This window comes from Neodiprion virginianus, chromosome 4 (genome assembly GCF_021901495.1).
Source record: "Neodiprion virginianus isolate iyNeoVirg1 chromosome 4, iyNeoVirg1.1, whole genome shotgun sequence".
Taxonomy (NCBI): domain Eukaryota; kingdom Metazoa; phylum Arthropoda; class Insecta; order Hymenoptera; family Diprionidae; genus Neodiprion; species Neodiprion virginianus.
In genome coordinates, this window is record NC_060880.1 from 24,064,219 (window position 1) to 24,208,397 (window position 144,179).

General features: G+C 40.0%; 3 protein-coding genes across 5 annotated transcripts in view; 2 read left to right on the plus strand and 1 right to left on the minus strand.

The window, feature by feature from the left end:
- Positions 1-16,872: 16,872 nt before the first annotated feature.
- On the plus strand, positions 16,873-86,238 carry LOC124302550 (tyrosine-protein kinase Drl-like). Of its 3 annotated transcripts, none has more exons than XM_046758825.1 (9): positions 16,873-17,436; positions 30,478-30,605; positions 60,248-60,518; positions 70,553-70,727; positions 72,755-72,959; positions 81,122-81,278; positions 82,402-82,669; positions 83,774-83,960; positions 84,722-86,238. In XM_046758825.1, the coding sequence occupies exons 1-9, from the start codon at positions 17,316-17,318 to the stop codon at positions 84,968-84,970; spliced, it is 1,761 nt and encodes a 586-aa protein (XP_046614781.1). In that variant the 5' UTR covers positions 16,873-17,315; the 3' UTR covers positions 84,971-86,238. The 3 variants fall into 3 exon arrangements, with proteins under 3 accessions (XP_046614781.1, XP_046614783.1, XP_046614782.1); XM_046758826.1 differs by having other exon boundaries at positions 17,396-17,449; XM_046758827.1 differs by lacking the exon at positions 30,478-30,605 and having other exon boundaries at positions 17,319-17,436.
- On the minus strand, positions 63,551-67,377 carry LOC124302551 (4-coumarate--CoA ligase 1-like). The gene is made up of 8 exons (XM_046758828.1): positions 67,228-67,377; positions 66,956-67,093; positions 66,741-66,869; positions 65,737-65,944; positions 64,936-65,417; positions 64,295-64,694; positions 63,966-64,207; positions 63,551-63,873 (listed from the first exon to the last, which is right to left on the minus strand). Exons 2-8 carry the CDS (start codon positions 66,962-66,964, stop codon positions 63,712-63,714), a joined length of 1,632 nt encoding a protein of 543 aa, XP_046614784.1. The 5' UTR covers positions 66,965-67,093; positions 67,228-67,377; the 3' UTR covers positions 63,551-63,711.
- Positions 86,239-136,765: 50,527 nt separating the features above from the next.
- LOC124303678 (transcription factor Ken) overlaps positions 136,766-144,179 on the plus strand; it is a 28,173-nt gene continuing 20,759 nt past the window's right edge. Inside the window, exon 1 of the mRNA XM_046761184.1 lies at positions 136,766-140,015. The gene's annotated coding sequence lies outside the window, so the exon portion shown is untranslated. The remainder of the gene's footprint in view (positions 140,016-144,179) is intronic.

Sequence of the window (144,179 nt, forward strand, 5' to 3'; positions counted from 1 at the left end):
GCGCTACGTGAGACGATTTGGGATCGCTGATAAATTTACCTGTCGTCGACGTCGCTAATTGATAAGATTTCCAGGAACTATTCATTATGTTCTGAATGCACGAAGCTTATGCCGTTGGCTCAAATTACAGAATGTTAAGAAAGTCAATTCTTTAGCTTGGCTGCGGGTTGAATGAGTTTAAATCGGAATTAAAGAGCTGTGGAAAAAAAAAATTTTCCTATTGTCTGGCTTGCTTTTTTCTGGCATAAAGGGAAATCACGAGGTAATTATTCTGAAAACTCGGACAATCTGATTTTGGTACTGAGTAAACGGAACGATACGATGATCTTTTTATAATTAATAATAAATGAGCCTTCTTCAATCGAATTTTTAGTTTTCAACTTTATTTTTGATATGAGAAGAGATTCTTTTGAAAAAATTCGACTGAATTACCTCCAATGGAAGTTTCTAAAACCCAATTATATCACGTTTTTTTTCATACGACGAATTTTCTCAGTTTCTTGTATTGTTTAAATGTTTTTAAAGTCGCAAAAATTGCACTAAACTACAGTAAATTGATACCAGAAAAAAATTCAACGAAAACAAAAATCGTTAAAGTTTGTTAGTAATGGTCATTAGAAATATAAATCTTTCACTTTGGAATAAAAATCTTACGTTGAAACATTGTACAAAATCATTCACGTTAGCCAATCAACGATTATTAACGAATAGCGAGTGAATAACGCTGTCTAAAGCAATGTTACAATGCCATAATTTATTCATGGCATAAAATGATAATTGAACGACTCCCAGCCCTCGGTGAATCGCTATTGATTTCGAAGTAACTTTTGTTGCTAACCGGCATGCAATGGCAATGAAGGCACGGTTCTCTGAACTGCTTAATTTTGTATACGTAATTAAACTCGGGGATCCCCTGTCATCGGCACGATGCTCTTCTAATCACGGCGCGAGCAACGGCTGAAACCCCGCGGGGGACTTTGCATAAAAATTTCCCCGCTACGAAATGAAATTGATTAACAAACAGCTGCAGCATGGAGTGCGATCGGTAAAACGTATAAAAGCCGGAGCGAATCGGGTCCGTGTCGACGTTATCGAAAGTTTTTTTTTCGAGGCTTATACGCTTTTCACGTGAACGTTCATCGCTGTTACAATATAGGCAATTTCAGCTGACAATATCCCAAGCTTTGCAACTCATTTTAATTCGCCTGTGTGCGCATTTATTTTTTTTCTGAAAAAATTGCGTACAGCGAAGGGAAAAATTGATAACGTTTATTTGACAGAAAAAAAAAAAAAAAAATTACCAGTTGGCGTCAGTTGAAAAAAAATAGATGGACAACGCGTACAGGAACAATATTTTTTAAATATACCTACTTTATACATCGAATCAGCACACGAGCAACCGAAGATATATTTTAGGTAGGCACGCAATACCGTTTTGGAAATGATGGATTTGTTCTTCTGTTTTTCTGTGTTTTTACAAAAAATTCAGTGGAAAGCTTATTTTCAACAACTACACCTAGAATTATATATGTATATCAATTTTTTTTTTTTTTTTTGCGATACTCTACTCTTATACGATATACCAGCAAGGTCATGGATTGAACGTTTCGCATCAGGACAGAATTTCGTTTATTCGCCGAAACGAGGTCTAAAAATTGAAATTTCAAATTTTTAGTTCGAGAAAACCTACAGTAGCGCTCAAAAGTATGTTTACAATATGAAATTCGTTATTGTTTTGATCCATAATTCTTCTTGTTTCTCTTTATTTTAACATTATTTTTTCAACGAACGAGAATTAAATTTTTACAATTATGTAGAACATCGAATATCCTACAATAAAAAATATCATTGATTATTGCATCTTATATTTGTATCTAATCAACCCAATTTCTATCTTTGTCAAAACACTTTCCGTCGCTGCTGTATCATTCAAACCTTGTCGCAGCGAGCAGGATGAAAAGAAAAAAAGAAAATTCCCCAATCAGAAACAGTGTGAATAGACTCTTACCACAAATTCCGAGCATCGCAACGCACACTAGGTAGAGAATGAGAAAAGAAGTACTAGATCGCTCACAAGTAACTACGAATAAAACGGCGAATTGTTGATTAAAAATCGACGCCCCATCGGTCACGTGTCTCCCACGTGTCGTTGACTCTTAACGTCGTCCCGTAGATATGCTAATAAGCGTAGTAACAACCGCGCTAGACGCCGAGGATGCATCGGAAATGCGTGACGCTATAAGCGCCGGGGATTCCCCCGAATGTAAATCGCCCCGTGTCGTTTCGCTCGTGACTGAGGGTGGGTCGAAGGGGTCGAAGGACTCGGAGGGGGGGCGTTGATGCGTTTGCAAATTGTTATCGTAATGGCGTCGAGGTCAGAGCCGGGGCGAAGAATCAGGTGAGTGTACCTGGAAGTAATTAATGAGGCGGAGTGGCCGCCGGTCGTTTATTATACAGGCAGGAACGAACGCTCGACTAAACGGGACAAAAGACAAAAGACGCAAGCTACAGGCGGAAGACACGGAGGATCTCTCACCCGCGAAACTGTTCGTCTTCCTTCGCTCCTGGCTCATTGTCAGGAGCATTTATCACCGCCTGTGCCGCGTCGTTTGATCCTATCGCTCGGAGTTGGATCTTTTTCTTTTTCTTTATAGTTTTTTTTTTTTTTTTTTTCTTTCCTTTTGTTTTCAACGACTCACGTCACTGGAGTTCACGCGGAGAGAGGAAACACCCTTGTGTTATCGATCATGGTTATACCAGAATCGTAGTGATATATGCGACAGGGAACGAGATTAATTGGAAAATTTTGTGGTACGGTAATTTTTTTTTTTTTAATCAATTTTTTTCACAAGACAGATGAAAATCGTGAATGCCGATGTGTGAAATGAATTTTTAACTTTGCCGCTCTTCTAAAAGGAGAATTATCGTTGTATGATCACTACGAAAGTGAAATAGTGCATTTTCATTGTATTTTTTTATTGTTCTGAAGTCTGGAGTATCGCCGAGGAATATTTTCATAGTGATATTTGGGTTCAGTATCTAATCGTATGCCTGAAATAGACGGAATAATAAAAGATATACAGCACACATTTGAAACATTGTTTCCAGATTTTTCAGGAGAACGAACTATTTTTTGAATTTTTTTCCGGTTTTTACAGAAATAATTAAATATCGTCACGAAAACGATTCGTCTATTCAGCCGTTTTCATGTTTTTCGTTGCTAAAACATGTTGCAGGATGAATCTGCACTGTTTTGAAGAGAGTGTATTCGATTGTTTGTTATCGACGATCTTAAAAATTGCTTGATCAATTTTTATGAAATTCCAATAGAAACTTCCGTACCTACCACCACCAAATTCAGTGACGGCATGTACAAACTGAAGTTATCTTATCAAAGGGCCGCGTAAAACGAGAGCATAGACTAAAGCGAGTGTCCCAGTTATGGATCCTGTCCGAATTAATAAATATTTCAGATTTTATCCGTTCAATTCTTAGTTCTAAAATTACCAAAAAATAAACTAGTAAGGTCTAACCCTCTAGCAGTTCGTTTTAGTCATCGAAAAATTCACAACTCGTACGGTCAACTTATAATTTTGAAAGATGAACGGTTCAGTAGTTGAGTGTAAACTTATCAATAACCGGTAGACTCATCTCAGCTGCACAGGGTTTTTAAGTTTCGTCCACTTCCTGTCCTTCGCAGATTCGCCGAGTGAAAAAGATTTGGCAGTACGCGGCACGATGCGCTCATATCGCGGGCAGAGACGTCGTTATAGACGGAGGAACGCTGGAAGGGCTGTGAAAGTTGCGCTGGCAGCATATCTTATTCAATGGAAGGGTAGGCACCGGTAAGCGAGGAAAGTCGGGTGATGCAGTATTTCAGTACCCACGTCCCGTCCCGTTCCTTTTCCTCTTTCTCTCTCCTTTCCGTTCCTCCTTATATGAGCGCTGGGAGAGACTTACGGGATTACATGGGAAGCTGTGATGGCATCCAGACAAATTTCGCGATGCCAAGAGCTCGTAAAAGTTCCGAGACCCCTACTCCGAGTCGAGGAGGCGGGCGTCCTGCTAGCGTACAAAACTCAGGCTAGTCCTCTGGTTGTAGATTTTTTTATTACACTATTTGTTCCGGGCTTTGAATGGACTTCGCTCAATGGGCCGGAGTTCCGGTATTACTTGTATTACTTTCGACAATAAACCACATCGCCGCCCCGCGACCCGCTTGTCATGCTCTCAACGTAGCCGTGTAATGCCCGGTTCTTTCTCTCCGCGAAACCGCGTCGTTTATACGTATATACATCATGCATACTTATTCGCACACGTTTGCAGCTTCCCCCTGTATGCATCGGCAACTTCTTGGCAATGTTTCAATTCGTTGCGCATAATCCGTCGTTTATGGATAAGGGTAAATGCGAAGTAAAAGAACAGAAAAAGATTTATCTGTGTTTCTGTTTTGATTTTAATACTGTACAAACCGAGGGGAAATGAAATCCAGGGATTAAAATCAAGCTCGTGGTCTAACCGATATTACAGCTTAAACATACCTAGGCAGGGCTTAGTCATGTTATTAAATATCCCAAGGAAATTTCTGTTTGCACGTTTCAAGGGACCAGCATGAATTCGCTTTGACGAAAGGAGAAAATACAGATTTAGTCTCACTATATTACTCTTTGGAAAAACTATCTCCTCCCTCTGTATAATACGACGTAGACGTGCGATACAGCTGAACAATTTCAATGTGAGTTTTGTCATTGTACAGAATGCTTAATTGAAAATGCTTTCAGCGGACTATAATCTATGACAATAAGTAATCAGAATCCGCAGATTTCAAATTCGAATTTTCATGGATCTTCAAAAAAGTACGTACTGTTTTGCCCATGTTGTTTAATGAGTGAAAACCGAGTGTCGGTGAACCTTATTTTGGCAAATTACACAGATAATTTTAGGTATGAAGTAATTTAATTTTTATGAATTTTTCCCTTTTAAGTTATAAGCATTGATCGAATGAATAATGATAACCTTGCCATTCGAATTGGATGCGACAATTTCTGAGTTTTCGGAGCTAATTGCAAAATGTTTTGTTCGTTGGATTTTTCTGAAAACCAACCAGGGTCTAATTCAATAAAACCGAAAGGTTTTCTACAAAGAATTCAAAGGTAGCCTCAATCTCTCCGTGCTACGGTCAGTCAAAGGGTTGTTGCAAGCATTATTTCATGTCCTAATATGTTAGACCGTTCCACTTGAAATGTAGAACCTTTAGTCTCTTGTCCACTAAGTATGCATGGATAATTCCGGAAAAATTCTGAAAAATATGCTCCCTTCATCATTGTGCAAACGGCGATTGAAACTGGAGTGCTGGAGACGAAGCGGTTTCAGTTATTGGTCTAACAGTATGTATGTACAACAAATATTTGTTTTTGTTGATTGGGAATCTGGAGAGCCGATTGGTGGGTGGGTCGAAGGTGACGATCGCGTGGTTCTCGGTGGAGCCAAACAACGCGACACGGTGGTAAGCCGCCCCCTGAAAGAACTGTCACGCAGACGGGCTTAAGGGTAGCCAAGACTCCGGAGGTGCTCTTCCGAAGAATGACCACTATTAATTTAATGCCGGCAAATTGCCTTGTTTTCGAGGCCACCCACGGAGACCAATAAACGCGGTACGCTTAAGAAGACGATAAAACACACCGCCTTCTTCATCCTCGGCACAATATGTGGTACCGTTCTCTTAATCCTAGTCTCTGGAGCTGAATGCGGAAGGTGGGACGCAGGGATGGTTGCTCTGAGAAACGACTGGGTAATTTTTTGCAATTGATGTATTTCGTGTACGGGGTAAATTGCAATTATTAACTGTTCAGGGCTGGGATCATTTGCGATGGTTCATTCCGGACAAGTAAACGAAGATTCGTTGAAACGTATAATTTTGAAAAACTGGTAAATTCGAAAAATTAACGACGGAGCCAGGAATCGAACCTGGTATCTAGCGATGCTTTACCGGAGCCTTACTCCACTAGACCACCTAGCCGCCCTGACTCTGTTGTCGTTAATTCCTCTCATCACCAGTAAGTTCAAATTTGTTTTCTTGTGCTCTGATAGTATGTGTGAATATAGAAAGTGTTCTTCCTCTTCGAGCACAACTTGTAAGAATGTCTGTAAGTGTGTTTACATTTTGGAATCTTACGCTTCTGATGCGAAGCCCGTAAGACAGTCAATGACCGTCTAATATTGAAATGCGGATATGCATTATCAATATTAATATTAATCACGAGGCATTTTTCATTGTTGAAACGTATAATTTTGAAAAACTGACACTTTCTATATTCACATAAACGAAGATTCGTCTTCTATTAAGGGAAGTTTCTAGTTTGTTGCGCCGAGAAACATCCCATTTTTTATGCAAAAAGTATGAAATACAGAATGTTGATATTTGGTATGCTTACTGAGCGGTCTTCATTCAATATGATAATGTTTTGTAAACTTTGACAAAAGATCGCACTGGGAGTGGGAGAAGCCACGTATGTCGACGCTCGGGCGATGATGTTATTCACTTCCGGGAGTGCTACTAGACGACTTAGATAACCAATCTTCATTAAATTTGGCAGTAACGTGTACAACAAACGTTTTTGTTAGTTGAACCAGAATGAAGAAGAGATGTTAAAAAATAAAGAAATAGCGAGTGATCCAACAGAAAGCTTAGGTTTTTGTTCACAAAAAAAAAAAGTTTCACTATTTTTGTACAATTCTATATTCAATATTTTTTGCATATAGTATCAATGAAAAATCCAACACTTTTCGATCCAAAAAAGTAGAAACCTCCCTTATCTCAGGTGTTAGCCAAAAATTGGTGCTCTGAGAAAAGCTCACATTGTAAGCAAAAATTCTAGCGTGAACTGCTATAAACCACAATTCGGTGTCAATCCGACACTACCTGATGCTGATAAATTTGCGTATCGACTATAGAACTTGTTCCGTAACAGTGTATCCCTACCGGCCGATTCAAGCAACATGGGTATAACTTGCAGAGTACGGATCGAAATATCTTGGAATGATCATCACCGATATGTATTGTATCGCCTTATGTATTGTCAATTTCCGGCACCCTGTAGCTGGATGTTTGTTTTTTGAACGATCGAACCAACATGCTGAGGTTCGAACTGAGACACTGTAATCGTTTTAATTATAGTCAATAAATTTATCAGCCTTCCCCCGCGGCATTACTGTTGCAGTGCGAGGGCAAAACTCTCGGGTTGATTATTACAACCAGGGATCGGAGAGGAAGGCGGAAAGGGAGGAGACGAGGGCGAGGGGGTAGTATAAATATTGATATGAAAAACTTTTCGGGAAATGTTAATACCTGTATTTTTATATTAGGCAGAGCCTAACCAAATATTAATACAGGGAGGCGTGTACCCACGCTTGGTAAACGCGAAGGGTCGCTGTATAAGAAACCCCACTGAACAAAGGAGAAACGAACCACTAAAGAAATTGCCTAAGATTCAAGAAACTCGTTGAGACGGTCGATCTGTTGCCTCTGTAATGAGTCGACCTGTTATTTCAGAATAAGAAATGCCAAGGAACCGTTCGCGCAGGTTTCGGACACCGGGAACTCGAGCATGTTTCACATTTCGCGCCAAGCTACATTTCCGTGGGAAAAGGTGCGCTGAAATGACAATCAGAAACGCGAAATTTGAACTAAATTGACTTTTTCAATATAAACAATAGGATGGCTATGATTTTTTGAATAAATCACGTTTGGTGAGTATCACTGTTATAATATTGCCATTCTTTCCTTGCCTAAGTCGTATTTTTTTTAATGTTTGGAATTTGTTAATAGCGGCAATAATAGCGAATACGAACGAAACAATATCTCTACTGGGTGTTTAGTAGGAATGAATGGAAGAGAATTTAAACAACACGAGGTATCAATAATTTTAGAAAAGGGTTTATAAATTGGAACGTTCAAAGTTATTAAGCTCTGATGTTTTTGATCATATTTTAATGATTTTCGGCTTATTCTTTCCACCATTGAGATCTTCAAAGATCGTATGAAAAAAATGCACAAATACATAGTTATCTCCAGGGTTGATAGATTCGATTGCCGTAATTTCTGACGAGCTTTAGATTCTTGTGCGCTTTGCCCTCATTCGAACAAGTCGGCAAGGATCACAGCTCAAACAAATTAACAATTACTTTTGACGTACCGCGAGAAACGATATTCAAAAGTCCTTTGATCAGGCTCTAACAATTTTGGTTAACAAATAATAACCATGAACAACTGAGATAAAGACTGGAGAAATTTGAAAGAGAACTTAAAGTCAACGTTCACTTTTCACACACTAGTTTTTTTTCTAAAGACAGTTGACGGGCGTTTTCACGAAAACCTACAATTAGATTTAAATCTGCAATCGGTGAAAAGAAACAAGCATTATTCGCTTTTCCATTACAGTTGCAGAAATGTTGTTTCATTCCCGTTCGCTATCACTTACCCAAGCAATATCACCTAAGGTTTTTATCACGTCCCCCAACTTTGGATTAAGACAGTCGAGCAGATTCATTCCTGAAGATGCCCGAATATCATTGCGAAGAGAATACCCTCCTCGGGGGCTGATGCAGATTCGCTAAGAGCGATTCGATACACGCTCCGGTTCACAATTACCAATTAGATCCCCGATCTCGCGCCGCTATTGATATTCATACAGCGTCTTGCACATTAGCTTCGATCGGAATGCTGGCTGTTTGAGATAAGGGTGGAACCCTCGCGGTGCGTCAGCCGACGGAACCTTCATCCTGCAATATGCTCTCCTCTCTATAGAAACTTATGCTCTTCCCCACGCCGATGGATTCGCCGTGTTCGGGGGTGTGCGAGGCCACGTGAGAATGTGACGCGTTGGTGTATGCATCGATGCTTCGAAGCTCGGTGCGTGTGGCTCTGCCGTGCCGAGGATATTACGGAGTACGCGGGGACTTCTTATCGCTGTCGACCACATTGAGTGAGCATCGGAATAGGGATTTCACGTTTGTTTCCCCGATTTTGCACGATGGCCGGACGCCCGAAGTCCTGCGGTAATATTTCACAATCGAAAAGACGGTTGAAAAAATACCGGGATATTGATTGTTGCGATAATTTGTAACGGTCAAAAATTTATGGTTTTCGTGGGAACTTCACTTACGATTGTACGGTTTAAAAGTAAATATCGAAGAAAATGATTATTCGCTTCGCAAGTTCGCCAAGTTTGAAAGATATTTGTATGTTTCTGTCACAGACTTCAATGTGACCTAAGATCCGTTTTAAAAAATCGGACAGAAATAATCCATCTACTCGAATGAACCCAATTTTTAATCTCGCATAAACCAATATCTCTTCATCCAAAGAACCGTTTTTGTAGTCGAAATTCTGTGTATATCGTGTAAACAGATGGTGGGACACATTCTTTCACATTCAGAATACCAAAGTAGCGTTGCACGGGATTCTGAGAGCTCTTTTCATCGAGTAAAGTTCATCGAGACGGCTTTTAACGGATTTAAAATTTGGCTTAATTGTTAGGTCGAAAGGGGTGACAGGCTGCCGAGTCGCAATAGGGTGGAAAAATGTTTATCCTCGATATTTGGCCACTCGATGTTTACTCTTCACGAATAGAATGTGACTGATAAAACTTACCTCGCCTGTAACGAAGGGGGAGCTCAAATTTCGTCCAATCCAATTTCCTAGCTTGATAATATCGATTTGAGAACTTTTTTCCAATAATTGTGTTTGTAAATTTTAAAAGCCTGTTCAACGTCTGTTTTTAATATTCTGCCTTGTTTCTGTGCCAAATTTTTTTTACTATCGTATATGATAAAATTCATTATGCATGTACAAAATTTTCACCACACCACTTTAGTACTATTTGTGAGGATGTGCGGAGCCGTACAGTCAGCTTAAAAATGTGTCCGATCAAAAACATGACTGAAACATTGTTAAAAAGTGTAACCACATCTCATCAAACTAAATATGATTCCAAAAAGCCCCTGTCATTTAGAAAAAAATCTTCAAACACTGAATTTCAACCGTCAACACTCTGTTATTACCAACTCAAGACAAAACGCGTTCTGATTGTCATGAACAATAGCTTATTTTAACAGTACACGAATACGCTACAAATCGATTCGTCGTCAGCTTTTGTAAAAAAATTCCGATACGAACAATCGTTGTTATATATTACAGGATAGTTAAACTTCAAATTTATCAACAAATATTTTACCGTCAACCAAAATCTAACTTAGACCATCAATGAAAAATTCATTGGGGAATAAAATGAGCAATCGTTATTCCGAATCGGACAAACAATGTCTTGTTATTCTTGTAAACTAGTAACACAATACGTGGTGCTTGCATTTAAAACTTACAATCAGTGTTTTGAATGTCGTCCTTCTATCGTGAAACCTTTTTCAGTTACATGTAACGAGACCAGCTTCAGTGACACTGAAAACTTCTAATTTATCACGTTTCTGTTCCAACGTTCTTTCGGCCTGACTGTACGTCCCACACATCCTCGATCTTCTCTCACTATACACGTGACCTTCTCAATTCCACTTGTCTCGATCCCTACTTCCGCATACATTAGCCGCAATCCTGCCAGCGAAATGCGCGCCGCGGAATTTAAATCTTGAATGCAGGGGGTCGATGATTATCGGTATGCGAATACTCCTCGGGGGGCCCGATAACGTGTACACGGTGAGCTATTGTCAGATGGTCGACAATATAGGCCGGTCGAAGGGTACATAAGTTAATAACGGAAGAATGAATTTTGAAAATTGGGGGAAGCCCGGGAAGCGTTGCCGGGTCACTTTGTGCAGCGGTCCGTTTCAGTGGTTCGCCGGGTCTTCCGCACGGGCAAATATCATTTAGGTACGTCACCACGCGAAAATTTCACGATCGATATTGAAATATAATCGGACAGCCAGCGGATGCACAGATGCCGCACGATTTACCAAACAATTCCGTAAATCCGAGATGCGCTGCACATCCAACGCCACTCTCTCTCTCTCTCTCTCTATCTATCTATCCATCTCTTTCCCTCCCTTCCTCTCTCTCTACGCACCCACACACAAAGCTTGCGGACGTTTCGAGGCTGGATCTAATTCGGCCAATTCCAATCATTTTCGCCTCGCTTTGTCTCATTAGGCTGCGCAGCCTCGATTCACACGGCAGTTGATGTTATTATGGAAATTTATTCGGCTGGTCCTCGACGCCGAGCGATGCCCACGCCTCTAAAATCGCCAAAGAAATATCTCAATTCACGAATCGATCAACGCGTCAAAGCTATCGCGGCAGATTACAACGGAATTATCACCCTTCCTCCCGTCCTCCCCGAGTCAAAATTTTACAACTTTTTCGAACGAATTTAGATCCCATTTACACCCTTCATATCCTTACAGTTCAGTTTGATTCAACAGAGTCTCGAAGTTCTGAAAAATTCTAGATCGAAATTGAAGCTTTAGATCGCCACATCTCATGTCAACGCAAAAAAAGAAAACGTCAAGTATTGATTGAGGTTTAAACAAGGAATATTGCAGTTCAGACTTCCGAGAATCAACTGAGAGTCCTAATTTCGGTTCTCATTAGAATCTGAAACATCGAGATGTGGGACTCATGCCTAGTTCTGAGCTTCAAGTGAGATATTTTTTACTCGGTTGTTTTTTCCCCCTCAACTGTTACGTACGAAATTTTCTTAAGGTCCAAATCAGATCTAAAATTTAAATAACTTTGCTTTACAAAAATACTCGGTTTTTGAGAATATAAAGAGCTTGTGCTTCATAAAATCTTGCGCATTTTGTGGCATAATACCATGTCCGCGATCCAGTGGCAAAAGTAGGAAGGGGGATCCAGGAGCAAAATTCGGGACTTTTTTAACGTCTATCGGCGTTCCATCGCTCGCCGGAAAGAAGCTTTCCACTTTAACTTATTTTGATCGTCAGGTCAGGTGAGATTTTCTTTACCTAGCCCCGAACTAAACTACGAGATACCGCCTAACTCGGTTTCGTAGCCCGAGAACAAGTCAATTAGAGAAAACCTTGATTGAGGAAGGAAATATGTTCTCGTCAATATGATGTTTCTTTTCTTACCTTTATCTTAACGGCAATAATCCAAGTTTATTCAGGATTTCTTAATGCTTCCAGACACACACACACACTCGCTAACTCACTCGCGGGCTGCACTTGACTTGGACTGCGTCGATATACACCGAGTGTTATGATCTGACTGACGAGTTTACCTTTCAGAGGTGGCTTCCAGGCCTCGCCCCTCTCGGTCTCTCTGTTATGGTGATACGCGGACTCGAATATACCCTAATTTCGCTCTTTGCGTTACAATTTTCACGTTTGTTTTGTTAGTTTCAGCTGACTTTAGTCAGTTTTAAGTATGCTCGCAGGGACGTACAGTCAGGTGGAAAAGATGTTTAAATAAAAAAACGTAACGTAACGAAATAATCAAAAGATTAATCTAATCATTTGCACAGAACTGAAAAATTCCTCGTTACAGAGGAAAAAAATTAATAAAGCTGAACATGAAATCTAAAGATCTCATTATGTCAACGACTTCAGAGAAATTACGTTATTCTATCATTTTTTACCGAAAAATCTGCATTGCTTGACCGATCCTGACTAATAATAACTGATTTTAGTTGTAAATTAATTCTCCGCAGATCATTTAAGTTGCGTTTTGGCCAATATTGATATATTTATAACGAATCACAAGTTTGTTGTATGTAAATTATAACCGCTGTAGGAATGTACCATACATATCGGATTTTTTTCTAACTAACGAGTTTAAGAAAACATCCATCTCAGAAGATTTGCAGTGTATAAGTTTATGAATAAGATGATCTATTACACATCGATTTAGATCTGAAAAATTGTAATATTCACTCGTATCGCAGTTCCGTTCATCATCACTTTAATTAACGAAGTCGAGAAACAGTTTTGCCATCGTTTCTTGTAAAAATTTCAATCTTTAGCATCACGATCCGAAGCGTGCTTATTCTTTCGGAAATGTGCTTCAGTGTCCAACTTTGGGAATCGATGATTTCTCCAAGTCCAAGCTCTCAGCTCGGAACCTTTGAGCGCAGAACACGTGGAAGCAATTTCCGCGCGGAATTAACACCTCTTTTCCTTTCGTCCTGCAGCCCTTTCACAATTTCATCGTCGTCCCGCGCCGAGGGCCGGGGCTTTGAGTAGCGACACGTTGTTAATAAATTATTGAAAGGGATTCCAAAGTTGGAGGGTTGGGCATCGACTGTTTCTTTGTTCTCGAGGCCGGCAGAGTAACAGCGCAAATTGAATTCTTAGGTACATAATTTTTCGAGTCCTGTCTGCAGGCGGTATTAATTGCTGTACACGTACGACTCTCGAAATCGGAGTGAAAATAAGGCGGAGGTGTGAGCGAAGATTACGTCGAACCTACGCAGTGCAAACAAGTCATCGATTTCCAATTATTATTAATTAACGGAGTTAATGATCGGGCTGATTGGCGCGAAACTCGGCAGGCTCGGTGTCTGAAGGGGGTCTTGTTAGTCCGTCTGTTTGTTTCCCTCTGCAGGGAGTTTAATTGAAAAAAAATTCGATTTTAATTGTCTAGGAATTTCATCAAGCCCTCAGCAATTGCGAGAGAGATGCGGATTACACCCTCTAGCTTCCGTCTCATCGTCCCCAAGTGGATTAAATGAATTAAACGTTATTGCGTGCGCGCAGATATTTTCCGTTACAAACACGAACTCCGTGTCGCAAACCACTAGTCAAGGTATTTCTTTGCTACTAATGAGAAGCGAGATTGTTTCAACGCGGGTCGTCGGAACGCAGGCTAACCCAAAAGTTCTGGCACTTCTGGTTTTTTTTTTATGCAAAAGTATTCTGTGGCCAAAATGTTCAGAAAATGTTTTTCTTTTTTCGAATTCGAATAACGAGCTTTTCTAATTTGCGCCCTAAAAATTAAACGGACTTTTGAAGAAAATTCATTTCTCGGTGGAGAGTTGGTAAGTTTTTGGATAGAAAATTAATCAGGAGCGGTAAAAAATACCAGAAAACTGGTAACGATTGGTAAAAAATTGAAAACAAAAATTCGCCGTCTCATTGGAAGCTTTTTTATAATATTCCCTGTCACGATTAATTCACCTTTTGCAATAATTACGTCGAAATTTTCATTACAATTTGCTGATTGTTCAGATGATTTCTTGAGAACGACTTAACATGACGACATGATGAGGCCGAATTAAGAATTTCAAGATTTTTGCATTCTGCGCCAGGCTCGCCAGCTAATAATATTCGCATGTTCGAATGATGGTGATAAGTTGTGCAGATTATTCGCTAACTATTTGAGAAAACATTAGCTTTGCCTCTGATTTTAAAAATTTAATACACTGTACTTTCCAGACAAGATTTGAAGCTCGCATTTTTCATATGTTTCCATAGTTTTTCATTTCATTCTGCTTATCGAAAGTGGCTCTTACGATTTTAGAACGATATATTCAGAAATCAAAATAGCCTACCACATTCTCGATAATTATTACTTTATGACGTGTTTTCATTTCTAAACGTAATTGAAGTTTCGATACTAATTAGCAATTCTGTAGAACGTGCTGAATGAATCATTGCTTTTGAAAAGTATGTATACTTTTCTACTCTATAAGTTCACACTTTGCCTTGCGGCAATTTTATCTCGGCCTTTTCAGACATACTCTTTAAATATTCAACATATCATCACGGTCATATTCATTCGAGAAGTTGAAGCAGGACATTTTTTGAAACCTTACAACCAAAGAACAAGTGAAGATGGAAGTATGGAAAAAATCTCTCATGCTCCTTTCGACGCGGTAAAACTAAATAAAGAAACCATTGATAATTCGAGCTTAAAGTCTCAACCAATTTCACAAAAAATACAGTACAGTAGCTGACACGTCAACGTATTTGAAAAAGCGCACATTTCACATGCAACGTTCCGAATTTTGAGAGCTTAGGGCAGTCAATCTGCCCCGTTTCCGACCGTTTCTCCCCCTACAAGAAAATTTGGGGTATATTCGGAGGCACTTGGCCCGCGGCGCTGGTCTCCTGGACAACGGTGGGTACGAGGATTTCATTCCTTCTTGAGAAATCGGGGGAAGCCAGGCGCGATCCGAGTTTCCGTGCCCCGCGGCTGGGATGTAAAAGTTTTAATTTGCCGAACGGGACGGAGACTTGGGCCCTACCGTGGGGCCTGCTGCGGGGGATGAAACGGCGGAGAATGGATCAGAGGCGAAAGAGAGATCCTGGCCAGGTTTGATGGGGCTAATTAATCCTCCGTTGTAATCAAAGTCCCGTTCACACCAGGCGCTTCGTGTGCGTACGTACGGACTATATGCGCAAAGTTTAACTCGCAGAGATCAAATTGGGAACAGTCAAACCGTCGGCAACAAACGGGGTGCAGATTCGAGTTAATTAAATTTTGTCCCCCGTTTTCCCCAGCCCCGAACTCAATTTCATTCTCCGATATCATACTTTTCATCGTTATGATATTCGTGTGTCGCGCAGAATAAAACTCCCACCATCACCGTGACCAGTTTGCCATTTTCTATTATAACTTTGCCTGCAGATCATTGCTCGTTTCACTTTTTCTATCGTGTTTCCAGTATTTTTGTAGCTCCGTGATCGATCATCCTCCGTTTCGCAATTGCATGGGAATTGTTATTACCTTGAGCTGTCGGAAAATTGCTTTTTTCGCAGAAGATTGTAGAAAACGACCGAGGCGAAAATACGGTTGTAGAATTACTATTCTTGAATATTATTCAATACTATATGTCAAAAATTATTATTTAAGACTATTTCTCGTACATAGTAGGAAATGTATTTGGATTTTCTAAAATTGTACAAAAATCACGCCGTTTTCTAAAGCTTCAGAGTCTTCGGAGACTTTATAGATTTTTACTGGACTTTATAATTTCAAAGAACTTACGATGTTTTACGATACTACCATACTACATGTTGTTCAGAAGGCTTTTTAATGTATGCAAAGTAATTACTCCCAAGATTACTGCGAAGGGACTCTGAAGACTTCGTAGAGGATTTCATAAAATTTCGAAACATATAATTTGAAATTCTGATTTCATAAGACTTTCAGCAATTGCTTAAGAAATTCACCATCGAACATTATAATAATTTTAAAGAATCCCCTGATTTTTCTCTTTAATGCATAGGAATATTTAACATGAGAAATTAATTTGCATCAATGATGTCCGAATGGAATAATTCACGTATAAATAACAACCGTCAGCGTCAAGCACCAACGTCATGTGGTAAATAATTCCGAGTGACTCGTCAACCCGAACGTCAAAAGCTCCTTGTTATAATTAATTTCGAGGTTTTATTGTAAGCCCACTCCGGCCATCATAACAGCTTTTCACGTATATCCACACTGCTCCAAGGTGCTGGAAATTTTCGCACATAAATGCGAGAGTAAGCCGGTATATCCAGGGTTACAAATACAGCGCAAGTCGCGGACGAACGTTTTGCAGTGCAACGACAAGGTGAACCCGGATTATATATGTACATAACCGCGTGAACCGCAAAACCGCGACGAAGCGGCGGATGTACTTGGGAAGTAAAGCTTTGTGCACGGCATCGCGGGTTTGGCGAATTGTTTGTTAACGAGGAAAGGTTTGACGTGGAAAATCTCTGGGCGAGAACCGAGTAGCGACGACGGGATTCTAATTAGAATTTCGAATGGTCGATCAATTTGCCAGAATTACCTACGTACGTATTTGCAATTTCTGAAATCGGATTTCTCCCTGCTTCGGCCGCGTGGCGGGCGCTTGCGCCGCAAGCTCGACCCTCGAGGCGGGCAGGAATTCTTCAGTCGCGTCCCGACGCCAACAACGCCCGTTTCTCAACGTCACCTTCCAGCGCTCTGGGCTTCCAGAAGCCACGTGACTCGAACTGCTTCGGGCGCGGCGGGAGAAAAGCTGCCTGGCTTTCGCAAGAGTCAAATCAGAATCCTAAATCAAAGCTTCTTTTCCATTCGCTATTTTTCAATTTCACTGAATTTTCGAAAATCAGATAGAATATTCTTACCGCGGAATCAGTCGCGTGACTTCAGCACGTGTGATACTTTTTTAACGAACCATCGCCGGTGTGAGATATGAAAATGAAACGACATTAATCGCTGAGAAGTAAGACGGGATCGCATCGAGTGTGTGTCGCGAAAGTGAGAAATGGAAGGGTTGAAAAATGATCAGTGAAGTTCGGTGCGGGGAGGATATACTTAGAGGGTTTTTCGCGACGTAGTGTAATCGTCAAGTACCGCAAAGCATGTGACAATGCGTCGGAGAAGGTACTGCAACCTTCTGACCTTCGCTATGGTGTTGCTCATTTTTGTCGGACGCAGCGACGGCTATCTGAACATCTTCATCAGCAAAGCTCAGGTCATGAAACTCCTCGGTGGGTAGAGTGGGTGAATAAATTTCCAAAATTTGGATTTTTAAAGGGGCGATTCAGTCAATTATTTAACGGCTGGAAATCAACTTGTAAATCGAAGTAACTTTGACGCCTAAAATATTCTTTCATATAACGAGAAAATAAACGAGTTGACCGAGATCATTACGAATCACTTCAAGTTACACGGTGTCGTTCAAAAAATGCACGGCGAGCGCTCGAAATCATCCAAATCATCATTGCATGTCTTGCGGTAAACGTTAAATGATTTCAATTAAATAACGTTCCAACAATTACTATGTTATCTGCAAGTACTTTCGTTTATTTTCGATGTACAAATTGATTTCCATTCAGTGATTTCCCAGTATTTTTAGTGAATTAGTGTAATTTCGTCTGATTCGGAAATCTCTGAACATTGCCTAGAGCGCTAGGAAATCATTGAAAATCATGGCTGTCGTTCCAAGAAATCAACGAAAATCACGCGACAAAATGAAAATCATTAAACGTCATTTGAAACGAACGTTGAAAGGATTGATTCGATTTCGAATTGAATGAATTCTCAAATCAGAGACTAAAGCCGTGAAATGATGTCGAATTGACGATAAAAATGCGTCCCCCGCACCGCACAACCATTGCAAGGCTGCAAAGTGAACAGTTTTGAGAAACGCATCAGCCACTTCAGATCCGTGAGACTTAATTAACAAAAGCTTTGTAGTATAAGGTACTTGAAAACACCCGTCAAGCATCACTCGCGTACCGGACTGCGTCCACTCGAGTGTTTCTCTCTCAGTATGCAAATGCGATTTTTAAGTACGTGCAATGATTGCGGCTGTGTTGGGGCCCCGAGTCGACAAAGATATTACTTTAGAGCCCCATGAATCACCCCCGTAACAAAGCTGACGCACTCTCTCGCCTACTCTAGTGCATAAAATATTTTATCGTCATCCAATGTTTCAAGTTTATATACGTGGCTGGTACGTATACCTTCATACCTACATGTATATGTAGGCGTGATGCCGCGCTCTCGCTGAACGGAGGGCGACTTGTCAAGGGCTGATTTCGCCCCATCCCCACCTGCCGTCCCTTGATTGATCGTCCAAACTTGACGCTGATTGCAAATTAACGTTATTATAGATGTTGCACCTGAATTTCGAGGGCAGCTGATGAGTCTATTTTTATTTTCAACGACATTTATCCCGAGGAGATCTTTGCATCTCGGAGGGATGTCTCGGGAACGATCTTTTCCTCGCAGAAGATAACCTTTATTTTCATACTAAAGTATTATGCACTTGGATAATGAAAATGTGAAAACCTGTAACATTTTACAAGCCTTGTGTTAGTTGCGAGGGGAAGTTAAAGGGAAGGAAAATACTGCAGGACAAATTATTACCCCGAGAATACAAAATTTTATGAATTCATTTTATCAGTTGTGAAATTAAACTGTTCGAATACCAAAAGGTTTCTGCAATTTCGATTCATCACGGGTGCAAAACGTAGCGACTGCTACTTAGTTTATTGTTTTCCCTTACTTGCGGAATTTTTTTATAAAGAATAGTTATTCATTTTTGACGAAAAGTGGCAGCTGTTTTGATTGTCATGTAGAGATCTTAACAATTAAACTCAGACAGTAAGAGAGTCGGTTTAATGAAAAATTGTCACGTGTTCGTTTCGATGTTTATAACCGCGTATCAGAGTATTTAATGACTCAAATAAAGTTGATTCTTATAAGATTAATTCTCCTTGCAGTTGTAAAAATGTAATCACGATCTCCGAGTGAACAGAACTTGTTAATGTCAAACGATCGGATCAAGATTGTATGGTCGATAAATGTAATAAAGTGCAGATGTAGACATAGCCTGAACGTTGGTAATCTAGGAATGGGATTGAGAGACTAACTAACTTCGCCAACCTTCAGACTTTTCTGATTTTTCGAGAAGGCTGCACGACATAGTCGAAAGCGGAGGTTGGATGCAAGCTGACTTGTTCGTTCAGAAGGAAACTGTCGGCAAGTTCCAGCCGCAAAGCTCTCGAAAGTCACTTAACTTAGATTGCACCGGTTAAATGACTTTACTTTGAAGCGAAGTTGCCCCTGCAGGTATTCTCGCGCTGAGCGCCACGGAAAACATAAGGAAAAAGGAAACACCGGCTTTCATCCAACCAGCTAACCTGAGAAAGGATCTTTCCACGTTTCTGAAGGTGGAAATTCGCATTCGCCGTTTGCAGCATTTGCATCCGTCTGTTTAAAGTCACACTTAAGCGCTACATTTCCAAGTCTTTGAATAGTTGACATTGATCGGTGAAGATTTGCAAATTATCTATGATTACACGATTCAAAAATACTAGGTTCATTTTTTTTTTTTTTTTTAGACTGCAAAATTTCTGAAAATGGTTTATAATTATCTTAGGGCGTCGATTGTACAAAAATCGGTACTTATCATCAATTTTATCATGAGATAGTACATTGAACATGTATTAAATTATTGTACTCGTTTAAGGTATAATATTTTTCAAAATTTAAAGAAATTCAAAATTCTGCTTTCTGCGACTTCACCAAAGCATATTTTTTTTAATTATTTCAATATTTTTACTTGCTGATGATGATCAACATCCGTGCAATGTTATAAAATTAAATATTCAACGACGCAAACTTGATAACAAAAAAGTTTTTCAGTGAATCTGTATAAAATAATCTGCCGAATAAAATAAGAATGCGCAAACTCGACCAAACCGATTTTTTATACTTCTAGTATTTTCTATTTGTATTTATAAACGAGTTTTTCGCAGTAAAAAAACTGAAAATTTGATTATCATTCAATGAACGACTATTTTGTAATAAAATTAATAAAAACTGTCGATGCTAGGTCAAGCAAGATCACTAAATCCTATCTCCTTAATGTCACTAATACCAAGAGATGAATCAGTGCATTCAAACAATTACGGTCCATTTTTTAAACCTCAAACTTCGAAACAAAGATAAAAGTATTTTTCAGCCGTATAATCGTTCGTCATTCGTGAAACGTTCCATATCCATAGCGTATATTCAAAGTGAAGTTTAAAATCAAGCGCAGAAGGGTGAAAACATCCCTTGAAGCTATTTCGCGCCGAGGTAGGTTACTCCCAAAAGTAATTTGAAATCAATGCTGAAGTTAGCCGGAATGAATTGACAGGCCTGTTTCCACCACTGCTGGAACGTGTCATTTCATTTTGTTAACTTTCAAAGAGTCTGCGAACAATTTCCGGGCTGTTCGAGGGTCGCGATCCGTTTTCTGCCATGGGCACGAAAAGCAAAGCGCGTGCCGCGAAACAAACGGCTTCGAAGTTGAATTGATTTTTAATTTGCTTTCGACGTAGGTACACGCCGTGTTTGCGCTGTCTGGTGGATCGCGCTGTACAAAAACCTCCAAACGCTCCACCCTCGCACAAGTGTGCAAATTCAGATTGGATTTCGGAAAAGACCAACCGGGTCGGCAAAATCACCTCGCGTGTTTGTCGAATACAACGTATGGTCGTAGATGTAATTATTTTTTCATTTACCTTCTCTTTTTAATAAAAACATTTATGTTACCGAAAATTTACACTAAATTCTTTAAAATATATCGGTGAAACGGATTGAAGCGAAAAATTTGATTTTAATATACGATGGAGCATTTCAAACAAACTCAATCAGGTTTTAACTTCACCATTTGTGATTTGAAACTTTTTGAGGTGACGGTAGTGCCTTCATTGTGCCAATTCATTCATTTTTCCTTTTTTATGCAATTGTTTTTGAGAGTATTGAAACCTTTTTGAAGCTTTATTTGACTTCGAATTCTCTACAATTTTGGTTATTGTTCCGACCATTTTAATATCAGTTTCATAATAGAATCAATTTTAAAATCAGATTTTTTTGTTGCGGCCTAAACATTTTATTTTGATAAATATCGATTTGAAATTTAGAGAAAAATTCTGTATTATTTTCAATTCTATAAAATAACGTGTTACAATTAGGTAAATTTTCAGAAATACCATATAAAATAGTCGGCAAAATTAAATGTAACCTTTTATATAATTTTAGCATGTTTGTCACAGAGTTGAAAATTTGTTTCAATACTTCCAAACATAGAATTGAGCGAGTGAAAAAAAGAAACAAACACTTCGTCCTGGGACTGTTTTTAGAATATTCAAAATGGAAAAGGAAACGTTTGAAAATATTTCGAGAAGTTTAAGCAGGATATAATTATGCAAACGTTTGAATATTTATAACTTAAGAATGGTTGTATGAGAAAATGAAAACAAAAAATTAATTAGAGGTTTCAGAGGCGCTATCACCTGAAAAAGTTTCAACCACATTAAAAGCAATGAGGTCCATACATAAGTCAATATCAAAGTTAAGCTATTCTGAGAAATGTTACGAGTTCATTCGTACACGAACCGAGCTCTGAATTGTGAGTTGATGGAACTGAGCCGGTCCGTGAAAATGACAAGATTCTGCTCCTTTGTTGTATTCAAGATTCAATTCGCTTGACATGGAGCTTCTTGGACAAACAATCAAGTAGGTTACATCCATGAGGTGAGCGGTGTGCGTGGGACCTGATAACAGCTTCACTGTGAGAACGCGAAAGAGGAGTTTAACGTTCCGCGAACGTGATTTCGAAGTTTGAGTTGAACGGGGTCGGGAAAACGGGAGTCGGCATGAACAGAATAAGCAAGTCGTATAAAGCATCGTAGATTCATTCGCGGCGAAATTGCGAATCGTGCATGATCAAAGCCGAAAGCGCTATCCTCACGGTAGCGGAATTCGTCGTTGGATTTCAAAATTTTCCCAATTCTGAAAGCAGGATTAGGATAATTTTATTAAAACCCGCGTGAAAATAAAGAAAAATTTGTACGGAGATATTTTTTGAAATGTTTCTTCACGATCTGCTTAGAAGCAACAATTTTTTTCCTGACGTTCAGAAGCAAAATTCGGATTTTTCCTAACTTACAATTCGAAAACCTCTGAAAGAGAACTTAGAAAACTTTAAATATGTAAAAAAATTTGTCCACCCGCAAATTTTTTTTGAAAGTCTGATAAACCTCGCAGCTATTCTGATTTCTGTATTTTTTTACATTTCATGAGTAAATTTACCAAGAAAAAATCAAAGTCATTTATGGACAATTCTTTTTACATTAATCTGTGGGGTTCTCTGTGAAAACATCGGAAAAATTATTTCGAGAGTAAAAATCTTCCACCTCCTATAAATTTTATCAAATACACGTGAAAACTTTTTAGCAGACTTCCCGAATCTCATAAACTCTGAATCATTTATTATTCCTGCTGACAAAACCCAGCGATCCAAGTTAGCAGAAATGATTTTATGAAGATAAAAGCTGCAAAACGCGCGATATTCGGTCGATTGCCGTCCGGACAGTCTTTGGAAGTTCAAAGGTCATGGCATGCTTATATGCTCACCCCATTGAAAAATGCTTGGAAATACGTGGTGGAGGACATTTCGCTGGCTCCATGACGCTCACACTGACGGGGATTTGATATACGGATCGACCGGGGAAATATAATACGGCCTCGTATCATATCGGTTGGAAATACGAGAGAGCTTCGATACGAGCTATCTCTCATCGCGTATAAAATAAAATACACTGCAAATTGTCCGACTGCCTGCTGATGCACTCTGCCATGTTATAATATATTCTCGCACTCTGTTGTGAAATTCGTCCAGCGTTCGTATCGATAAATGTTGTTTATGAAATGCAACTATGAAGCTAGTTATTCGCCCGTTTTAAAAACTGTAGCTTACATTTTTTTCGTCCCTTTGACTGATTCGAAATTTCAAAATCGTGAGTTTCAAGGGCGCTGATTACAAATATGAACTCAAAATTTAGTTGACGTTGATGTTGAAGTTACTTAATTTACGTGAAATATGGTAACTTGAATTTTCTGAGATCCCCGACTATGAAGCTGAAATTGAAATTCGATAGTTCAAAGTGAACGTGTCTTTTCGAACAATCCGATTGGATTCGTCGATTTGAATTTTTCAAATTAAATGTCGGCTAGGGAAATTTCATTCGTCTATCCTTATTTTCCACGCACAAGACCGCTTCCGGTTCGTTAAATGCAAGTTGCGGGACACCCTGTATTTTTCATAATTTGTAAGAGCTTTGGTGTTGGAGGTTCTATACCGTCGAACCCATGCGTATCGTTATCTGAAATCATACTGAATAAGCAAATCGCATTAGTAAAAATAAACGGACAGTACGGCCTCATTTCTCACTCTTAACTGGTCGGCAATCTTCGTTTCGTTACCTTTTATCTCCCCGTTCATCTCCTAATTAAAGGCAATTTCAAGCGAATAGCGTTCGTGACGAGGTAGTATATCAAAACTGTGACACCTCGGTGCATTGTCTTTGAAACGGAATTGCGGTGGAAAATACAACCGACAAATTGAACCTGTCGAATCTGTTTTATGGATGGTTGGAATTTTTATGCTAAATCAATAAAAATTATTGATTTTAGGAAAGATGTTTCGGTGAAAATTAAAAATATTCTCGGCAAACTTCGTGTAAGAATCGACGTCGACCAGTTTAGCTTCATCAATGAGCATATCTTTTCAATTTTGCAAGATCGTTGAAATTCTTTTACAGTACGCTCTACTCGTTATTTCGATTATTATGGGAACGGATTAACGAATGTTGTGAATGTATCGCGAATTAAAGAGTCCTGTTATTTATCTGCGTAACTTGAAGCACGAAATTTAGTTCTTCAAAGTACGAGAAATATACTTCGAATTGTTTGACTTTTTCATAAAAAAAAATTCTGACTCACGGAACATTTAAAGAATATAATTTTTTAACGCTGTGTATAGAAATGCACTGAATTCAATGAATCCATGCAGAGGCCGGGAAACACTAATTCTGTTACAAAACTTTATCGATACACGTATAGTTAAAATTTCACTAAAGTGTTTGCGTAATCTGGTTGAAAGTAGTGAAACCCGTGTGTTCGCTTGTTGAAAACCATGCTATATTTCCGAGGCTGTGGAGTTTACATATTTAAATTACCGCTATCCGGGATCCCGGAACGGCTCGTTGAGTTACGTTGAAAGTCGTATCACAGGCCGAGGTTCAAACGAAAGAAAAAATGTAAAAAATCGAAAAATTTTGCCTGGTCGACGAATTTATGCAGCAAAGAGATTCGCGGTTAAATGAATATTCCATATGCAAATTGGGAATATGCAGTGTATAACGATATAGGAATACGCGCAGTTGGCGCGATCTGCATAACATCATCTGCTTAATGCAAATCACATTCGAGTGCGCGGGAGTCTTCTTGCCAGTTCTGCTAAGGGGTATAACAGGAACGTCCTCGACGTCGACGTCACGGGCCGGGGAACTCGGGTCCTCGGGGAATACGACATACCGAAACTTTTCCACCTCCATTGTCGTTAATGACTGAAAGCAAGTTCCCTATCGTAGACAACTTCTCGAACGACTGCGGTAGGCATTCCCGCTTAAAGTTGTATCGCACGGTCTTGACGCGAAGCTCCTTCGCCGCAGTTTATATATTATACGAAATGAGAAACTTCGACTTCTCTTTTTGACTCTATACCTATACAGGTTTCGTCTTTGAGAAGACGTGCACCGTTGCAATGTACTATATTGTACACTGGCGTAATTTTGGGCTTAAAATTGTGAAAGGCCTGATTGCGAGTTATTTTCAACTGGTTCGATTCCGCCGATAAGCAAAAGCAGCGGGAATGGACATTGAGGTTACAATTGGAATTATCTGAAACAACACAAGACATGTCGCAAAGTCAACAACGTGAACAAAATGCGGGATCCGAAATTGAGCTAATGGAAAAATGGATAAAAAAATATACCTGCATTCTTTGTAAATACGGGTTAAAAGAGGAAAAAATTGCTCCAAAAACAAACGTAGTTACACCGATGCTTGCTGTTCTATTGCGTATTCAATAAATGTTGGCGATTCCCTAAAAATGGTGGATTTTCATGTTTTTTGGATGTTTTTTCCCAAACATTTCTGAATCATCGCATAACCGAAATAGCAAAGATTATCATTTTTCAAAGGGAACGATTTTATTACTTCATGCGGTAAAAAAAAAAGGTGTAAAATAAGATTTACACACTTTGTCGACGAATTTTTCCACGGGTCGAGACTGTAAAGAAGAAGAGAATAGAAGAAGAACGTGAAAAACCAACAATGGCCGAAGCGCGTATAAACAAAGTAATAGAAGGCGGCAGACGTAGGTATTCATCCGGTAGATTCTAACGGTAAACAATAGTTCAATACAGCGTTGAGCCGCGGTGTGACGTTACAAAAGAACGGGGGTAGGTGGTAGGGAAAAAATGATAGTGAAAAGACGGGGTTTATAAAGAGAGTTCACCGCCTACGCGCGTGCGAAATTCACCAACTAATAAATTGTACGAGAGATAAGCTCCGCTAACAAGGTGAATAATTACAGCGCGATGTGAAAGGTATACGTACCGCAATGCGTATGTTTGTCATTTGAATGTAGCGCTGGGAATAATTAGCAAGGCGAGCGATTAGAGCGCGCGGCTAGCGCCATCACCTCATTTCCGCTTCGTGCTTCAAAGTTGAGCTTTCGCGCGCGCGCGCGCCATTCAAACGAAATACGGAAAAGAATTTTTAATGGGGGGTTAGTTTCCCGGCTGTTCCAGTAAAATACACTCCACTTCAATTTACTTTTTGTCGACGTCGTGAATGCCCAAACGTCTATGCGTCGCGTGCATTATGGTGTCGCGAAAAAGGAAAGGGAGCGCAAAGTTTTCGTAACGCAGTTAAAATCGACCGCCTTCCACGTGCTCTTGTCTCGCAATTGGCACTGCGTGTGACTGTCTCTGTTTTTGTACGTACCGTGTTGTTATTAATTAAAAACATGGACGAATATAATTGAACATGTATTACAAAAAATAAAACTCCACTTGACGGCGCAACTTCGGCTCGTATGAACGGGTTGTATAATGTCACTGTAATTTTAATTAGAAGCAAACATTTCCAAACCACTTGAGAGACCCCATTCAACTTTCCCGCCTGCCTCGCCTCTCGACCTCCTCCTCGTAATTGTTACAAGTTTTCATCCATCGGTTTTACCCCACAATTTCTACTCGCCACTCCACGACGACCCCTTCGTCTAGATGGCTTATCGTACGTACGCTCGTGTAATTGTCTGCTTGGCATCGTCGCTGTCCTGAAAATCTACAACAGACTATCCAGAAGAACAATCACCTGGTTCCCTTTTTGATTGAGAGTTGAGTTTCAATTTGGAATCGTCATTTTTGACATAACCGAATGTCGAATACCTCAGACACCGACTCCGAAAGTTGAACCAGTGACATATTAGGATAAACTTCGGAAGTTAAGTATGAGTCACTAACACGAGCAAACAGTTTTTCATCAGCTAAAAACGAAACGAGAAGCCGTCAGCCGCTGAAAGCACGACTGTAAATTCGGAACTCTTCACTTTGTCCCCAGTCACTCAATTCTTAAAATGTCGACAAACTCTGCAGGCAATTCGGCCATTGTCCGAATTCCCCCTGCCTCGGGATTATTGAGTCGGGAAAACAAAGAGCATCGAGCGTCGTTCTAACCGAACCCAATTTGCTGCTGAACAATTTTATTAGATTCGGCGACTAGAGGTCGGGTATTTTTCTCGAGTAAATCGAGGGCAAAATGTGGAAGATGCTTTGTAGCTTTGAACCCGACACCGTCCAACACGCGTGTGAGACAAAGGTACGATTAGCCTCTTGAAATCTAAACCCAGAACGATGAAAATGCCTGGTACTGAAGTAGTTTTTAGAAATGTGAAACGCGCTCGTAGGTTTATTGGTCCGGTAAAATGGGGTAAAATTCAGCGATTTCGCTGTGAAGGTAGTTAAGTGTTGAGCTTTTTAAGGCTTAAATCGTCTAATTTATAAGAGTTGGATTAAAATGGATCGCTCAAGGGTCAAATTTATGGTGAGAAATAGCGTCACCTTGAGAAATAAAATCCGCCACCACATTTCATCGCTCGCATAAACCGTTTCACTGCATACATAACGACGTCATTCTACACTAAGTCTCCATTTCAATTTCTTACCTCACAGTTCGAATTGCCTAATCCCCCCAAAAGCACTTCAAGTGCAAAAATTTTGCTACAACTCCATTATCAAATGACGTGAATTGCTTTGGTCAATTAAAAATTTCTCCATCAAGCAGACGTAATAATGGATATATAAACACAGTTTATATTTGAACAGGTTACACTTGTAGAAGGTCACCTTAGTGCATTTTTGTAAATGAATAAAGAACACTCGGCACTTTGATGTACTTGGCGCGAAGATTCCGCGTATGATGAGGTGCATCTTATTGAGGAATTACACCATTTTTTGTATAAAAGTTTTACGGCTAGTGCAGTCGTCGTAAACACCACGATTCTCGCGTGCAGACTCTCAAGAACACTCGATGTGACTCCTCGACGCGACGATTAGAATGTATTCCGAAAAGCTTGCTTTGGCCTGCATCCCCGACGCAATACCCACCCTTGCGTGACAATCCCAGATGTGTACATCCGTCTGATGATGTCCGCCTTTTGGTAGCCAACACGCCGGGTCTCCGCAACCCTGGACAGAGTCGCAGCTGCTCCGCTCGGGCGCGTCAGGAGACGACGGGACGTGCCCCTGCAGGATGTTGTATCCTTAATGTATTTACCTTGGCTCCTGGGTCCCGACCCGACGAGCTGTGCGTCCCGGTGGATCTGGAGGGCGATGGTGCGGGTTCTGCTTGCCTTGCGAGTGATCCGTTCGACCGGGGGACATATTGAATCAAACGCCGATCTCATCTCCTCGGCATTAACGAAGCCTGATGCTAATTTTATCTCATTAGCATGTTTCAGCCAGCGTTAACTTGCCTGGATTTCACCGGTGTTTAGTCCTCGAGTCGTGTCTAGGAATACGCTTAAAGTAAAGGAGTATAATATGCGAGTATAGGTGGGTAAAAAAGTAAGTTGGTGATTTTTGAGATTTTACGTTGCGATCACAGATTATTCAATCCGTTTGGGGCTGTGTTATTCAAGACTATCTAAATCGAGATTCCTTAACACATTTTTCCTTATTCGGATCGTAATAGCAAGCATTATTATTGAGGATAACGACAGCCATTTCACTCGGTCGCATAATTTACAGTGTTTGCTATCTCGCCTGATTATATTTAAGTAACTCGCAAGGCTTGAACGAAAAATCGAATTTCAACTTCGAACCATCGTCGCTTTGTAGGAAAAACAGGAATCGTGGGTAACAGGATAAAATTGTCCAACCATTTGATCGCAGTAAAAAAATATGCAAACGAAGCTCAGCCTGCATTTCTTCGATTAAAACAAATCACTACTGCATTCTGTAATTGATTGTCGAGTTTTGTGTTGTTAAATTACCAAAATTTACCCACTCTTTCAGCCGTCACTCGTACATCGAGGCACGCAAGATAAACGGTGGCAAAAGAGCTTTTGGAGGGCGGCGCGACGTCGCGACAGCGAAATGGCTTTGCGGAAATTTACCCGACGTGTAATATCACGGCGACGATGACGTCGCCGTCTCAAACACTGCACGCCGCTTTGCCAAGTAGTGATACCCCTTCATACGGCCAGACACGGTTTTCTACTCACGATTAGTTACTGGACCAGGCCTCACGGCTCAGTCAAACTACACTTAGACTGCGAGTTGGTGGTTCGAGTTACCGGCAAGTGCGGTTTAAGGAGGTTTATCCCCTTTCGTCGAGACGATGCCGAAATACAAGAACTATATTCTGTTGATTAATATTGACGGCTGAAAGTTATTGCGAAAATTTGATCAATCTCAGAAGGCTTGTTTTCTGGTGAACTACCGAATAGGATTTCCAGACTTTTAACACTCTTCAAAGCGGCATTATTTTTCACTGTCTTTACAGTCTTGACTACGAAATAATGATTGAGAAACCGTTTCAATTTCAGTCGAAATATTCGAAAATGGAAAATGAATCATCATGCTTCTTCACGAATTACTCTCTCGGACATAGTTTTGTCTAAATTTGTCTCTTCAAATACGACGAAAGTTTATGGTTTTTTTTTTTCATGAGCAAGAGTGAGATACCCTAGTAATTTGAGACTGTTATTTACAAGATAACAAAAGCGAACGAAATATCTACAGCTGAAAAGATGACAAAACTTATTCTATAATGTGGTTATAAAATGTGAAACGTTAATGACTGCTGGCAATATCGGGATATGATCACTAAACCGTGCTGGAAAGAGATGTCGCGTAGTTTAGAAAATTTTAACTGCATGTTGGAAGTGCCGTGACATGATGTTCGTACGAATAGAGTTCCCCTGGGAATAATTACAATATCCAATCCGAACAGTTTACGTTATCGAGCGTAAAATCGAGGTTAGGTCGATCCACGGAAAGATAGCAGTTCTGCCGAAGATAATTGCATCTCGTGTATTAAAGTTTTCAAAAAACAAAACGCTAACATACTTCGACGATCTGGCAAACAGATATAACTTTGCGAACGCAATTCTATTCTCCTATAATACAATATTATTGATGACACGCTACAATCAATTTGTAACAGTCGTGTCGTGTATTAAACTGTTTCAAATCAGGGGAATATTTTTTCCCCTAGAACAAGTTCTGAACATTAGTATTTGCCGTATTCATCCTTTTTAACACATCCTTATTCATATTGAAATAAGCCCAGTTCGACTGTCTAACCGTACTGCACGATTATTTTGAATGGAATAAGTAGGTATACTTTTCTTATACGTTATTTGAATGGGAACGAGGCTCAGATTCCAGATAAGAATTTTATCATCCGGGAAGATGTTTAATTAGAAAGAAAGTAATGTCTATGAATTGTTTCCAGTAAAACAATAAAGATTTTAAAAAAACATTACCCCAATCTGGAAGTTGAGGACGCGTTGCGTTATCGATGGCATGTAATTCACTTCGTCATTCGTGGAAACTTTGGGAACGGCGAGCCAAAGCTGGGTGTAGATTGAATCGAGGATTACTCTTCTGTTTCAGGACTCACTGCGGAGCTGTTCTACGTCCGAGAAGGGGTGGTCAACACTTATGCTATGAACTTTGTCGTCCCAGTCCCGGCCAATATGGCTGACCTGGAGTTTTCTTGGCAGAGCCTCGTTGGACACCCTGTGAGTGAGAATTCAAAAATTAAGGTCATTTTTATCCATCTTGCATAGCTGCGAGAAATGAGAAAAATATACTGTGAAAATGCAGTGTGAAGTATTGCATGATCAATGAACAGCCTGTGATTTTGAAATCGCTTCTATTTCATTTTATTTTTTTTTCCACTTATAATAATGGTCTTCATCCCAGTTGCAAAAACAATATTGGAAATTTACATTTACATTTTTTTTTATTGCGTATTAATATTTGATTTTGCGGAAATCTGAGTAGATAGTTGCATAAAAAAAACACCTTATAATTATACCGGTGTAAAAATTATTGAAATAAAAAACTTAATCTTCTCCGGACAATATAAAGACAATTGGAATCTTCTTCTCGTGTTGGTCTTGAAATGTCATTTTGTATGATAATATTTGCATACATAAGAAGAAAAGATTTCTGTTCTTTTTGTAGATTTTTGATTGAGGACTATTGTAAATATGTGTAAAAAAAATCTGATTACTTCGACATCGAACCCGCATATATCCAAATTAAACATGCGAAGTCTTTGGAATGCTTGTCGACCACTCTTTAATTCTGCTATTGGCGGCTTGTACTTAATTCTGTTGAATTTTCTCAGCAAATAAAGAAAGTTTGTAAAAGTATAGGAGTATGAATATTGCGGTCAACTTCGTTTTGCTGCCTCTTTTGTACACCGTCATAAGCATAGAATCGCTGTGAAGTAGCATAAGGCTGGTGATTCATTCTCTAAATCAATTCGCCTCCAGCAAGTTTGCAATTTTCTTTTTCGTTTTTTATCTTCTCTGTGTAAGAATATACTTCACTATCTTCTTAGCATCTCCGGCGAGGGGAGCCAACAAAGATCAAAGCTCTGAGACGATCCCTCTTCGCGGTGTTTGCGTTTGTGGCGAGGCGTCTACAAGGCATGCTGTGCAGTGAATTCTCAATGCTGCCGTCGTGTCAAAACAAGAAAAATGAATTCCTATGCATAATGTAAAAAAGCGCGTATATTGATTCGATCGTAAAACGAAACTCGGTGTTATTTTTCAATGGAATTCCTACTCACGTTGATATCAGAGCGCAATTCTACGCCCTCAGCTGCCTGCAGCCCAACTGCATGGCACCGTTTGCGCCTAATCGACTTTCCGAGCTTTAATATCATCGCCAGACGCATAATCGTAACCCTTTCCGAGCGCGCGTTACAACTTGCGAAAATGTAGATTCGCGGCCATCGCAGTTACGATAACAGTTTCGCCTAATGGCTACGGCGACACGCTGTTGAAAATAATTTGGGTAAATGTGAAATTTTTTTGCGCCGGTTGTAAAATGTTCAGTATATATGCCATTTCGTTATATTTTTCTAATTGTAAGTCAAGAGGATACGTGCGACAAATTTTTGCAATTCATATCTCGATAAAAGATTGCTGAATTATATGATGGTTTAATTAGTAAAAATTTTGTACATCTAGCTTAACAATCAGTCGATTTTTAATGAGAATAACGTCGATCTTTTTCGAAGGTGATATATTTTTGCGGTACCCACGATATTTCGACAACGTCTTGACGGATTTCTTTCAAATTTAGAGACAGTATTCTTGGATACTTGACGCTAGTTATCAGGATTTTACTTTTATTAAACTATCATATTTTTTTGCCGGTTAAATTGAAAGTTGTCATTTTGTAAATATTAAATTACAACTTAACAGTCACCATTCTTTAGAAAAAAATTTCGATCGCGAAAACGAGGGTAAACTGTCTCAGAATGTTGCTTCCAAATTTTGAGTAACTCGGTTGAGCCGTTTTTGAGATACCCGTGATCATCAGAAAATATGTCGCCGAGCGAAATTGTGAACGTTATTGTCAACATCAATGCTTCCCATTAATTTATTCTAATTAAAGCAATATGCAAATGCAGCTCAATCATCATACTTTTGAATAAAAGAAACCGTAATCGAAACGAATTATTGGTTCTCGAGATACGAATACCCTTCCATCAATTTTTTAACCATCTACTCTTATATAATATGCACCCCCTTAACTCTCTGAGATATTTCAGACGGTGTATGCAAAAGCACCGTACGTACCGAAAAAACACAAATTTGAGTCTCAGGGTAAGAAACAGTTATCCTGATTAATAAGAAAAAATTTATTTAGATTCGTGTTTTTATAAAAATGTTGGCAACGGTTCCCCATCAAAGAATTTATCATTTGCAAATGTACTTTCGATATACTGGGAATAATCATACGATTTTCCCAACTCACCACGGCTGCTAGATATTAATGCCTCTCTATCCACGTATTCCCAAGACGATAGCATGCAAGCCTTTGGGGTAAGTGAATGCACTTTCGGATCGTTACGCTGCACTTAGTCGGAAGTGGAACGATCCCAACGGAATAATGTTTTCTCACTCCTCACGGGGATCGATTCGCGCCATAATTGGACAATCCGAAAACAGAATAAGTTTGACGCGGTGAAATTGGAATTGTTTGCAAGGAATCGGGAACTTACTTGTCGAAGAGAGCACGAGTTCCCGAGATGTGCAGGGATAAGTGACTGCGGAAACTTTTCCTCCTTGAATTTAATTCCGCGCAACGCTGACGGAAACGGTGACGACAAGGAAGGCGAAAGTAAAGGCGACGCGACATCGTGGATAAAATGAGAAAATTTTACCGTTTGAAGTACTTCGCGCCTGAGTAATTCCCAGGCAACCCTAGCGTGTGATCTTATATCTGTTTCTCGGAAATAAGGGTCGGCTGTACGAACGTCAAAAGGCAAAACGCGTTGGAAAACTTCCAGGCTTTAAGCACTCGCCGTGATGGTTCATTTGATAATTAACATGCAGAGGGAAACGGACGAGTCGAACGAAAAGGAGGAACGAAATTGCGAAATATTTTTCAAAGATTACCCAAGTGAAAATGATTTCTACGATTTGCCGCGAATTTTCAGGGAAATTGGCGCATTTCGTACAATTGCGAAAATCAAATGTACAAAATTGTAAATATGCATACATTCTCATAAAAACTTGTTGATTTACATGAAAATTAATATTCTTTCAGTAAAAAATCTACAAGCCACTGCAATTTTCAAAGAAAATTAACAATTCTTCAACAAACAACTATGCATGTTTATAATTTCGTAGGAAATAATACGAAGTGTCCTAATTTCCCTAAAAATTCGTAGTAGTAACAATTTTCACCAGGGCACATGTTGAAAAATGGTTTGAACGAAAAGCTTTCTAAACACTTTTCAAACATCCAACTCACGTGTTTATAGAAATCAACAAGCTTGAAGTAACGTTTGGGTAGAGTTTGAAAACATGTTACAGTGTGACTTTCCGAAGTTCCTAATACCTTTCAACCCTTTCCTATGCTTTTCAAATTGCTTAACCATATTTTTGCTTTCTACTGCAATGAAAAAAAAGCTTTTTCCCTTGTATATTTAGAAAAATTTAGTACCTGTTACTATTCTTTTTGAATTTCGTCACTCGAAGGTACTAGGCTGATACGATAATTTGATGTTGGTGCACTAACATAAATTGTAAATTGATCCTCAGATATTTTGTTCACTGATAAAAACGTAGTGAAAGAAACAAATTGATCAATGTTGCGTTTTGCAGAAAATTTGGTATTTACAACTAAAATCACACTTAATAGTGACTTCTGCACTATGTTCCTGTGATCGCAGCTATAATTATTCAACCGTTATTGTAAGGATGACGAAATCACCAAAGTTTCACACTAATTATGCAAAACTGAATTCTTGCTCAATGCAATGTACCAAGAATTTATTGATACTTTCCACTTCCTTTCAACGTTGTAAAGAAATGTTGAAAGACGAGGTCCCTCAATTTTCACAAACATCGAGTAAGTGAGAGCTTTTACCGATTCGAATGACTAATGATCAAGCTTTCACAGGGGCTTAGTTTCTTTTTTGCCGTAAACACTTAGAGATACGTGAAAAAGTAATGTATACACATGGTGACAAATTGCATGGAAAAAATAGCCCTCGACTAGCTAGCTCCATTAGTAATTCGTCGGTCCCCGCAGAAGTAACAATGCGAAGCAGAGCAAACACGGCTGATGTAACGGCACTGTTCGGACAAAATACTTCACCGGCATGGGGGGGCGATCGGAGGATATCAATACTCTATCAATATGAAATACAAACAGTCGTGTTGGGCACGGTCTGCCGGCGGTTTGGTTTGTGCCCTCGATGGTCGCCAAGGAAACGTCGTGCACCCCAACGCAAATGCAGCGAGTCCTTCCTCCTCGCCCTCAATCAGAAGTTAAACGACAAGGAAATTGACATGCTCTGCGTTACCGTTACTTGTACCGCAGATTGTATTTTTTTTTCTCCTTCTTCCTTTCTCGCCACTAACAATAAGCTTGCTTGTATTGCTCGAGGTTGAATAACGGAAAATATTTACCAGGCGAAAAAGCAGCCGAACAATCAGGTTGAGATTTGCTGTTGGCGAAGAGGATTCGACTTCTCGGAGAAAAAAATTACCGCGTTGAAAAACTTTGTTTGAATGGTCTCGTTCTTGTACAGTGTAAAGTCGGTTTTCTAAAGAAAGATAGCGACCTGAATTACTTCCAGCCGTAATTATCTCAATTTGTCAAAGTTGTAATCGTACTAATTATGCATTTCATACTGGCTCCTTTGAAAATTACTAAACAAACTTGTTGGATATGGAAAAAAGCTTAGCTTTTTCGCAACAGGAATGACCAAACGATTGCGCTTTAACATTTTCTGCGTACACGCGCATACTCACACATACACACACTTGAATGTTAGAAGATGTTTAAGCGAGGGATGAAACGTAAGGCTTTACGGTCATCCCTAAAAGTAAGATCTCGTAATTTGCGTAGCGTGTGGAAAAAACGGGTGATCTTTTTTTACGACTGATCGTGTCGCCACGTGTAATCTTTAAAACATTTGAACCATAGAAAAAATCGCGTTGGGAAGTATCAATTGAGGTAACAATTCTTCTGCAGCATTTATCGGGCTAAAATTGAAAATTTTTTCAACAGAAAAGAGTGAAAAGACTGTATAAAGTTATTTGGAATGGTGTATTCAAAGACGTGTTTCTGTCGCACCTTAAGTAGGAAATTATACTTGGAGTGTTGAACCGACGACGCATTCACTTGACAGGTATAGCTTGAATAAAGTTCGAATAAAGACGTTTTCGAAACACTTGGACAAACTCGTGATAAGTGTTTTCGTTTGTTATTTTGATAATGATATTTTGATAAGAATACTTCACGACGTGCTTTGGATTAGTGATTGTAAGTTTTATACGAACTTTACTTTTCAAATTCTGATCATGTAAAGTTGTGGTTTATTTTATAAAAATTATAAAATTCGATTGTTTTGGGGTGATTTAAAAACTGTAAGGCAATTTCTTTCTCAGACTGCCAAAAGAGCGAACAATTATTACTCGAAAAGATGCGGTGTCATTTTTTAATCAAGCTTTTACATTTATCAATCGTCTTTACGAAATATTGCCGTGTCTTGGATTGAAATTAGTATTCACCGTAAAGTAAATTTTTATTATGAATTTGTTATGTCACGTTAGTCGGAATTTAATCAAATATATCGTCATAACCAGCTGAAAAATGTTAATTGTTCATTTCATTCACCCACAATTGGCAATTAAAAAACCTCATTTTCGGTATTTCACACCGCGCCGCGTAACAGCTCATAACCTTTTGATTAAACTTTCTGGCAAAGATATTCATGAAAATTCATTTTAAGGTGAAAATCTTGGACAGCTTTTTCTCGTAATATCTCCCTACTGAGTTGTTCACCATTTTCTGTCTTTAAAATATATAATACGAAAAAAGTGGGCGTCGCCCAATTTTCATTAAACGAGAGAGTGATTATCCGCTCGGAGTTCCACTGGCTACAAACTCTTTCCTCTAAATTCCAAATTCTTCTAGATTCGATCCCGTACAAGAAAACAAAAATTTCTAAAGTTATGGTCGTGGCAAAAATCAAAGCCAAACCAAAAAAAAAAAAAAAATGGTCAACGACACGCGATCGCGTTAAAATTACGCATAGTTGCAAATAGCGAAGTGCCTATCAGATTTCTTTATCTTGGCTACATGCTTCACGACTCTGATGAATACACGTGTGTTGTAACGTGATATTTTCCCGGCCCGAAACCAAATCACCGTAATGCCGCTACTTTCGTTCGGATGCTTCAACAACGGCGTACAGGGTTCTGCTAAAAAGACATCAAAGCCTCCCGCTGTCGAACCTTATCGACCTCAAGCCATCCCACCTACTATTCCGACGATTGTAAAGCAATTAGTGTTTGTCTTACCTTACCGTACAAGACTTGTCGAAGGACTGGAGCGTGATGATAAGCCCTTCGCAGCGGAGCACGTTAACTTGACGGACCACCACCATCTTGAGTGATGAGAGGACTACTTCGATCAACCCACGTGACCGGCTGGCCAATTGCGATAGCGCAAAGTGATGAAGAAGAGATCACGTGACCGCATCGCGTCAAAAATTGACCGAGATCGTCAGGATCGTCGCTCGAATCGGCATACTTTACGTTCAGCTGTGTCAGCAACGCAGCCCGTGTCTTCGATCGCTCTACAAAAATAACGTTTTATTTCGAAAACACCTTTTTTTGGTCGTCTTTTCTTTTATAGCCATTGCTGAATTACCATCCAGAGTCTAATTTGTCTCTGCTTTGAATTTCTTTTTTTTATTTTTGACTTGCTAAATGTTGATGCTATTATGCGTCTGGCGCCCAACAGCATTATCTTTCATTCGTCAAGATCAGTAGCCTGTGCGGTAGGACAACGAATTAATCACCCTTGCCTATTTTATAGTTAATAGATCACTATACAGGATAAATTCATTACATATGTCACCTTTATAATTCTACGTAGTTAAAACCCAAGAGGATCACCACTTCTAAAGTTAGAAATATATACCTGAGTTCACGACTTGAAGACTTGAAAAATTTTCATTACCTACCCCAAGTGACTGTATGTGATTTTATGTGACTTCAAGCGATTTTACGCAACCTCGAGTAACTTCAGGTGACTCAGGATTTTTTGACGGTGTAGCCCTGACTTCGGCACTGTCTTTTGTTGCAAAAAGGACGACATAGTTTTCCTACGAGCGAAATTTTGTTCCAAGCACGCAACCAACTGAACTTTCGGGAATCGATTTCCGAGGAGTTTCAGCGAGCTTGAATTAGAGAACTGAAGGGTTTCGAATCAAGCAGCAAAAGGTCGGCAGTGCCGAAGACAAGATCTCGATAGGATTTCGAAAGCGGTAATCAGGGCTGCCAATCCGATGTCTATCGGTGCAGAGGATTGCAATTGCAGCAGCGGCTGTTTCGCCCCCTCGAGAGAGTTTTCCATCCCGTTATCTCGGCTCCGTTCCTCCGGCTCGTCGCGTTTTGGTACATAATCTAAAATCGGTGCTGCGACGATTCGTCGGCGGTGGAATTATCAGCCGCACCGCTGACTCATATTACGCGTCCCCGACATGTACCGAGAGTTTTATCCCCGCGTATCTCAGGCACATCTCTTCGATTCGATTGGCCGCCCCGGGGAATTTCCACTGCGAGACCCGCTTTTCCCTACCCCACCAGGATTTGCCGGGTGAAACTTTTACACTCGTAAACGGAGCTAGCGGAATTGGGAATGATTTGTGAATCATCCACTTGTTATACGGAAGTTAGAGACTTCCCCGAAAGACTCGCAGGCCCCCCAGCTCCCCCGAAACGAGTGGCTACAGGGTATTTCGGATCGACGAGGGCGGCCGCCCTTCGCGACAATTACTCCAGTAATACCGTCGCCTCTGGCGATGACGCTGTCGCGAACTTGTTAGGGGTTCGTCTACTCAAAAATGCGATGTAACGAGCGATCAGACTCTGCAGCAGCGATCAATCGTCCCGCAATAAAAATCCGACTGTGTTCGACGCGGTGGCTGTTTTGTCGAGGTCGATTGCAGGGGTTTGAATTGTGTGCAATTTGTTCTGTGAGTGTAATTTTCTAAATGTCTGTCGTTTGTTTGTGATGCTTAATCTCGCGGGGAAATGATTTGTTTGCTTAAGAATAAACGTCCCAATCATCTTCCTCATCATTCACCCAAAGAAGACGAAAAATGCTGTCAATAAAATTGATCTTCAAAAATAAAAATCAACGTAAAAACTCTATCGCCGATCTAATGTTGCAAGATTTCTCTGAAGAGCAGAATCTTCCTGTTGCTCGAATGTTTTTTCTTCGTAAAAAATTCTATTCTAGTTCTGTAAGCGTTGTGGAATAGCGATCGAGTGTTTGATAATGTTTCATAAACGATCGTTCAAACACCTAGACTTCAAGAACATCTTGTGAGGATTTCTTAATTCAATCACTTGGAATTATTCCTCGTCGACACAGACAGGTATCTCCAAAAAAATTGCTGCCAAAACACCATAGTTTGATCATTTTTAACGTTTTCATCAGCTTATATAATTAGAATTTTCGCAGACTCATTTCGATCACGGAGTAGGAATTTCGTTTCACTCACGTCAATCATCATCGGTGCAAATGAGATCGTTAGATATTTTTCATACGGGTTTCTCCTCGTTTCCCAACATTCGATTCGGACGGTCGGTTCTGTTTCAAGGTCTTCCTAAGCGTTTATTTCGCGTCCATCGCGCGGATAACGCGTCTACAGTAATTTACAATTAATTAGAAATTCAACCGGGGATCAGGGTTGATGACGTTCCGTGATTAATGCCTTCCTCCCCCTCTCGTAGACTGGCGCCAGCCTTTCCGTAGCGTGGGTACACGTAACACACGCAGCCATGGCATAGGTGTAGGCTTCAGGCGCGGGTAAGTCCTGTGGGATAACAGCCCCGTGTTTCGGATAACAGAGAATGTAACAACGGGATATCCTACACCGTGTAGGCCATCCCCTGCTTGAAATGGGGAGGGTGAGTGTAGACCATACCGCGGAACACCGCGTTCTTGTGACAAACACCCGGGGGTTATGCGACATAATTACTTGTAACCGGATATATCTGCGACGTGTAATTTCCGAGAAATACTTAGCTACTCTTGCGGGATACTCACGCATCTTGTGTTACGCGCCTACCGCGACTCCGCAAGCTTTAGAGCAAGAAACACATCAAGCTCCGCGCCCCGGGAGCCCTACTTCCGATATTGCATTTTCAACGTCAAACATATTATTATCTTCCATGGTATACGGGTTGAATTATAACTCGTTTTGCTCTACACTTGGCTTCAATTGCCTGGATTGTGATTGGGCATTTCTGTGAGAATTCTGACAAATTTTCCAGACACAGTAACAAGAATTACACAAGCTGCATATAATTGGCTAGATTCGACCGGTGATTTATTGTAAATTCGAAGAGCTGTCAAGACAGAAATTTGATGTAACGAACGTGCGAAAGTACAACTGAAGTTAATCAAGTTGGATTTACTTCAACCTGAACACGGATTAAAAATTATAACGACATAATTTTCAGGAAAAATAACAAAATTATTTATAACACTGAAGGGATTGCACTATCGAATCATTTCTGCAATGAAAAATCGCATCGTTTAACCAATTTCAATAAGTTGGGTCAGTATCTCTTATCTCACTTTGTTTTTGAATGAATTTTCATGTTCCCTGATCAAAGTCACGTCAATTTATATAATTGCATATTTTACACCCTTTCGTACATTATAGCTTATTAACGTCTAATTATCGTCATGAAGTTACCATTTTATTCCCAGTGTATTATATTTACCCGAGTTTCAATGTACAGATGCAGAAAGAAATAATAATACAACGGGGGAAAAATTTACGTGAAAGCACACTTTCCACACGTGTTCGTGCCGCTATTTACTATTGCCACACGCTCATGAACAGAATATTCTATAAAATGTGCTGGGTAAGATAGGTTATTGAAAGGATCTGAATCCATAACGCGGAGTATGCATACACAGAGTGCAAAGGCGGGCTCTGAGGGAGAACGAGTGTTTCAGTAATGGAGTTCCGAGCTGCAAATGCGGTACGTGTAAAGGCATTTTCGCGTCAGTCACCACAACACGAAGCATTCGCAAACTCTGGAAAAGTTTGAATCAACCTAATCGAGTTCCGGTGGAACTTGTTCATACATGCCATTACGCAATGCCGTTACGACATTACCGTTTATGTTTAGAAAACGAGTTTCCTGCGTCCTCGAGTTTTCTGTTGTCGAGGTTTCATTTTTGAAACGTATTTATTACTTTCACATCACGAGACAGTCGGAGGGCTTAAGATGTATCTTGATGAAGATGCAAAAAGATGCTCAAGAACAGAAGATACCGGAATTATAAAAAAAGCTCAGACTTCGATGCTTCTTTTTCAAAATCAGTACAACGTACCAATTCATGGGTACTAACCTTCTTAAGAAAGTAAAATGAATGAATAATTTAAAACTGATGGTGGAATTTCTGGCAATTTACATTGGCAAAAGATTTCTGAATTATCTGTCAAGATTCGACGATGCCATCGTACTGCCCGCATCGCGTTACCCACAGTCTTCAGGAAAGGTTCTCATTCTCGGCGAGGAAAGTTTTCGACACGAGGATGAGTTATGAACGTGTCTTTCGATCGTACCGTAACGCTTCTGACGTAGTTTCCTTTGGAAATATCGCTGGTTTCGTCATTAATTTCCCACAGCACCGACGCCCGCTCATCGAACGCAGAGCTTTGGTGCAACGCCTTCTTCGAGGAAAAATGAAGAGTGCAGAGTCTAGGCGAGCAGGTACAGCGACGGTATAAGGACGAAGTGAGCCGGAGGGGCGGCCGGCATTGAGCGATCATCTCATCTTCGCGCTCAAAGTTAGATGAGGAAATTTGTCCCTACGATGGCTTCCTTGATAGTTTCCCAACTCCCGGTCGGCGTCCCGAAAGCGCGAGGCATTCCTAGGTCGTTACCTAACAACGTTCCTCAGACCCTCGGACTCACCCTCTTTCCGAAAATTAGAGGGACAATGGCCGGAATGAATACGAAAGCCAAGCTCGGGGTTAGCGTCAAAGTTGGTGATTTTTATCGAAGCTGACGAGGGTTGTGGCTAATTTTTTAATTCGTAGTTACAAATGTGTTTCATTGGGTTGACCGGACTTATTATTACAAAAATAAAAATCGGTACACGATCTTTCGTTTTTCATTTTTTAATTCGCTTCTGTTTATTCGATTAAAATTCATTCGAAACGTTTCGCCTCATTGTTCAAATTATTTTCTTTTCATGTATGTATTTTTACTCATTTTTATACTCGGATATATCGTTCACTACTTAGAAGATTTTCTCGGTCTTCCATATTCGAACTATCATCGAACTGAAATGACCTATTAAAGGCTAGAAATGCGATGCTCGAGCCGTGCTTTTTGAAACAAGCTAATCTTTTCTGTCCTTTCAGCTACTTTATTGAAGTTGGATGAATTTATAATCGGAAGTTATAACGGTAGATGAAACGTTTTCGAAAAAAATTATTTATCCCGTAAAATGAATTACAAGTTCAATATTACAGGCTGCCAATCTTGCGAACGTGTCTAAAAATCAGATAATCAGTAACGACGAAGCCGAAAAGGTATAACAGAGAAAATACTGCTATTACATAAAGAACGAGTAAAAAGCAGGGAAGTAAATGGACAATTAACGAGGCGAGCTCTCTCGGCACCTTTCATATAAATTTTGCGCTGGCTCAGCCAAGATGAAGCAGAATATTGTGAAAAATCTCAGCTCATAATCTTTGCTTTTATTGCCAATTTCCGTCCTCCTTTAGGAGGATGAAGAAACAAAAAAAAAAAACAAATAAATAAAAAAGCCTCCACGGAGCAAGAAAATGAAAAATAAATAAATGCGTAAAAATGAAACAAAGTTTACTCCAAAACCTAATTTATTATCCCGTGTTTGCGCTCGAACTCTTCGCCGTTCCGCAACTTCTCTCTCTCTCTCTCTCTCTCTCGCTCTCTCTCGCTCTTTGCAATACACTATTTTCCTGACGTGACTCCACGGCTATGGAGTATCGCACGGCTTCTTCAACGATTTTCCTCGGCTTCTTTATTTTTCTACATCCGGACCGGCGATATCTCAAACTTATCCGCGAGTAGAATTGGTCCAATATGCTCCTAGAATACGAGATGGCAAAGTGAGTTATAACCCTCTGCAGTTATATACGCCTCTCTCCGTTATATACCCTCTGTCCTCGAGGCCTCCGACCTTCTTTTGCCAACAAAAGCGGAATGAAATATACCCGTTGAAGTATGAAGCAAGCGACAGCGGCGTTGGCGAACACGAAGTCTTATTTTTGCACCGGTCAGATACACTTGAGTGACGGAAGAAATCTTCAATCCCAAGAGGTGGGAATTGAGAATTCGAAAATATGAAAATTATCGTGACCCCTGATCGGAACACAAAAATCGTACGAATCCGGAATACGAGCAGAACAATATAATCAAAGTTTGGGAAACAAGCGAAAAACGCCAAAGTACAATGATTTTAAACATTCTACTTTACGTAAAGCCGTTCCTCCAATTCTTGGCATTTCGACTTGCGTAACTCGAATTTGCTCGGTAGTTTCATTCCTATATCACAGTTGGGTTGTTCTTTGATTCCCGTCCACCATCACTGACGCAAATAAGATTGCTAGAGTTTTTTCATACGTGTTTTCCTCTCTCTTCCCAACTCTCGGTTAAGACTACGGCTTCCATTCGTCCCTGAATCGCAACTCCACACGCGAAGTTGAGCGGGGTTGAAATGATATTGACGAATGGTTCCATCTCCTCCGAAAGGACGTCATCATTTTCCGGCTCATCAACCATACTGCAGAAACTCGGCATCAGGAGGACAAGTGGCTTTAATAACAATGTACCTACCTAGTTACGTCGGGCGGTTTATGTTACGGTAGCACAAAGGGTTCGCCATAAGTAAGCAGCTAGCAGCGGAGGCAAATGAGGATCCAAGTGGATGGGCGGGGGCTGCAAGCTGCAGGGGTTGGACTCTGCGGCTCGTTTATCAACCGGTGGATTTCAAACGTCTGTCTACCGTCCCGCGGGATAAATTTATCGGTTTTATAATTAAGCAAGCCGCGATGTAACTCGGGTTTAATTTACACCCCTTAGTTTCGCCAACAAAAAACCGTAAAAAAAAAAACATAAATGAATAATAATAAAAATATAATCACGCTTGCTGTTTTACCTTTCCATTATTTTCTTCGATGTTCAAACCGCCGATCATTCCTCGGGTCTGAGTTCGAACCAACGAAGCCAATTCGTGATTAAACTACTTCTTCAACATCGCCTGCCGATAAGAAATGTGCTTGATTCGTTGTTCACGCGGTAAAACGAGGTTAGTAAAGGTAGACGTGATTTTCGATTATTCGACTACCGTAGAAAATATGCAAAATCGTTTTACTAATGATTTCTTGCACGAAATCGGTTATTGCTTTATTGTTACATTTTAATTCGATACGATCTCCCGCTCAACTTTGCTCTGAATTTTGCAGTAAACGGCGTTCAAGCTTTCAATGAAAAACCGAAAATTCCACTTGAACTGATTTTTTTTTTTATAAAAAAGCGCAATCGTAATTAGAAACATTACGATCGGTCGATTTTTTTCATACAACAACACATCACGAGATTGACGTACAGTGAATGAAACTGTCAAGCACAGAATCGTACTCGTATAGCGTGGATTTTAAGATAGATTTTTCTCCTTGTCCACGGTGAGAAAAAAAAAAAACCAAGAAAAATAAAAACACGATAGAAACGAAAAACGATTCTCGTCATATGTTGTCGTACGTACAACTGGAGAACAGGAACAAGGTATAAAAATCAGAGAAACACGTAGGTGACAAAATCTGCACCTTTATGAAGAAAAGGAAAAAAAAAAAGAATAAAGAAAAGAAAAAACAGAAGAAAAAAAGTAACGGGATCGCGGGAGGGTGAAATCCAGGTAGTTATTACAAGTCCCTGTGGGGTGTGTGCTTCCACGCCTGCAACTCCAACGCACCCGTGTAAACGCGTGGATGGGCACTCGAGGCAGGCCATGAGGGGGTGGAAAGCGGGCGTCGTGCAGCGCTGCTGGCGGCGGGGGTGGAAGCCGGGGGTTGTTTGAACAGCCTGCAGCTTCCAAGGAGAGCGGAGGCGGACGGGGGTTGCTATGACGATCACGCCCCATCGAATTACGCGAAAATTGCCCCGCGCCCCCCGCGCCGACGCTCGAAGAGTAAGCGGCGATAAACGCCGCGCTAAACTGTATTTGATAAACCTGCAGCGGAATGCGCGATGCCGTGGGAAACCCGGCATGCATTGCTGCACTCCATCCTCCAGGCTCAAGGCCCGTTGTCACTTCTGCACGCGAGCCCCGGGGGATTATGGAAACGAAATTGAAAAACGTCCCGCCTGAATCGACGACGTTCAAAATCTTGTCAAGTATTTTTTCGAGGGCGTTACTGAGCGCCGAGTGCCCCGTGGGATGTTGCAGAGATGTAACGTTGTGCGGAGGCTTTGTACTCCTCGGGAAATATCATAACGTTGGAAAAACAGTAAGGACGAATTCGTCCGGTTGTCTGAATCGAAAGTTAGGAGAGTACGAAATCGTTTAATAACGTCTCTGTCTTTTTTGAGCCAATGATGGCGAAGCGGGTTCGAGTCATGCAAGCCCAATATCAATAATTTGAGAAACGGCTTTATGATCAGAACGTTTGAAAGAATTAAACTTTGTTTTTTTCGATCTGTATGTAATGTTTTTGGACATATCTTTTCCCCGTTTACAAAAATACAAATCTATTTATTTTAACGATACTTAGAAAAAGTTTAATTACAAAGATGTGAAAGAGTTAGCCGCATTTGCTGTTACGAATTCGTACTTTTTGTTTCGACAACTTCAAAAAAGTATTAACCTCATACATAGTAATAATCAATAATGCTCTTGATTGATAAAATTTCTTTCGAAAGAAAAGAAGCTGGTGGAAAGAAAAATGGCTGAGAAATATCGCGTGTCCCAGGAGGAAATGACCGTGTATCTTATTAAGGTGATCGACTCACGTTTTATCCCATAATCTGTATTTTTTACCCTAATATAAGACGCGGACAAGATTACAGGATTACGTTGTCCAATATCGAGTAAGCTCGCCCAGTATGCGGCAAGACGAGCCCCAAAGGTCCTGGCAATCCTTTACGTGACTGTACTCGCGTTTCCTGGCGCCGGGAAGCAATATCTCTGCAATATATACACTGGCAGTTAATTTTACGTAATATCACTTCATCCACGTCTTCGTTAAGATGCTACAGCCAAATGTTTCGTGACAGGTTGATATCTTTACCTCACAAGTGCGCGAGAAATTTTGTTTTCGAAACCACAACAGTTGCAAGGTGAAAAATAATTGGCTTCGAATAAAAGATAGATTAATTATTAACTATCGAAAGTCTTTAAATCGATGTAGAAAAGCTCGGTTGTTAACGATCGAAAAGTAATGACAGTCTATCAGGAATCCTCGAGATGGTTAAGTACCTCGTCAGTATAATTTTAGTGTCCTAAAATTCATATCGTATGTGAATAGATTTCTCACTGCTCAACTGATTCAAATTTACCCTCGCATCTACTTTCACAATTTCCAATAGATTAAAGTTTATTTTCTTCAACCCTAAGACGATTGTAAAGAAGTTATTTGGTCAAAAACGATACTTTTTATTCATTTCACCTCAATTTTTCATTTGATCGTTTACAGCTTATTAAAGATCTTATACTAATACCATTAAAAAATATTATTTAGCAAATTTAACCGAAATTGTGAACAGTTTTCCAAAACTGCGAAATCACGGTTTCTCACGAGTTACAAGGTTGATGGTTTTCGTGTTGCATTTTTTTTGTCACTTGATAATAAAAAAGACCTTATCTAATAGCTCACGCATCCTCGACATCAAGACTCTGCAGCTGCGGCCGAACAGCAGCCGCGAGATTCAGAGAAGGGTGCAAGATCCTTGGAAATTGTTTATCCGTCAGCGCGTCTATTATCCCGACGAATAGAGTGATGGTATGTTACTCCTCCATTCCCCCAGACGCAAAACGCGAGAGAAAAACGGACTTTGTAGTAATACAATGCGCGGCACAAAAGTGCTGCACAGCCGCGACAAAAGGTGACGGCGACGTTCCTAAAGGCCATTTCCAACTTATATATTATATAGTTTCTGCTGACAAAAGACCTGGGACTGAATAAGCGAATGAAAAAGACACACACTCGATTGATTGACGATTCCGATATAATAACGTTTCTCTGTCGGGTTTACTAGCAACAAAGTTGCAATTCATTGTCAACATGGACAATCGCATTGATAAAGAAAGATTAATTATTTCATTTTTACGATAAATTGGTCATGTCCTTTCCAAAATTTATATGATTAAACTTGTATAAATACGAAATAGTATTTAATAAATGTCGATCATTGAAACAAAATTTTTAAAGTTATCGATTTTTTCATTCATTTATGATAACAGACGGCTCAAACAATCTACTTTATTCAGAAACGCTATCGTACAAATTTGTTATAATTACCAAAAGGATGTGATAATTAAGAAAAAGTGGGATCATCGAGAAGAAATTTTTAGTAAATCGGTCGAACTGGTTTTGAGATTTCGTAGGCATCGCAAAACATGTCACAGAGAAAATTTGTTGGCGTTACTTTCAATAACCACGTTTCTTATTAATTGATTCTAACAAATAGAAATGTCTTGAACAAGTTCGGATTACATGCGTTTGAACAAACCAACCCCAAATTGAATTAAACCAAAGGTTGTCGAGGTACAAATTCTCAAAATTTGCCAAAAATGAATAAAAAAGAGCATGCCAGTTATCTTCCACGAAACTGCTCTATCATTTCAACTTCAATGGCAATATCAATTATTCGTAATCACTAGCGAAATCACTAATCGGTACCCAGTCAATTTACAATGTAACAAGGTACTCAAATAATATAAACGATGATAAAAAAATTTCCATTAATACATCAAGCTCCCTAATTACTGGCTCAAAATTCTGTAAATTTGCTGTCAACGAAGCTTTGCTCTCTGATAATAATCAACGCGCTAGCACCTCTAAAAGAAGCAGCTGACGCTTACTTTAATTGAATAAAAACGTGAAATTGAAACACACAAATTCTCAGTGACAAGTGAGGTAACACAAGGTGATTCCCCGCACGCGAGTTTGTGCCGCGCAGCACGTAGCATCGGCTAAGTGAAAGCACTTTCATGCAATAATTACTGCCGTGTAAGCGAGGGCTGTTTGCGCCCCCCGGTGTGAAACTGTGAATGCAATATGCTCCCTTCGCGTACAGATGCAGCCTAAGGCCTCTGTAACTTCTCTGTGTCTAACCGTTCCTGTCCGACGAACCGTGCTGTCGCTCACACTCAGTCCTGGGATACGTCCTTTGTGAACACCGCAACCTCGACGTGCAGGGTGCAAGTCGAGGATTCTCCTACGAAGTCGTGAATCTAAACGTAAGCCAACGCCGATTGTAAACTCCATTTTGAATGACTGGCACGTACGAGAAAATCGTTTGTAAATCACTTTCTGGAATTCAAATTCGAATCGAGGAACTAAAGAAGTGACAGGAGATCAAGTTTCGCTAAAAACTACCGACGAGCCAAGAAGTTGAATGGCGAGCTAAGAATTCCAAATAGCAATTTCGATGCTTCGCTTGTGTTCCCACGACGGTTTTGTCCATTGCTTAACTTTCCAAAGAATTGGACACAATACTATAAATTGCTACAACAATTAATCTGGATATTCACTATTCACTGAAACTGCTTTCATTACTGATCCATCCAACGTTGAATAATGATACTCGCATGAATTCCATGGTCGTCTATTTGGGAGGACCCGAACAATCAATTGCTGTAATTAAACTATCGGTTTTTCTAAGGTAATCCGATCTATCACCAGGCGATTTCTTGTTTAAATCAATCTTTTTCCGACCCGAAGATGCAATGCAGTCTATTTCTACGCGCCATCAATTCCGTTCTACACTTCTAAATTGTACATCAAGTATCGAAATTGAATATCGCATAACCGAATCACCGTATTCGTGGTGAAAAATCATATTCTTGATAGATTCTGAGATCTAGGTATAATATAATCATTGTGACGGTGAGAAGATCAGAATTCAATTAACTAATATCGAAATGAGACGAACACCTTGAAGCCGGCGTAACGCGTCGATGTTGCCCGGAGCTTTCAGAAGCTGTTGTTGATCCGATTCGGTATTCGAAGGTATTTACAGACCGGTATCGATGTTACGTGCAACACTCCGTCACACACCCTGTTCTTACTTCTTTCGCAAATCCCTCTCTCTTCGAATCTCTCGCTTCGGAGAGTCTGAGTTTGCCAACCATCCGGAGGCAAGCTTAGGTGGTAGACTTTACACAAGACGTCTACACGCAGGGTGCTCGTCTGATGTCTGGCAGCCAGTCCTCGTGCCCGCGTGACGACGCAAAGGGACGATTGATAGCTTCCGAGCGCGTTTGCAGCCAGCCGACGGAATGACAGACCGGCGAACCGACAAATCGGAGCAAATCCCTGGCGAGATTCGCGTCTTGGCCGCGAATAAGAGAGAAAAAAAAAAGGGAGACGAAGAGACGAGGAAAAAAGAAACGAACACAAGACATGTGAAATATTCAATCCCGTTGCCTCGGTTTCGAAGATGGAAAATGAACTTTAAATTGGACTGGGTGCACTTTTATCATGCCTGGTGAATTCTTCCGATCAACCGCCAAATGTGATGTGAAACGTTACTTCGCGTTGTTGAAAAGAACAGTTTATTCACTGCGAAGTTGATCTTTAGTTCCGTCGGTGTTACGAAAGTGAAAAAGTTGAATGAAGCGATTTCTTCAAATTGTTTGAAACTTGTTTCGGTTTATTGATTGTTGTACAAACTGACGATTACGGTTTCAAAGAACAATTAATGAGCTTGGGGAAATTTGTATTTCTCACTAAAAATATTTTTATGTAACTATTGCAATTTTACATTTCAATAGACAAAAAACGTACTATTGGAAACTGTAATCGTACCGAATAGTTACTTGAACCATATTTTTTTTGTGATTCGTACGAAATCTAAAGCATTATTTCAGCGATTTAATCTGATAATAGCTGTAAAAGTTACGTTTTCTGGTTATTGCTACGTTAAGTCTGTTTGTTCAGTCTACATTTTTCAGTTTAATGAGGCTTTGAGATCAATTTCTTGTTACGACGATATCAAATAACCTAAAAATTGCAAGACCATACGAGTGACCACAATCAATAGTACTCGATGCAAAATTCATTTTCTTTCTTTACCCATAGCTATAAATGAGGGTAGTATCTAACGACAACTAGAAATTTCTCTCAGTGTGGGAAAAATATACGAATGCCTGTTCACGCGTGTAAGTAAAGCTAAATTTATTATCACTATTAAGTCGTGAAAAATACACTTTTGCCACAACCTCCCCAAATCTAAGCATTCATCGCGTAATCATGGATAAAAAATGTCGGTCAGACGTGACTAATCGACACGTGTACGGTAAAACATACATGTAGGTATAACATATTTGTATATTTGTCGAGGCAAATACATATTTTCGACACGAGCAGCTGCCGCGCGGTGGAAAACAGCTCGTCAATTTGAGCGCAAGAACCCTTTCAAGTCCGAATTCTGGCGTGGAACTAACGTCGAACCATTAGTGGCTGAATATTTGATTGAAATATTAGGGGGTGGCCTCGCGTGTCGCTAAAGAGCTTTGAGGGAGGGAAGTTTGGCGTCGCGGTGGGGGACGAGGATCACCGCCGCAGTTTGCAGGGCCAGGCACGCAACGCAGGAAGTGTATTACAACATTAGGATACATCATCATTAGCCGGAAACTCTTCCCGGAAGTTATATGACGGATATAATGTACACGTCCCGCTGCCCTTCCAATTCGGATTCCCAAGTCTCGGGGGGATCGCGATTTGTCAAAAATGCATAACAAACAAAAGAAGAATAACAAAAAACTTCACGTCCGTATCATTGCCGAGCAGTGCTTATGCACGAATTCGATTAAATCGATGGAAAATAATTAACCACGGTTTTAACTTTTTCCCCTTATTACTGTTTCGAAATAAAGTATTATGTTTTTTCCAGTTTCTGTATTTATTTTTGTTTTCATTCATAAATTTTTTGTCTCTCAGAATTTTCTTTTCCAATTTTTCTTTGCGTATAAGTTTCTTGCTTTATTAATATCCATTAAAACTTTTTCATTTGACAACCAAATCCCATCAGTTTTGGATTTTTCACTTGGCTGTTTTTGAGATCATCGCGGATATTCATCGGACAGACCGATGATGAAAAGTATCGTGCAATAACTTTTTTCCGGCAAATTTTGTTTTATAATTGTTGAATGTGATTTGGTTTTTGATGCATGAGCCGAAATTTTTAATTTTTTTTTCATTTCAATTTTAGCTGAAATTGGAACTTTTTAGTAAGAATATATTTAATCATTTTTCATGACTTTGAGGTTGAGAAAATGAACCAGCCAAAATTTAAGTGCACGTCTACTTTAACGGTGCTGAGCAAAACGCATGAGAGGTCCGAACTAAAAATGTTCAATGTCACCAAGGCATCGTTTAAAGTAGCAATCTACGATAGCGGCAGCGAAAAAATGGGAATGAAAAATGGGTGTGAGGAATTCCTGGAATAGTTTGACCAGAGAATTCTTTCCATCTACGGAATCCCTATCAAAGGGGTCGATTTAATTCGACTTTATAGCAGAAGGAAAATCGTTGGGGTGCCACGCCAGAAGTTTCCAGGGACGAATCAAAGCGCAATTTCGTCACATTTAATTCGAAAAAGACCAGCGGAATTTCTTCATTAGATAATCGATTTCTAGAAACTGAGAACTGCAGCTTACGATTAGACGACGTAGAATCGTTTTGCTACACTGGCTGACAATGAGAAAAAAAAAATTAAAAATATTGAATCTCCCTTTGATTTCCGAACGCGAATAAACAACGCGATTCAGTTTATCGAGAAGCACTTCGTAGGGGGTGAAAAACCCGCTGCCTAAAACACCAAAATTAATTCCTCGTTATCGATAAGTCGGCAAAGCTGACGTGTGCTGTAATTAAAACGCGGAGATTACTTTTGCACTTTTGTTGGTCGATTTTCGGAATTCGGGCTCGAGCGTACACTGTTAAAACTTTCTGTATGTGGAACTTCCTCGACTGTACCGGGAGTTTCTTTCGGATACGGAACAGTGAATTCACCATACATTTACCGTTTACTCAATTTACAGACACAATAAATTCACTAGAAAATTTAATAAATTCGAATTACTTTTTTTTTTGGTTATTCCTATAAATTGTAGTATGATAAAAAATTTTCACTGTAGTAATTTGTGAATTTGAAAATTGATTACGTGAATTGACAACTCTTTTGTACAGTAAATGTGTAGTAAATTCACAATAATTTTCCACAGTATAGCGACCTATCACTCCGGATGCTCGAGCCGAACTACTAAATTTTGCTCCGATTTTCGTTTCGATCGGCCGCCGTCGCGACGCCGGTTGCCACGCTCGTAAATTTTGGTGCGCTAGCGGCGCCCTCTGCGCGCGAAAATGGATTCGTTGTTCGTACATCGTACTTTTTTTTTTGTCTATACGCTGATTCGTATTTCCGACATATCCATCAAGGTAACCCGGAACTTTGGATAAGAGTACCTTGAGCAGCTCGGGCTTCATGCCTTCGGTCTTTCAGGATTGCACGATGGATCTTACATTTGCTCTCTGCGCCACACCTTTGAGGTTCTTTTACTCCAACTAAGTATGTAATCCGTTACCCCCCCAAGGGTGTGACCACCGCCATCTCGGATGTACGTTCTTTTCATATTCTGGGATACCTTGATCAATAATTAACTTATTTTTAACCGTATTCGAACGATTTATGGCAACCCTGAATTGAACCACAATACGTCAATTGCATGCGGAGGTCTTAGAATTCAGAAAACAAATAAACTTGTCCCATGAATTTGGTCAGGGTTTTAAAATGTTTTATAAAAAAAAATAGTAATCTAAGAATTGAATTCAATTTTTGAATGAAAAATCTTTCAGATTAACAAATAAATTTAATGCTTGATGGAAGTTTTTCCCATTAAAAAATTAAAACTATCGATTAATGAAAATGCAAATGTATTAAATAATTGAATGCATTATTTACAACTCTGTCCATGATACCATTGACACAACAGCTTTAACGTGCAAATTCGATTAATTTTATTTTTTCACGTTACCCCCTTCTCACATTTTATCATGCGATAGAACGTCGATTAATCTTCAGCGTCAACAACCGGGAATTACTGCTGACGTTATTCAAACATGATAGGTATAGGTAAAATGCTAATACGTCTGTGCATTCAGGAGTTTGTGTTAATAACCGTGAGGAAATCCGCTCCGGCGTAGATAATAAAAATTAGTACGCATTTTAAGCACGGACACAAACGGATACAGAAGGCAAAGTAATACGAAGTTGAAAAATCAGTTGATTTGACGCTTCGTGATCAATTTGTAATCGCTCGTTGGTACAGCATGAAAAAACGCTTTGAAAAAAAAGACAGTGTGCAAATTCTCGAAAATCGAATTTATTTATCAGTTATTCAACAATCCTGATCACGTATGATCAATTAACCCGTATTGACAGCTAGAATTTTACCGTAATCTGAATAGTTCTCTGGTGATTTGCGAACAAGTATTAAATACGAATGGAAAATTGTATATGACTGAGGCAGGTCGTTTAAAATTGCACTGTGATACGTATCGATGTTGGGCACCGTTTCATTAAATCTTGCTTCAGCGAATTGCTTTTTAATTGGAAAATGCACGTGTTACACGACTTTGTAATTGATCCAAACTCAAATACGAAATATACTGGTCATTTGTCACTGTATTATAATTAAATCCGATTTTAATTATGTTTTGATATTTCAATTGAATCAAACGAATAGTACACCGTTGTACAAAATTTTTAGAAATTTTAATTGTGTCATGCATATACGAATTCTGTCTAAACATTGTAATTGAACAAAAAGGATACAAACATATTTTGTAATTGATTTCAATTTGATTACAAATTTAAGTTCCACGGGTTGTTAATAAACACGCAACATAAGTCATAGTAAATTACATACGATTCTTATCTCGCTGAGCAATTGATGGACGGTCAAAAGAGGTGTATAAAAAAACAGGAAGAAGATGGTGGAAGCATGGAAAGAAAACAACCCCCACTAGCTTTATCAATTCCGTTCCTTGCGTGCACAGTACACGCTACACACCGCACGTACTATAAGTAAAATATAGTGGAGCATCGAGGAAGGAGTCTCTCGGTGGTTTCCGGCACTACAGATTGTCCCAAGTATAAATCCCGACCTCCATAGATCGCAGCTTCTGGAGGAGAGGCGAGACGGTGAATCGCAGTAATTAACAACGCTGTAGTTCCCCATCGCCAATTAGGCGGATCTCGTAGCTTCTCGAGGTAAAATAACGGACCTACGAGGGAAACAAAAACCGGCGAAAAGGATCAGAGGCAAAAATATATCAGGAGTAATTATTTATACCTGGATATAATTATCCGGTTACAAAACGAGCGAAAACGGCGAAGCTCGGCAAGTTCATCCGACAAAATACACGTACGCGAAGTAAGTTAGTTTTATCGGTCGGAGAAATCGTAACGTGGCAATGTTTTCGTCTACAAGGCAGGGGAGCCAACTTACTCGAAACGCGACATCAAACGTGAAAATTTTCACAATCAGCGTCAACTCGCGTATCGAAATTATGTTGTTACGGTCACTCGGAGCAGTTATAGATCATCGATCATCGTTGACGTTAAAAGTTTGCCAAGCCTTTTCCGAATCACCGCATCAACGCTGTTTGAGAGCTGCTTAGCCAAAAAAAAAAAAAAAAATTCGAAGATTAAGACGAGAAAGCAGCTTATTTTAACGTATTGTGTATCGAAGGCGTATTTTTAAATTGTGTGAATGTTTGAATGAATGAATAGCTTTTGATTTTTTATACATGTACACTTTTATTTCTACCCTTTATTGCAATCTGTTTATTTGAACTATTTTATTTATACTATTTTGTCTTTAAAATTTTGTCGACTGTTTTATCTATAATTTATTTATTTATTTTCTTGAATTGTTCTGGTAGAATAAAGTGTAACTACCTAAAAAACAAACAAAAAAGCTACTAACTTTACCCGGTCATCCGGGACCTTACTCTTTCTTATTCTAAGATTTTGTCACTTGTGTTACAGTGAAGTGATGTACATCTCGTTGCTTTTCAGTTAGATAGTTTCTTTACACCCTTGCGATATCTTTTCGGCCACGGTAACATAATTTTGACATTGATTCTTAGCTGACTTTGACTGAACAACATTAAAGTTGTACTTTGTTGCAGTACTTCCATCGTCGTCTCACTGTGAAAAATTATAAATCTTGAGAATAAGGCTCCCGGAAAATAGCCAAAGAATTCTTACGCCGAAGGTTCGAATTTTCAACACCAATTATACTCGGCAAGCTGTTTGCTCGATATCTCATTCCCAATTCTCAAATGTAGCTGCGTGAAAATGTTTACCCAAGGAACGTCTGCTGCCCTCGTGTTGTATAAGGAGGGTGACAGTAGCTCAGCTCATGCACCCGCCGAGAAACCCTTCGGCGCAACGTCGGAAGTATAATCGAGCAAACCTTCCATCCTCTGATGCAGGAACGAGTTCGCGTAGCCCCTCAAAGAGTTGTGATTATCATTATCGAGGTAGTTATCGTCCTTGTTGTTATTTTCGAATCCTCCCCACGTTTTCACCTCCAATCCTCACCCCTCGGTGAAAAAAATAATAAAGCCGGAGAATAAAAAAAAAATAAACGTCCTCGCTTTGAAGCTCTGCGTACATTACAGGGTTCGTCGTCAGATTTGATTCGGATGATCAGGAAGGGCTCGGGACGACAGAGTCGTTGAACAAAATGTACGCTGGATTGTTTTCAAATTCTGAGACGACTGAATTCGTTTATTTTCCTAAATTTTCTTCGAATTCAGCTTCTCCGGTAACTTAATTTTCCCTTGGTCTACGGATCTCAAAAAAACGAAAATATTCGAAAAGTGAGAATTCTTTGGTGGAAAATTTCGTCGTTGAAGAATTTCGAAGAGATTAAAATTCGTCCAATTCACGATACGAGAGGCAGCATGTAAAGCTCAATCGAAAAAAATAAGAGACTTGCGATAGTTCGAACAACTTTTGTAAAAGATATTGGCGGGGTGCGAATAAAACACGAAATGACATTTGGAAATTTCGTGGTATTTCCAGTTCCTGAAAAAACGGTCTGATCGCCAAGTCGATCGAAAAATCGTTGAAATCGACGGTACATACTTACATTTATGAGGAATTTCGGAGCACCGAAGCTATTCCATGTTGTCGTAGTGTTTCGAGAATGAAATTCAATCCAAAGTTCGCAACCCTCGAGTGATTTCCTCGCGTTCGCTCAACGCACACTTCAGGATGGATCGAGGATCCGCGTAATCGGTGTAAGAAAACGATTCGCCCTCTCGGTCGACCGCCCGCTCCACTCAGTCTTCTGCCCCTGTAATCTCTGACACTTCGGATCCCTCGCATATCTCAACCAGTCTGAAGCATACGTCGTATCTCTAAGAATACTGGTGAGTGAAAATCGGATCATTTTTATTTTAGTACCGCATAAACGCCCATTGAATACTTGTACAATTAATATATTCGCAAGCCACAAGGTTATCTCTGAAAATACAGAAACAAAAAATACTCGAATTATTAACAAAAGCGCAAATATCGATGCTTGGTGTCAAGTTACTGATTGTGAGAATCTACCAGATTCGTTCTAATCCACGTCACGTCTACAAGAGAATTCAAGGTCTAGGAATTTTTTAAATGAACGGTGATAGAAATTATTTTCAATTTCGGAACAGTTTCAAAATTATTGTCAGCTGACGCAGAGCCTAAGATATTTTTCGCACAAGAATTTCGAAGAGGCGCGGTACATTTTGAAGCTATAACTGAGGACAAATATTCCTCAATGGCGAATAACCTCCTTAGGGAAGAGTCGAAAAAACGTGGGTCAGTTAGACTTGGGTATAAAAAAAATATCTAAATGAACATCGTCATGGTGAGATTTGAGAATACATTATCAGTACCAGTGAAAACTTGTAGGGTTGGGAATAAAAGGGTGGAATCATTGGAAAACAGAAAGGTAAAAACGACGAATTTTCAAAAACTCGATAATCCATGTAATTGAATGTTAAAATGCAGTAAGTTTAAATACGGAAGAGTCCTTAAATGTAGAATGTTAAAGCATAAAAAACCAAAAAATAGAATCTTCAAAAATAGAATGTTTCGGTTTGCTGTATTTTTAGTCACAAGTCTGACGGTTCTATATTTCGCTTGCCTACGCTTTGACTTTTCTCCCGTCAAAGGTCAGATTTACGCGTGCGACACTCGGGAACAATAAACTTTCCGAAATTCATCCACTCCTTCGGCACTCAATGAGGTGGTACAAAATCCCCGAGGGTCTACCGAACAAACGACGTCTCAATTACCCCGTTTAAGCGACAAGTCGTATAGTTTCGCACGATAAACGATGTATTTTAATCCTATAAGCTGAAGTGCCGGCACGCAACGCGTGGCTGCGCCTCAACCCCCGGGTCAGGGGCGAGAAGGTTGACGAGGCGTCACGAGAGTTTTTATTTATTACACACCGTAAAACTTATAGCGTGTCTAACCGGTATATTCAACTTCAGAGTCCGCTCGCTGAACGGATATACGTACCTGCGTTTCTGAACGGATAAGCAGGCCTATCTCGCGCCATTCGCCGGTGTGATATTCTGCGATTTCGTGCGAGACTTGCCGAGCGTTTTACGGAAAATGTGAAAAACCGCTTTGAGCAGGTGAGATAATGGAATTTCCACCGGAATTGAGTATTCGAATGAAATTTTTTTTTACATTTTTAGCGGTGCATAATGCGGTGCAAGCCAAAATAATGAGAACGTATTTTTTGTTTTTCGTTAAAAATGATAATATTTCATTTTATAGGTGATTGAATTTCACTGGTTTTAATATAATTAGATATATCTTAACATGGGTGACGTCACAATGTTATAGTTTTCAATCTGTTATATTAATGGCAATTTTGATTCAATCGAAAAAATAAAAAATACGTCCGAAATATTGTTTTCCAATCTACAAGAATATGAAATAAAAAAATTTCATTCAAATACTTAATTGTATGACCTAAAGATCCATAGAACGTACAGTCGGCTAAGACATTTGTCAAAATGGTTTGAAAAATCTGACTAAACCTCGTCAAGTTAAATATTAATTAAATAATCCACGTGATATGGGACTAAATTCTTACACGCCCAAATTTCCAAAGTGTAGACGCCCTGTTATTAAAAACCTCGGTGCACAGATTTTTGACGAAAAACAATTACGAATTTCAACTGGAAAATCTCCATCAAAGCGTTCGTAACAAAGTTATCCTTTACTGAAAATATTTTAACGTTAATGTAGAAACTCAGTCGAGTTGATTTATAAAGAATTCACTAGACAATTTGCCCAACTTTCATCTGTATTTTGTCGACCAATCTAATTTTCGCATGAACAAACGAAATCAGACCAATAACCTAATCCTTTTTATAATATGTATAAGACTATATACTTCTTTTTTCAATTTCAGGGTTTTAATTTCTTTATTGTTTATTCGCAAGAGATTCTCGAAACAAAATTCAACTTAACTAACTTTAGCATCATTTTTTAAACCCTGATTTGATCGTTTTTTGTATTAGTTGTTTATTCATCAGATCGCTAGAATGAATCTCCAACTTTGCCATATTAGTTAACTAATTCTGGGTTGATTATAAAGCGATATATGAATTTTTTTAAACCTTCATAATGATAAATGATTTAATATGAAAATACTGCTTCTACGCAAATGATTGCAAAAAATCGTAATCATGAAAGCCGAATATGGATCTGCCAGATTTGCCGTATCTATTTGTGTTTCAAAAAGCACGTTTTTCCTTCTTCTCTCACGAATTTACTTTTTCGCTGTAAGAAACGATCGTTTATCCGATACTTGCTTTCCGAACTCAACTAATTGAGAAAATTCATCATTGACATGAACATTGACTCTGCTATAAACAGTAAGTAGTGAGTAATGGGGTACAACTTTGGTAAGGATCAAGAAGAAAAAACTCGCTGCGCGAAGTAAGTTTTCGCACGCCCCAAAACCGCTGCCATGTCTCGTTCACGCCTATTTACACTGACACCCGCAACTTTTGGGTTGCGAAACTTCTGTTCCTTCCATAGACTAGGAGTGCTTATACTTACTCCAGAGAGCAAACTTGCGAGTTGAACGCCAAGCACTTTTGCGGTACAAAGTAGGCACCTTTGTACGCCGAACTCGGTTACTTAAGCGCTCTTACTATACTTACAGCAGTGAGATGAAGTCAATTGAATAAATACAAGAGATATAGCATCAAGGTTCAAAAAGTGAATCTGAAATTGCTTGCGTGGAATTTCGTTAAGTGAAGAATTTCTCCTTAACGTAGGAAAAAATGTTTAACTGCTAATAGAAGTGGAGAAGGTCCTGTTTCCAATAACTTTAGGGCAAAGACAACATTGAACTCATTCAGATTGTATTATTTGCCAATTTGTCACAGGAATCAAAACTTTTCTTCTGTTTTTAAATTTTAATGTATTCTGTACAAATCGTCTGACAATTAAATTAATCCTGAATTGCATTAACTCGTTATTTTCTTGACAAAACGAAACCCTATAAATTAACTTTCGATGATATCACGTTTGAGCATACAGAAAATCCCTTCTAAACGATCTCGAAATGGACACATATATCATTTTAAAGGAATAAACACACAATGAGACTAAAATTGCTGGGACTGGTGCAAAATTATCAAGGTTCAAAAGTCGATTTCTGACACGTTTTTACCGAATCATGGGCATTTTCTAAGGAGCTGATCACATCTGCAGAATTCAAAACATGATATTGCTTTCTGTAAAGCAAATATGCGACTAGAAAAACGTGCTTTCCATTTCAAAGAGACAAGTTTAATCATTATAATCTATAATTTAACCAACGCTGTTCAACGATCACGAGTGAGAAGCTCTAGTAATTGAACTGAATAATTAACGGTCCGAGCTGGCATCAATTAGATTCATCACATGAAATTGAAGAATATTAATTCACGTTAAATGGCCAAACTTATCCGTCTACGTATATTCATTGAGTATTTAACCCGGATTCTTTGCAACTAATTTTTTCAGGTGTACAGAATTGAAATTAATAACAGCTAGAAAAATATGCTCGATGTTATCAAAAATCTCCACCGAGCTTTAAATTCAAATAACGATCTATAGCCCAACAAGTCTGCCGTGAGCTTTTTCAATATGCGATCAAACCGTTTTGGTATGCATAAAAGAGAAACAATGATTTCCTATCCAGTACCTGGAATAACGGAACGAAAGTGGATACACAGAAAAGCTCACAGAATGAAAGGGTGGAAGCTTTTAACACGGGTTCTTTTCTCACCTGCCAACAGCTTCCCTACTCCATGCAGCTCGACTACGAAGTCGTCGGGACGCCGGGTCGAGGCAATACCGGGATGACGGCTCTACTACCACCGAGGGTGAACGTCTCGGCCCAGGGAGAAGTTCCGGTCAAGCTTCAGGTGTTCAGGATACGTTTGCCCTGTTCCGGAGACGCCAGTGCCGAGATTCCGTTGGTCTTAAGGCTGAACGTCACAGCGCCACCTGGAACCCGATACAACGACACTGTTTTACTCTTCAGACGCAATAAAATTTGTCTCAAAGGTATGAGTATATTTTTTTAACTATATTTTTAAACACGTGGCAGTAAAATGGACAACGGGCAATTTTCAACTTTTTTTTAAACACTCGAAACTAAATTTTGTAAAAAAGGAATTCGATTATTTCATGAGTTTGGAGGATCTCGCGAGCAGTTTGCCATTTTTGAATTTAGATCAATCATTCAAGACTGAATTTCTCGGGTAAGAAATTCAATCAGGTTATTTAATCTTGTTATATCAGTCTTACCGTTTCAAGTTCAAATTCCAGTGTAGTCGTTGTATTTGGTCTATTTAATCGTTTATTAATTACGTTTTATTTTTCTTCATTCGGTGCAATAATTCATTCCAAATTTCTTGAGTGAAATTATTCTGAGGATTTAACGAAATTCGAGTTCGTACAGATTTTGTGCTGATAGTGAAATCGTCCGGCTTTGCAATGAAGTTTGTGTTTCACTCACAATCAGCGATATTTTGCGTGCCCACTCGATTCTGCAACATGTTTACCGCCAACACACGCGCACTTGATAACGCGTAGTAGTGTGAAAAAAAAAAGAAATTTGAAACACGGTATCCCCGGGTGGTTTGTTGAAATTGACGGGAAACAGGGTGAAGCTGGTGGAGTCGAGCGTCAGGTCGGAAAGTCGCAGGGCGACATCCCCTCGCGGAGTTGACAGATCCGGTCTCGGATCCGGTTACAGTACTCGAAGTAGAACAACGAAAAGCAATCCCGTCGCAAAATTGAATTTCGCGCGGAGATTTAATGGAAAAAAGAAAGTGCAAAAACGGAGTGAATGAATATATCGCGAAATATGGCCATAATGCAAACCCACCCTACGTATTAATAACGAATTCTCTGCACACCGACCGTTCGAAATTCACGAGTGTATTTCTTTGTAAAAACAAACTCGCGTGCTGGATGCAGAGAAAAGCGCGAAGTGAGGATTGAAAAGTTACGATGAATTGTAAAAGCTCCGCTTGACTCGGGGCTTTTCCGACGGTTGACAGAGGGCTGAGAAACAGGGCTCGATGAAAATTATATTCCGAGTCGTAATCCGCGTCGCCTCGCTCACAGAGGAGGGGAACTCAAATATCGGGCGTACGATCGGTTGTTCGGTACACTCGATCCGTTACACCCCCTCGGCAAGAACAGGCTTTTTCCTCGCAGCCCTTCGGATTAAATGTAAGGGCACCCTTTCACCTGAGCACCGTGTTATTATCTTCTTTGTCGGTCCGCTCCCCCCGGCCATTTCTAAAACGAAGTTAATACCTCAGCGGGCGGTTCGGCTGATTGCGAGTGGAAAACGGGGCGCAAAATACACCCGAAGAGAACTGCTGCAGATGTGTTCTGACCGAGTGTTTTGGTTACGACTCATGTTTTGCAATTGGGGAACTTAGAAGCTGATCAGCTTCTGTGGGTTGAAAAACGGTTGGAACCGTTTCAGCTGCGTCTGCCATTCGGGAAAATTGCAAAAGAAAGTCTCGAAAATTTATTTCGTTTGAAAAAACTCACACGGTTGCTACCACACCGAATCGTTGAAACGACTTTCATGCTCGTCGATATTCCGAATGGTCAATATTCCGACTGCGTACAACTTTCTAAAGGTGACGAAAATTCCGAGCGTTCAAGGCTTCGAGGGGTGGAATGGCCAAATGGTGGAAATGGACGAAGAGTGAACACTCCGAACTGTTATAATTTTCTAAGATCTTTGGCTTGAGAAATGAAAATTCGATTCAAGAAAATTTTTCATGGCTAACAGAAGCTGCGGAAATTTGAACCATTCAGGTTTCTGATCTTTTGAGAATTGAAACCAGTCAATATTTCGATCTATAAAGCAGACTGATGAACGTTTCAACTACTCAGGTAGGTACTTTTGAGAATAACTGCGAAGAAGAAGAGATCGTACAATTTAAACGAATTCTTATTCATCGATACTCTTTTGCAATTCTTGCAGAATTAGAATATCAGTTTTTATAAGTAATAGAAAATCCGAATGACAAAAATAATCGATTTTTTCAGAGAAATATTGATCATTACTTCTCAAGATTAAGGATAAAATTGGTGGGTAATTGTCCGACAGTGGAAATCATTTCTTACAATTAGAGAGATTGACCGTGTCAATAATATTGGAAAAAAGCAATCGAAAGTAAGAAAATTACATTCACACAACAAATGTCGGATAAATCAACACTTCTACATACTGAAACGTAGAAACAGGAGAAGGCGTGAAATCGGATATCTCATAAGCCTCCAGCGTCCGAAGGAGAAAAACAAGAAAATTCGCGGCTATCCGAAGCGCGAATCGGGTTTCTTTTTTTCAATCAAACAAACGCGGCTCGTTCATTTACTTAAGCTCGGTAAGCTCGAGCCACTCTACTTTTATAACTAACAACGGAAAAAGGGGTTCCCCACGGAACGCGATAGCGAAATACCTCGGGGTTCGTGTTAATCCAGCTGGACTTAATTTCGGACGAGCGTAAATCTCAGTTTGCCACCGTTTGATTGCGGTCGTCCCGAGGTCGGCAGACGGGGGCGGTTTATGTCCATGCTGGCCAAAACCTGCGAGAAGAGGAAGGGAAGCTTCCCTTTCTAGATCCCACGGTCAATGGACCGATTCCTTGAGGCTTGAATCCCGTCGAGACGCGGGCAACATTTACACCGGTATAAGGTACGGGTATACGGGTGATTCCACGTCAAACGAAACAACAGCTTATCTCATATTTTTTAAATCGATCGAAGCTTTCTTCACTTAAAATATTATATGCACGAATAGAAGGTACGTGTTTCTTACTCTACGGCGAACAACTTTTTTTTTTTTATTCAATTGAAGAATGTACGATTTTGCTGGAAAAGTGAGCGTGCCGTCTAATTATGAAGTGATCTGTGTGGAATTGTGCTGGTAAAACTCTCAGCCATTGACCTGTGGATCTGCTTATCAATGGTAATGTGACTGGTCGTTGGCTATTGATAGCAAACGACCTCTTGAACTCAGATAGTGATTGTTCCAAAATCTAGCGTATCTCAGTAAGAACTCTCAATTTTATATCCTCATTCCACATATTCATATTATTGAATATGAAATGTAGCGATCGTTATCAGATAGGAGATTTGTCTGTTATACAAGCTTAATAATATTTTCTTAAGAATTACTGGGCTGGATACAAAATAACTAACATAGTTTATTGCTAAACAGGCAAATTCAAGGTGTCACCATGGCCCTCGCCAAATCTCTTAGTTTTCGGCGTTGGAACTTTCCGGTCGAAGTTTTGGGAATATCATCGAGAAACGTAACGCCACCACGAAGTCGATAGTGGTCTGGCATCCTTGCGGCTACCAAATCAACTATTTCGGTTTCAGTGATCTGAAATATTTTGAGTGAATTGCCACGGCACAACCTTCAGTCTGGGGTTATGAACTCATAGCAAGGTGTCGGAATGATAGATGAAAAATTACCTCCTCACGTATGTCAGAGCCAGTTACCCTGACCACAAACGCTATCGGATGTTCCACATCATCAAGATGCGGTTGGCCTACAACAGCCACTTCCATGACTCCAGGATGAGTCAGTATCAGATTCTCGATTTCGGATGGATATACATTGCGACCATGATACCATATAATCTCCTTAATTCTGTTAATCACGAAAACGTTCCCATTCTCATCGTAGTAACCGAAATCTCCAGAGTGGACCCATCCTTGAATGATAGGATAAGCGGACAACATTTCAAGAACCACAAATACCATTGTAAATTTGCCCCGAAAGGTCTGTCAATCCCGCTAACCTTCCTCGTCAACGATCTCGGCTGTGGCTTCAGGATTCTCATAATAAGAGTTCATCATGAAGGTGCTCTTCAGCAGTAGTTCACCTTTTTCACTGGGACCCAACAAGCGGTTGGTATCCGGATCGATTACCTTCAACTTTGCATTTTCCACAATTTTACCGCAGAAGGTGGTAAGCCCTGAGTCCAGCGACTGGAGTGAAACACATCCAACTTCCGTCGTGCCGTAATTTACGACGATCTGGATCTTCGGGAAGCGCTTGGACAAAGCTTCGTAAGACGTTGTGGAGAGCGGTGTTCCACTAAAAATCACTCGAGTTAAAGAAGAAAGATCGTAGAGGCCCAATACGTCAGATTTTAAGAATCTGTTGAGCATGCCGGGACTCACGTGAAGCCAGTTCACCTGAAATTACATGTACCTGAATTTCTGAGTGGTTATTTCAACGGAAATTCGGGTCACCTCTGCCATGCAAGTTTTCCTATACATTTTTTCACCAACTAAATTTAAACTTTGGCAATCTCGACCGATTTTTGACGAATCTTTTTCAGACAGTAGAAGGATTTGCGAATTCTTACAGAAGTTGTTACGTGGCGGATTAGGCTACTCGATACATGGAGAATACTTCAAAAACGTCTAAACTTACTTTGTATTTTTCGATTATGGCGAAAATTGAGGGTTCGTCAAAGACTTTTGTTATCAACCTAGGTATACCCCAACCCAGACTCATAAAAGAGCAGTGTAGTCCAGTGATCCAACTAAAGTGTGGAAGGTACAAGCAAATCTTTCCATCCATTCCAAAAATTTCGGATTTTATGCAAAACTGCATCAGGAGAGCGGCGTGGCTCATTGCAGGATCTTTTGGCAGGTCCGTTGTTCCGGAAGAAAATAGAATTAAAGCAATCTCCCTCGAAGACTCGATCGGGGTACACTTAAAATTCATCACCTCTTCGGCATCTTGTTTTGCGATTGCGCTTTCGAAATCAATGAAACCCGTACAACGGCCAAAGACGACTATTTTTGCATCAAGTTTTGTTGCTTTAACCGATTCCTCTACAGCCGCAACTCCTTTCTCACTGACGAATATTATTTTTGGTTTAGTGACACTCAACCGGTGATAAAAGTCAGCTGCAAAAAAGGTTTCATATCTCCAATATATTGCATAGGGGGTCATCAAATTATAAATAAAAGTGGTGTAAAGAGTGTTTCGAAATTTGCGTAGAGCAAGCAATTACATTTGGAACTGAAGAGTATAAAATTTAACCAGTGTGTTCTCGGGTAGACAATTATGTATTATCACATAGGTAACTAGCCATGACATATCTACTCCAGTGGCGATAACATAAACTAACCACTGGTTCACTACAATTTGTTTCGTAAAATGTGATCTCGGTTTTATCTTTCGATCAAAATCGTCTGCATCTAACGTCATACGCGATGTACTCACATGTTTCCAACGCTACATCCGAAGCAGTAGAAATAGCCCCAAGATACAATGCTGCGTAGCAAGGTATCATTGCATCGAGTTGATGTTCGGAATAGATCGCAATGACGTCTCGTGGAATCAGACCCTGGGACTTCATCCATAGGGCGCATCTAACGCTTCGCTCTCTCATTTTTCCGAAAGTGTATATTTCGCCAGTAGCAGTATCAATCTAAAACGGAAAATCGTGAACGAGTATGCTTACTCGGTTTCACCGAATTTAATGTACTGGTTGTCGGAAATTATTTTACTTTCCTCTAATTTTGCCAGGGGACTCAATGGAGAATAAAAAATGTTGTCTGGCGCAAATCGATCTTTTTTTTTTGTCATAATGCACGAAAACCGACATTCCGTACATTTTTTTGGTATATTGGATCATGAAAAATGGTTTCGTTGATGATTTTTTTCCTGGGATTATCCAATTTTGTGATGTATTTTGTTGAAAACATAATAATTTAAACGTGTGAATTTCAAAAAAAAAGTCCCATGTATGTGAAAATCCGGTTTGCATATCGTGCTTCATATTGCTGCACTAAGAGAAATTTTTAGTTCCGATTACCACCCAGTCCTAAACTATTTTTATTTTTTACCACAATCGAAAATTACAGTTCTAGGTACAAAATGAAAATTAGTTTTGTAGCTGTTACCAGAAAGTCTAGCATCCGTGATTGTTCTTTCTCATTACAATTACTGTTACTATATTTTCTTGTGACTGTTGCGAAAATTTAATGCTTGTGCAACAATAAATTGATGTTAAAGCCTTACTCAACTAAAAAAAGTACAGTAAACCGAACAAACTGATTTTACGTTGCAATTACCAAAAAAGGATCAACAATAGCGCAAAATGGTTAGTTGTATCTCGTTTTTCGTAACTCCAATAATATTCAAAGAGTTGTTTTAACGATACCTGTTTTACTGAATTTTTCTAGTTACTATAACAAATGAAATTTTTCTCAGTGTAATATTACCTGACCCGTCAAGGCTGGATTGCTTTCTAGTCTATCCAGTACAAATTTTCCAACACTGTTATAATTGGCGTTGTAAGAGACTTGTTCGCCCTCTAGTACGTGGTTTCTTATTCTAAATCCTGAATTATTCTGAAAAAAGACTTGGATTGATCGAGTGTTTCATACGCAAGTAATCAGCGAAAATCTGTGTCAAAGTATAAATATATTTTACTCACCACATTCATATTTTTAGACGGACTTTTTCAGTCAGGTTTTTTGCTGTAGAAGTTCTACTGAATGTCACGCCGTGTGTTAAGGGTATTCGTTTACACTTTTTGAGTCTCGGCAATATGCACTAAATACGGATGGCACAGCTACTTTGAATACCATTAATTGTAATGCGCATACGTTTCAATTAGTGACAGGTTTCACCTTTCGAAAACTGAGAAAGATTCGATACGAGACTTTTTGAAATTCCACTACAAGATTTTCCAGTACTGATACTTACCGCAGTCTGAGGAATTAAAAAATAATCCAACAATTGTACCCAAAGTTGCGCTTAGATCGCGAAACCGAGGATAATCAAATATTCGAAATTTCAGATTCTATCACCGCTATTCGTAATCGAAATTTCAGAGCCTATTACCGCTATTCGTGATCGACGATCGAATACTAGTCAAGACGTTTATGCGACTGATAAAATTTGGTTTGAGTTATGAAATATGAGCGTAAGCATCCTGACGTTAACGACGCGATAAATTATTCAACAGCTCGTGCGGAAGGCACTGTTAAAGAGTTGTACAATAACTTCGTTAAACTTGTAAACAATTTAAGGCACAGTTAATTTAATATGATCTATTTATCCAAGACACTGATGTTGCAAGTAATTCATCTATCTATAAAGTGGGGTCGTTGTCACGTGTTGTGACACTGATTTACAGAGCTTTGCTTCCTCGCCCTCGCCCCCCCCCTTCCTCCTTCCTTTTTCTTTCTCAGCGCCGATTTTATTTCAACATTTGAAAATATACCCTACACCGAACTAATTCATTTTTATAGTACGTAAAGGTCAATCTTGGTATTTTAAACAAACACATTTGCATTATAATTACATCTGACTTCATTTGGAGAGTAGGAAATATTAACCGCGAGGCTTTTTCAAAATTCTACCATAGGCTTTGAAAGAAAACAATTCAACCATTGCGCCTAGTCAAAATAATAACGAATTTCATATTGTAAAAATACTTTCGAGCGTTACTGTAAACCTAACATATACCTAACATAGAGTTGAACGTAAAATTTTACCTATTAAATTCTTATACTGAGTCTATGACGTCAGTGGTCATAGTGGAGTGATAAGCACCCAGTAGTAGTTACCAATGGTAATCTTGTTGGTCATATGTTATATAAGTATAAGACTCCAAGCTATGTATTTGTTCACACATCTAGCGTGACATTCATGATGTATGTAACAATGTAACATGCTTATTGTTAGTGTCATACTTTTGTATATCCTGACAGTCTAAGGCTTGTAAATACTACGATTCATTAGCTCATCGCAATTCTTACGCAAGGCTCAATGAATTATAATGAGCTTGAAAAATCCAACCCATGTGAATAGGTAATTTTTTTCAACAAGCGTACCAACAAACAGTTGAACCAGCAGAGTAAAGCAGAGCCAAAGAAAATCGACATATGTTTTCCGTCTCTTATTCCTGAGCAACTCGGGTCAGGAAACTCTCGAGGAAAATTTGTCGTGAACAATTAATTGAAGAAATTCCCAAGCGAAAGAGAATGACCAGGAAATTTTGAAATGGAGATTTAAGGTGTAAAGGGAAAATGAAAAGCTACGGCAAAACTCAAGTACGGTATAACTCAAGTACTTCGACGGTACTTACCAACCTACCTCGAGTCCGATTCTCACAGAGATTTATTTAGCAACATTTTTACCGTACCTTTCATATCCTGTATTCTAGTTCTCTTTTGCCCTATTCTCTCTTTCGCCGTAGTACTTTCCTTTTCCTATTTCGCTTTATTTTCACCCGTCTCATCGCACCCGAGCGATTCTCTTGATGTTTTCCCTCGCTCGATCTCCCCCTTGACTATCTTCCTCTTTTGCCTCGCCGCCTCTTACGGTCCCGATCCACAACCTCGGCCACCCTTATCGCCACCCGGGCAGACAACGAGTTGCGTTTCGTTGGGACCCTGAATATACAACCGTCCGACTAGATCTCTCGCTCTAAGGCAGCATTCTGCACTTTTCTCCCCGTAACATTTTCACTTTTTTGCCACTTTCTGCGCCGTCTGAGTAAAGACTCTGGCAAAGAAGCGTCGGCACTTGACGGGGGTTGTGAGACAGGAAGATACGACATTCTCTCAGGGTTTTATTGGCAAAGTTTTCGCTCAGGAATCTCGCAAGTTCACCAAGTGGTCAGACTCTCTTCAATTTCTGCCTTCGTTAACCGTCACGTCCTTGACTGACGTCTTTCTCAAAGGAATTTTACTTTCCGCCACTGCTGCAGCAATGCATTTTAAATTCGCACTATGCTCCATCTGTCTATCCGTTACTATAACTCCTTATACGGGAGTGTGCAAGTATCAAAGGTGCCGCAACGCGTCGCTTTCCTCTACTTCGTTCCGCTGTGAGATGATGGTATGAAATCGAGTAAAACGAAAGCATCTAATGAGGTGAACAAAAAGCTTTTCTCCTTTGCAGGAGGCAGGATTGCATCGAGACTTATCAAAGTTATTAATTTTTCCGAAGTTGCCGACAGCTGATGCGGTTCGTAAGTTGGAATTGACAAAGGACTTGAAACTATGCATGCACGTATGGTTTTGCATCTCGGTATAAGGATGCACATTTTCCATCAGTAGGAAATAAAAAGAACCCCGCGAACTATTCGACTTTATTCTATTATCTCCGTTCTCTCGGGAGTAAAAGTTTCTTTGTCGAGTATTAGCGTGGCTTCGGTTCGGTTTCGGTGAACCCAATGCAATTTCGCCTCCGTCAGCTTAATGAAATCTGAAATAAACGCTGTGCTGTTCACGTCTGAAACAAGATTTTTCCAATTCTATTTTGCGGAGTAAAACCGTGGCTTGACGTCGACTCTGTTTCAGTCAATCATTCTTATCAGCAGTCGTCTACATTCTAACGCAATTCGTTCGTTTCTGACTCAGGATTCTGAGGCGACACGTCTCTGCGCAGTTTATCGTTTCTACTGACGCGTGTATCAACATAAATGTTTAAATCGCAATTGCACGTTTCCTAATTTCCAACAGACTAATTAACTGTTGCTTATATTTGCGACGTTCCGACTATCACGCAGCTGAACAACGCAACTGAGCAACTGAAATTGGTAAGTCAGACATTTCGCAAGTTCTTACAGAAAAATGATTTTCAATAGAAGAAAATCGCGAAAACTGCATACTCAATAAAAAGAACCAGTGGGTAGGTATAGGTAATAGGATATTGAAAAACGCATTGAAGCAAAGTGAAGTGAACTCTACCGTCTCTGATACACTCATTCATACAGCTTTCTATGCAGAACATTCCCCGTCAATGTAAAGGACGCAAGTTCGTGTCCAAAGTACTGAATTGATTCCAGGCTACCGTCGCATTTTTGTAAATCGACCGTACTTGACTCTAAGCGTAATGTATACTCTCAGAGTTCAGTTCATGGACAGATTCTGAAACTTGCAATATTTTTTACCGTGAAAACACAATCTTGTGAACCATGACGTTTCGTTCCGTTTCAAACTTTGACAAAGCAATACCGACAAGTCCAGAGAAAATTCTACTTCAGGGGATGAAATTTTTTGGTCAATTTCGTTTTCAGGTGTGGAAGCCCCACTGAAGAACAATTCAGTGAAGCTGGAAGCTGGCTCCCTGGTAACTGGCAGCGGAACACTCTACGTGGCAGCGGCTTGTGCCTGCGCCCTGGTTCTCGTCGTTGCAAGCGTGGTCAGTGCCCTATACATCAGGAACAGCAAGGCCAGGGTTCAAGAGTCACAGTAAGTACCTACAGCGATAAAATTTCCCCAGGACACTAAGCCGCACAAGCCTCACTTAATTACCACAAGCATTTTCCTTATTTACACCGCGGAAATACCAGAAACGTGGTTAAGCTTCGAGCGCTGCAGAATATCAATTGTTGAATGAGTCTTTCAGCGCATTTACTGTAAAATTTCATGATATTTATTCATTGTGATCGTTGCAGCTTATTTTGGCTGTGCGTCTTGAAGAATGGAGAATCTTTGAATAAAAACAGTGCAGAGGCGCGAAATTATTCAACGTCGTCGTTACAAAGACCCGTTTCAAAACGGCAATGAATGTCTTAATACAGAGTTCAAAGCTTTTGCATTAATTATGAAGATATGAAGTCAATATGTCGATACCCGAAAAAGACTGTGCGAGTGATACGACTTATCATAGGTATACACCCAATTACCCATTTATTGTCTAAATTACGAGAATTTGTTTATTGTAAGGTAAATCTAGTAGATATTGACACGCTCAGACCCAATTATTGAGCCTTGAATTTTCAAAAGTTACAAATTGGCTGCGCAAATTGTGAACGTCTCGATGACTAAAACCAATTGCTAAAATTTAATTTTTTAGTAATTTCAGACCTAAGCATAAAACGGATACAACCAAAAACGGTCAATAATTGGGACATTTACCTTAGTCATCTTTACAATTAGATCGATTCTTCCGATGTATTCTTCGATAATTGAGCAGCTTGCACCCTAACGACAGATCTTTATCAGTCCACAATCCACAGTCACCCATAAAATTGTCTCGCTCGCCAATCAGAAACAGTAAATTAAGTCGTCATCATAACAGCCGATCTAATAGCCGCACTATTATCGTACAGACAGCAAAACACCCTGGCGGGGACTATTAGAAATCGACTCAATAATTTTTCGTAGAGCGAGTGGATTGATTGGATATTTCTCGGCAGAATAAGCACCAACTTGGCCGTTTCGAAACGCTGCTGGGGTTCCCTCGTGCAAGCAAGTAACTCTTGGTTGACCACAGTTTACGGTCAGACAGCCACGTGTAGACAGAGTCAGCGATGTACGGATGCACAGGCGTACCGAAGGTTGGGTTTCCTCACCGTCGCGTCGAGTCCCATAACCCTAAGTTAACCCCAGCGTCCAACGCGACCGCAGGCACAACCGCAGGACGTCGACCGCCCGCCATTAATAATTACTTTTCTCGATGAGCCCGGGTGAATTGCCTTTGAAATCGATTGACTTTGAGGCGAGTTTCCGTCCCAGAGACACGTCGAAAGTACTATGACAAGCTCCCAGCGCACCGAGACTGCATTAGTAATGAAATAGCTCGAATCCATAAAAATAAGCGTGAATCCCGGAAATAGGGGGAGGAAAACTACGCCCGTCCTCCTGGGAATTCATAGGACCTCATCTGAATGAAATATCCTTTCAATAAGCCGGGTGATCTGTCGGTTGCTTGGCACGATTCCCCGACATTTTATTACCCGCTTCTCCTCCGGTTCAAGGATTTCCTCGAGGAGCATACGGAAGTCGAGATCCCCACTGCACTGCAGCTCGATGTAAGGATGAGGATAAGAGGAGACCCTTCGCTGCGAATCCGCTGCTCCGGGGTCGGGCAATTGTCTCTCTCGGGATATATTAGCTCTTTGAGGCTCTGCACCCTAATAACCAGGCGCGGATCCGGTCTTCCTCAAAATCCCCAACCCCTCCGGATAGTGTAACGGAAATCTTACATTCTTCGTCTGTTTCTCGAGATATTGGCGGGGATTTTCGCCCCCGATCGACGAGCCGCGTCTCTTACAGATCATTCCATACGCGGTCGAGAGGAGACACACGACGCACGTATGTACGCGAGATGTATTAGCTTCGCGAAGCGACCCTCCTTGGGTGGAACACACACGTGCCTATATTTGAACTGTGACTGTGAGGAAAAAAGATCCGGAGGGGTGAATTCGTAGAAATGAAAAAAATAAAAGTTACTTCGAGAGGGGAGGAACTGAATTGGCGATATACTGTTTCAGGAAAACGCTGCCGTGCTGCAGCTACACAGCAGCTACTACCGGAGGTCTGACCGGGAGTTCGGTCCTCGTAAGGGTGGACACTCGCCCCGGAAGTGCGAACTCCGGAAGCTACGCGACCATCGCCGACTTGGAGCCACTTTACGCTAGACCCTGTGGGTCAAGGGCGAGTTATTACGCTGCCAGTCACGTGACACATCTCAGTCAGGTAAGCACTCGGGCGGAAATGATCGTTTGACTGATGTTTTTGATTTCTGTTGTTTGTTTGTAATTTTATTCGTAATTAGTCTCTCGGAAAAATACTTTGTTTCCCGAATGATCACCTTCAATTTTTCAACGTTCAGCAACTAAAGTCGAAAAACCCTCTGTTTGTAAAATTGATCCTAAATTGTCTATCGCAAATCTAGCGTTGCGGCAGGTATTATTGAGAAAAAATAAAACTGGTCTTATTGTTTGAACAAATCTTTTCACTTGTCAAAAATTGTTTTCTAGTTTTCTAAGAGTTGCGAAAGATTAATGGCCATAATTTGCATAGTTTTAAAACCATTCGGTTGGGACTCCTGGAAATCTTCTAAACAATGATTCAAATATGTAAACTTACAGAAAAAGACTATGAGAAGTTCCTGATTTGATCACTTGGAATCTTTCCTAACCGTCTCTGCTTTAGTAGGAAAAAGAACCAAATCGAGAGACTGATCTCTGAAAAACTAGTTGTACATTTCTTTATTACGAATGGTGATAAACTATTGGTGGAGCTTTCGAAAAGAACCAACTTGAAAACTTGGCAAACGGTCAAACCGTTCACTAAGCATTACAAGCGTTCATGGCGTTTCATCGATTGCTGAGGGATAGCAGGTCGTTGTTGAAAAATTCAGCGATGTATGAAACGATATCCATTATATTTTGACGAGTGAATGCACAAAGGTATGTCAGTAAGACAAAAGGTTGCATATACTGGAAAAATACTCCAGCAGGATTGACTGTAATGAGCTGATATATGCGCGTGATACGGTAACAACCAGCTCTTGCGTATTTACTTTTATCGCACCCCATGATTTTGAGTCGTTATTTGATCTGGCTCTTCTCGAATGAATTGAGAAAAAAATATTCCCGTGAATTTGAGGGTTGAAGTATGCAATGCCAGACTTTTTAACGAACCTAATTACAAATCTGAATGCGACTGAGATTCTAACCGTAAACGACACAATTATCGAACGAATAATAATACAAGAAATTGAAATGGCAAGATTGGCCGGAAAGCAAAGGTCTAAACATTGTGGAAACTTATTGCTGGAAACGTGACGTTGCCAAACTAAACAAGGGAAATATCAAAGAATTATATTATCTCTCATGGCAAACCTTTTATGTGGCCTGAAGGAACGGACCTCTAAAATCATAATTCGGCTACAGGGAATTGTTCCAAATGGAAAATCGCTGCCCATGAAAACGAAATATCTTGAACGACACATAATTGTAGTTTTTGAGCCCTATTTTCCCAGGTTTTTTGGGTTTGATTAAGAGAATATTCAAACTTTGTCGCAAAACCTCGGATCATGGTTTTAGTATCTAATCGTAGCCAATCGTTCAATCACGAAAAGAGCAAAAGTTTACCGAACGAACTCGAGGAACAAGTTCACCTGTGATCCACGTGGCGGTCAAGTGAGATATTAATGAAGAAAAAATCCATGTTTGAAATATGCTGCATCAGCTGTTTGAATCGCCTTTGTAATTGAACGTTTATTCAGGGCAAATAAAACTTTTTCTGCTTTTTCATTCCAATGGGTAAAAAAAATCTAACCGTATAAAACTTTTTCTCGCATTATTCGCATGGTACATATTCAGAGAATACCGAGAAAGAATAATGTTCGACTGCGAATATTCCCAGCTTTATAAGTGAGTTTAGTTATAGGATATTCAGTAGACGAACAACGTTGGTTTCAATTCTTCTATGCATTAAACTTCGAGTGGTATAACTTTTCAACTCGAGTTCGAAATATCAAGAAACTTCGCGCATGTTAGCTCGATTTGCAATAATGTATGCGCAAATATGATGAAAAAGAAATTGCTCAGAATTTCTAGTCTTCGAGTTTCTGGTTTTTGAAGTACGTACAAATTTATGAACAGTTCGGTCCACTCTCGGCATTCACAAAGGGGTTCAACGATCTGGGAGTGTAAAATATGGATGCGGATCGACGATTTTTCGCCACGTCTACCGATGGAAGTAAAGTGAAGCAAATAGGATATGATGCGTCAACATTTGTGCTGTGGATATACACGCGGAGTAGAGACGGGTGCACGGCCGTGTACTTATGATATCGATTGAGGGTAAAATTATTGATACCGTGTTTTCAAAGGCCTACGTAACTGCGTTGTGAAACATCAGCTTGTACACGTATATCATTAAAAGTAATCCACACCACGCGTAAACGTCCCTACTGATCCTGTGTATGTATTATGTGGAAAATTACATGCGAATCAAACCGACGTCTGACCCTCATCGTTTCTGGTTTTGTTTGAATTTTTTTCTGCAATTATGCCTACTCTGAAACAGTTCCCTGAATTTTTTCTGATTTTTTATTCGACTGCTCAATTATTTATGAATATTTGAAGTGATTTGGAAAAGGACTTTTTTCTCAGAAACTATGTTTTCTATTCTATACGTTCAAAGACCGGTCCTATGATGGGCCGATTTTTTCCCATATTTTTTTGGTCGACTAAAACAGTGTTTGAACGGTCTGAATATTCTCGAAAAATTCTCAAAGCTGGTATTTTTCAATTTGAAAATTTCTAGACCGGTTCCATTACGTAACAATTTTTGTCTGTTTGTTTCAGTATGAAATCTGTGTGAGAGTTTTCAAATTGAAAACCAACCACTTCCAAATTCAATATTTGAAAATCAAATTGACTGGGTTTTCAGAAAGGTTTAAAAATTCCTATACTAAAAACGGGTAATTGAAGAATATCAAAAATTGTTTCGGCGGTTCCTCGGGGTTATACTATTACCAGGGAAACCCTAGGTAAAAATGGAAAATGTCACGGTCAGTCCTTTACTGAGTTGGCGCATGGAATACCCTATATTAAGGTCTACGGATATCTACGCAAACACGGCAAAAGGTTATCGAATTCGCTCGGCCGCGACCCCTCGGCTCCTCCATTTCCGGGAAAACTCGAGCACGAACACAGCCCTGCAAATCCACGTGTGTGAACCACACGCGGTACGGTGAAAACCAACACGTGTAGAAAAACATACTGACCACGAGCCGCGTTCGCTTTGCAGCCTTTTCGAGAGGGAATTGGCTAGATTTTCAGTCCCCTATCCACCTTGTCTGTGAAACTAAACCTCTCTGTGTCCGAGCGGAGAGAGCTTGCGAGAAAACGGGCGATTAAAATCAAACTACCCGTTGCGTGGAGCTTGTGGAATCTTTTGAAGCCCGACGGGAATTGCTTCGCGTGCCATTTCAAGCTGGTATGTTGCTACCCGCAAAGGATACGACATTTCATTTATTTAAACCCATACCAGGGCTAACGTGGCTCTTTTGCACCGAGAAATTTCATCAGTGTCCCCAAATTATCGACGTCTGGACTTTGGGGAAATACTGATTCTTTTACGAAATGTTAAAAAATGAACTTAGAGTGAAACTAGGCACGGAGAAATTAATACTGTCAATACATACGAACCTTGTACACCAAAAGCTTTGTTCGCATGTGATTATATTTTTGTATATATTATTCACACTCGACACATCTAACCCTACAAAAACTAACATGATACACGAATCGAATTATGCGAATTAACGAACGATTTTATCTCAACTAATCAACTTTGTTTCATCATTCTAAAATGGTATTATTTATTACAGACCATTGAAAATTTATCGATTCTTCAAACATTTTTCCGTGTTCTCTGAATAAAATTTTTTAAAGAAAAGTACAACTCGTAGATGAATCTATGAAGCCTGAACCAAGGAGCCTGCAGATGCTAATAAGCGCCATTAATGCCTATAATGCTCGGTGAAGCAATTGAAATAACTAATTGTAAGAGACGATCCACCGTAGTAGCCATTCCTTTATCCGTGTAACGTCTAGAAGAATTCAGTGAAATTCTGTCACAGTTACCGTGACCGAGAATCGTGTCTGACGTGAAAAAGGCGAATTGGTTCAAATCAGATAGTGTGATTATTTCATCGAGTTTCAAGTTTAAAACGAGTATTTCCGAACCAATTTTTTCGTCCGCCATTGATGATCAAATATTAGACCAGAAGCCGTTTATCGTTCCCATTCGTCAATTCGAAAAATCAATTTTCACACAGGATGTAATTAAAATCAGGCGATTCACTCGATAATTTCGCCATTGAGTCTGCGTTATCTCGTGCCGTTCCCTAAAGCTGCGCACATATAACCACCATAAACATATGATATAACGTACGCGCAAATGCATACGTATCATCCATTTAGAATTTCGATGTCAAGGACAAAGAACTTAGGCTCGTTCTCAATACCTTTCTCGAACACACACATACGAATACACCTAATTCGCATGCGGGGCGTATCGTTGAAATACCTACCCAGTTTCCCTCCGGCGCGCCCCTCGAGGCCTCGCATAATACTACACGTCGGCAAGTGTGCGGGGCTAAATCGAAGGGCGGATGGAAAGGGCGCCTGGGATGTTACACACGCGGTTACCTCTCTTACGGAGCAGCGACCTCCTCGGCGACCCTTCGGGATCCAGACGCACTGCGGGATGAGAAGAGGTGGAAGTCCCTGTGATTGTTTCGGCTTTGATCTTGGATCAATTTACCGGGATACAGACGCTGCGACACGCCGAGTCTGCCCTTATTCCTCCTTCAGGGCTCGCGTCGCGTCTTATACCTACAACGGTGTAAGACGATACGCTTGAGAATCCAGTTTCCGGAATCTTCGCCTACTTCAATCTACCGCGTACAATTGGCTGTATTATTACGTCGCGTCGCAGGGACGGGGAAATTAATTGCGAAACGTATTTCTATATCGCTTTGATATCAACTTCGCAGGAACTCGTATAGTCAGGGGTATAATGTACCGTTGGCCTTTTCGAATGTCGACTGTTAGGAGAGGGCGAAAAATTTCATTTAGCGAGTTGCAACGAGCCAATTTTCATCTTATTTAATGAAAAAAATTTCATTTCTTATAGTTACGAGGGAATTAAAGTGAAATGGGTATTGTTACAACGATAGTTCAAATAATACTCGTATTATGGGAAAATTTCAGCTTACAGTCAACTGCGATATTAAATCTGTTTGTTCAGTCAATCACATTCTTTCAGTTGAATAAGACCGTAATATCAATTTGCTGTTGCAACAATATCAAGTTATCGATATAGTTACAAGAAAATATAGTATGAGTGACCATAATCAAAGAATAGTAACGTTTACTAGATTTTACGACGACAACTGCAAAACTTATTTTTGTTTCATACGGTAAATATCGATAATATTTAAGGACTGAAAAGCTAGAAGATTTTCTCATTGTCAGTGTTCGTAAAGAATGTTCAACCCGAACTCTCCCACGAGCAGGAAATCACGTAGAGTCTGTATAACTGCACTTTGAGTTTCATCTCTATTAATTCTCCTCGTTGCGCATATTTCACCCCAACGATTCTTATCGAATAATAAATGTGTAATAAATAATGTATCGCTTTTATACCACGCTACTTGTCGTTCAAAATACAGCGATACAAGATTTCCAAAAACTTGAATAGTCGATAAAATTTCGATACCTCATATCGATAAACCGACAATCGTTGAATTCTCAGCACAACTCGACCTATCATAAAAAGATTAGAGTAAAAAAATGAAGTGATTTATTCAGAAAACTGAGAAAAGGAGACCAAATTACGATTGCATTAGTAAAATTTATCCAAATATTTGACGTTGTCTTTATTAAAATCTGCGAAGATGCTGACGGGTAAAATTGTTTCTCAAGTGAGCACGCTCAAGTTACTGGAAAAATCTTCTTTGTCAAAAGTCGGAAACGTCATCGCCAGGTTTTGGTTACCCGAGATCATTTCACACGTATATTAATGTCCCCGAGAACAGTCTCGCTCGTTTTTCAGCGTCGCGAGTCTCCCTTCTAACCATAATTAACGAGTCTCCATCGTACCGCACGTGCGGTAATGACATGGAAAATCTGACCAACCCGTATCAAAATGTCTCAGGAGGATAATTATCGGGATAAAAGGCTTTGGCCGTAGCACACAACGTTTCGAACGCAGAACCGTACATAAACCCGGTCTCAGACCCAACGGATATTGGGTGTTAAAGGCTTGGGTAAAAATCCGGTGGGAATTGTTATTTAAAAAAATAAACTCATGAAAATGTTTCGCCTAATTATGCTGCGAATGGTTCCATCTCTTTGAAGTCATTGATGATGCAGGCTTGAAAAGTAGGTGAATGTTAGAAATTTATACCTCAACAGAGGAATATTCAATTCAATTTGGGTTCGACTTATCCAAAAGTATGTTAATCGAACTTGATTTACGTATTATTTTTACTGAAATCAATGAATATGTAGGAAGCATTACTTTTGACGACATTGTCAGCCATTGCACTTGGTGGCATGTTTTGCGGTTCCCACGATATATAAAAAACCGCTGAATCAATTTACTCCCAATTCTGTGACAGTGTTCTCGAACGGTTTATCCTTGTTGCCACGGTTTGGAATTTTTCAACCCTTCAATATGATTCGAACATCCTTTTGAAGTTGAATTACGATTTTTCATCCAAAATTGACAACTTTCTTTTTATTTACTTAACACAAGAATACGATGATTAGAGAAAAATCTATATTGGAAAAAAGGGTAAACTGTCTAAGAATACTGTTTCCAAATTTTTATTAATTGGGTTCACAGTTTTTGAGATATCGTGTGCGCGTATTTGATGGCCTCGCTAATTTTTTCGGTTTTTCGTCACACTTTTGTTTTGCGCAGACAGCTGTGATATGGCTACTTTACAGCTAAACATCCAACATTCAGGCGTTCAAACGCTTTACGATTCAAGCTACCAGTAGAATTACAGTCAGTGCATAGGTACAATCAGAACGCTTCAGGCAATTCATTCCCGTACTCGACGCATCATGATATCGTTGCCGTTGAAACTTCACGATCAGTCCACGCAGGCTATCAACGCGTATCGTAGATTAATCATCGGCAACGAATACATCTAGTCGCGTGTCCTGGTCCAGGGGTACGTACATCTAACGTGTCAGGTTCTGACTGTTTCAGGAGCACGCGTATTCGGTTAAAACACGAAATCTGATGAGAACCACTTAATACGTTGGTAACGCGTGTACTTGAACTGTGTAATATTTGATCCCCTCGTGTTACTGGCGCACGATTTTACCAACCGGATTACCGACATATCAGACGGTTCTCATCGGATTTCGTGTTTGAGCCAAATACGCGTGTCCTTGAATGGATCAAAATTCAACACGTTAAGTGTACATGTAGAGGGGAATATACGGACATACAATCGCACACTGCCGAAGCGGAGAGTGGAAGGGCGGATGGATGGAAGGGACGGGTTGGATCCCGCTTGGAGGCAAAACTCCGGAAAATTGAAATTAATGAATAGTCGAGTCCCGACGGCTCTTTCTCTCTTTATCTAGTCAGGCGATGGCGCCGCGGGCCGAGTTTCGCTCTCTCGACAAAGGGAAATTTGCTTCATTCTCGTGGTCCGTATCAGTCGAGGGGCAGCGCTGGAGTTGCAGAATTGTTACACCCGTTCGTATCGCGGAAAACCACACCTCGCGAAATTCTTCATCACCCCACAGGCTGCAGACGCGAGCGTGTGGCGGGACGGATATTGCGATCCGAAAAATTTTCGACAAACCATTTGAATCCCATCGTTCCTAATAAGGAAGTGATGCATTTGGATATCGATACTTTTCTAGTCATATTATACCACGAGATGGGAACACACGTTGAGTGCAGTTTAGGGAATTATGAGTTTCGTAAGCTACGGCGATTCTCCTAGAAATTTAAAAAGAGACTCAGATTATGAACGATGTTCTTGATAATGATTTTCCATTTTTAACCGCTTTGAAACGGTGAAAAATACAGTAGAAGACTTGATCAATTATTATACTTCACTATGGCTTATCTTATTTGCATAACTTTCGATAAAACTTTGGTATTAATTCGCCAATTTATCCTATTTATTTAACTATGAGAATTTTTTGAATTCTCTTGGAAAATCAAATCAAACATCAATTTCAAACCTCCACACACGTTGAAGCAATTTTAATTTTCCTCGTAGGTTAGAGATCACAAAAACTAGAGACTGAGTCATAGCTGGTACACGGTACAATGTATGAAACTTGCCTATCCTTTTCCAGGCAACGGATCCGTGTGACAAGGCGAAAGCTCTCGCCGTTCCCAGGTCAGCTTTGTACTGTCGAAACCTTGCCCAGGTCGGGACCTTCGGCCAGGTTTTCAAGGGAACACTGGAATTGGCTGGACGAGATCAAGAAGTGATCATTAAGACTGTCACAGGTAAGAATCAATTGCCAAAAATAATGTATATTGGGTTGACAATGCGCAGACACACGGTTTGTCAAATGATCTTCAAATAATTTCACATGTGTGATTCAAGAGACCCGAAAAAATTTCAAAACCTAGTTGAAATAATACATTATAATTAATATGTCACGTGTAACAGATTGGAATTTTCAAAAAGCCACATTTTTCTGGAGAAATCTTTTTTCTGAACCAACAACAATGGTCACATCAACTGTTAGTCATTCGGAATGTTGAGAAATCGGGATTCCACACTTTCTCATCTTTTCGGAATCTAGCACGTTCTACGTCTTACACTTTCAGGGTTTTGAGGTTTCAAATTTTGGCTTTTCGGAAGATCATCCTTCGGGTGTTTGGTCATGCGGAATTATTGTCAGTCCAAATCTTGGATCCCACCCGCTAATTATACGACACACAATTATATTGGTATAACATTGACTTGTGTAATCCGTTCTTCAATAATTGTTTTGTTTCTCTTTCATGAATGTGTTCAAAATACAAAATAACCTTATTTCTCAAGAAACAAGACCCTGAGTATACAAAAAGTTTTAAATTACGATTGTTCAACGAAAATGAATTCAAAATGAGTTCTAGATACAAACGGCGACGAATTATAAGGGAATTATTTTTCGCTCGAATTTCAAAAGACTAAAATCAACCCGTTTGAACCGAAGCTCGATGAAATGATATTACATCGAAAATTACCTGTCGAGAACAAAGACCCTTACAATATTTCGCGCATAATTGTAATTCTAACCGTTTCTGACGCAGTAGTTACCAATCTATATTCACGCGCATGATTTTCGAACGGTAAGCTGTTGCTTCGGTGAACCAAGTCGCCTTAAGGAACTTGACTTGGAAACGAAGCCCGTTATCACCGGCCCAAAGCGTTATCGGCTGGGAAAAAGGGTCGAAATTGTAGGAATACAGACTAAAATCTAGACGCGGCCGCTACCTTCGTTTACCGAAGACTGAACTCAATACCTTAAAGTCTAAATGTTTCTCTCACCATACCTATGATAATTTAAAAATTCACAAAAGTCACGATGATCCAATGAACGCAACTCGTTGACCGGACGACTGTTCTTCACATTTACAGAGGTGGCATCCGCCTATCAGGCTTCCCTCCTCGTCGTCGAAGGATCACAGCTCGCCGGTCTCGTTCACGCCAACATTGCTTCGCTGGCCGCGGCCTGCCTCGACAGTCCGTGCCCACTTCTGGCCTATAACTCGACGCCAAACGAGCTTAACCTGAAGCTCTACTTGACGGATGGCCGATATCATCCCGTCGCTAGGGACCTCGTCCACGTCGGTGCTCAAGTCGCAAGGGCAGGAGCTTTCTTGCATGGGCGGGGACTCTTGCATAGGTGCTTTCCCGCTTCAACAATCTGGAGTTTAGTTCTGGCTCAACAATTTTTTTATTCGTATTTTTCGACGATCTGGAACTTTTTTTTTTTTTTTATCTTGCAAAGTATTTGGGTATTAATCAAAGCAGGGGAAACGGCAGATGCTCAACCTACGTTATTTTCAAATTGTGAATTTTCTAATTATAATGTGCGGTCAATGTATTAGTCATTTCTTGTACATAACCACTTTCGAAAATCTTACTCTCCATCATGCATTTGATCACGAAAGGTTCACCCGGATCTTCTATATTCCATTAGTGATAAAATTATATCTGAATTCGAAAGTGAATCTACGTTCTTATTACCTGCGGATTCTATCACTGGAAGATTATACTTTTTTTTAACATTTGATTGGATGTAAATATGAGGAAAACAAACAAGACATTTCGGTTGAATTTTAATTTGTCGCAGCCTACATTTTATTTGCGAAAACTGAATGAAAATTTTTATCGAAAAAACTGAACTTACCATGGATTACAAAAGGGATTAAAATATGATTCGTCGATTCACAACTAATTTTAAGTTATATGAAATTTGTTTAAATTCACACACTTGGATTCAATGTATTAACGAGTTCCGGAAAAATAAGATATGATGAAGTATAGAAACTCTGGATGTCAACACCTGTAACTATCAAATAAAAAAGTCAAGGCCCCAAAGCGCCTCGTACTTTGATTTCTATCGCAGAAAGTTTGAAGTAACAACAATTTTGAAATATTTTGCACGCCGGCAGCAAATGAAACCAAAAAATTAACCAAAGAAAAAACCGCTGTAGAGATTTGGGGTTGAACAAAATTCGTTTTATAACTCAATTACGTGATTATTTTTCAATTATTTTGGCATCTTACAAACATAAAATTTGAAAAATCACAAATTGACGAATTAATTTTTCAGTCAGTTCTTATGCAAATGTATAATTTTGAAATTAAGTTTATATAATCACGGTTTGTTTAATGAACGAGATACCATCTTTTTTATCATCTGTTTCAGCATATAAAGTTTAGAAATTTCTTCACGTTTCATCAACAATGACTGAAATTGAAGTCTATCGTTTGAAAATTTCAGGGATATCGCGGCGAGAAACTGCCTCATAGAACCGGTCAGCCTTCGCGTCAGGCTTGCCGACGCTGCTTTGGCACGGGATCTTTTCCCTCAGGACTACCACTGTTTGGGCGACAATGAAAATCGACCCATTCGGTGGATGGCCCTTGAAACTCTCATCTATAATCAGTTCAGCACAGCCACCGATGTGGTGAGACAGCATAGTATTACTCGGATGAAAAAAATTTCATCTGTTTAAGTTACTAGATAATTCTAGCAGAATGGGTATTGTTGATGCAACGATTTGAATACTCTCAATACCACCAAGTTATGATAGAAATCACAAAAAAATTAATTTCGAGTTACCATACGCAATGAGAATAGTAACCAAGTTACAATATACAAAAACTTTACACTCATCGAAAATCGCACACTTTTCGCACTATTGACACAATACACTATCACGATACTTGGCCAAATAGATATTCGCTAAACTGATTGATAAAAGTCATCTGTCATCTTTATAGTATACCGGACATTCCATACCAACTCGACATGCGATTGTAGACCACTTTTGATTGTACTGATTTTTCGTTCCATCTCATTACTCAATCAGGCGAACAGCCATGGTATTTTCAGATTCTTATCTGATTCTAATCTCGAGCCATGAATTTTTCAATAATTTCAGACTTGAGTTGAAAATCTTCAAAAAAATAAATAAATAAATAATGGGTCCTGCTTGTCTGAACGGATACTGAAAAATGAAGAAAAATGAGTGAAATCGAAAGTCCTCGGGGTTGATCACATGTCAAGCTGGCAAGATTGCGCCTAATATACTTCATCTTCAGCGTGTGTTATGAGCAAGAGGGCAGACCTTGAAATTCTTAGGGATAAAAATAAAATAACGAATCTTTGTAAAAAATTCGGCTGTGCCGCGAAAGGTTCGGTTAAAAAAGAGGGAAACATTTTCAGTGGGCTTTCGGCGTTCTCTTGTGGGAGCTGGCGACGATGGGTCAGCAGCCGTACCTCGAGGTGGATCCCTTCGAGATGACGGCGTGCCTGAGGGACGGCTACAGGCTGGCCCAGCCGAGGCCTTGCGCCGACGAGCTTTTCGCGGTGATGACGGTCTGCTGGCTCGGACTTCCGAGGGACAGGCCGACGATGCCGCAGCTCCTCGCCTACCTCCAGGAGTTCCACGACGCGCTCGGTGGTTTCATTTAGGATTCGCGGACACCGAGAGTCCGACCGACGGACACCGCTCTCGTCAATCGACGGTCGACGAATCTGTTTTCCCGACGAGCGAGCAGCCGAGCGGATTTCGGCCTTGCCCCGCTTCAGGACGCGGTGTGTCAACGCCTTACGAAATCTTATCGCCGAGATTACGGAAAAGGTCAAGAGATGCGGGAGAGAGACAAAAGCCTCGAAAGCAGAGAGACGGACGGACACTCGGGGCGATTGCCATCGCCAAGAAAGAATGGTAAAATGCTGTCCCGGATCAAATCTATCGAGGTGATATAACGGTGGCTGTTCTAATACTCGTACGTCGCGGCTGAATCAAAGTCATTCGACCCGCGATGGTGTTGCACGAGCATTTTTTTAGCAACAAGTTTAACAATCAGGGTCCAAGAAAGAAAATTATCCTGAACGGATTGATGAAACGAGAGATTTCGAGTTCGTCACTGTGACTCTCCACTTATTCTGAGATCGTCATTGTTACGTACGAATATGTAGGTATGTTATGTATTGTATACAGGTGTAAAATATATTAGTGTATATAACATGGGATTTTGAAACGCCGAAGTAAACGTTGAAAGTATATACAGTAAAGGAGAATAAGTCAGGAACGCGTAATCAAACTCCAGAAGAGAAAAAACGAAAGTCTGAAATAAAACACATTGTTGCACGGAATTGAAATCGATCGCTCAATTAATAATCATCTCTTACTTTTACACTGAAAAACTTTCGGTGAGATTTGGCAGGTTTAAGGGATGATTGCTAATTGGGTTTTTAAATAAAATTAAAACCCACTGTACTTCAAACCTTCCGAACTATTCAATCATATACGAATCAGGGCTGTAATATACAAATGGCACGAGCAAAAAAAAAATTCATCACTGCCACGTTACAGATGTGCCTGAAAATTTTTACCAGTCTTATAACAAATAGAAGAAAAAACAACACTTCATCTTGTAAACTTTAGCGAAAATTTTTCCAAGTCGCAAATGTATGTATCGAAAACTGGAAAATTTCTTAATGCTAAAGTCTAATGCTCAATTGCAGATCACCAGTTTTTAAACCCGCCCTATTAAGTTTGTTCGGCCACTATATCCAATCTCACGGTACTTTACAGCCCTTCTGACAATTATCTACTATCTATTTCACTTGAATCTACGTAGGTAAAAAAGAGAAAGAGAACAATATAAAAAAAAAAAATTAAAAAAAAAGATAGCATGTATAATGTAATTTCTTAAGTGTACTCGATGTATAAATGTCGCATGTTTCCATCTATGAAGTTGTCTCTCTATAAGCTATTACCTATACATACTGCAGTCTATATACATATACGTCATAATACTATTGCATTTGCAGCGATACATTGCCATTGCCCAACTTTTTACGAATTTCTTTCATTTGACTCTGAGAAAAAGAGATTTTTCACAAACGAGAATATATATATATATAATATATATACATATATGTATAATGCAGTACTTATTATGTATGATAATAATTTACTATATTCCTCAATGTTTTAATGGAGGTACAGGGTAGGATATAGACTTCATTTTCTTGCTGTCGCTATAGAATGGTTGAAGAAGAGGTAAACCAAAGATACGAACCTGCTCTCCGTAGTTGATATTCGGATAGGAAAAAAAGAAAGAGATTTACCTTAACGTGCTTGCGCGATCTTCCAATAGATGTGCATATTACGTTTAACCTGTCACACATCACGCTGTGCACATGAGCCGCACTTAAACTTTGCGAAACTAATTGTTTAACGAGGGCGTACTTCAACACGAGATTAGTTCCGGTGATGTAAATATACAATAATGCAACTAGCTATCGAGCGATGCCTATAGCGGTTAGCTAATCGTAAGTGGATTGAATTGTGCAGATTTTATTATTTCCTATACGTAATAATAATAAAAATACTATAAATAACAATAATAATGATATATACATAAATATATTGAATATATATACATACATATATATATACACATATTATATACCGATGTATGGCATTATTTTTCAATGGAGAATAAAATGTAAGTGTTAAAAAAAGAAAGAAAAAATGATTACTTTGCTTATGTTTCGGAGCAATTCGACCAATGCTCATCTTTCTTTGCGGAGGCCACATGATTCAACGTATTGTAATCTGATCGTGATAGCATCCCTGCTAAAAATGCCATATAAAATTGATAAATTCATATTAGAATCGTCCCGGGTTCAGACCGGATGGCAAATCTGGAGCAAATCCGGTTTTTGAATCGGTATCTTTTCAGCAACTTCATCGATTTGAAATTCTTCTGAAAATGCAACAAATTAAGCACCGTCGTCGAATTTTGAAATCATGGCCTGAATTACTTTGCTTGTAAATATCGATCGTTGTAAATTTCGATGGCAGCGTTTTTCACGGCAAAGTTTTCGTCCACGCAATTCCTAGATATACTCGTATCTTTACTGAGAGCAAGGGTGAAAAAATTTGTCGTATGAATCTTTGCATGATTCCCATTAATTGTATTATCCCTCAGCAGTTGTTCATGCTCAAAAAAGTGTCGTTAGATATTTTGTGACGTATTCAGGACGAATCAAATATCCGGTTACAAGTGAAACATTGATCAGTTACGTTTGCAAGATAGTAATAACGATAATTGACACAAAAAATTGTGACGGTATGTGTTCGAGCTACTTCAGTACCTACTATGCTTTTTCCATGACCTTTATGAATTCCACCGTGACGTTGGAAAACGCGACGTTTCCCTCGTCATCGAGAAGCTCTGTATACTTCGTCTTTAATTAACAGAAGTTCGAAGTCACATCGAGCTGCTACAGTCTGAGATGCCACACCAGTGAAGATCGTTTTACTCATGGGCGAATGCAATCGGCACGAATAGCTTTGTTTTGTAGTGTTGTAAGTAAAATTCATTTTCCTCCGAAGAAACGGGAAATAATTAATTATTAACCACTATGCGAGCAAAAAACGTGACTTTTATCCGTGTTTCATAAAAAAGATCGCGTTACAGACTGTATTATACGTACCTACGTACAATTTTTGCATTATTATTTTTACTTATCGTCAAGTTAATTATTTATTGTAATGTTATGTAAGGGTCAGCTGACCGACGCAACCTACGTTTCATGACTGAGGATGTCCGACATGGAGACCAGAGTACAGGAGTACGTGCAATATAAAACTCTACTTGATACTTGTACGCATTACAAAGCGGCACGATTTTACCCAGATCTCTTTGTAAGAGCAACGCTACGATAATTAATTGATAATAGGTCGTGTAACACCAGATTCGTTTGCGACTACGCATGCGGGGAGTACAGAAAAGACAAATTTTAACATCTAGAACGTAAAGATGCTCTTTATTGTACTCCGCGCATGCGCAGTCATGACTCGATCTCACCATCCCTAAAACAGTTACTTTACGCACTGAACAAAAGCATGAAAAAACGGGTAAAACATGCCGGCTCACGCGGTACGTTTACGATACTAAATTACTCAAAGAAATTTCATACAAAGCAAGCTACTGTTACGTCCTCCATACCTTGGATTCTTTTCCCACACTCTTAGAGCTACCTTATACCCTGCATCCTCTTTTTATCATCACCCCGCTGCCTCGGTTCCCGTAACGCATCAGCAGAATGCACCGCTACTAGTAAAATGCAACCAGTTAGTCCCCTGCATCCTTCCTCCCATATATCGACTCTCAAGTTATAATTTTATCAATGTTTTACTGATTTCATATTTAATACTACTTTAACATTAATGTGATCATTGAATAAGATTGGCACATCCGCACATTGTCGATGGTTTAAAATACCTTTCAAAATCTGATCCCACTTCGGATTGCACGTCGTCGCAACGAATGAATCAGGTTTTCCATATTCACGTTTCAAAATTGGGATCTATTGAATCGACATTTTTCGTAGCTTCATTACGAACAGTAATATAAGCTTCTCGAATTTCTTCGGTTGCCGTAGTTGAAAAAACATACTCAGTAACAATTGCTTCTCTGAAAGTTGTAACATCGATTGCAATTGTCTAATCCTTCTTCAGAATTGGAATCTAAAAGGTTTGAAATAGCTGTTTACCTAACGTGGCTAATTTAGTGCGTACTCCAGTTCTCCTGCAGTATTAATGAAGTCTGAATTAAATCAACTGTCAGATATTTTTCGAATAAACATAAAAAATATTTGTATTTGGTTCAAGTGAAAATAATATCCCTAAATTTACTATGAAAATATTTCATTTAAAAATGTTTGAAGTCTTTTAAAAAACTCAAATTCCAGCGTTCCAGATTATAAGTTTGAGTGAATGAGGACTTTTTTCATTTTGTATTGTAAATAGAAAAATTGCTATTCAAAACACAATTTCGCTTCCCTGATAATATTAGTGCCTTAAGTAAGAATTTCAGGTCTGTGTAAATTTTATTTAACCATCTATAACATCCTACGTGGTTTCTTGCTTCAATATTCAATTTTCGCACAACACCTTCATGAATTTTCATTTTTAATTGTAAATTTGAGAATTATTATTTAAATAAACCATTCCTTTTACAGCCTTCCATGGACAATTTGTCGCATTACTATTCCATATGACACATTGTCAACGGTACTGCAGGTTACTTTCTTCAACTCTTCAAAGTTGTTCACAAACTGTTCTACATTCTGTGTTTAATATCTGCGATTAAAATGATAAAACTAATAATAATAACGAACATAATAAAATGCAATGAAAATAACGAGAGTTATTAAAATAATGAAAATAATAAAAATATCTCGCGTATTGTGTCTCTGACAATATTCTACAGCAGTCTACCGTTGATAAATAATATACAAGATTTGCCGGTAAAACAGGGAGCGTTCAATGACTCACCGTTGCAATGCCTCCTGCTAATACCGTCAACCAAGAGAGTATTGTCGGCCGAAGATACGTTCAAGACTGAAAGAATACGAATTCAAACGTAGATGTAGACAGCGTGCATGCATGAATCGGGTCCGCGAGGTCCAAGGAATGAGCGGCACAAATTAATTTTAAATTTACCACTCGCCAGGATGTACGTATTATAAATAATGTATAAGGTGTAAGCTACTGGACAGCTATTACTTCGTTTTTTACGACTAACGTGGCGTCCACTCTATCGATGGCAATTAGTTTGAACTTCAAACCCTGAGGTCTGTACTGCCGACACCTTGTACGGGGTGAAAGTATGATCGATGTTCGTAAAAAAGTCATTTGGAAATCAAGGTACGTTTGTTTAAAACACTCCGCACTGCGCTGGAAAAACATCTGTCGGAAGATTCATTCGGGAATTTCAAAACTTTCAACACACTCACGCGACTTTAAACGCAACGAATCAGATCTTGTGGTTTTGTAACTACAGTATATTGCCTTTTCGTGAATAGTTTTGGCAGTCTATTCTGACGATTTGAATGGAAAGGAATGAGCATTGAATTTGAAATACCGTCGGATAAAACAAATCTCAATTCTGAGGGAAAAAACAAATATTGACTATCGGGCAACATTCGTACGTCACTGATTTAGCACCAAAAATACGTAAGCAATAAAACGTAACTACTCCATTACAGGTGCAGGTGAGTGATATTGGAAGTGATTTGGACTCGCTCCTTTCGTCGCGAGAGCAGTGAAGTTCTTTATTCCTATAAAAATTGATTATATTAGGAGTTATGAGTGGGGAGTCCCCTAATAAAGACAACCTGTTGTATATTTTTGCCTGACGTATCAATTTTCATTCACCTCTCTTAAAGTTTCGATGATAGAATCTTGTAGCTATCGGATTTATTAGTTCGTACAACAGTAAGTTTCTTTCGAAGAGAGCGAAGTGGAGCAAGTGTCTTTTGATGCAATGGTAACTGGGCTAGGTAGATTTTTCTAATCCGAATAATAAAAATCGTTCGACATCATTATAAGATATAATATAATTTTACCTTGAACTTTGTGCTCTGGGTCGTAGGTGCGAATAAGTCGACAAGTAATTCGAGTTTCTGAATAACGCAAAATTACAAAGAAATCCTAATGTTCGAATCATAAAAATTTTTCGAATAATTCGAATTTTTCGAAATGTTTGATTAGACTGTGCAAATCTTCGAGTTTTATTTCAGACATAAGTTGTGAAAGCATGTTTGAAAATTTCTCTTAGAATTCTTGAAATTGTTACCCGTTAGAACGTATTGATCTTTTAACTTGAAATTTTCTTATCGTCAATAAGAAATTGCATACAGTGTTTTGTGAAAAAGAATTTTGACAGTCGCTCTTTACATTTGACTGAGCTTTTTTAAAACAGAAAAAATAAAATGGGGGATCTAAGCGTCACACTGAATAATTTGTACTATTTTCATGACTCAAATAATTTGAAAGTGATAAAAATCAACTGACATTCATTTATTTTATCTATTTATCTTCAACGTGCATTTTGGGTAAAGGGCAGACCTTTAAATTCATAGAGATAAAAATAAAATAACGAATCTTTGTAAAAAATTCGGCTGTGCCGCGAAAGGTTCGGTTAAAAGAGAGGGAAACATTTTCAGTGGGCTTTCGGCGTTCTCTTGTGGGAGCTGGCGACGATGGGTCAGCAGCCGTACCTCGAGGTGGATCCCTTCGAGATGACGGCGTGCCTGAGGGACGGCTACAGGCTGGCCCAGCCGAGGCCTTGCGCCGACGAGCTTTTCGCGGTGATGACGGTCTGCTGGCTCGGACTTCCGAGGGACAGGCCGACGATGCCGCAGCTCCTCGCCTACCTCCAGGAGTTCCACGACGCGCTCGGTGGTTTCATTTAGGATTCGCGGACACCGAGAGTCCGACCGACGGACACCGCTCTCGTCAATCGACGGTCGACGAATCTGTTTTCCCGACGAGCGAGCAGCCGAGCCGATTTCGGCCTTGCCCCGCTTCAGGACGCGGTGTGTCAACGCCTTACGAAATCTTATCGCCGAGATTACGGAAAAGGTCAAGAGATGCGGGAGAGAGACAAAAGCCTCGAAAGCAGAGAGGCGGACGGACACTCGGGGCGATTGCCATCGCCAAGGAAGAATGGTAAAATGCTGTCCCGGATCAAATCTATCGAGGTGATATAACGGTGGCTTTTCTGATACTCGTACGTCGCGGCTGAATCAAAGTCATTCGACCCGCGATGGTGTTGCACGAGTATTTTTTTAGCAACAAGCTTAACAATCAGGGTCCAAGAAAGAAAATTATCCTGAACGGACTGACGAAACGAGAGATTTCGAGTTAGTCACTGTGACTCTCCACTTAGTTTGAGATCGCCATTGATACGTACGAATATGTAGGTAGATCATGTATTGTGTACACGTGTAACATATACATAAGTGTGGATAATCTGAAATTTTGAAACGATGAAGTAACGTTTGAAAGTTTAGGGACGATTCCCTGCTAATTCGACCTGGATCTGACCGTTGACCTCGTGAATTTGGCCGCCAATTTTCAGATGATTGTTCTAAAGTCATAACCGTCGAAGGCGCTTGATGTTTTTTCGCACTTTTTCGAATAATTTTCAATTATCTTCTATTTTTCAAACAAATTTTACTAAGGGTCAGACCCAGGTCGAATTGGCATTGAATGTCCCATATATAATAAATAAGAATAAGCCATATAGTATAACGTGTGATGATAATTTACTGTATTCTTCAATGTTTCAATGGAGGTACAGGGTAGGGCTTAGACTTCATCGCTTTGTTGAGAAATACAAACTTGGTCTTCGTATTTTAAATCGGAATAATGAAAAGCGGGAGATCGACCTTAATGCGCTTGCTTGATTTTGTAATAGGTATGCATATTAAGTTTAACTTGTCACACGTCACGCTGTGCACACGAAATGCACTTAAACTTTGTGAGACTAATTATTCAACGGGGGTGTGGTTCACCTCGAGATTAGTTCCGGTGATGTAAATAAACAATAATAACTACGACTAGATAGCGAGCGATGGCTGTAACGGTCAGCGTACGACTACGTGGGTTTATTTGTGCCGATTTAATTTATTCCTAAACGTGATAATAATAATGATTATTATTGTATTATTATTATTATTATTATTATTATTATTATTATTATACATAAATAAATACATCGAATATGTACATGTATGTATATCAAGGCGTGCAGAGCTGTTCTTTTTGTTCGTCTCATCTTTATGCTTAACAGGGCTTACAAGAGTTAGAATAATTATCAATTTTAAGAAATGTTCTCAGTTCCGCAAGCCTTTGATAATTTTCAAACGATCATTCGGATCTTCTCAACATCGTGATTCCCAGCAACGATAGTCTTAAAATAATGAAAATGATTCTTTTTATAGACCTCGCGAGCAATTAAACCTACTTTTTTCTTATCTCGAAGAAGCCAGATTCAGCGCATGACTGCGTGCTTTCTAAATAATAAGAGTTATTCTTTTCGTTTCAAGAAATGTTGATGCTTTTTCGTTAAATTTGCGCCTAGAATTGGGAATAATTCAACGATGCATAATGGAGGTAGTTATGAGTTGAAAACTTGTACGATAGTTCGCCGTAAGGTGAAGTAGAAGCTTCGATAATCGGATGCAGCGAGATGTGCACGCAAAGTTGACACAACGAATAAAGTTACCGAGCAGTGACATAATGCGAGTCTTGCTACGCTGATTGCGTGAAAGTTTCCACGATCTAAGAGTCCGAAGATTTTGTTTTGACACTCGCTTTCTTGACGAAATCTCATCAGGTGAGAGTCATTCGATTTATTGAGATATAACACCTTGTTCACTCAACCCTCGAATTGCACTGCTGGTCAAGTTTCAGACTTCCTGAGACTAAGAAAAAAACATTTTTTGGGGACACGACTCGATTGTCTCGAAATGCAAAGTCTGTCACCGGTCCGATTTCAATAGCTGAAATCTGTAATTCCCTCTGATAGAAACGCGCTTCTCACAAATAGAGAAAATTTGCACTTGTTACATTCCAGTGTTGAAAATTGTAAAATGAACAAGTGAATAAATTTATAAACTTAGAGTGATTGCATATAATACGAAATTGATAATGAAAGTAATTTTCGAACCATAATTTCAGTCTAGCAGATTGTTACACTATATTATACTATTATAAATATACCGTTGTGAATAGTTGTAAGTCATTAGAATCGTATTAGCCATTCATTTGGCAATAACAATTTACTAGATCCGTTGTTCAGGCTGTCATATCAACGCAAAAAAAAGTTGAACAGAACGAGCTTCAAAGATGAACGCACCGCACCGTGTAAATTAAAAATAGGCTTCAAAGACAAAACGAAAAATTTAAAACAATTCCAGTCGTATTATTTGTACAAATGATAGTAAACACGAATGGAATAGCATCCCTAATATGGAATAGAAATTATTGTCATTCATGTTCACTGTAATTGACACAAATAACATTGCTAGAGTTTACTTTAACGGTTTTGTCCTTTTCCTAGCTTTCGATCCAAAAAATTCGGAGGCCATTGATACTAATCTTGAAAAATCGTGTCTTTAATTCAATTCTTTCTAAGGAAGCCAAAACCCAGAGTAAAATAACTTTTGACCTTCTTCTTTTCCATCGGGTTTCTATCTTACGTAAATATAGGAATAATGGAAATAGTGTGATGAAAAACTCTTGCAGCATACATCGAGAAAAAGAAAATGGTTGAAACAGTAGAACGCGATTACTTTATTTAACCACACGTTGTTTTATTGTATCATGGTTGAATTAACATCAGTAAATAATTTACTTTGACCGCGTAGCTATTGGTTCAATTAAGCAAATATTATTTTCAAAAAGGGAAATTGACAACTGTTAGAGTAGCATCTAATTTAATTTTTTTAGTCAAATATGTTTCTTCTTCTTTGGTCCATGCATTTACGATAAATTCACTTTGATATTTATTAAGCAAATACAATATAATGGTTGAACTGCGCGTAAAAAAAAAAAAAATCCATTTGTTTTCCATTTGAAAATAAAATATTCGAACGCATCAATGAATAATTACTTCATCAGAGTAAATTCATTGTAGCATCAATTAAACCAGTTCGCTGTAACCGAAACGAAAACGTGTCATTGAATGAAAAAATCCGATTTCACTTTTTCATTAACAGTTTTTTCGCATTGCAGATGTACAAACACAAAGTATAAATATCAACTTTTTCCCCTAATTATCCAGTAAAAAGGAACAATTTTTTACTACTGCTCCACCTTTCGGCCCGCTTGGGGTTTTCCTCGAGTGGAGAAAAAAACCCTGCACGAAGGGCGAGTCGCCGCAGAACTTTGACCCCTTGGCTAAAGTCTAAGACGCGTGAGCGTCAAGTAAGCCTAATTTAGAGGCGGCAGGAGCGAAGGAGTTCAGGACTGCAGGTGACGGAGTAAACGCGAGTAAGAAACCCTTTCTAAAATCCATTGGGAGGCGGAGTGGGGGACACGCACTATTTCCTAATCCAGCAGACTTCAAGAACGAAGAACGAATTTGCCGCCGCAGCCGTGCCGGAGACCCAGCCCAGCGAACCAACGAAAACGAAAGTGACAGAGAAAGTTGGGAGTATTGTTACAGAGCGTAACTCTCGGATTACTTTCCTGCCGGCCGTTTCATGATCGTCGTGCGTCTCGCTGCGTGTATTTAATTAAAAAACAAAAATTTTCTTCTTGTTCAATTCTTTTTTCCCACCAATTTCTCATTTTTTACTTTTTACCACCTCCGGTGATATAAGAATGGTATTGGTTTCTGTCAAAAACCTCTTTTTCTAATTTCAACGAATCTTTACGTGTTCGGCCCTCTAGAATCCGAAAAAGAGGTCTTTAGAGAAATGACTGTCCAGAAAACTTGAGAAAAAATATTAAACTTACAGTATTTTACAATCAAATGACGGGCATGAAAAAAATACGGTTCGTACAGCATCAAAAAAGTTAGCCAAATGTTTTTCAAATTTGTCGTTTCAATGAAAAACGCCGCAGTTTTTCTGCTAGTACGCCAAATTCTCATCGTCTTACACATACTTGTATCATCTATTCTTTGTATACACGTTATGTGCAATAAGAATCGCTTACGCTTCTCACCCTCGATAGATTGCCATCATAAATTTGTAATAGGATTTTTTTTTCTTCTTTTTTTGCCGAGTTCAGTTTTTAATGCTTACCTGTAACTCGGTACAGAAAGGCAACGGTATATAATCGTTGGCTTTAATATACAATATTGTCATCCCGTACAGTTGTAACTTACGAAATTAACTTAAAATAAAGCTAACGATTTTATAAACGTAAGTTTCTGGTACGATACAGTTTGTCAGGGGCAGAAGCGTTTTTTTTTTTTTTTCTTTCTTCAATTTGTTTAAGTTAGTGACGATTAAAGGCTGGATAACACAACAAGTGGACCTTCAATTTTAATCGTAAACGACGTAAACGGATTCGACAATTTATACTTAAATCGATCGACTTATCTCAGCGGACTTTAATCCGGCTGTCTGCCTGTCTCTGTCTTTGTCTTCTACATCCAGTCACTATTTTATTAATTATAAGTTATGCCGTTGCCGATTTTAACCGTAACTTTCATCCTAATTTCAAACTCAACTACGTTTGTTACAATATTTCATATTTTTCAAACGATCGTATTGTAAATGAACCGTTGTCAGCATTTTTATCCTGGCTCATAAAGTATAATAATTATGGAGGAAGCAGATATTTGTTAACCCTAGGATTTGTTCCCCCAAGAGTTGGGATCACTGAAACTAAAAAATTAATGGGCGTGTGTAATATTTCACGACCAAGATTACACAATGTCCGCTAAACTATAACACTGAAAAAGTCGTAGTAGTGCCAAAAATTTTTATGCAGAACAATCTACAAAAATTGATTGCTTCAATTCAGATGAAAACTTGAATGAAACCAGCTATTACATAATTCAAAGTGTAAAGGACTTCTTAACTGAATGAAATTTGACAGATAAATATGCTATGCTGGGTGAATTAAAATATCGGAACTCATGAAAAAAAAAAGGATAACAGAAAAAAATGCTATTCAAACAAAGTAAAAAATTGGACTGATGATTATTTTATGCTGGGTAATTTAAAGTACTGGAACTGGAGGGAAAAAAAAATCATAAAAAATGCTATCCAAATGAGGTATAAAAATTCGTCGCCTGAGGGTGTAGCGTAATTCGTTTCTTCGAATCGAAATATGTTTCATATAAATACTTTGTGTTTATTATTCAATTATCATGTCGAGATTTATCGCTGTTCCGACCTTCAACTCTTCGTCGTAAAGTGTTAGTTTCTGTTCTAGTATCCCGCCACATTCTATTTGTGGCAACAAGCAACTTTTCAGCACTTGATGCGAAGTTCATAAACTTATTCTAAAAAGTAGTGCTCAGACTTTCATCTTTCTAATTCTTTTACCTGGAATTCCAAAACGTTGGGAAAATTTCTTTTTTCGCAAATACTCGCACGAAATTTTTCTTTAATACCGTCAATTTCGAGACGATACATTATAAATGTATTTTTGAGGGGTTGACAAGCGATTGCAATGATTTGACGTGATTTCATGTGATTTTAAGGGGTCTCATATGATTTCATGCGATTTCAAGCGGTTTTGAGTAATATCAAATGATTTTTAAGTGACTGCCTTCCAAAGTAGTTTCCGATTTCGAGTGGATACCCCCTCATATATTTTAAAATTCGATTAGCAATTCGCAAGAGATATTCTCTTCGTGTTCGAACTTTGAAATCAATACACAATGACACAAAGTGTTGTGTGTAATATTTTCACTGTTATCATCTCCTCTCGATATTCAATTTGAAAATAATTATACAATTAGTATGCAGCTAGTTTCATCCTCATTCAAGTGTTTAAAATTGAAAGAAGGAAAAATTTTCTTACGCTGTACGCCGATGACAATTTTTAGCGAATCGATATTTTGGGAAACTATGGGTGTTAAATTATCGCTTCGAAATTTCAAAGGCTCGTTTCTCTATCCCTAATTCTCTTCATTAATATCAGCTATCAGGATAAAGACTCAATTCCCAAGACGCAGTAACTAGTTTTTTTTTTTGTTAACTAATATTGTTATTATTATTTCAATAAATCACTGCCAGCAAGCTTTAATTTCTAGCTTCATACGTGTCTAAACTTTTTATCTAAACTCAAATCTATTTGCAGAGGAAGCCGAAGAGGATAAAAATGTATTCTGCCATTTTTCACTCCAAATGATAGTTCCGAAACTGCCACTGGCCAAAGTTCGTACATTCGCAGATGCAGGTATCTTCAAAGGTGATTTTTCTTTCAATTCCTCAAAGTCAAGTTATCACCGTACATTCCTTTCTTACCACAAACGAAATTTATTAAACAGTGTATGGGGCGTTCCCTGTCAAATCGATCAATTCTTACTCAAGGTTTTTGACATCTTGAATCTTTTTTCGGTGATATCAGCATTTCTAAGACCCCCCAAAAGTTATTCGGAAGATAAAATACGGTTTTATCTTCAATTTCCCCAGAATTTGTAAGTAAGATAAACTGGATTCTACTCGATGAAAATTGTCAAAGTGCTTGGAAGAAGAAATAATCAAATAAGAGAATAGATGATTGTAAATTTATTTTTAATATCTTGAGGAGGTCTCAATATTGTTTGTGAATAATAAAATCCACCTTCTGCACCATGTTCTCGTGTCATTTATACAGAGTCAAGAATGTTGTGGAATTTTTTTTTTCAAATAATCAACACGATAAAGATTGACGTCTGTTTAATCATTCCATCGTAGGACGAATATTGAAACGTTCGCAATAAAACAAACGAATTTGTACAAATTTCTGGAGAATGTTACAAAAGGCAGAAATTCAAGGCACGAATAATTGCAATTTAAAAAGTAATCGTACACAAAAAATGTTTAGAAACAAATTACTGGTCGAGGATCAAAATTTCGTTTATTGGACATGGAATGCCCCGTAGATATTACAACCGTGATTCCTGAACGACTAACGAACCTCGGGCAAAAAGGCCAAGTCGACTTTTTATTTACATTGCCAAAGCAATCTCTCCGGGATGGGATGATTATGCATAAGTATACATACGAGTACAGGATTGATATCAGAACACCTGGGCAGGTGAATTAACCGTCGCTGTGACGTATGAAGAACAAAAAAAAAAAAAAAAAAGAAAATGAAAACATCGTAAAATGTTCACGCCGGCCCCAAAAATCAGTCAGATTACATCGCCACTCTCGTTATTATCACAATCACGACACTTGCGATGTGTGTTCCCACCCCCCCTCTCTCTCTCTCCCTTTTCGTCATTACATCGTCAGCGTGAGGTAATAGACATTTATACGTGCGTGTAGATAGCGGCACGCAGAGCCACGGCGGTCGGCTTAAGTCCGTAAGAATTGAGCGAGCGCGAGTTAGTGAAACACTTGGAAAGGCGACTCAAGGCTCGGCTGCAGCCTTGGACGCGTTAGATTGCCCAATATTGAGCTATGCTCTCCTTCCCCCGTGGCTACCAGACGTGGGGAAGCCGCGATTATCAGCGTTGGCAACGCGACGATGAAACGCCGATGACCCCAAGATCATGCCTCGGTAATCGCCGCCCTCGAACCCTCGAATCGCGCAACCCTCGCGCCCCCGCAGACCTTGAAGATATGTGGAACTTGCAGGCAGATCGAAAATGTGAGAGGATTTCGAGGTTCCGAGATGTAATCGTCTTTCATCTTCGTTTGGATGAATCTGCTTTTCATTATCACCTTCTTCTTTTTATAGAGAGTGAAGATAAGATAAACTGCTTGGATTCCTAATGAAACATAGGCAACGCCATTCGCAGTCAGGACTTTCATCGAGCTTTGCGAAAATTAACGATTCAACGAAAAGTCAGTTTCCGAACGAAACTCTTCGCAATATACCGAACTGGGAAAAAGTATTCTTCGAGCTACACGGATACTTATTTAGCGGTTGGCGAAATAAATATGTAATTCCTCCAACTAGATTTCACTTCGTCTCTCACAAATCTTTCCTCGTTTCGAGAAACTTACACCAGTGTATATTTGATACCGCTAATCGTTTTGATGCCTCGACAAGAAATCATTCGCAACAATGAAATATTTTGTTGATTCAAAAGTTCTTTTTCCGCAGGGTATTGAAAAATTTCTGTCTATATGGTTGTTTTTTTTTTTTTATCATCCACGTGAAAATAAGGATAATTATATCTTAAATAATTTCACGATAAACTATCTTTCATCTTACCTACATGAATTTGGATACGAAAGATCTTATTTTAATCTAGATACTAATACTTACTATATTATCAACATTGAAAGTGAACAAAACTTTGAACAGTGTCACAGAAACTAATTCGGTTATTTATACATATAACTAAAAAAGTGCTCTTCATACAGTTATAAAATTTTTTAGAACACAGAATATTAAATATGTAAACACCTCGTTGTTTTAAATACATCCAAAATATTATATTATTCCACTACTTTCATACCGATAATTAATATTCTCCAGAGATTATCCAAGTAAAATTATGATTAGATATAGCTACGATGCATTTCTTGTTGAATGATAAGTTCAAAGCGTGTATCACCATTTAAATCTTTGTTCCGTCATATTTCTATTTCAGGTGTACGAGTGTGGTTGCCTTTAATTTTTTCTTCAGGATGTGCAATCAACGAAATTTCAGTAACTTGACCGGTTTTTTAAATCGACCCGTGTAATTATGATGATCCACGATTTATGCACGTGACCAATTATATTTCACCGGAATACTGTCGACAATTTCGTATCGAGGTCAGCAGTACGAGATGGTTTTAGACGTGAACTTTACTCCGTGTAAGGTCTCCTCCATTCGTTGAACATCAGGGTGAATTGAAGACTTTGTCCTATCAATGATTCAACTTTTTTTCGGCTGAGCCTGAGGGAGGATCGACAAATTTATGATTTCCGGTAAAAAAATTTCCATTTCGTGAAACATGAAACGATACGTGAAGCGAGGGTGAATTGGAAAATTGACGGAATCCATTTCCTTGTCTCGAAGCATCGACTTTTTCGTAAGTAACTGACATCACGGAGAGTCGTGTTGGAATTAGACGAGTTCATGCATTTCAGGTCAATTTAAAAATCATCAAAGTTAGACGGAGCAGTAGCGATGTAACGAAATTGGTATAGAAATTTGTCAACTCCGTTACTACATAATGACAAATAACATTTTTCTGTGTTTACGAAATTTGATCTGTTATTGATTTTGGGAACTCCGACAGAGATACTTTCTTGTTATTCCTATGACGTATAATCTATTCGTACATGAACTCCGCTTGGGGTCAATTCAGATATCGCTATTACGCGACCGCCTAAAGCGATAAATTAGCCGTTTTTCCTGTATAATGATGTCGTTTGATGGAACGCGATTTACATCTAATTTTCTTAGCTGAAACGCGAAGGTACGCTGTCCATTCACTCATATTTTGAAAGTCTTTTTTTTCTTCAAAATCCAAATTGTCAATTGGATTTGATAAGGGTAAATCACTTTATATCTATATAATTACCATGTAACTTATCGAGTGGTTTGATTCGTCTCTCGGTCAACTGCGACAGTTTCTATTAGTCGAGTCACTGGATCTCTCTTGTTTTCTTTTCTTATCTCGAACCTAAGTTTGATTTAGTGGGTGATTTGATTCAGTGGAACACTTAATTGTGACCTCGTCAATTAGACTGCGACTATGTCAGCTTTCATCAGAACTCTGATATTCTCGTTCTCGTTAATTTTCTTGTGCGTCTTATTGTTTTATCAAGAAAATTACCAAGGCGGCAACTTCTGTTACCAAAATTAGAATTATAAACTCGTGTATCGATAGTACTCGTAAATAATTATCTTATCAACGAAGGACATTTTCAAAGTATACATCAATTCGTCAAAGATGAATTGTCGTTGTTATGCACATTACCAAGTGTAATATATGTCTAATGACTAGATTTCTCTGCACACGAATAAGAGATTCGTTTATTTCAGAAGAAATCTGTTTTTGAATCGAAGAAGTTTCATTTGATTAACAATAGTATGATCATACGAATCATTTGGGTTACTATGTGAAACCACATTTATCTAAATCAACAAGCGTATTTTCTTTTATCATTTTTGGTAAATTACACATTTTTTTTTCTTCTCAGTGTGTGTAGTATAAGTAAAATTTTCCGTTGTATAAATTCTGCTGTTTGAACTCCATAAATTTCGAACAAAGCAAATATTATGATTAGCTTAAACAGGTTCAAAAACTGATGTTATACTCACTATAAATTAATTTCAGCACAACATCAGCTAGAAGATAATTTCGTTTGATAAATGGTAGAAACGAGGAAAAATGAGTTTAATAAAAATTTACAGAAAGCATGTTACGACAAAAAAAACAGAACAAGCCTTGAATTATTGACACCTATTACATTTCTTGAATGCAATTAACATAAACTGAAGTAAAGCTGCGAATATTTGAATATTCAACGGGCCGTACGAGACAATTTTACACCGATCGAGTCGAGTGAAAGAAGCGTGTACTACGTATATGATTTTCCAAATTTTCTGTATAGAATTTAATAATCCTGTGTAACAAATTACGGATGTGAATACATGAATCAAACTTCACTGCGGTGAAAAATGTACGTCATCCCCCCCTTCCCGCCTTCATCCGTCAGCCAATCCGAGTTCACGTCGTTCCCTTGAAAGGGACGTCGCGTCGTCGCGCGAGAAAAAAATCGTATCTTTTCCCTGACGCGTGCTGCACCGATCTTGTCTCGTGGGGCCGCGGCGTTAAACGGGTATACATATACCTATGTATGTGTACATCATATACATATGGTATGTTATACCTATGCGATATGACGCAAGGCGATAATGCACGCGGTTGCGTCTGCGCGTGTACAACGACGGGGTCCCCGGCGAAAGCACTCACTTTCACCGCGATCGATGTTCGTTGAGTGTGTCTGATTGTGAGTGCGCACGCACCCCTCTCCCACCCCCCTCCATAGCGCCAGAATGCCCCTCTCTTCTTTAGCCCTGCGCAGCTCGATGCGCGCGCGCTACACGCGCACATTATACACGATGCGCGGTGACGAGACGGGCCCAACGGACCCAACGGCCCTGCAGCCTCTGTAGCATGGTCTTAGGGGCTCCGAAAGGGCGCGCTGCACGTGTATTTGCCTTTGCCCGGCACGTTTTGTTTGATGTATCGGTTAACGCGGTATGTCGACTTATCGTATGCGTGTTATGTACGTTACCGTTGCGTAACGGTGTTGGAGGTTCTTCTTTCATGGTATCGGCGATTTTTCGACGAGGCATTATTTGTGCAAGTTTGGGGCTGCGGAGGAAAGTATCAACTCCTTGTTGTGAGGGGGTTGTCATTCTTCCGTCTACCTTTTATATAATCGCGTTTTCGATGTATCAAGGTGCCGGCCTAGAATAGGGGGTGTTACTGACCACTTTGATCTTGCCGCGAACCTCACTATTTTTTACCCTTAAATGGGCTCGTTTTTTACTTTTTTTTATAAGATGCTTTGAAAGATCGTAACTAAGTTTAATTGTAAATATTTTTTCTGATTTTGAAAAATTCGGAAATTACGAAAGGTATTTCCACTTTCAGTCACTGAATAATGATGGCACAATGCCGAATAGCGATGGAACAATGAAACTTAAGCGCCTCTAAATTTTATATTTTAGAGCGTTTGATGAAAAAATAAATAATCAGAATGAAAGTTACGTATTATATATCAATTTTGATGATAAAGTAGATGAAAAGGTTTTTAGTGGATGACCTCATTCCACACTGGTGCAAATTAGCACCATTCAAAAATGCCAGTTTCATGAATTAGGGCAGATAAGAGATTTCATAGACACATTCTTCCGTAATCAAGCGTTGTTGTTTTTGAATTTTAACGCGTCCGATCGATTTTCGTTAGAAATTTATTCCTCAGGAAAAATCGTGTAGCTGTAAAAGAATCTAGCCGTTGAGAAATTCGAAATCTCAATTCCTATACAAGAATTTAAGATACATGAAATGAGTTCTCTAGCGATCGCTTGACCCGCAAAATCACTGTTAGCCATGACCCATTTTGTTAACATTTAGACAATGAAGTGTTTGTGAACAAAAAAACCCTGAGCCCTTCAAAGCGAGGTTTGTTATCCACGTAGTTTGGGAAGTATGAATAAATTAATTTGAAGAAATTGAAAGTAATAAATTCTACCCAAAAAGTTGTAACTGTGAAGTAAGGTCAGCAGAAGCAGAAACATTTCCAGCGTATGAATTTTCCGGTTTCGTGTTTAAATTCTAGCCAATTACTTTTCTCTGTTGATCTATTTTGTTTATCTTTTTGTACTATCCGAATGTCTTATTTTCAATTGACTTGCTCTTACCTCCGAACCGAAATGCACACCGATCTTCGTTCTAAATTAGAAATTTCGCTTTTTACACAAAAAATTACCATGCAAATTTCATCAAGAATAATTACGGCTAGCGGTGATTTCGCCAACAGTTCAGTCGCTCGGGCGAAAAAATCATATTTATAACAGTTAAACTCTGATTATTTTTAAGCACGTGTAGAAAAGCAAATCTGCACCGAAATGCGTGTAGGGCTGGATTGTAAATTTGTTGCAAGAAATCGAAATTTCTACCTTCGTCCGGAATCGTAAAAACTGTGTAGGTTACGTACTTTGTGCGGTATATGTATAATACATATTACGTGCATGTGCAACTTCACAATTTTACTCATGCATCTTCTCCTTTTCACGTATGCATTTTTCGAAAGTGCACAGATGAATATTTGAGCAGGAAAAAAAAACATAAGCTCGTCCCCTCCGACTGCGAGATTCTCTCACTCGCAGTTCCTGTTGGTTATTGACATGGCGAAACATGCAGCAACAAGTGAGCTTCGACAAGATTTAGTCTCTGTAAAATACAGAGACGTTTGAATAATTTCGTCAGTTCAGCGGAAAACTTTAATATTTCTAACCTTTGATCAAAACAAAATTGATTCGACGAAAGCCTTATTTATAAATAAATAATTTTGCCAATACGTTGGTCTATTCCACAAAACGTGCGATACAAGTTTTAATTGCATAGTAATTAGAGGTCATGTTTCGTAAGATGGCCGTGTTTGTGAGAACATTCGTTCATAAATGTTTCTAGTTTTCATTACTACACATATATATGCCCTCAACTATTTTAATTCCTGACCGTAACCGAAAAATATAGTTCTGGGTAAAAAATCAAAACTCGTTTCTCCAGTTGTAACCAGAAAATCCAGTATCCCGTACTATAACTTTGGATTATGGTTACTAAGTTTTCTTGTGTATAGTTATCCAAACAAGCGTATTGATTAACGACAAAATGCAATATTAACACCTTTGGTCATGATAAATATTTACTTGTGGTAGGATTTTTTTGAATCCTAACAATATTTAAACCATGATATTGTAACGATAGTGATTTCACAAAAATTTTCTTGTAACTGTAAAAATAACGAATTTTTTTTCACCGCATATCATAGGCGAATTTTTATTACACGCAGACCGAACTCTCCGCGCTGATTCTTCCGCGATAAGAAATTTCTCATTTGAGGTAGGCTATGGCTGCGTTTCGAAGGAGGGGGAGTTCCGATTCACGAAATATCACACACCGGGCCCGAGGCCCCGCGGATAACATTGATCATACACACACGGGTTCTTAATTTGCTTATAACGTAACGATCGAGCCGCAAATATCCGTTACGAGTATCGGAGGAATCGAAATGATTACGGAGTTGAGGTAATCAATTCTGGTGTTATAGGCATATATCTTCCCGTAGCTTTCTCAGGCATATGCAAAAGCTGATCGTCTCGTCGCGCGGTGTTTGTGAAATTTGCGTCCGCTTGTAAATTTCGATACATTTTGTAAACGGATGTATTAGAAAATAATTATAATAACAGAATATCTCTAATAATACGACTGAAAACATCCAACCTTAAATAGGGTAAAATTTTCCTGCAATTCATCCTTGAATTTTCGGGATACTTAATCGATTACTACTCAACTTTCGCTGTTTTTTATCGGGACCAACAGATTGTAGAAGGAGTTAGCAAAATTTGTCTATCCGAATGTCGGATCTTGTGCTGGTTTTATTGATTTTCTTAAATTCATGTCTCATGATGATCATCCCACATTTGTAAGGAGGTGAATAGAATCGCTTTTTCTATTCCAACCGCGATTGTATTCTGAAAATCAGAATGGGATGTTATTTATAGAAAGCTCCTTGGCAAACAGTCCCACTGTTTCTATGAAAATATAGACAATCTGAGTACTTCGGTCGTAATTAACGAGCGTGAACAGCACCCGTTGCACACAACCATCTGTCATAATATACCAGCACTGGCGTTCGGGTCACTTTACCGAAACAGCGCCAACTTTTGGCCAACGCAAACGCGAGCTAATGTGAAATTGGGTCGAGGGATTAGAGCCTAGAGTCTAATCTTGTCAACTCCAGGCAGAATGTACAGAAATTCGAAACGACAAGCGCAAAATTCCTTTATACTAAAATACAAATTTCGGCACGTGTATGAACTATTTAAAAAAAAAAAAAACATTATTCACCCAAATGATAAATAACACATATTACGATCTCGAAGCAGATCTAGTGAGTATGTTATTGAAAATTTCTTTTGCGAATCCTGATAATATTTTTTAGTTCCTCCCGTATCATTCGTCGTGCCAATATTTTCGCGTCAACAGCGTAGCGAAAAGTTGACGGTTTGGACTTTGTTAGCACAAAGGTATGACTTAATAGCGGGGAGAAAATATTTGTTTGCATTAAAAATTCGAGAAAACGTTAAGAAATTCATAATATCAAGACAGGCGGTAAATGGCCGGTTTCACAATCGAGATACTCTCACGCATTATACGCGTCGTATCTACCTTGCATGAAATTTCGGTACTCTTACAGTAAATTCGCGGTTTATTCAGACTACAGCGGGTCCGAAGCAGCAGCAGCAGCAGCAGCGTGCGATTGACCCAACAGAAAATTGAGCAAAGGCAATTGCTCACGGACTATATGATTGCGCAATTTATGAGCCCGTAACTTTCGCGGTGTTGAATGAATTTGGGGGGGAGTCATTAATTTTCGATGAGGCTAAATTCAGTCGGGACCGGGAAATTGTTGGAGACTGTGGCCGGCAATCAGGGTCGATCGGAGCTGCGATCCACGCTTGCCAAGTGCCGTTCGAACGATCGAAAGATCAATCTCTCTACCTTAGAATCGACGCGACGACGGATATTTCAGACAAACTTTTAGTCTTGACCAACGAAGAGGTGTCTTCACCGAGATTAACTGTCGGATGAAATTATGCGCAGATGTGGAAATAGCTCGTATCACTTGAAAATGGCGAAATCGGGTCGGTGAATTCTCCAGTTACGGATCTGGTTCGAAAACACTCGATATTTGAGTTATCAATCTTCGCTCACCGATTAAATTTCTTCGATAGAAAATCTCGAGCGTTCTCTGACCAGCGGCAAACATTTTCTAATTCAAAAACAAAATATAGCAATAATTTTTTTGGATTCTCATCTTATTTTTCAACGTTACCCACGCGTCGAGGATTAACTACTCATTTAATTTCTCAGACAGGGATTATACACCGACGGTCAAGTAACAAAGTATCAGAACGAATGAATTGATAAAAATGAAAATATTGTCGTTTCAATCGATCAGTCGTTTAAAAAACTAATCGTAATTGTATAGTAGAATCATTTTTTATGTAAAAATAATATCGATCCCCTACCCAAGTTGACGATTACTCGACTATAAATATCGTTGGTCATCGAATCGGCTCTACTGCTCGATTCCATCGATCGGAACGACGGTTTACAGAGGAAAGGCGATCGGTCGATCCCCCTGAATCGATTTTTCATACAATTTCGGCGATCCCGGCGAACTGAGGCCGCGGATCCAGAGTCGAAGGCAAGAGCCAGAGGTCCGCGCGGGTACGCGCGATACGTTAGCGCGGGGCAAGTAAGGCGTGCACTTTCGAATTGCATAACCGCTGCCCGCGCCTTCGTTCGATTATGTCAGAAGAAAGCTGCAGTGCCTGGGAAATAACCTCGCTTCTCGCCTTTAAGGATTATAACTATAAATCCAAGCCTCGTCGTTTGGCTCGTGTGTACAGTTATACACTCGGGTCCACCGCGCGCTTTACTTTCGACGACTGTCGCGGCAGGTTGTCCCGATTTCCGCTTTAATTTTCCCGCCAATTTCTACGCCGTCGCTTCGTTCGGCTTGGTGCCAAAATATTCTATAATCACATCTCGCATCTTCCCGTTTTCAACGATAATATTCTGAAAATTATCTGCGGCATAAACTTTCACTCGAATTTGCTTCATCATGTATACAATGCCTAGTCATGGGTACGACGGGAAAACCAAAAATTTTGGAATTTTTCATGGTTTTTAAATCCGATATAATATATTTGCGACGGCTCAAGTTTTGTATATTTTTTTAGTTCCAACTGATATGGATTTCCGAACAGAGAGATAAATGTCGTTGAATCAATTAAATGTGCGTTCATCGGCTGAGAAATGAATATTCATTTGACTCAATTCAAGATCTGTTAGCCTAATAAAATATTTGGTTGACTTGAATATTCCAACCAAAAATTTTGTTAGTTTGTTACAAATAAATATTCATTTCACCGTTCATGAACACAGTTGATTTAACGACTATTTTCTCTCAGTGTGTATATATTTTCATTTGTCGATTTCTTCTTATATGGAGGAAAAAATATACATATATATATATATACAACATAATTTGCCGATTACGTGATATGCCATGAAACCGAAAAACGATTCGATATTCGTGAATGTCGCTAGTCTCGATGAAAAATTGTTCATCACAGAAACCATTTTATACTTGAATATAACGTGTTATTATACGCCTAGAATGAAAAATCTAATATGCAATGTTTACGCACATTATAGATTCTTCTACTAGAACCCTCATGTTTTAGCAGCGCTAAATATTTCAAGAATTGACGAAATGATAGCCAAAAATATAAACCGTCTCTAATATACGATGAGAAGAACGAGGTGCCGAAATTCCAATGTAGAATTTCTCGAACGCAAGCTGCAACGATGAATAAGACAATTTTAAGAGCTGGCCTGAATATTCAGCTGATTAATGGAACTAAAAATCAAAGCTTGCGAAACGTAAGATTTCTTTCTAAAATTATTTCAAACGTTCGATATTACGGAATTGTGAAAATAGTCTGGTTATTATATTTTTCAACGCTCTCGTAGTGTTTCACTTGTTAAAACAGTTCCCACTGTGAATTGTAAATTATACTCATCGTAAGGTAAGAAAAAATAACAAATTTTATCAGTAGATCCTGCATGATCGCTCTGGTTTCACAAAGTGCGATCTGCTCAATTATTCAACTACGTTTCTTTATCTTCTCCTTTTATTCTTTCACCATTCGAGACAGCAATTCACCTGACAGAAAGACGCATGCCTACCTGGACGTCGAGTCTGTCAATCAGCAAGGATTTAGTCCATAAATCACCGATCCGACCTCAATCACGTCCACCGACAGCCTGCACCTCAGGAAAAACCGTGTTTAATTCAAGCCGTAATAAGAAATGCCTCTTGGCGATTCTTGTTAGTTTTCGAATGATCGTGAACAATGATCGGGTGAAAAATTTGCGAATATATTGCGCAAAGTCCTAAACATACAGCGGCCGTGACGGCCGGCACTCTATTTGGAAATCTAGAAAACTCGTAATAATCAGATGTCTTAATTTCGCAAACGGAAAAAATTCTGCAGAAGTTTAGAAATTTGGACACTTTTCTGAAATAATTGAAATCCGAACCCCAAACCTTTTAACCCCTCCAAATGTTATTAAAGCTTCAGCGAAAATCTTAGAAAATGCTGTATAATCCGGGTTTCATTCGATGAGAAACTTGGATAGTCAAAGCTTTAAAATGAATGCACCGCAACGATCCGTTAACTTTATTTCTTCATTGCTTAAATTTCAACACACCGAGGAAATAATATCCATCAAAATATGTGCCTGTTAGAAGATTCGTTTGTTGAGAAATAAAAATTTGTCAGGTTAAATGAATTATTCACCAGGTTTATATTAAAAAATATACGTACGTGCCTCCCACTTTTTTTTATTTCTTTTTCAGCAGAATTACCGAGCAACCATAACAAATAGAGTTTTCCTTACGGCTGTTTAGTGCCAGCACCTGACCCAAACCAAGGGCGCCTAAGTCGCAGGTAAATCCGTGACGACCCCCGCTAAGCGTTGAAGATTACCCTGAAAATAGTCAATTGTAGTTGAACTGAAGCCACGCGCATATAATTTAGGGTCACTTTGCATGCCGAGAGCGAGTGCCGCTTTATCCCTCATCGTCGGGATAACGACCTCGGAAATTTCCCCGCATTCCGTTAGGGCCATTGTGCCCCGCCTGGTAAATTTTCACAAACGATGTCGGTAGGCGGCGGCGCATCCCTTGGCCGAATCAACCTGTCCCACCCGCTGATTTGTTTGGCGACACCGTCACACGCCGACGTTATTTACGACACCTGGAGTTGGGTCAACATTGCACATTGTCCAACTCTCGTGCCAACTGTCAACGGAGAGGCAACCGGATACCTGCTGCATGCAACAAAGACTGCAGGCGATTCGACTTTTGGCGGCTGCAGTCAATCCAGCGCAGATTTATGCCGTGCGCAAAAATTCTGCCAACATCCGTCGTGCGTAATGTATTGTTGATCAGAGGGATCCTTTCGCCGATTCAACTAGTGCGTTTCAGGGTCCAATTCCAATTACCTGTAATATTGATTTCCAGCTTGGCTGCAGCACCTTTTTTGGTGGAAGAAATTGAGTTTAACCATAAGAATACATTATCTGGGTTCTATCGTTGCGTAAAAAACGAACACTTTTTCGAATGCTTGTATTTAGCATTGCATATAGAATTGCCCTAAATGTGGTATTTTCACATCAGTAACGCGTAAGCTTTGAATATATTCGAAATAAGACGCATCGGTAAGACTATGATTTTTGATTAACCTGAAATTCAAACTCTTGGTAAAGCTTTATGAAACAAACATTTTCACCCGGTTTTGAACAATTGTGTTCTATATGTATCTAGATAACATTGAAAATAATGTGTGAAAGTAATGTTCTTCAAAAAGCTCCGCGCCGCACGATTATTGTCGTTAAAATTTCACAAAAATCCATAATTATCAGAGGAGCGTAGGAGACAAAATTTGCTACGAATATTGCGATCTGACAAGTCACCTAATAATATAAATGATTGACACTTTTCACACAAATATTTTTAAATTAAAGCTAATAGTCAATTGCTCCTTATTTGCATGGTTAATTTCCGTATTAATATTTATCCCGTACGCTCTTCCGATAAGAATGGATTTAAAAAAAGGTCTAACTATAGCATCCCCTTAATCGATTGAAAAAGGGTCCGGCGGAGCATCTGCCCACATTTCCTCATCGTTCGTGTCGACGCCGCGGTTCGGTTAGTTGATCGTCGTCGTTGTCGCGGGACGCGAGCTTTGCGCAACTTCGGCCGAGGGATGAAAATTAGGTCACCGACGGAGATGGTGTCGGAAATCGGGTCACGCGCTTTCTTCCGCGGCCTCCTTCTATAAATACGCACATAGTGCGTGAGCACGCCGCACCCCGCGCTCTTCTCCGCGCTCCACGAACCGCGTGTATGAAAAGCGCACACAACGTGCGTTCCGTCGGTCGCTCGGTCAAGTTACGACACCGCCGTCATCACCGCCGACAGTGCTGCTGCCACTCCGGAACACCGCTGTTGCGCCACCTCTCTCACCTTCCTACGTGCGGGGGGTAGAGCCGAGGTGAAATATCTCGTACGGGTATTCGACTGAAAAATTGTCCGCCAAAAAGCTGGAAATAGTGACTGAACAACTCACCGGAATGGCGCTTGTAAGCAATAAGGGAACCGATCTGATTCGCGCTCAGCAATCAGGGTTCGATCGGATTCGATCCGATCGGCGCTTTGTGGAACTTTTGCTGCAGCACCGTTACATTAATTTTCTTCTACTTTACGGACACTTTCTGTGTATACGGAGGTAGTCCTCCTTACGTCTACCTTCCATATTTCTACACCTCGAGACGTCCTCTCCTCTTGAGTCCCGGCAAACTGACCTGGAAGGGTGCGGAATGGGGTGCTCGATGTTTCGGTAACCCGGAAAATTGGCGGTAATTTCTCATCGTCAATACCGATACCGAAATATCGCAAACGGTTATACCTGTTCCTGATCATAAACTTGATTGGTTTTCTTTTTTTTTTTTTTTGGCACGGATTTGCTTGACGAAATAGATGTCGAGATATTCGATCAGCAGTTTAGACACACATCTTAATGCGTTGGGTATCAAAATTTAATTTTGTTGCGATTACCTAGACATTTTTTGTTTGTTGAACAATGGTATTTCGGTTTATCGAACTTGACGATTAAAAACCAATTGCAGAAAATCGTTGTCTCGATTTTTTACTCAAATTGTCGTAAATTGATATTTACTCGAGTGACGTAAAGAAGATCGATTTCGTGCAGACAATTGAAATTTTTAAGCATGGAATAAAATCGTCCCCCGCAAGAACACATTAGGTGCCAACATCGTGTCAAGGAAAGTAAAGTTGGAATCAGCTCTACAGATTTTTTCGTTACTTAACATGAAAATCATGCGAAAACTGTCTATAAAGATTCTTTACTTGCGTCAATAATTAGCTGAACAGAGACTGGTCAAAATTCTTTCTCGATCTACCAAAAATATGGAAATCAATCGTCATTGCTAAGAACATCATTCAATCGTGAATCAACATGTAACACTCTTTTCCTTAAAATTGAAACGGACGTGGAAAAAACATAGAACTAGTGATGAAAAGAAAAAGTCGTAGTGACTGATGTTTGGCGGGCCTTTTAGAATAAATAGAAAAAAGGTATAACTGAAGACTCAACCACATATACAGAACATCTTGGTACAACCGAAGTACAGACTTTTGTGAATTGTCAATAATGCAAACGTACAAAGACGCCAAGGCTAACTTATCTACGTTACACATAATACCACTTATCCAAGTGATTGTTACTCGGTGAAAAACCTCACCTTAGCTCGGAAAAACTGACAACTTGAAGAAATTTTATTCGGACTACTTTAGCTGCATTAAAATTGGGATGATTTTCCAATCTCCGGTACACGAAAGATGAAGAGAAAATTAACGATGCATCTTTTTTATTTTTTACAATAAATTATCTCGGTTTTATAACTTTACATAAATACAGCTGTTGGATGTTGTGTTATTTTGGAAGAAATATAGTATTACTTATGACAAGTACTTCTTCGCGGATAAGTAACTAGAATTACAGCCTGTCGTTAGTTAATAGGTATCAGTTATTACTTAATTTATTGAGCGGTATTGAAGATATCATCATTTTGAAATACTGCGGTTATTAAACGATATATTAATCTTGAACTCCTATTTTTCGGATAGAATATCTAGTCAAGTCAGAGAAATTCAGATTCCGAAAAGTGTACAAATCCTGAAATTGACCAAATGACTTCTTATCTAACATTTAAGGATAGAATAACGATGCCATGGCTGCAAATTTGATGAGAATTAAAACTAACGATTTTGTTATATTAGATAAGGGAATTCGGGCTAAGAACGAGATGAAACTTGAAATTCGCGTTACGGCTTAAAGTAGGTTGAAAATCGTTAAGATGGATAGAAATAATATAATAAAATTGTCTGCAGAAGGGAATTCGTTAACCGATTCAACGATTACTTAAATTGTAATATAAATTGTACGCATTTTTTACTACTAAACTTTTGTGAATGTCGACTATAAAAATACGTATGTGTAGGTATATATTTCAGTGTAGAAATTACAACGTTGAATTTAGCAAATAGCAAATATATAACTCAAGTTCAAATAACATTATACAATTTTGGGGAGTGGTAAATAAAGTTTTAACAAATTATTAAAAATCCGTCGATTTTACTGACAGTGACAAGGAAAATATCATTATGGTGAAATAGCTCTTCAACCACTGCTGAATGTGCGAAGAATTTCAACAACTTGTACGTACATAAGAGTCTGCGGATCCGGAAAACTGGAATGACTTCATTTCGATCCCTTTGCATGAACGTGTGAATTATATAGGTTTTTCGCTTAAAGCCAAGTCGGCATATGCCGCCATGCTTGAACGATGCCGATTGAAGCAGTTTTTCGCAAATATGACGGCAAAGACTTATTTGCCCACCGTGCATTAGCTCACAGAAACTTTAGCCCCCGGCGTAATTGTGCAGAGAAACTTCAATGCGGACCTCATTTTTTGTCCATTTTAATATTGTAGGTATACAAGATACTTTAGCATACCGGATTTATTGCCTAAAGATGTCTAATTCCCGCGATCCTTACAAAAAAGTACAGTTGTGAAAAAAGATCACACGACCAATTTCAACGAAGACAAAATTCCGCGCTGAACGAGAAGCTAAACGTTTATCTAATTTTTTTCGTAAAGCCAATCATAATTTTCTCGTTCCTCGCAGGACGTAATATGTTGTATTTTTGTCTTCCAGGTTCGAATCAACGCATTCAAAATTAATTGATTGGTTATAGAAAGACGGGAAGTTGATGTCGTAATACTAATTCTGAATTTTAGCACGCGTTCCTACGGTGCCTATGAATTGTAATAGCACTTCCGTGCGTTTGGGTTTAATTACTCGCTGCTAATGTGAAACCGCAACTTCGCACTGAAATTTTCGTATTTTGCAATCTAGAGACCCAAGAAATCCTTCGATACCTCGGATTCAATTATAATTCGCAAGAAATATTCGTGTCTAACATTTTACGTATTTACAGCCGTCCAATATACAGCGTCCACAAATGACGAAAAATTAATTTTTACTTTATGTTACTTTCTAATTCTTCAAATTTCTTAGGTTAGTATTATTTCGAAATTATTACCTGCAATAGTTTCACATGAATCGTTGCATACAAGTGATATTTCTCATTTGGGTCATCTTTTCTGGTTTTCGATAAAAAAAAAATCATTACATGATTGTCCCGCATCTATTTTGTGACGAAATAATACTAATGAATTTCGACATTCATTTTTCTGCAGTTCGTTATCGAGAAATCGCTTTAATGTCTTAAAATTGTGCATATACTTTGTTTTTAAATTCTTATTCATCATTTAAAGAAGAGGTGTAGTTTTTTTTCGCAGTTGGAAATTTTCATACTTTTAAATCGTAGAATTATTCGAATGGAGAGATTGAAATTTCAGCCGCTCCGCCGGAAAGAACTACAAAACTAATTATTACTACTTTCTACCTGCAATATTTAGCCTCGGTGTTTCTCATTCGAAAGTAGTAAAAATTGTTCTCTTTTTTCCGTTCATTTCAGATGTTCAATATTTATCTAGATGGTAATAAATTCGAAAATCATAATCCTACGATTTACTGATGACCAAATAGATTTTGTCAATTCAAGTTGATATATTTCATATTTTATCGTTATTCTTGTCATTTTTTTATCCACGTCAAAAAAAGTGTTATTCAAAATCCTGACCTGACTGCACGTCATAAAACACCTGTATTACAGATATAATAATAAAATTCATATAACTTCGACGCCGTTTCTATTCAGCGAAGAAGGAATGATTCGATAAGATTTTACTTTGAGATAAAAAAATTTTTATCAATCAAATCGGATGGAAAAAAGGAAGAAACGATAAATCGAAAAACCGTATAACTCTAAAATATCTGTTGATTGCGGGAGAATTCGAGACAACTTGGAAGAAAAAAATTAGGTTGAAATGGTTGTGCACGTAACACGTAACACCTTACATGTACGATTTGCAACGTATACAGACGGAGAAGGGATGGAAGACGTGTGGCCTAACGTTATTTCGATTCATTACTTTACATACAAATTTATACGCTCAGACTCCATATAACCAAGCGGATACGCGTTATTATGCAGACAAATGGTCGTATTCGGAAATGCCTTGGCGGGGGCCAAAGTGACAAGATGTATCTGATGTCATTATGCGAAAGGTAAAGCGGGAGCGTATAATACGCGTACGGCGAGGTTAGGTTTGTTCTATCTATCCGTTTGGCAATCTGCGGAGAGATTGATAAACTTCGAGTGTAAGAATCGGCAAGCAAATCAGTCCGCAAAAGCCGACGTGACCGATACGTGGCGAAGCAAGATGGCGTCAAAAATGGAGCAACGATCTGACCGTTTTCATTCTATTATACCGATACAAAGACGCGGTGAAGCTCGTGCAAGCTCGCTAGCTCGTATTTTGTCGTATCGAATTGCGCCGGAGTGAGTAATGGGACGAAAAATTAGTTTTATAATTAAATACGAGGGTAATGGAGTCGTTATCATATTTACCCGGCAGACGGCGCGCGCGCGGAATTCGAATCGGCCGGACGAGTTTAGTTGGTAATTCGTCGAGTGAAAATAGACGCGAAATGGGATTTCGACTGTTTGAACTAGCAATTATAAGCATCCGGCGGTGAGAAAAGCAGCCGGAGGTGCGGACGTTGGAAAGGTATAACGTGCGTGCGCAAATAAAGAAAGAGAAATAGGTAGCCAGCCAGCTCTGTGTACGATATACCAGTTTTCACGTACGCGAGTTGGCACACACGCACGCGTGTATGCCTGTGTATATATATATATATATATATATATGGATATACATGTACATGGAACGTGTGTACGGTGCACACATAATGCGAGGAACGATAGTAGGTATAATAAAAGGCTGGCCACTATTATTTCGACACTGGCGTCGACTCGCGAAGTTACGTAACGTCGAGCCAGGCGCCCGTGCCACCAACGAAACGAAATCGAAAGTACAGTGGGTATAGTAGACAAGCAGAGGGAAGCGAGTCGGCTCCTGCAACGGTGGAGGCACCGTCGACCAACGAAACGGGAGAAGTCAACCGTCAACCGAAAGCCGCGCCGCCACATCGCGAAAAGAAAGCTTCTCTCGCGTCTAACGTGTTCGAACGGATTCAGAACCGACGGGATTCCCGCGCAAACGCGCCAACGTTGCACATTTTTAACGGGGCAAGTGCGCCGATTAACGATTACGACGCTTGAGCCACGTGCGTTTCAATGCTGCAGCAATGCGGCGTGAAGATGATTCGATAATTCAAATTTTATAAGGGAATTTGAAATAATTTTATTCATCTTGCAGCGAAACTTGTTGTTTTTAATTTCTCTGGATTCGGGATTATTATTTTATTAGGTATAGCCATTTGCCGAGGGAAATTTTTGATCATGCAGGGTGGTGACAGACCGGGAAAAACGAGAAAAGTTGGGGAAAAGTCCAGGGAATCATGATGGACTATAGAGAAAAACATATTTTTTTTTTTTATCAATCGTTTTCAAACTTTAGCTACGCTTCGTAAATTCGGTTAAACTAACTTTCAAAAATCGTATTGTTCAATTTCTAATTATTTGTGTTTTTATGGTCCGAGTTTACATATTCAAGGCGCACTACTTTTCGAGCTTTTGGTTATCAATGGTGACCCAACCGTACCTAAGTTTTGAGGGAAAACGGAATTCTGAATCTTTTGATGGTAAAGTCAGGGAAAAGTCAGTGAATTTTATTTCAACCGACTTGTCGCCACCCTGTAATGGTTACTCTGAAGTCCTTAACTAGGTATTTTCATTTCTTACAATAACCGTAGTATATGATTATGTTCAAAAATGGAAAACGAGCTTTCAACTGTTATTAAAACGATATATATTTTACTAAAATTTTCTGGTAACTTTAACGAGTAAAATTTAGCTTAGGAGTTTAGGGTACAATGCAGCCAATCATCGGAAAAAAACTGCTTGTTATTAGGAAATGTTTGCCTAAAACAAGAAGCAATTTTTTCCCATTTTTCTTGGCTCAGAATAGACACAATTTCAAATCGATCATCCCATTGGTCCGTTATATAATTAAATACCCAATAATTACGTATTACTGGATTGAGTTCAAGTTCTCAAAGTGTTCGTATTTGAAGTAAATAAATAGCATAAATTTTGGAAAAGATCAATTTTGTATCAATCCCATCAGATTCGCAATGTGGCAAACTCCGAATGAACTGACTGAATTACGACTCCTAAAAAATCTATCAAAGCAAAAGCTAATATTGCACTTTAAATTTGTTCTATTTCGTCTTGATGCGGAATAAATTTTTCCGCATTCACTCGAAATGAGAATATTCATTTTGATTCGACACCTTCGAAATGTTAACGTGATCAGCAATTTAGCTCACAATTAGTCTCATAATAGAATATCTTCAGATCGACACTAATTACAAATTATGGTGGATTGCAACGCTTTACGTAAGGCTTCATTTGGCTAATACGATTGAAATGCTTTCAAATGATTTTAGGTTACCACGTTGAAGATCAATCATATTATACTTAGCGAAATAGGTTTAATTCATCGTTCGCATCCTTATAGTTACCTACATCAACAAATCCAGGACAAAATAATTTAAAAGGAATTAGTAGGAAATGATTAATCTGCTGAAATAATTATTTCTTGTTCAATTCCAAATTTTCCCAACCTTGAGTCGATACAATAGACCAATTCCGTCTTCGACAAATCTCTCTACGTATTTAAACAAATTGAAAATAATTGTGATGAATCAGTTTCGATGCAAAAAGAAAATTTTAATTATTTAATATATCTGCTCAGTTCGGTGCACTGACATCTGATTATCCGAGTTAACTTGCTACTGAATGTAGAATGCCAACATCCATCTGTAACAGTTTAATGACTGTGGAACTAGCCTTCGAGTAGCCACAACAAGATTGATTCCAGTGTCCCTGAATTTCTCAATTCTCAAGTCCATTTTACATCACGAAAATAATTCCTTTCGGAACAAAATTTATTGGATCAATCAGTTCTATTCGATTGGTTTCGAAACCAGTTTGTAAAAGAAAGTTTGGAATCGACGAACGTTGATTATAGTCGGTTGATTCGAAGTTTCAAAGACGTTCAATTCGGAGAAAAATCGAGTCTCTTAATTCAATCGTAATCGTCGCTGTAAAATATTTCGTCAACGCTCAAACGAATTTCCGTTAAGAATTCCTCCAGTTTTTTGAACCGGGAAGAACAGAAGCTAAATTCTAAAAAAAAAGTCCACATAAAACACTTAAGCACTTGTAGTCTGTGAGATGGTGGTGAAAAAAAAAAAAAAAAAGGAACTAAGAAGAAAAATTCCGGCGTTCGTGCCGTTGCGAAACTATTCATTTCTGTTGGCAGCTACTGAAGGGATGAAAAAAAAGAAGCAAGGAAAGAGAGGAGAGCAAGAAAATAGACTTGCAGATGGCTCGTATCCGCGTGTGCTTATTGGAGAGGGAACGAGAGCGACGAAGGGCGCCAAGATAAGGAGGAAGTGAACGAGATTGTATTTTCGCCTCAGCTTTCAAGAGCCGACTGAGCTATTTTCTTGCTCAAGTCCGTTACTCGGTTAACTATTGGCTAAGAGCCATCTATTGCATCTTAGCGGCTTCTTCCTAACTCCGGAACCTTGCTCCAATTTCTCTACTTGTTTGAGTCACAAATAGACTTGTACTCACGCTCATTTTTCGCTCAACACTGGGCATTTACGCAAAGGGAACAGAGTCTCCCAAAACTGAACGATGTTGTACATTATCGAAATTTTCGTCGAAACCGACCCTTTCCATTTTCCTTATTTTGCATTGGGATTCTGGGAAAATGGGTAAACGAGAAAATTCTTCTACTTTATTGCGAAATTTTGAGTCTATTGTTTGGTGGAAGTTTCTAAGGAATTGGCAAGGAGGAAACAAAAAATTCACCCTCGTTTGACGTATTACAGTCTACTGTATTACATTTTTCAAAAAAGGTTCAACCTCGTGGTTCACAGGCCAGTAAACTATAAGCTCTAACCGGAAACGGCAATATAATCATGAAGGCTGAAGGCCACTTTGAAGGCCATTTTCAGCGACGATTTCCTAAAACGCACTTTTCGAGTTCAGTTTTCCTGTAGGGAAGCACACTGAGGAAAATTTTATGTGCTACAGTTAACGGAAAATTCTAGTGAAATAGATATCGTTACAAGAACAGTTCAAACAATTTTGAAATCACGAGAAAATGCTGTACAAGTTACTACTCGGTGTGATTGTAGTCGTTAATAGTATATTTTCTGATTGTTGCGAGAATAAATCTGTGTGGATCAGTAAATTTTTTCAGCCGAATAAAACCTCGATATCAATTTATTATTCATGCGCCAACATCAAATTATTGCAATAGTTAGGAAAAAATATGGTAAAAGTAATCATTACCAAGAAGAATAGTACCACATGTCAGATTTTCTTGTCACAGCTATAAAATTTAATGTTCAAACAAAAAGTGCTTGTAATTTATAGCTAGAAAAAGAGCCGAAATTACAAGTCAAGGTAGCAACTTTAACTATTTCGACTTACGCGCCGCAATAATGGGACAAGGAAAATTGGAAATTAGAAATCCATTTCATTACAAATATTACGAGATTATACCGAATTCGCTGTAAAAGCATCAGATAGCGTGTAAGACTTTAAGCGTGGGGCTTTCGATTTCCGACTGACTGGCATCTTCCGGAGGAAAATGTGATCAAAAATTTTGAGTGTGTTCCGTGAAAGTGTCGATCAAGAGGAACCTCGGCATAGTCTTAACACAACGTGTGAGGTATAACGAAGTATAATAATATCTGCGAAAGCGCCGTCGACAAGTGGCTTACACTGTACGTTTACTTTCATTTCTAATACAAGTGTATTGAAGAATCATGAATTTATTCATGCAGTACTGCAATGATTACCGGTTTAAACACAGTTTTGAACTCTAGCTGTCTCATATACGCGATGGAATACCAATAACCTTCCAAGCCATAGACATCCTTTTTCCCCGAACAGATTATTATCAATCATTCCCAATATATCGCTGGAACTCAGGAGATATTGCGAAAATTTGTCACGTTTCACTGAATTTATAATTTTCGTGGAAATTTTTGTCAAATTTTGTTATTGTTTTTCTTCTTCTTTCACCTTTGTATTCTTAATCGAGGACAAGATGAACTTGCGAAGATTTATAAATGGACTCGATTACTTTTACACCGATACTCTCCACTTTATAATTTATTACCTGCTTCTCGCATTTCGAGGAAAAATTTTCTACTCCTATAGCTACGTTTTCGTCAGCATTTATAAGCAACTTCTTGAAGTGAAATTTTTCGGAAGTGATCATTTCGATCTGGGATATACGATCTGTGAATACACTGTTACTATTCCACCACGAGAATGTATAAAATTATCATAATTGCGTATTATCACAGCGTATTGTTTTAAGTTCATTCAAATTTCCGCAAGAATTTCTCGCGTATAGTTTGGTCAAACTTAAATGTGGATCGATGAGTCTCTGACCAAATTGAAAACATAAATTGCACGAATTCGGAGAAATCGGATGTCGGAAAATTATCTGGTCTCAAGAATCGCTGTCCTTGGCTGTCGAGGAAAGATGGAAAGAAAAGGTCTTACGTCATCTTCAAAGCCCGAGCAGGTATTTCACAGCGAGAAAAATAACAGAGATATCAAGTATATTGCGTGGAATTTTTCCGTGTTCGAAAATTGTCGAAATTACGTTTGTCCGTAATTCACGGTCCGAGCATATCGGGTATAATAATCTCTAGACCGAAATGGTTATACTAAAACGGATTGCAAGATCGAAGGCCAATTTCCTATTCCAACCGGCATGGGCATAGAAGCAGAGCGCTCTCAAGGATAAGCGTTACAGTGAAAACGGAGTGGTCCTTGTGCACGAACGGTGTGAAAGAAAAAGAATACGACAAGTGAGAAAAAAAAAAGGTCAAAGAAAAACAGCGGCCAAAGGAGAAGCGGGACAAAGACTTTCCGGGGTAATTCACCAAAGGGGAAAATATTTCGAAATGCAATGCCGCACAAAAAAAAAAAAAGAAAAGAAGAAGACGAAGAAAGAAAAAAGTTGCTCGAACAAGGAGTTTCGGAGAGGCGAGAAACGAAGCAGGAGGCTGAACGAAATCGCGTTATAAAAACTGATAATCTGCGGCATTGTTCGTTGTAAGAGGCCGCGTAATCTTTTCAGGGTCGTCTTTCGGACGACCCCTTATTACACAAGGTATACAAGCTGCAGTAATAAAGTAATAATTCCGAAAGGGGTTCCGGAGAATTACCTCCGCAGCGCTGGTTTATGTTTACTCGCGAAATTTGCCGAGGAAAATAGAGAAGAAGAGGAATCGTTCGGTTTTTGCCTCCGTCCGTGGCAGTAAAGCGATAAAATTTCGACCTCCGCCTTGGAGTTTAGAAATTTTATTGCCGGGGAGCGAGCGCTCGCCTCTTAATTTCTACGTCTAATTTCATTCAGACCAAGGGATTATGCAACTGCGGAGGCGGCCGCAACGCGAAGATGTCACCGCGTGCCGTTTATGGCGGACAGCTCGGGGTCCGAAGTTGGCCGAGGCTAGCGGCCGGCCGATTTAACGACAGAAATGTCGAGTTACTTCAGAGAGTCGGCCTCAACCGAGTTGGACGACTCTCCGAGCCTCCATGCCGTGTCGGTATCTCTCTCCGCACGCTCGCCGTTTATCCCTATCTATTCACTCAAGGTTCGAGCTTTGTTGTGCGTGTGAGAGATACGCGGCTTCTCGAATCTGTGTCAAACCGTTTTTTCGTCCGCGTTGGCTTTCGGCCGATCGGTGCCTCTACGCTCGATTTTTTTCCAAAACACCAGCCGTCGCTCTCCTCGAATATCTCTGCACGTATATCGAAGTCGACTCGACGCGTTGAACATCCCAATATTTGGCAATTTTTTTTTTTTTAATTTATGTCTTCTTCTCTCTTTTCGACTCAATGAAACTTTTCAATGGGATAATTCGATCGACGCCGATTCTTACCGATCAAGTTGTCGATGAAAATGTTTCCTTAAGGAGGCGAATACGGGAATAAGATGGCTGAAGAAATTGATAATTTTTAGAAATCTCATACACGCCGACAACAAATTATTAAATTCGATTCGGGTTTGTTTTATTCAAAAGTCTGTCTATCGAGGTTCATCGAACTATTTTTTTTTTTCACTCAAAATCATGGTGCTTCGTGAACCTGTAAACTCTTTTTTTAGTGACCTACTCTGATTTTCCAACGATCGTTATGACAACAGTTTTCTATCGTATTTTATTTACGCCTCAATATCCCAATGACAGAAAATTGCCGAAAGAAGGAGGAAAAAATGTTTTAACATCATCTGCGATTAATGAGCTGCGGTTTGTTTTCTGCAGTTTTGTGACCTATGGAGTAGAAAGTGTTAAACCAATTTTCAGACAACTGTTCAAACATATTGTAAAAAATGAGGTGTACAATATTCTTCTCACATTGCTGTCATTCTGCACAAATTCGTGTAGTGTTTTACCGAAAATCGCTGATACAATCGATTTGCGGTTGAAGCAGTTATAACGTTTTCTACTTTTACAATTACCAAAGTACAAGACTTGAGGTGCGATATAATTTACGTACTTCTAACAACTACTAAAAAATAACGAAATTTCAATTTACCCAATGTAAATGAGGCTGATTTTATCATAAAATTAATATACATCTTGCGTAATTACAAATATTATGGATTAGTTTATGGATCAGCAATCATTCTCCTCACAATATTTCATGGATTTGATGAATTTCCGACCAGGAATACATCTCGAAGATCAGGGATGTTGGCTAGCCAAAAATCTATAGTTTTTATTAATTTTACAACGACATAGTCACACTTCGAGTACTTATCAAATTATTATATTCGTAAGCTACGAAGATCTCTTGAAAAATACAGCAACAGACAAGATTGGAATCATAAATACAAGCATAGATATATCAGTGCTTCGTTTCAAGCGGCTTCAAAATTATTGCAAATCTAGTGAATTCATTCCATTTCACTTTACGATAACTCATGTTACGAGGACATATATTTTCTTTTATTTTGGTACGGCCAAATGTTTACTTCTACATTATTGGACCGATATTGCCTATGCTCAACAATATTGCAATATTGAATTAGATAGTAAAGAAAGGCGATTCTGTATTTCGGTGAATTTTCAGAAGATAATCTTCCGAATGAAACAAGCAGTCATCGAGTAAAATCTAACGAATCCACTAATTTAAAACTATTATGTACGTAGCGCCTGAAACGAAGCATCGTATCCGAGCTTTTGTTTACAGTTCCAGCATTTTCTATTTTTGCATGTTAATTTATATATTTTTCACAAATACTCGCTGCAGTAGTGTTTCGTAATAGAATTATTAAATAGTATCGATTTTGGCCGACAGATCGAGGCTTGCGTAAGCGTTAAGAGCGCGGTTTAACCAAACATTGATAAAGAAGTTCATTCAAAACTCGGATGCCGTACGCGTACGGATCGAGCGGGGCTTGCATAAGTTAACCGCTTCGCAGGTAACCGCCGGCGTGCCATGTATACCTCCATGTATCTACAAAATATACCCATATACCACTAGTAATTAATTATTGAGGTAAAGTTGTGTGCGTTATGTTACGGCACTATGACAAATAACGAATTACAAAACAGCCGGTACCTTGATAGCAAATTCAAACGTCGACGACAGCCGCACAAACACTCACCCACGCGGTCTGGTTTAAAGACCCATACACGAGAAGGCGGCCGCATGTATTGTCCGGTCTTATCAATAACACGTTGCCTACTTCGAGCCATCTCTTCTATGAAAGCAGCGTTTAACTTACTGTGACCTACTTATCGCAATTCTACACACGCTGATGCGTGCATGCCGATGCTTTTCCCAACCGTTATACGCGTCCTCTGGTCCATACGTATGCGTAGCGAATACGCGCGTATATCGTATATATGTACAATTCTTTTTTTCATACACATACATTATCTGTTTGGAATTTTTAACGATTAATTCCAACGCACGCTGACGGATTTAAACGCCGCTCTCCTGCAGAAAGAATGTTCTAGTACGATTTTTATCTCGTGCATGCTCTACATTCTTTGGCAAATACTCGTCAATGCGGAGACTTAAAAAGGACTTTTGATCTCGTTAAGTTTGCTACAGAAAGAAAGAAAGAAAATAAAAAAACGAAACCTTTCCCAGCATTGACGTAATTTTTTAACAGTCATTTTCTAACTATTATACGCTGATAAATATGATCAACTTTTGAACCTTCTCGTCGCGATTCGCGTGCGTATATTGTATCCGAAGGGGTATATAGTTCGAAAAAAGGAAGCCTGAGGAAGAATTATTATTTTTATTTCTCTGTATAGTCTTGTTTCGCGTGAGTCCGAAGGAGCTTGAGGAACCTAGCGGATTTAATATAGTTTGTCAGATACCGGGGCAAGTCGAGTATATCTGAGCTTTCATAAAAAATAACTCAAGTCCCTATTTCCCCCCTTTTCACGGTGCAATTAGCCTCAATTAAGAGCCCACGCCTGGCAGCAGCTAACGCACAATTTCCTTGTGGATTGAAAGCATATAGCACTCTGCGAAGCTTGAGCGTGCAAGTCTCTCCCCCCCCACCCCTTCCCCCCCTATCACTCTCTCTCTCTCTCTCTCTCTCCATGAACGCAGCACGGCGAGGCTAGATGATCTAGATAATACGTGCGTCGTCAGTGATCGCAACGCAACGCAACGCAACGAATTGCAATTGACCCCGGTATTACGAGAATGGACGCAGCCTATCGCCGCATGCGGACGGCGATAACGCGACGCGGCCTTCCGTACAGGACGGATAAAAAAAAGCGGAAAGTTGGTCCTTCGCTATCGCCACACATCCAGAAACCGCAATATGGCGTAGAGGTTGGTGACCTACCTCACAGGAAGGAATATTCGCCAACAATATCGCAGTGTGTGTGTATATATGTGTATACATATGTATACACATATGTTTGCATACTAAAGAAATTGCAGGACCATTTCCGGGAAAAGCATGTCGAGAAAAATGTGATTCATCCGCGTGTGACGTACGCTGTACGCAGCTACAATTGCTGCGCAGCTGGTGCGTTGTGGATCCTAAGTAGGCCATCGCACGGCGCTTTGGTGCTTTCACACGATAAGCGACCCCGCGCTTATCGCCGGCGCATGCCTGACGGGGAACCGATTTGGCGCTCTAGTCTGGATTTCCGCGGGTCGCGGCCGCGCCTGTATACTTATGTTTATACTCGACACATACGTGTAGTTCCTTACGGAGAGCTGCGCACAAAACGAACTTAAGTTCAATGCGGGTGAGGGTAAGAGTACGGAATGATCAAAAAATCGACGGGCCGAAATGTAGAATTTTTAAAGAAGTGGAAACGCAATTTGTAGAATTTAAAAATGCTGAAAGTCGAAGTATCGAGAAGCGAATGATTATAGAGATTATAAACTGTAGAATCGTCAGAATTTCTCTGGATAATATAGAATCGTATACAGATTCTCGATATTACCGTTCCATGTATTGACCTTTCTATATTTTGTCTTTCTGTACTTCGACTTTCTATATTTTCAATTTTCTGTGCTTGAGATTTCCACATTTTTAAATTTTACGAACAACATTTTCGCGTCTATGAAAATTCGATATTCTGGCCCTTTTATCAACCGGAAAAATCAAATTTTTAACCCCTGCCGATTCAATGCACTCATTCGTTAGGTTGCAAAGTTTTAACTCTATCACTGATCGTCTAAGGGTAACACGCTAGTTGCATTCGAAGATTGTTATTTTCATCTGGATAAAGGCAGCATTTGATGCTTGTAAAAATTTGTAATTAAACTGAGTTACTTAACCTGCATTCGGTAATTTCACTTCATTCTAATTAGGCGAATTCCTGCATTTAATTCCATTATTTTTCATTATTTATTTGAATAGTTTACGAAAAAACAATTAAATCGTTATATTTATACTTTTTTATACAGTAAAAACATTACAAATCAATAACCTTAAGGATTTGCTATTATTAACCTTGACGAAAAAAATACGCCACAGTCATTTCAAGTTACTGTACCAAAGATATAATGTACATACTAATGAACATTCGTAATGAAAATTTACGATTAAGGCTAAGTATATAAGTTAGGTGCAAGATACGGATGTGTAATAATTTTCATTTTACGTTGTTTTAATTATGTTATTCAACCGGAAAAAATTGATCTTATATTTAATTTCGTAACGTTTAGAAAATACAAATGTAATCCGCATTCTGATTCGTTCCAATTCGAAAATACAGCTCCAACTTGTATTTTATCCCCGTTCAAATTACAAAATACAAATCACATAAATTATCATATACAATTACAAATTGCAAATACAAATTGTACCTCACCGTTGTCTCAATAAAAAATTATATTTGTCAATTGTAGTTTGTAATCGAATGTTTACAATTTCGTCCAAAGGTGGTCGTAGGTCGCTGTTTTTTTTTTTTTCGCGTTGTTTCCGTTGGTCCATAAGCCTGGGAAACGGACACGAATTGCGACCGCTTGTCGCAGTGCAACCCGTGCAACGTGCATGTTACGCATCCTCGGGCAAGGCGTCTTGCCTTTTCTCCGTTCCCAATCGTTGGCATACAAACAACAATGTAGTGACAAAACCTTGAGACCGTTGCGTTGGGTGTCGTGTTGAATAATGCCTACAGAGAAGAAACTCATACGTTACACGTTCGTTACGCAACGCTAATGGCGCCGGTTTTCATCCAGTCGCTGCATCCGTTCTGCCATTGACGGTAAAAAACGCGATCACTACACCGAAATACCGTTCGTGGAAGTATTTCGAATTTTTTTCCTACATCGCCAAGAATCTCCGCGATTTGCACGAGACGCAATTTCTTCCTTTGTTTTTGTCGGTTTTGTGTTCGCCCCTCGTTATCTTTATCTACGTCAGTGGTAATTCCAACAACGTTTCCTACGCTTCGCGGTTTACGCGTCTGCGGTCTCGTTTCTATTCTAAAATCGACCCCAAATGAACGAAAGAATCTGAGAGTCCCGGAAAAGTGTAGGAAAAAGTTTCATCTAATCGCAAGGCAAGTGAAACGTCACTGAATTTGCAATGGCCAGCATCCGGATGGTCATTTCCCCTCTACGCATAAAAATGATCCAATCGTTTTTTTCCGGGTATTGTTGAGCCGAAAAAAATGTATCAACCACCGCGTACTTTTTCTCGGCGATATAAATTCTGTGCAACTTGCATGATCGTACAGTTACGTAATTCCACTTTGTGTCCGAATAATCGCATATAAACTGATTTACAGATGTGTGTGTATGTCTACGTAACGTACGCCTAATAACTAGGTTGAAGTTTCGAACTTTTACAAGAGAGGTATCGTACGTCTTTTATCGCCGGAATGAGAACGAATATTTAATCTCGCTGTACAGCGACATCTGCAATAAATTATGCAATTAGAATCCTAGCGTTTTAATCGTAGATAATCGCAGTAGCATGCCGCGGCTTCACGCTCTTATACTTCAAGAGATTGTAATATTATTGTACGATGTATATTAGATACACTGCGACACTGCGATCTAGGGACTTGGAAGATTGTCGTAAATTCCGGAAAATTTTCGGAATTCTAATGAAAATTCGAAGACCGAATAATAATTAAAAAGTCTGTTTATCCAGCTGTGATAATTAGTAAATTGAATTTTTCATATGAAAAGCAGAGGAAAAGACGATGGAGTTTGAATTAACGTATCCATACGATGCGTGCGAACTGCAGCTATTTTTGACTATCATCCATTCTTGCCAAATAAAAAATTAAACAAGGCTGATCGTGCGAAACTTGCGCCTCGTATACGTGGTAACCACTTATCTAAATAACAAAATTACACGTCTGAAATACGTGGAATTAAGGCCTTACTTTCGGTTATATGATATACCATGCTAAGTGTTGCATGCATACAGGTTAATAATGCATAATGCATGTAAACTTAGGTCCATACGTAACATTCCTGTTCTTGCAAAACTTTTAATACTTTACGGTGCAATTGTAAAGGTGAAACGTTTTCAATCAGTTTCGCGTCTAGTCGGCAAAAGAAGAAAAGTAGAATTTCGGTTTTGCCAGGGAAGAAGTGAAGCAGAAAAAGTTTATGAATGAATTTCCAACTTCGGCAATCTTCTCGAAATAACTTACGTAGCTGCAGCGTGTCATCAGGTACGCTTGCAACAATTTTATTTATTTATTTTTTTTCCATAACAGCTGTACGATTCATTTTTTGGAATAGAGTATCGGTGACAGTTTAATTTTGCGATTAGCACGATCGATTGAAAGTTCAGATACATAGCGAGGCCAACGATGCAGAAATAGCCGATGCCTGTGCAGTGCGAAACTTGACAGCAATTGGTGACCAACATCACAGACTAAGGAGGGCCGATACTGTTCCTATAGCAACATGTGTCTCAAAATCGAACCCATGTTGTAACCGAGTAAATCTGCTGAGGTGCATCTTTGAAGATAATCCTTCATACCGATTTACGTGACAGAGTTTTATTTGCCAGTCCGGGCTGTAAGGCATATACTGTCTAAATGGCGGTAAAATTGGGCAATTACTGACAAGGATAAGCCTGACCTAATCCAGACTCCCGACACCGACATCCTGCAGTATCCCTACTCCGAAACTATTTTCCCAACCTGCTATTTGTCCTTAAAATTTACTAAAGCAGAGTGCACGTGCATTTCCGTCTATTTATTGTATATATATTGTAGAATTCAAACTGCAGTTTTCACCGGACTCGACTCAAATAGACACAACAAACAATCTCACAACCCACTTAACTCGTCTCTCTACCTCATCCTTGACAAACCTTCCATGGTGTTTACAACCGAAAAGCAGTCATTCAAAAATTTGACGGACTCGACATAGAAAAGAGAACGCAAAAAAAAATTACTTTGTTCTCTGGAGGTAAAGACCCATTTTTAGAAAATTGCAGGTCTGAACAATTCGACATTTATATCTATAAATTTTCTTGCACATGTCGATGAATTACCGATAAACTCGATTCTGAACCTTTCTCGTTATCTCGATACCTCGAAAAGGTGTCAAACGATCAACTTCGAGTAATGGATCAGTGGAAGTTGGCTACAAATGTACAGAATGAAAAAGTAGGTATAACGTCCAGTGTCGGGAAACTGAACAACCGCGTGCGCAGTTTTTCATCTATGTAGTCAGGCTGGCCAACTTTGTTTGTTTGAATCTGGACGTGAAACGCGAATGCGCGAAAGAGTTCCATGGTTACGTTGTCTCAAGTGCAGACCCGTCACATTTTGACGATGATTTTGATGATTTTCTCGACGATACGTAACCTCGAAACGCCTGCGAATTTCGGTAACCAACGTCTGGCCGTAACCGAGTTGGTCAACCTGATCAAGCAGACGAAAAACTCCGAACGAATCGGTTGAATCTGCCAATGAAACGAGGTGATTTAGCGCATGCGCGTCAGGATGTTCAGTTTCCCGAAACTCTCGCGGTATTGTAACAGGGGTTCAAGACTGAAACGTACATCGGGAGATAATTCAGGCCGGTTCGCAGGACCGAGAAGACCAGTTAGCGTAATAAAGAGACATCTCAGAAACTGGCTGGTCGAGTAAGTCGCGGTAGGCCGGCTGGACGAGGACGTAATCGAGACACGGACACCGAGTCGCCGGTCGCACGGACAGGACACAGAGAGGAGGGCCTCGTAGACGGTGGTGCAGCAACTCGCAAGTTGCAACTGTGAGGTACATAACCTTGAAACTTACGACCGGACCGGAGAGAAAGACGGAGGAGCAGAGGTTCAATCGTCCGGTCGCCGCGCAACAGAAGAAAGTCCGACTGCGCCTGACTCTTACGCTCTTTTTCTCTTTCTCTTAGGGGGCCTTAAGGCCCGCCCGAGTCCTTTTCATCCTCTCGACCGGGCTTGCCGCGAGGACGGAGAACGGACCCGCGATAATTGGAGCGGCCTCACAGCTCTGCGGAATGAATATCAACCGCCTCGAGCTGCGAGTAATTGTGCCAATAAGATACCCGATGCGCTTTTCGCGAGCCACGTTTATTGTAACGTCAGGCATTTTTGGATGGAGGTGCGGTTGTGCGTTTTTGCATTCAGATGTTGGGATAAGTTCGAGTGAAGGCTGGATAAACGCATTTAAAACGGACAATGATTTGTGGCTCGAGCTGACAAATGCGAATTCTTTTCACAATTCTGTCGATGAAAAATATAAAACCGGTATTTAATATTAGTTCGAAAATGTTGCGTGGCATCTAAATTGGGATATGCTTTACACTGCTTTTCAGTTTAAATATCTGCAATTCTTCATGTTACCGTAAAATTGGTCCAGACGGTGGTTGACAAGTATTGTATTCCTGGCTAGTCGTTGTTATCAGAAAGATATTACAAGCGCTGCAATCGCGCACTGTTTACTAGCGGAAAATCATTCGAAACGCTTCTGTCTCTCTGAAAAGAGATGCGCATTTCAGACGGAATCCTCGGAAAACTGACATTAGACGGATAGCTAAATGCATAACGTTTCCATTTCAAAAAAATTTGCAATTCTTGTTCGAATCTATTTGAAATAGAAAGGCAAAATACAATATTTAAAATTAAACGATTTTCAACAATTCCCAGCTCTGATCAGAGTTCATTTAGCAACCCTAGATACACGTATCTGAGCCACGTAAAACAAAGGATAAATATTTTAGCTCGGCTTTTTTATTTGGCAATGTTCTGACTTGCTAATCAAAATCTCCTTCGTGTAAGCCAATTTTATTCTACGATTTTACTTCAATCTTTGCTTAGGTTTTTGTCATATGAACGCAATGGTGATTCATAGTTTGAATTTACTTGAATTCTTCCATCAGTTTTTCTTGACACCGAAATTCAATATCGTTGCAGACTTCTGATACTTGATTATCACGTATGGTGGGTCGAATTGAGCCAACGTGACAACCAAGGGCTGAGCAGGATTGTATAAACGTCGGTTAAGAAATGAGGCATCTGTTCAACATGGGCTAGAAACAGCTCGAATCTTGTCTAATTTAAGTTCGAAGACAACAGCCTCGTCAACATTTGAGATTTCAATAATTTCTCTACAATTTCCTCACTCATCCTACAAGTCATGCAAATTAATACATAACGAGATACGATCAAACCGAACCTCCGAAGACACCATGTATTCGTTATATTTATTGGATGAGATGTAAAAAATGAATGTATCAGGTTACGATGCAACAGAGAAAGAAAATACCAATACATTTTACGGCGCCGTTGCGTGAAATCCCGAAGCACCTTCATGTCAATTAAGTTAAAATTTCAAAATTTAATTTCGCCATCAGAAACTTGTTCGTATTACGTCTCAGCGACCTTTCAACGACTTCCTTTCATACTTTTCTTTACTCATTATTCGTCAGACAGTTAATTATATATATATATATATATATATATATATATATATATATATATATATATATTGGTGGTAGTTAAAAAATGATAGATATGTAACCATGCAATAGATGTTTTGATACACAGATTACACCAGCATTGATTAGATAAATGAAACCGCAGTCATGAGAGTTATGTAGAAAGTTGATGCAACGACATTTATTACATCGTGTAAGGAATTGCACTAATTTCTATAAATTGATGGAACAAGGTATCCGGTTGACAAAATTACGGACTTAAACCACGTTTGCGAGTTATACAAAAATAGATAATTGTTTAGATACGTTTATATGAATGTATGTATAAGCGTGTGAACATGAGACGGAGTATCACGCGCTCAGCGCGCTTAGGTGTCGTTGACTATTCAAATTTAAATTATCACTAGCGAAATACAACGTAGAACGGCTTACGAGGAGGAAGAAGAGAAAAAGAAAAGACGAAGAAAAAAAAATCAGAGTTATATCGGCAAGGAACGACAAACCGTATTTAGAATTCTGCAGCAACGATTCAAAAAAAACTTTCTAATTATAAATCACGATGACTCAAGCGATAAAAATCGTCTGGCCAGATAAGAGATACCTCGGGAAGTCTATGTATACGACACATGTACGTACACTTGTACGCGTATGTAAAAATACAAGCTACGCAGAGTTTTACAAATTTGCTGTATACCACCTGCTGCGTATTTCGCACACTATACTATAAAGTGATTTGAAATGTGAAAATAAGACAAGAGATAGGAGAAGATTGAGTAAAGAAATATAAAACGAAGATAAAGAAAGAAAAAAATTTAAAAAAAAATAAAAATGGGGAAATAAATACGAACCGTCGAGTCGTAATCTCGTAATCGCAGACACACGTATAATAACCATCGATTGCGCAACAGCCAGCGTTTGGCCTTCGAGAGCTGCACTTTTATATTAGCCGTGCGTAAATGAATGAATAAATGAATAGATAAATAAACAAATAAATCCGTAAGCACCTATACACATAACACTAAAAATTCCAAAGACGCATTTCTCTATTGTACCAGCTATACGCGGTCCCAGATACGACAACATGCACGTACCGCATGCGTATAGTTTAACGGGTAAAACGGCGAGGAATATAGGGAACAAAGATGGAAATTATGGAAAACAAGGTTCGGCGTGCGTCTCACGGTGAGGAAAATACTCGGGCCTTGGCAATCGATCTTAAACTCGAACAAAACCGCGAGGGCAAAGATGGTCAGTACCTGCAACTGGAGCGATATGATCTGCAGTTGTTGAGCCGAGGAAGGATATCGTCTCGAGAGTGAAGAACCGCACGACGTGGTTAGTGGATGTATCGCGTATAAGGAGCGAATATCGCGGGCTGAATTATCAGGTCTTGCGTTGCAGGCTTTCATCGGAGGTGAAATCATAACTGAATTATTATCGCTGTCATTTTGCCGGGCGTAAAATACCCGTCGCACATTTGCCGAAAACGATTCTGGAGCAAGTGTGACGTAAGCAGTTGCCGTACTGAATTTGTCTCATGGGTGAAAAACTTCACTGAGAAAAGGGTTTATTCATCTACCGTTTACAAACTCATATTTGGATATGGCGAAGTGAATGTTTCGTTATTATTATCAATTTTTAGTTGATCGATAGAATCTGGTTGATAGTTGACAAATCATATTTGATTCGACTAAAATTTCATAACAATAACGAAACATTTATTTCGCCGTATCCAAATATGTATACGTTTGCTAACGGTAGATAAATAAACCCTTTTCTCAGTGTGAGGATAGCTTCTTTTTTTTTTTTTTTTTTCTTCGGCGTAAAATCATTCGGCCGCGCGAGTTTGCGGATATTCCGCTAAACGGAGATAACATTCTATTTCGTAATATTTCGTTGTGGCCACAACGCGGAAGATAGTTGCGAGTACTTTCTTTCCCCTCAAGTTCAAGCTTCGGATTGAAGTCAGGTCAGGATAAATTCAAATGTCGAAAGCGCGGTTGTGGTTTCTCGAACCTCGGAAACGGCACTCTATACACGCACACACACACACACACACACGCACACAAGTCAGCAACAGCAACGAAACGATGCAACGTGTTTTCCGCCAAGTCAAGGCGAAGATACCTCATCGCCGTCTATTACGTACGAATAGTCACGCACGCGTGTATACGCCGAATGCGTGTATCGCACACGCGGTCGACCAACGCCGCGTGTCGGCTTGTGTATCCGCACACAAACGCACGCACAGAGGCAATCGCGCATATGTAATACTTTGCATAAAGATCTTTAAGGGTGTGAGTGAGGTAGGTACGGAGCAGAAAAGCATGAAACGCGAATAATAGTTACGTGAGTGTGATGTGTGCTTCGTCAGAGCTCGTAGAACAGCTTCACACACTCACACATTCGACGCACGATACAGTGACGCGTACGCCTCAGGGTACTCATACATGCAAGGTAGGTACTAGCGTGCAGCACCGTTTACTATACACTTTCTGGCCACGGAGCAAGTAGTAGGAGAGCTATTTGTAATGTAATAGTAAGAGCAGTGCTAGTGGGGAAAGGGAGAGTGAGTCGCGCGGCTTTGGAGCGCGCGAGGAGCGCGATTCGGAGGGAGCGGGGGAGGTGGAAGGGGCGGTGAGGGGCGGGGGTCGGTGCGAGGTAGGTAACGAGAGGGGGCGGAGGGCATCGGGACTAGAGCGAGGTGGTGGAAGAGGGAGAGCTGGATGGCGGAGGAGGAGGAGGAGGAGGAGGACGAGGAGGAGGAGGTGGGGGGGTGGAGGGAACTTGGCCGTAGACCCGCTAGACAGAACCTACAACGAACCGAGCGCGCTGCAAAGTTTGCCTCTCCTCTCTCATCGCGAACGCGTCGGCGTGTGTCGGAAAAACAAGGAATAAGAAAAAAAAAAACAAGAAAATAAAACAACAACAACGAGGAAAACGAAGAAGAAGGAAAAAGAATAGCGAGAAAACAGGGAAGAGAAAAATAATAAAAATCAAGGATTACTAAATATACAAGCAAGAACGTAAGAACGTAAGGAGACGATAAAGAAAAAAGGCGGTGGTAATTTCTCGCGCGCGGGTACATCCCCCCCCCCCCCTTCCGCCCCCGCTTCGACCCCTGTTGATCGTTTCTCGCTTTGCCTTGCGTGAGTATCGCCATCGCTACGGGAAGCGGAACTGACCTAACCACTCCCGAGATTCTATTTAACCGATTCGCCGAAGTGCGAAAGACGTTGGAAAGGGCGGCCGATGATCCGAAACCCTTGCGCCCCACCCCGAGAAGCATCCGCCCCGCAAGAGAGTCGGGCCGCCACTTGTTTTCCGGTTAAGCGAAGTCCTTGCCGCCACCCCACCGCACACCGTCCAAGGGCCCAACCCTGACCCCTGCGGGCAGAAACGAATCCTTGCCTCCCTCCCTCGAGGTGCGCCGAAGTATTCTTCAACCCTTGAGCCGTGAGTGTCGGGACGCACGCAGCACCGACCCTTTTGCATCGTAATTTTCGGGCCAGTTACTTTACCGGGAGTCTGTGGACGTGGAAGAACTGCTCGACGACACCACCTGGCGGTTTTGGTGAAGCGGTGCTGCTGGTCGAGGATACTCGTTTCGTTTCAACGCTCACCGAGGAACGAAGGAGAGGAATAGACGGAGAACGACCCTTGCTTTCGATCGCACTTTGGTCTCTGTCAGGCTGCGACCAACTTCCGGACGGAACTCTTTAACGCCCTCGCCGGTTCCCGGGTCAGCGGCAGTGCGTGACCCCCTACTCAAGCCCCTTAGCGAGGCGCGGGGGATTATTGCTGAGAAAGTGCGGTGGTGTGGCCAGGTTTCGGTTTCAGACTACGAGGCGATCGTGCAGTCGGGATACCGATCTGTCCGGTCTTCGTCACGAACTCGAGACTCCGTTTGGCCGGGGCGAATTTCGGTGGAACTGAATCGGCGGTTCGATCGCGGTTGCGGGGTGAATGTCGCGTCAGCTCCTCACGTTTTCGAATCTCGCGGTGCACCGGAAGTCCGTAGGTATCCGGAAGGAGGTAACGCAATAAGAGAGAAGAAAGAGGAAAAGAGAGGGAGGAACGCGCCGAGACCGAGAAGAGAAGGAGGAGGAGGAGAAAGAGGAGGAGGCTCGGCTTGAAGCCACCGAAACGAAACGCTCACGAGAGACACGCGGCAGTCGGGGCAACCGTGCGAATGCACGGGCTCACTCACCGACGCACACAGAGGCACACCGACACCGGAGGTACGACAACGGCAGCGGCGGCGGTGGCGGCGGCGGCGGCGGCGGCGGCGGCGGCGGCGGTCCGGTGTTGTGTAAGAGCTGAAAGTAAAAGTTGAAACTCGGCGGAGCAGCGGCAGCGGCACCATCAGCGGCAGCGGCAACAGCAGCAGCAGCAGCAGCAGCGGCGGTGGCGGCGTCGACTGGGCGCGTTGAAATCGTAAGACAACGACGGCGAAACGCCCCCCTTCTCGCCGCGGACCATCATCGCAAGTAGGAGCGGAATCGAGGATTTTATTAGTTTCGGAAAGCGAGAGCGAACCCGACCGAGAAGAATCGCCCCCCTGCAGAGGAGGAGGAGAAGGAGGAGGAGGAGGAGGAGGAGGAAGAAAACACTGACGATGATCGCATCGGACATGTTGCGAAATCACTGATCCAACACACCCACCCCGAAGCAATCGTTCGGTTTTATCCGAAACGGAGAGCGGATGCGAACCGTGTCGACGAGGCTGGTACCCGCAGGATTTCTACCCGCTGCAAGGATTCGTTTCACAAACCGCGCGCGGTTACGCGGAATTGCGGATTTGCGAAAGTCAACTTTTCGCCGTCGTCAAAACACACGGCGGCAACCGCGGTGTGTGTCTGTGTATCTCTTGTGTTCACTTTCAGTGCGTCTCTCTGTGACGGAGCGAGCAGTTTTCACCCCGCGTTTAAGTGTGCGTCTCCCCGTGTCTCTCGCGATCAGTGTGTGCCCGTTGCTCGGAGTGTTTTCCTTGGTGCGCGCAAAGTAAAACACATCGGGGGAAAGTGATTACGGTATCAAATATTGATACGTTGGTGCCTTTTGTGTGAAGAAAAAAATATTTCCCTCCAAAAGAAATTATGAAAAGTGACGACGGTTAAAAGTGTCATCGTAATTTAAAGAAGCGACACAACTCGATTCGCTTCGAAACTACAAATTTATCATCGGGCGCAATCTGAATTCATCTGCAAGGTGGTTGCGTGGCCGTTTAAATATCGTTAATAATCGAACACCGCGTTGTTCTGTTTCACCGTATAGTCAGTCGTCCGCCTAGCTGCTGCACGATCCAACCTCGCTCGCGGGACTTTTACTTTGGCGCGGAGTTTCGTAAAGCGTTACAAAACCAGAGGAGAGAGAAGGAGACGGGCTGATAGACGGAGAAAGATACAGAAACAGAGAGAGAGAGAGAGCGAGAGAGAAAGAGAGAGAAACAGAAAGACGGAGAGAGAGAGAGAGAGAGATACGCTGTTACTTTCGGCGCGCGAAACAACCGCGGATCTTTCGGACCTGCGTCGAATCGAATTCAAGAACTCGCGTCTGTCGCACTTTGACGAAGCATCGAGGAGAGAAGGTTTCGCGGAGAACGGAAAAAAGGACCTGCGAACATTGTCGAGGGGGGCAGTGGGGGCGGGGGCGGGGGCCGGGGGGGAGGGTCAGTGAAAAAAAAAACACCCACACACCCGCGAACACGCGAACGTACGAAGGAACGCACACGCACACCACCGCGATAAGGAATTTGAATCGTGAAACGTAATACACGCATCTCGCCATCTGAATGCACCGCAAGTGCAGCGGACGATCCTTGAACGATATTTTTAATATTAATAACAAGAAGAGTAAGAGTAAAAAGAAAAGTAACAAGGATCGAAAAGTGAAGATAAAGGAGAAGAAGAAAGGAAGAAAGAAAAGAGTGGCAACATTTATCTGACATTTGAAACGAGGTGTATGTGTATGATATATTTCATACGTGCATGCAGGTGGAGATATTGGATACGTGCTATGTGTGTATGCACATGCGTTCATCGATACGTTGATATGCCTGTGTGATGTAAACGCCTTTCTATAATATTACCTTTTCTTTACCTTGAAGCGGGCAGCGGTGATCATAAGTAACGCTATGGTAACGGTTGGAATTAAAAGTCCGCTAAAAAGGTTAGAGGGATAAAAAACAAGCGCGAGCGAGCGCGCGCGCGCGCGAAAGGATAAGAGAAAGGGATAGAAGCGCGGCAAGTCCTTGGGACACAGGCGAGTAAAAGTGCTAAGCCAGCCGGCTGACCCTGGAGCCGCTGGGAGGCCCGAAGAGGAAGAAGAAAAAGAGGAGGGAAAAAAAAAGAAAAAAAGGAAAAAAGTAACGCGGATAAAAAAAATAAGAAGTAAAGAAAGAAGGAAGGAAGAAACAAGACAGGAGAACAACAAAACAACAACGCAACAAACACGCGCGCAATCGCGCCACGGCCGGCGAAGGAGGAAAAGAAGAGAGAGGAAAAAAGTAGAAGCGTAGGAAGGAAGGCGGGCAAGCCGAGAACGACGTCGTTTCGTACCAAAGTAGAGACGAGACGGCGCGATCTTCTTTTCTATTCGCGCGGGGAATTCGAACGCGGAGTTGAGGGAGATCCCCCATTTCACGCCAAAGCTCCTCGACAACGATACCGCGACGTCGTTGTTCCACGCGAGGATTATCTAAACGGAAAAAGAAACTCGCGTACGCTTGATCCTCGTGAGTGATAAGAAGACGCCGAGACCATCGGTTGGCGGATTGACCTTGAGGCGACAGCCATGCGGCATTAGCGAGCCGCATCAGCGAATTAGAGGATGTAAAGTTGCGTCTTCCGCAACCGACGCGAGGAATAAACCGCGTATTCGTGATGAATTCATGGTGAAGTTTTTACAGTTTCGAATAGTGACGAGAGGAATGGTTTACACGTTTCGCTTGTAACGGAAAAGAGAAACGAGTGAAGTAATCGACGAAACTTGAGTACAAAAGCGTGTCTCTTTAAATTCGACCGATAATTTTTACAGTGTAACAAATCGAGTCAATCGATATTCGACGGTTGTGTTGACATAAGTTGTGTTACCGTTTTGTTATTTGTGCTTTTTTTTTTTGTTCTTTCTTTTTGTTTCTTCTCGCCACTTGCTATTGGCCGTGGTCTTCGTTGCCGGTCTGTAAATAAATTATACACAGTGACTATGTGGAGAAGAACGTGAACCTGGTGAAGTGACAGTGGCCAATTTAAACCGATCGTGGATCGAAAGAAAGAGAAATAAAGAGAAATCGAAAAGTTGACGAATACGTAAAATTGAGATAAAAGCAAAGAATAAATAGTAAAGAAATATCTAGTGAAATTCAAATGTTTGTCAGTTAACCGTGCCTAATATTATCTAATCGTATACGTGTTGTTCTTGTATTTGCCAATTTGGATTACACGGAAGAAGATTTGACGATCGGCATTCAGAGATGTATCCGTACTCGTCGAGAGAAACGTAAAACCCGCTCGCGGGTCGCACACTTTGGATTGGATATTGGATACTACTGAAAGGTAGAAGGAAAATTTAAATAAGACACGACGCGCGGTGATTGATCCTCGCACGTTTTTCACTATCACAGAATTTATGTGTTTGCCCAAGGCTCGTATACAAGTTTTGCGACGTACTCAACGCGTCACCGTGTCTATTTCTAGCTAAAACGAGCAAGGTATAAAATCGGAAAAAGAACGACAAACATCTTCCGGGAATTCCAGTGTAACGTAATAACGTCGAGCTTTTGCGTTTGCACATCCGAAGCGCCTGAGTGCAAATCGTTTGCGCTACTGTCACCGAAAACATGCAGTCGGAGTTCGCGTTGATAAGAGAATCATTCCAAGAGGGGGGAGGAAGAGCAGCGGGTTCATTCATATGTAAAGAGTGGCAGTTGACGCCTAAATTTGCCGCCGCGCGGTCGACGCACAAAATTGCGCGCACACATTTCCTCGCGTTCGCGCCAAAACGCGACCGATGATCAGCTGATCAGGCCGCCCCGAGGAGCGGGAAATCCGAATCGAAGGTAATATTGGTCAAAGCCCTTGGAGTAGAAATATTGACGCGGTGGCGCTCGCGCCACGATCCAGCCTCGCGGAGCGTTCGCGATGAGAAAAGAGGAAGTCGATCGGAACCGGAAGTACGGTCCGGCGGAGCCGGGGCCTTGAGGAGGCTCGGCTCCGGAGTCTTCTAATTACTCGGATATAATTTATCAGCGATACACAAGGAGCCGTGCGAAACCACGAATCGCTTCTAGATAGGCAGGCAAGAAAGCGCGAGCGATGCGGAGGTTGTAAAAGCCAGCGGGACCCAGCGCTAGTCGGACCCTTTCCACCCTCCCTTTCACTTTCGTCTATCGGGGCCTATCGTCGTTTGTTCGAACGTGCGCGCGGCGCTCAATTCGTGCTCGGCATGGCTGATCGGCGCGAAGCCGGAGCCTGAAAGACTTTCGAACCGACGGAACGGCACGGGACGCGGTGTTCGGTACCTGAAGCAATTTTCGTCAACGTTTATGCACCGGGTTTCCACACCTCGATTTTCGGCGGGCCAGCCTCGCGAGCCGCGTGTCCATGCCCCACATGTCACAATCGAGAAATGGGCCTGCAGAGCGCTGCTGCGGGTTAATAATTCTCTCCGTTTCGTTGCGTGTACAAATATATCGTAAGCGCCGCTTCAAGGCGAACGAAACGCGAGAGAGAATCGGCGCTGTTCCAGCTGCCATTAGAAAAGCAAGCGCACGAAATCCGACCTTGCACCGCGAGGCCGGCCGATCGGAAAGCGTCTCGATCCTCGATCGCTCCGTGAAATTGAAATTCTTCCGTGGTTTCGCCGTAGAGTGTGCGTTCGCCGATCGTCGATCGACGTCGATGTTGCCGCGCAGTCAAGGTCAGTCCGAGAGGATCGATTGCGCTGCGCTGATCACGTGGAACGGCGAGAAGAAGCCGATGACGAGCGGATGAAAGCGGAGGTGAGACCAGCGGAGAGTGCGCCTCCTCCACGTCGTCGTCGTCGTCGTTGACGGTGTTGGAGAAGTGGAAGTGGAGATTGAAACGGAGAGACTGAGGCGGAGGCGGGACTCGTGACATTGAAGAACTCGTGTAATTTAGCCGGCCTTCGGCCGATTCTAACGATCTAGCGCGCTCCTGTTACGTTGCGCTGCGAGAGAGCGAGAGAGCGAGCGAGAGAGCGAGTGAGTGCCCGCACAGTGTAAGTCTCGGCCGAAACGACTCGAGCTCTCTCTACTGATGGACTGCTGCACGCATGCGGCTCCCGCCGACGTAATTTCACAGTCGCCAATGGGAGGATGCCGTTACGTAAACCGGCCGTCCGACTCGAACCGATTCCCGAGTTCTGTTGTGAAACCCGGGGCCTGAACGGAATAAAATAAAAACCGGACCATGCCCCAAGAGGAATGAATTTCTTGCGATAATCCGATTCGTCAAACCTCGAACGCCGCCGCATCCTTGGAAAGGGAACGTCGGTCTCTGGACAAACCTCAGATTCTTTCTTTCACATGCTGCATAGCTACGAGGAGCAAAGCTCTTCGGTAGGGGAGGAGAGAGAAAAAGAAAAAAAAACAAGAAACAGTGAATTTCGTATAGATTCATCCGACTTGATTCGGTCCGAAGTTGGCGCATAATGGCTTTCACGCGCATTTAGTAATAGCCTTCTCTCGCAAAGAGCACTGGAGCGGCAGCTTGCCGGTTGCCGGTTACGCTGCTCCGCGCCACCCACATTATGGCATTTGTTACACAACGCTGCTTGTAAATACCTGTGTAGTCTTGTGCATACACAATGGTACGGCGGGTTTTCTTTTTGCTAGTTTTCTGACGATTTTTCTTCTATTTTTTTACTATTTTTTTTTTTTTTAGTTATTTCTTTCTTTCCTTCTTTGTTCCTCATAATTGTTTTTGTACCTCAGTCTCGTTATTCACGCGCACATTCTATCTTCGCACACATCGTCTCGACGGTATTTATATCGGTACAATCTCAACGAGGAAAAAAGTTTTCGCAGTATATCTAACGCGAGTCTTGGCGTTAGATTCTGCGTAGAATTTCGCTCGCTCGTAAATATCCGACAAACTTACGCACACGAGCGCGCGTTCACCTATTTTCTCGAAATCGGCTAATATTAAATCAGTGATTTAGTCGAAGGTCGTTTCGCCGGCGCGTAAAGCTGCGTGTGACTCGAAAATGTTTATCACTCCGATACGACTGGTCTAATTTACGCTTGGAGTAAAAAAGAGTTGTAACGCGTTTACACAAGCCTGCACGCCTCTCTGTTGTACACATGTCCCAAAACGTATATACGTACGTGCGATGTGTACGCACTGATACACCCGTCGCGTTATAGAGCTCACGGTCAATGAGATAGGCGAACTAAATTGTGAAAGATAGATACGAGAAAGACCTGTCTCGAAATCTAATTCCTCTAAGCCCTGAACGAAGGCTCAAGGGTCGCAACTGCCTCAAGACTGCCGTTGTAACTCATCCGACTACGTGTCTTTGACGGTTTAAAATTATGCCTATTTTTTGGATTTTTTTTTTTTTTCAAGAAAATGAAAACACTTGGAGTAATTTGAGTTTGAGGACTTTACTATTTATAGTTTCAAGAACATTTTTGAATTCTTTCATTAAAGGTAACAACAAACATACTCTCGTATGGCGCATACGAATAGCGAACGACTCCGAACTCGAGGGCTTTGATGGTGACGCATTTCCTGATATCACTCTCCAACTTCTAACAGATAGAAAAATTTTGTTCAATCAGAAACACCTCTTCGGTTCCGAGCTCGTAGCCCGAATGTTAAAAAAAAAAATATGTTCAAATATATACGGTCATTACCGAATAATTTGATTTTGCGATTAAAAAAATTATTAAAAAATTTTGTATAAAAAAATGTTGAGACCGAAATTAAAAAATCTAGCCACGAGCTCGAATCGATAAACAAGCTTTAAAGAATGCGTCAAAATTTCAAGTCGATCGGATAAAAATTGACCGAGGAATCTGCGCCACCTGATTGAAAACGTGGTCGTTCGCTACTTATAAGCACCATGCCGCCATTTGTTATTAATCTCAATGAAAAAATTCCAAAATCTTTTCGAAGCTATGAATAATTAATCCTTCAAACTCAAATTGCTCTAAATCTTTTCATTTTCTTTAAAAAAAATTCCTAAAAATAGATATGATTTTAGACCGTCCATGCTATGAACCCCCTTTGACTGCTCGAATTATACAAATTTATACCACTGCGTTTATACACCTTCGGTTATATCTCGCAATCGGTAACGGCTGAACCGTACTTATCTTGATCTAAGAATTCGAAAAGAAATGAGTTGGAAAGACGCTAGACGGTTCGGGCCTGATTTTTCTCAATCAAAGAAAACGTTTTCCTAGTCTCGCATCACGAAAATCATAAATCGTTTAGGACTCTGACTTTCGGGATAAAAATTTCACAATTACTCCGTATGCTCATAATTTTGACAGACTGACGAGTGAGAATTCTGAGTGACCATAGAATAGTATGCCGGGGCACGCAGGAGCTAGAACCGATATCTTTTTTTATCGAATCGTTAGCTTTTTGTCATCCGTAAGAAACGTGACAAGCATTTGAAACGGTGCTCTTTCCGAAAAGTACGTTAATTTCTCGTGGAATGATTCGATCCAGCATGAAGTTCGAAGAGGA

What these genes read in the sequence shown, in the direction of transcription:
- LOC124302551 (XM_046758828.1), bottom strand. An exon ending in GGATGTAGCGTTGGAAACAT is followed by an intron (nt 65,418 to 65,736) that starts GTGAGTACATCG and finishes CCTTTTTTGCAG; the next exon opens with CTGACTTTTATCACCGGTTG. An exon ending in GCTCTGACATACGTGAGGAG is followed by an intron (nt 63,874 to 63,965) that starts GTAATTTTTCAT and finishes AAAATATTTCAG; the next exon opens with ATCACTGAAACCGAAATAGT.
- LOC124302550 (XM_046758825.1), top strand. Translation starts at nt 17,316, where the DNA reads ATGCGTCGGAGAAGGTACTGCAACCTTCTGACCTTCGCTATGGTGTTG. An exon ending in CAATAAAATTTGTCTCAAAG is followed by an intron (nt 60,519 to 70,552) that starts GTATGAGTATAT and finishes TTTCGTTTTCAG; the next exon opens with GTGTGGAAGCCCCACTGAAG. An exon ending in GGGCGGGGACTCTTGCATAG is followed by an intron (nt 82,670 to 83,773) that starts GTGCTTTCCCGC and finishes TGAAAATTTCAG; the next exon opens with GGATATCGCGGCGAGAAACT.